Source organism: Chenopodium quinoa, unplaced genomic scaffold, assembly GCF_001683475.1.
Source record: "Chenopodium quinoa cultivar QQ74 unplaced genomic scaffold, ASM168347v1, whole genome shotgun sequence".
Lineage (NCBI taxonomy): Eukaryota > Viridiplantae > Streptophyta > Magnoliopsida > Caryophyllales > Amaranthaceae > Chenopodium > Chenopodium quinoa.
In genome coordinates this window covers 3,054,095-3,198,273 of record NW_018744874.1, presented here as the reverse complement: position 1 = coordinate 3,198,273, position 144,179 = coordinate 3,054,095, and the positions used below count along the sequence as shown (strand labels likewise).

The window sequence follows — 144,179 nt, the reverse complement described above, 5'->3', positions numbered from 1 at the left end:
GGGGGTGTTACAAACAATATTTTACTTAAGAGCACTGCTTGTTTCTCACGCCGAAAGTCGTGAGTTTTCTGAGCATGCCCCAAAAATTCAACTTTTACTCTTTGTATTATCACTATTATCATTATCATTATTGTTAGCACATCATGTTTTAAATCGCTTTCATCACCATATCTCATGTTATAAAGTATTAAAAATTGAATTTCTATTGTTTCACATACAATCATGTAAAAAATTTAATATTTCATGTATTATAATCTTTGATATAAGGATCTTAAAAAATCAATATTGCATTGTGAATAACATAATATAACAAATTTTGTACTAATATTGTTATATATATTGTTTTTCATGGTATTTTAATTAATATGTTGTTGCAAAGACCCTCAAAACAGATTTCTACCACGAATGTGTGTTGTTGATGATGTCATACCATCACAGTGACCCATCTTCCCCGAATCCACAAGACCATTACATGGAGTCAGGTGCAAAACTAGGCACTTTACATGGGAGTCAATCCGTTCTCAAAACATTAAAGGAGGATTTTATTCTCTCCAATCTTGTTTTGCTACTGTAATCGAGCGGACACCTTGTCACTCAATGATGGGCCTTCCTATGCACCCTGCCACACATGGTGGTGGAAACAAAACATACGGAATCAAATAGAAGTGAAATGGATTTAAATAAAGCAAATGGAATCCAATAGAAGCGAAAAGAATTCTAATAAAGCTAATGTAATCCAATAGAAATGAAATGGATTCCACAAAGCAAATGGAATCAAACAAAAGTGAAACAGATTTAAACAAAGCAAATGGAATCAAATAGAAGTGAAACTAATTCAAACAAACCAAATGGAATCATATAGAAGTGAAACGGGTTTGAACAAAGCAAATGGAATCCAATAGAAGTGAAACAGATTCCAATAACCGAATGGAATCATATAGAAGTGAAACAAATTCATACAAAGAAACTGGGATCCAATAGAAGTAAAATAAATTTAAACAAAATGAATGGGATCAAATAGAAGTGAAACAGATTCAAACAAAGCAAATGGAATTGAATTTAAGTGAAATGGATTCAAACAAAGCAGATTGAATCCAATAGAAGTGAAATGAATTCAAACAAAGAAAATGTAATCTAATAGAAGTGAAACAGAATCCACAAAGCAAATGGAATTAAATAAAAGGCAAACAGATTCCAACAAAGCAAATGGAATCAAATAGAAGTAAAACAGATTCAATCAAACCAAATGCAATCAAATAGAGGTGAAACAAATTCAAACAATGGAAATGGAATCAAAGAGAAGTGAAACAAATTCAAACAAAGCAAATAGAAGTGAAGCGGATTCAAACAAAGCTAATGGAATCAAATAGAAGTGAAACAATTTCAAACAAAGCAAATAGAATTAGACAGAAGTGAAATGGATCCAAACAAAGCAAATGGAATCCAATAGAAGTCAAACGAATTCAAACAAAGAAAATGTAATCAAGTAGAAGTGAAACAATTCCATAAAACAAATGGAATCAAATTGAAGTGAAATGGATTCCACAAATCAAATGGAATAAAATTGAAGTGAAATGTATTAGCAAATGGAACCAAATAGAAATGAAACAGATTCAAACAAAGCAAATGCAATCAAATAGAGGTGAAACAAATTCAAAGAAAGCGAGTGGAATTAAAGAGAAGTGATACAGATTCCAATATTTAAATGGAATCAAATAGAAGTGAAACGGTTTCAAACCAAGCAAATGGAACCTAATAGAATTGATATGAATTCATACAATGGAATAAATAAAAGTGAAATTTTTTCCAAAAAAAATAAATGGAAGCAAATAGAAGTGTAACGAATTCAAAAAAAGAAAATGGGATCAAATAGAAGTGAAACATATTGAAACAAAGCAAATTGATTCCAATAAAAGTCAAACAAATTCAAACAAAGCAAATATAACCAAATAGAAGTCAAAACCATTCAAACAAAGCAAATGAAATAAATTAAAAGTGAATCTATTTCCACAAAGAAAATTGAATTATATAGATGTGAAACAGATTCAAAAAAGAAAATGGAATCAAATAGAAGTGAAACGGATTCCAACAAAGCAAATGGAATCAAACAGAAGTGAATCTGCCAATTCCACAATGTAAATTGAATCCGATAAAAGTGAAATGGATTTGAATAAAGCAAATCAAACAAAATGAATGGAATCAAATAGAAGTCAAACAGATTCAAATAAAGCATATAGCAAAAAAATAGAATTGAAATTGATTCAAATAAACTAAATGGACTTAAGTAGAAGTGAAACAGATTTAAATAAAGCAAATGGTATCCAATAGAAATGAAACGATTTCCAATAACCAAATGGAATAAATATAGAAGTGAAACGGATTCAAACCAAGCAAATTGAATTAAATAAAAGTAAAATGGATTCGAACAAATCAAATGGAATCAAATATAAGTGAAACGGATTCAAACAAAGCAAATGAAATCAAATAGAAGTGAAAAGGATTTAAACAAAGCAAATGGAATCCAATAGAAGTGAAATTAATTCAAACAAAGCAAATGTGATCAAGTAGAAGCGAAACGGATTCCTCAAAGCAAATGGAATCAAATAAAAGTGAAATAGATTCAAACAAAACAAATGGAATCAAATAGAAGTGAAACTGATTTAAACAAACCAAATGTAATCAAATAGAAGAGAAAAGGGTTCAGACAAAGCAAATGAAATCCAATAGAAGTGAAATGTATTCCAATAACCGAATGGAATCAAATAGAAGCGAAACATATTCAAACAAAGCAAATGGAATGCAATAGAAGTGAAACGAATTCAACAAAGGAAATGGAATCAAATAGAAGTGAAACGGATTCCACAAAGCAAATTGATTTAAAAAAAGTGAGAAACGAATTCAAACAAAGCTAATGGAATCAAATAGAAGTAAAACAGATTCAAACAAACCAAATAGAATCAATTAGAGATGAATTGGATTAAAACAAAGCTAATGAAGTCAAATAGTGAAATGGATTCTAGTAACCATACATGACCTTTTCAAGACTGGCCAAATGGCTAGACAGTGGAATTGTACCTTTATATCACTTATCCCCAAACTTCAAAACCTTATGTATGTTAAACATTATAGATCCATTGCTTGCTGCACTGTTGTCTATAAGTTAATCTCAAAGATCTTGACAAAAAGAATGGCTCATATCATTGGAGAAGTAATTTGTGATGCTCAAGTTGGATTTATTCCAGGATAACACATAGGAGACAATATCCTATTGTCAATTGTACAGATCATGAGCTACAACCATAAATTCATATCTCCAAAATTTGTGATAATAGTAGGCCTCAAAACAAACTATGGTTCTATTAATTGGCCAAACCTAAAATCAATGTTATATGAACTTGGATTTCCTCATAGATTTGTAACTTGGGTGACGAGTTGTGTGACTATTGTTTCCTATTCAGTGATGATCAATGGCTACCCTACTAAGACTTTCCCAACTAAGAAGTGTAACACCCATGAGATTGGTTTAATAAAATTTGATGAGCTACTCATGCCAACAAGATGCATCTTCCTTTTAGGGAGCTCATATGCTAAGATACTCCGCAGTTAAGCGTGCTTGGTTGGGAGTAGCCTTGGTATGGGTGACCTCATGGGAAGTTTCTTACGGTGCACATGAGTGAGGACAAAATATGTCGAAAGGACTCGTGTTGGCTTGTGGGATCAGTTATCAACACCCACATGATGTTTATGGATGGCTTATTACTTCTCACAAAAGCTGACAATGCCTCAGTGATAAGTGGCTCAGAGGGCCACTTACATAGTCATTTTCCTACTTAATTAGGGCTCTTTTATGTCCATTTAGTGTCTTCTAAGGTTAGGTTAGGTTAGTTTTCACTCTTTTAGTAGTCTTAGCCTAGGAATTTGGTAGAATTTGGGTGTTTTCGAGTCATAATTGATGTGCTTTATGTGATTCCTATGCTACGACTTGTATTAGTTTGAGCCCCTGTAGGTACTTTGGAGGCGAATTAATTACAATCATGCCCTTAATATATATATTAAATTTGGCCAAAATAGACGCTCTGAAGGATTAAAGTGTCCTGTCACGAAGTGACACTCGGCCCACTGGGCGATGTGCGCATGGAGCGCATAAGGGCCCTTATGCACAAGTGGAATTAGTCTAGAAAGTTCTAGGATGTGTAGGTCTAGATCCTTCGTTTGAGGAGGTTAGCAATGTTCTAGAATTTTAGGGGAGTTGTAGTGGTGGCCTATAAATAGGCACCTAGGTTCATTTGTGCAAATAATTAGAGAGAGTACATTTAGAGAGTTCCACATTGTAAACTATTCGTGTGAGTAATGCGAGTATCCTTTTCCCAAATACTTGAGTGTTCTCTTTCAATAACATCCATCTACTTAGAGTGAGGCTAACATAAGGCACTAGGTTGCCAAGCGAGTGTGACTCTATATGACAAGGGGTCCTAACTTAGGGTCTAGGCACAAGTGTGTCTTACCAAGTACGAGATTTCATAGGCACAAGAGTGAAGTGCCAAGGTCAAGTGAAGCCTGACTTGCCTTGCGATGTATTGCGAGGGAAGTGGTGCACGTGATTGACTATATTTTTGGAAGTCAAGAGTCGGCACATGACCCCAACACTCCAATATGACCTCCAAAGTACCTGCAAAGGGCTCAAATACACATTATAGCATAGGATTTACATTATAAGCACTGGAAACGACCCAAAAACACCTAATTTTTTGCACCAAATTCCACATACTAACCCAATTCGAACACAAAAGTGAAAAGTAACCTAAAATCACATCAAATGGACATAAAAGAACCCTAATTAGGTAGGAAAATGACCCTATAGGTAGGATTGACCTAACCTAACCTGTTCAGAACTGTTAAAACCTGATAGACCCTGATTAGAATTGATGAAACCTGATTGACCCTTATAGCCCCGATGAAACCTAATTAAAATTGATAAGCCTTGATCATACCCGATTGACCATAAAACCTGATTAAAACTTATAAGCCCCGATCAAACCTAATTTCCTTTGATCAGATCTGATCAAACTTGATTAGACCTTATGAGACTTGAAATCCAATTGAAAAGTATATAATTAAGAGAGAAAAACTTATAAATAAATTAAAATAAATAATTGCATATTTGTTATTAAAGTTCTAACACTAAAGATATTTTCAAGGTGTCAATAATAAACATTACTTATTCAGCTTTACTTATGATATATCGGTTTTTTCAAGTTGTGACACTTTGAATCAAAAGAAAAAAACAACTTTCACAAATTTAATCAATTTTTTTATTAATTTATTTATATCTGTTACTTTTTAATCAAATTTTTTAAAGTATCCATATTTATTCTATAAAAAAAAAAGAGATGGGAAAAAATTATCGATGATATATGGTCCAGGGTTTGTTTTATATCTCGAGATCAAATATGTTAAGTATTAGGAAAAACAATACCTATAAAAACATTGTTGTTATTATTATTATTATTATTATTATTATTATTATTATTATTATTATTATTATTATTATTATCTGGTTTCCAACAATTTTATTTATATGTGCTAATAATTTCCTTAAATCTTATTAAATTTATGAATTCTTATGAAATCTGATTGGAACTTATAAAACCACATTATAACTAATTGAAATAAATGAGAGCGGATTGAAATTTATTACTAAATTTAATCAGACCAGACTAGACCAGACCAGACCTGATTGAAACTTATTAAACCTTATGAGAAATGATTGAAACTTATTAGACATAATCTGACCTAAAATGACTTGAAAAATAAAGCAACCTAATTCATGACATACATGCCCCCAATATATCGTGAATCCTCGTGCTTATTCCACCTCTCATATTTTTCTATTGCTTTCCTCTATCCCACTCCCTCTCTACTATCTTGGCGACCATCACTGTTAGGGCTGTCCATATTTCGGACAAAAATCCAAAGTCCAATCCAATCCAATCCAAATAAGCAATTTGGATTTGATTTTTGTAAATTTGGGTTGGCTTTGGAATCAAAATTTTAAAATCTTGGATTTTCAGATTGGATTTGGACTGAAAATTTTGAAATCCAAAAATCCAATCCAATCCAAAATACATACATACATACATACATACATATATATATATATATATATATATATATATATATATATATATATATATATATATATATATATATATAGGGGAGGGATCCAATGAGAAGAACCCTTAAAATGAGAAGTGTGAAAAACAATCTAAATCGTTGGATTTTGGATGGACGGTCATGATTTCTTGCGAATGTGCATAATTTTTGCACAGATGTGCATAATTCTGTGATCGGATGTGCATAAATTTTCATTAGATGTGCATAATTTTCATTCGTCGAAAAATTATGCACATCCGATAAAAATTTATGCACATTCATTCACAAATTTATGCACATCCGTGGAAAAATTATGCACATTCACTTTAAATCATAGCCGTCCATCTAAAATTCAACGATCTAGATTGCTTCTCATACTTTTCACTTTAAGGTCCCTTCTCATTTGATTCTATATATATATATATATATATATATATATATATATATATATATATATATATATATATATATATATATATATATTTTAATGCAGTATGACTTTTTTATGTGTGTTAAGTATATTTCTTAAGACTTATTTTAACTTATTTGTGTGTCTTAATGTAGTATGACTATTGACTTCTATAAATTTGTGTGTTTAAAGTTGAGTATTTTTGTTTGTTTTTTTAAAAATTAATTCGAATTGGGTCGGACTGGATTTAAATTATACAACCTTAGATTAGATTGGATCGGATTGGATTGGATACAAACCAACTTTAGATTGGATTTGGACTAGAAAATTAGAGTCCAAACTCTTATTCAGATTGGATTGGATTGGATTAGGGCTAAATCCAATCCAAAGTCCAAATAGACAGCCCTAGTCACTGTGACCTAAGGCTTGACACCACCAAACAATATCACTTCCTTCCTCATCCGTTCGTGCTTTTTTTTATTTGTAAGTTTCTTAAACCTTTTTTTTTTGTGTGATTTATATGGGTTGTTTTCCAATTGAATTGTCCTAAATTCTGAATTTTAGCTTGTTATGTGGTGTTGTTTACTATGTTTCCAAATAGCTAATTGATATATGACAATTAGGGTAAATAATTGTAACTTTAGGTTCGAGCCCTGTATTCTGTTAATTTTTAATTGCTTTGTTCATGTATGATTTAGTTTGATCAATGTTTTCTACTTTGTTATGTGATATAATGTTGCTTACTAATTTCCACAAAGCTTATTTATTTATCTGAAATGGAAAAATAATACTTTAACAACACATTTGGTTGTAGGTAATAAAAAATGATAATGAGAATGAATTTGTATGTAAATTTGGGAAGAAAATCGATGTTCATTCCCATGGGAATGTCATTTCATCCCAAAAAGACCATTGTTCTTCTTTATTTTTCATTATCGCTCGATACCACTCTCCCAAGTGGTATTGAGTGGTAATGAAAAATCATGAAAAACATAAGCTAGATAGGCAAAATTATGTCCCCATAGAGAAGTTTGAGAGTAGATTATTCTCCATGGAGAAAAACTTGTGAGCAGATTGACTTTTAATAGAGATTTGAAGACTTCTTCCCTATTTAATTACACTTAAAATCATTTCCATCCTCACTATTTAATCCCAACTACCAAACGGGCCGTAATTGTTTTATTTATAATAACTAATGCTTTGTTTCGAATGTGAACTTAGTTCTATACTAGATTTAAATACGGTTAAAATTATGAATTCTAACAATTAATATTATTAGTATACATTGCACCAAAATATTATTAGTATACATTGCATTACTCGCGCCTGATAGAAAATTGCATTTTCTTTGAACTAAATCTTTTATTTAACAAAGATTCCTGAATCATGGAATCATAAAAATAATTTATAACACAAAAACTACAAATTTATTACATAGTTAATAAAGCTGCAAATTATTTTTAAATGTTTAAAAAGACAATAAATCATTAGAATTTAATTAAATAAATAAAGAATTAAGATAAAAATTTCAAATAGACTTGAAAATTTTTAATAGTTTTGTTTAGGATTATGATATAAAATTTAATAAAATTTAAAAATACGAATATATATATATATATATATATATATATATTTAAAAACTTGATATTCAATTTTAACCATCCATTTTGAATCCAAGAGCTTAGATTAACAATTCTCATTTCTTAACTAAATCTCTGGATATATTCACAAATTATTTAATAGTTAATAAAGACACAAAATATTTCCAAATGTGTGGAAAAACTACAAATCATTAGAATTTAATTAAATAAATAATGAATTAGGATAAAAATTTCAGTGGATTTTGGGTTTTGAATATCGGTGGTTTGTTTGTGGATTTCTAGTGGTTTTTCTAGTGGAATTCGGTGGTCTTCAGGGTGGATTTCGGTGGTGGTGGTTTGGTGGATTTGGAGATGGTGATGGTGGTGGTGGCGATGGTGACTCTACTGTGATGGTGGTGGTGGTGACTGTGAAGGCAGTGGTAGCGGTAATAGGTGGCATACCAGCAATAGGTGGTCAAAGGTGAGAACACGATGGTCACAGGAGAGAGACGGTTGAAATGGGCCCCACCGTTAAACCCACCGTTAAGTTTAACGGTGAAATGAAGAAGTGGTACCTATTTTATAAGTTTTACAAAAAGCACGGTAATTACATAAAATAAAAAATGTTTGCGGTATTTATTTTAAAATTGGGTAAAAACCTTGGCATTTATTATTAAAAAAATCCAAATTTCAAATAGATTATGTATTTTTATCAAGTTAAAACGGATTTCAATTCTTAATTACATAGTTGTAGTATGACACATAACCTATTATTAATCATGCGATTCATGAATTAAAAATTAAATAAGACAATAATTACCTGATGTAATTAATTTTTTAATAATTAGTCAAATTTTAAATAATCATATCCAAACTTGTTTGGTTTGTGATGATGCATACTTTCCAAATTTTTATTTTTGGACAATTTTTTTTTATGCTATGTAATATAAGATATGTATTAATGATTGTAATTGTATCTCACAAATTTTGAATACAACTATGTACCAATTTTCAAGAAACAAATGAGATATTGTAGGATTAAAATTTTTCCGATTTAAAACAAATTTAATAAAAAAATATTTCTCTTAAAATTATACAATTACAATTAGATTTTCTTGTAGGATTATCCTAATTATGAATTAGGATTTTTTTAATAATTTAATTGAAAAAAATTAGTTTATGTTGTATGATTATATATATACATATATATATATATATATATATATATATATATATATATATATATATATTATATAGTTTAAAAGATTTTTGTATAGAAATAAGAATGTATTGAGGATTAGATGTATTTTCCAAAATAGAAATTGGATTGTTTTTAGGTTGGAATTAATTTATTTTTATCTCTAGTGTATAAGGGGAATCAGGAGGTGTGGTGTCCACTTGAATTCCCCTTAATACGCCTCAAATAATTTCTAATCTTCAATATGTAGTAAGGGTCTAATTGTAAATGTTAATAATTTTTCTCATCCTATTTTATCTCAAGTATTTCTTTCTGTATGATAAAACTAATCTCTTTGAATCTCTCCATCCATTTCCCTTTTAATGGAAGTTTTTCCATTTAGTTATTGGAAATCAACAACATTGAATCGTGGGGCAAGCAAATTCACAGTCTTCAGAGAGAGATGTAGGTAAGTTTGAGTTCGATAATTGTTGAATTGAACTATATATACAAAGTGTATCTATATACATGCATAAATTGAATATTGGTCCTATAGTTATAGTTAATCTATCTGATAATGATGTTGTTGATGCAGTTGTAAAAAAATTTAATTTTTCAGTGAAATTTATCTTCATTAGGGAGTATATTCAGAATTAATTCAGGTTTGCATATTGTATACTCCATCCGTTCGCATTTTCATTTTTCCCACTATTCACACATAGAAGGAATCTCTTACGTATCTATCAATATATATAAAAATAAACATAATCATGTGGGGTCTTGATATTGATATTAAAGATATAAAATGTGCATTGGGAAGCGTATGAACAGTAAATGCACAAAAGGTCATGAAATGGAGGGAGTAAATAGTCATTTTTTTTCAAATTCTAGGTGAATCATTGAAATATTGTAAATAAGAGAAATTTTGTATATACCTATAAATGTTTGTAATCAAACCATCAATGATGGAAGCAAAACAACCTCGTCATTATCTTAGATATTGATCCTCTGTTATAAATTGCTACTCTATTGCTCAATGCCCTATACACTATCACTTTTTATCTCTTCAAACTTCAACCCCATTTACAAGTAGACATTTGATAACAATTTTTATGAAGAAAAATCCAAGCAATTCACAAGCCATTGGTGAGTTTTACATGCAACTGGTCCTTTTCATAATTTGATTTTCTTTTTGTTATTGCATTAATCTATTTTAGAATTTTGTGTTCAGGTGTGTTATTAAGATTACTTTCGATACCTTCATTAACTTATTCCATTGCTTTACTTTGTAGTGTGCGCTTATGGAACCTTATTAGCAAAAGTTTGTAACCCCTAATAGAGAGTCCAAAAATTAAGGGTAAAACAAAAAAAACTCGCAAATTAGTTCAACAACCCACAAAATCACACACGCAATGTTAAGCACGCATCGCGTGCATAAAAAAAGCCGGCGGTATACAATTAGAATAAAGGTTGTGGAAAAATTAAACTTGCGCTGATTATTATTGTCGAGTGTAATTTCCCTGTTGGGTCGATTTATATTGATATGTGCATTGTGCTTTATTTTATTTTGGCACATTTTCACTTCAATCTATTTTTATATTGTTTAACTTCATTTTGGTTTTACTTTTGCTAATTTCCCTTACTTTTCTCCTTTTTATCCCTCTTTGGCTTTTTTTTTTTTTTTTTTTTTTTTTTTGACAGGCCTTTTTATCCCTCTTTGTTCAATCTATTTTCCTTTTGACTTCACTCATATTATAATGCATTATTTTTGAAATTTTTTTGGATTAAAACAAAATAAGGATTAGGGCCTGTTTACTTCAAATTAAATTCAGTTCAGTTCAGTTCAGTTTTAATCGGTTCAGTTCAGCTCAATTTAGTTCAGTTTTAATCGGTTCAGTTCAGTTCAGTTCAGCTCAGTTCAGTTATTTTGCTAATTATTTTGTTTTACATAATTATAATAATAATAATATTGATAATAATAATAATGATATTAATAATGATAATAATAATAATGATTATAATAATGATGATGATGATGATGATGATGATGATGATGATAATAATAATAATAATAATAATAATAATAATAATAATAATAATAATAATACCTTTGATGTCGTAATAGTGTTCGGCAAAATATTAGTAATACAAAACATTTACTAGTTTTCATAATCGGTTAGTTCTTCGTCTTCTTGTTCTTGTCCATCAAAACTTTTTAATTTTTAATTTTATGGTAAGGTATACGATTTGTTTGTTGTTTGTTAGTAATACATTTTATGTATATTTTTATTATTTAAAAAAAAATGGGTAAACAGATCCGGGTTTGGGTCCTTTATGAGGACCCGATCCACATCTACTTTTTTAATAGGATAAAGATCTTTAATTAATATTTTTTGATTTAAAGGGTTTAATAATATATTAGAGCTATAATTAGTTTTTTTAAAGACATTATGAATATACAATTTTTGCACATCCGTTTAATCAACCAAAATTTGATATCAAAATATATAAATTAAACAAACAAAACAAAAACTATTAGTAGATTTATTTTGAACTTCGTTTTATTTTTCTTAATTATTTGTGGATCTATATCATTATTATTAGTCCGTAGTTACTATTTTAATTAACCAAGATATATCATTAATCAATAGTTAAAAATATTACTCCAAAGTTCAATATTTCAATTCAGGTCAGTTTAGTTCAGTTCAGTTTAATTCTAATCAGTTCAGTTCAGGTGTTTTCAGCTGAAGTAAACAGACCCTTAGGGCTTGTTTACTTCAGCTTAATTTCAGTTCAGTTTAGTTCAGTTCAGTTCAGATCAGTTTAGTTCTCAATTTCCTTCTCTCATAAACAATGAATTTCAGCTCAAGCTCAGTTCAGTTCAGTTCAGTTCAGTTCACTTTAGTTCAATTCAGTTCAGTTCAGGAGTTTTCAGCCGAAATAAACATGCTCTTAGACTTTTTTTTTCAAATATTTTTTTTTCAAAAATAATACGGAGTACTCCGTCCGTCCCAATATGTTTGCAACATATTTCCTTATTTGGGTGTACCAAAAATGTTTGCAACATTCGCAACATACTATATTTATTTACCCAACTTTATTATTTTACACTCACATAATCTCTATTATATAAGGGAGAGTAGGGGGTGGTGGTTGGTGGGAACCTGAAATTACCAACCTACCCTTACTAATCGTTCATCAATCTTTATTTCAGTAAGGTTATTTTGGCAAATCGAATATAATTATAAAAACGTGAGATTACACTATTACCCCTGGTAATCATTCCTCACTACTTATTTGAGTAAGGTTATTTTAATAAATTGAATATATTATAATCACGTGAGATTACACTACCACCCTTACTAATCTATTTTCACTCTTTAATGGTCAATATGGAAGCAATCAAATTAGATGATTTCAATCAAGCAACTTCATAACATGACTTCATTTATAATAATGCGGGAAAAATTAGATTGTGGGAAAAAAATAATTAAATCAATTATCGCTCAATAAACCAAAAATAAAAGGCATTTCTCAATCATATAAACACAATTGTTTTCTTAGCATAATTAACTTAAACTTCTCTCTCATTATATAATAGAGATTCAGAGATAATGTACGTCGTATAATTCTTTTACACACAATATATCACACACGCACAATTCTAGTATTATATGAACCCCACTATATTTGTCTCTCCTCCACTTAACTACCACAATCACCAATTCACCACAAATCTTTATACTATAAGACAAAAAAAAATAACAAAGTAACCTCCTTCTCTTTGTTGCAAACAAAGAGGGACGAAGGAAGTACTTGGTAAATAAATAAAAAGCATTTAAAAATATAAAAATTAGATTGGCATACACGTCTCTGAATTTTTGATCCGTTCGTCATAAGTGAGAGTCACCAGTCACCACTAACACTAATTAGGGTTTCGAACTTCGGCGGTCGACGTACGGCGGGAAGTGGCGGCGCTGCACGAGGTCTTCAATTCGCTCGACAATATTAGGTGAATTAAATCAATCTTATCTCAGGAATCATTGATTTGATTGCTTTATGTTATATATGTTGAATTGCTGGATTTGCTGCTATTTTCTAGTTAGACTTTAGAGATTAGGTTGGGTTTTTATCAAAATAAAGAAAGCAAGCAGATTCATCATTCACAATTTCGAAATTCAATTCATTTGTAAATTATTATCATTTATTTATAATAATCATATTGTTGCTATGTTGATAAATTTATCTTATTGAAGATTAATTTCGAATCCGACCTTGTCTGTAAGCTTGTTTGCCTGTGTTGCTTTTGGTTTGCTACTCTTGAGTTCCCTAACTTTTCTGAAACACAACTTAATCATCATCTCGAAATTCATAGTGAAACTTAATCGTTGATTTCAGAATTTTTATTGTTGTCGCTTTGTTGATTAATTTCGACTAACTGTTTCATATTATTGCTTGATAAAGTGTTTATTTTCTGATATTTGGGAGTTTTTATGAAATGGGCATGAATGATTTTGTGGGTTTTGATCGTTTATTTTCTGATATTTGGGAGTTTTTATCAAGTGTGTCATGTTTATAATCTGATTTTTGGGAGTTCTTATGTTTTAGGTATAAATTTACATGTGATTTTTGATTTGATTTTTTGTTTGGGCATGTCCCTGCCAGTTCTTTCTCCTTCAATTTTTACTTTTACTGCTGCTCCATCCAACCTGTCCCGTTTCAACCTTTACACTTGCATTCTTGTTTGGTTGTATGATATTGAGCTGATATTGTTTGGTACTTTGTCTAACCATCCGTAAGCTTTTGTGGTTCATTTGTTAAACTTGTTAATCTGGTTATGGTTATGTTTTTGTGGTGTCACTCTTATTGCAAAGAGAAATGTTTGTGTCACCCCCAAACTCGATACATTTTCATCTTGTGATTGATAATTGAGGGTGCCACTGGTATTTAGAATTAGGATTAAATTTTTATCTTTTCAATCCTAATTCTATCATTTTTTCTTTCAAACCTAATTCTATCATTTTCCTTTCAATCCTAAACCTGCGTATTTTAGATTTTTATAGGATTGAAAATAAATATGATAGAATTAGAATTGAAAAATTAAAGATTAAAATCAATTCAAAAAAATATTTTTCCTACGTGGCGTACTCACTCTATGCTTTCGAAATCGTATCATTTTAGAATGTATATATTGATTTATTTTTTTGTAAGGCAATATAAATGATGTATATCATCTGTCATCTGATGTAATAGGAACATGAAAGTCTGAAAACCCTAATTTGCATTCATGTCACAACATTAAATAAAACTGTAGTGGGAATGAATTTTATTGAAATAAATAATGATATTGAAAGAGGGAAAAGGTAGGCAAATGAGAACCAAGAGTATCACCATGGTTAACATAACAAGATGAAAGAAGAAGATTGCAAATAAGTTTTCATATGAATGTATAATGTAACAATGTGGAGAAATGAAGAAGCTCGCTCAATAACCTTTTAATTGAAATTTGATTGAGAAGGACGAAAAAGCTAAAGGCAATTTTGTTTGGAAATTCTTGATATGAGTAATATCTGAATGTGTGCGATAATAGCCCAAATCTAATTCCTTTTGCCTTAGTATACTCAGACATCTAGCTGATTTGGGTCAAATCCAACATTTCAAATGTAATGACTATTCCATTCCCCTGTTTTATCTCTAAAGCCAAACAAAAACTGATTTTATTTTCCATCAAAAGTTACTCCACTCTTGTGCAGATCAGAATGTCTTCTGGAAGCTTTAGTGAGGGTTCTTCATCATTGCTGTTGTCATCGAGGCGGGTGGCAAATACGGTGTTCTTGTTCATGACTCATAGTCCATCAGATCGTATCGCTCACACCTTCTTCTGCTGTGAAATCCCTACCAACTTGCCTAATGATGAAGTCGACTTCAAAGATGATTTAGAAGCGGAGAGGCTAAAGCCAATATTGGAGTTTCCCTCCAGTGAATTCCCAAATTTTATGACGTGTACGCAGCTTGGGTCCTGTTTTTATTTTCTGGGTGGGCGGCTCCTTCAGATGGGTACCAATGTTGAACAGATATATCCTTCTAATGTCTATATGTTTGATGCAACTACAATCACAAATACTACTTCTACTCATCCTACCCCATTAGAGTGCGGGATGAGGAGTGGGAAGCCTCGTGCTTGCACGTTTGTTGCAGATGGAAAGCTTTACGTTTTGTGTGCTTTCCAAAATATCATTGGCCTGGATATAGACTATAAATCCATACAATTATTTGAGGTCTATAATCCTGAAACGGGCAAGTGGCGGAATCTGAAGGATCCTCCCGTGGAAAAACCACTACACTGGCGTATCCCCTCGTTTGAAAGAGTGTCTGAGTCTGGAGACAGCCCTTACTATCCCTACACCCGCAAGGTGGCTTTGATTGGTCGACCAGCAGACTCTCGCTGTACGATTGTGCTCGAGTTCAATCTGGACACTGAAGAATGCACTCCAATGAGGCGGATGATTCCGTATCTGCCTTTAGGTTTGATAATGGGTGACACAGTGTACCATCTTGGCGTCAGAGGAATAAAGTATTATCAACCTAAAAAGACGAAGATTTTACCAAATCATCCATGGATGATGGGGGAGGAGTTGTTTACTTTGCCAGGAGACCCTTGTTTTTGTGGGTTGCAGAATGCTTTTTGCCACCTTGGAGACATGCATTTCTGCTATGTGAGTACTGAGCTTGTTGGCCGCCGATGTTATGGGGGTACTCACCTTTTTATCCGAATGGGTGTTATTAGAGTTGTACAAGAGCAGGATTCATCCAGGTCTGAGTTGCTATATTCTGCCAAATTTGATTACGAAGTTGAATTTTCCTGGTTCAATAATAGGTTTCCCTTCATTGACTGCTATGGGCTCTACCTTGTAAGTTGTCTCTCTCTGCCCCGTTATTTCTTACATGTCTTAGATATTGTGTTACAATTATGTGGATTGTGTATGCGTAGTTACCTGAAATATTTTGTTTTAAACAAGAATATGTGTTAGATAAACTGTGTTTAGTAACCATTCCGCAAGAAACATGTTATTATTTATTTTATTATGAGTATTTTGCAGGGATGTACCAAGAAAATAGGGCATTTTGTGGGGAACTACCATAGTAAATTTTTTTTGTGGGGAAGTACCACGATATATTTAAGTTTTGTTTTAAGGTACCAAGAGGCCATTTTCCGATGACAAAGTCAACTTCCCAGCCAGTTGACTACTCTACTTACAACGATTTGTCTTAATTATACCATGATTTGGCTAGTTAACTACTCTTTGTAAGCTCACAAGCTTTGTTAGAGAATAACACGAACCAAAATTAAGACAAATAGTGGTAACTATAGTAGTCAACTAGTCGAAAAGTTGACCTTTTCACCAGAAAATGAACTACTGGTACCTTTAAACAAAACTTAAATTTATTGTGGTACTTCCCCCCCCCCCCCAACAAAAAAAAAAAAAAGAAAATTTACCCTGGTAATTCCCCACAAAATACCCTATTTTCTTAGTACATGCCCGCAAAAAACTCTTAAACATTCTAAAGTATTGACTTTTTCTCTCAGGTCCAAACTTATTCATCTAATTTGACAGTAAGGGTCCTTGTGACCTGATAACTTACTTTCTTCATGTTTTGAATTTTTTCTGCATTATCTCTCATTATTGTTATTGTTGAGTCTTGAAGTTAGTTTGTGATGTTATTTGGACAGTTTTCAAAAAGAAAGATGGCAGGAAGATTCAATTGACAGTTTCTTATAGTGTGCTTGTGTTGATTTGTTAATAATGGTGAGGCATAAATTGTGGCACTCTCAGAAAGTGTGAAGATATGACAACAATATATTTGGTGAGGAAAGCTTTATTGAGAGAAAGATAAATGAAAATTTTCATGACTTGGGAAGAAGAAAACAAAACCAAAAAAAAAAAAAAAAAAAAAAAGGATAAAGGAAAAAAGAGAAAAAAGAAAAGGAATGTTGTAAACAGAGGGTAAAAGGATTTAATGATTAAGGCCATGCCTGGAGTGGGGGTCCTATTAATTAAGTAGTAATAAAGGTCAAACTAAGGAAAATATAAGTCGATAGAGGTGGTGATAAAAAGAATAAAGCGGTAATAGTTACCCTCCATTGCCCTTGGGTAATATCTACTCTATCTCTCCCTTCCCACCACCAAGTCACTCTATAAGTTTTTTATCACCACCTTTGTTTATTATCATCTTTTTTCTTGTCTCCACTTTTAATCACTCTCATTTCTCTCTAGTTTGACTTCTATTGCCCCATGTAATGTATTACCCCCAATTCAAGTATGTCCTAAAAGAGTAAGAGTGTAAAGGGTAAGTAATAATAAAATAAAATAAGGGTATGTTTATTGGTGATCTTGGTGGGAGTCTTGACATGAGATTATATTGTGATGTTTGATCCAATATAGTATCAAGACGAGTTTTGGATTTCAAAGATTCTATTTAAGACTATACATGCATACATGACATTATTTTATTGGTTGTAATGTTCTTTTTTTTTTTAATTATAAAATTAACAATCGTTGTGTCTATATTGAAATTTGGGGATGAAGTGCAAAGATATTGAGTCTAATATAATTAAAAGTTGGTGGAAAATTGATGTGGCGGAGTGTAAGTTTTAGGGATAAAGTTACTTTAAAAATCAGAAATGAGAATTATATGCTTTCTCCGTTTTTTTTAGATGATACATTTTGCCACGGACTCGGACTCTTAGGCATTTTTTCAAGAGGAGAGAGATAGAGAGTAAAAAAGGTGATGATCCATGTGGGTAGGAAAGATTTAGAGAGAAGGAAATGCCAAAATAGGAAATGTATCATCTAATTTAATATTGTCAAAATAGGTGTATTAACTAATAAAAAACGGAGGAAGTAAATATAAATTAACACACTTGTTTATAAGTGATTTCCTTCTACATCTATAAAAATATTAGGACTTTCATTCTACTATTAGTTAGTATTATAGAACTCCTTGCCTAGATTTTGTTCTAGTACTAGATTGAGATATATTCTAGTTGCTTTTCTTAAATTTATGTAACGGCTCCTATTGCTCATATACATTCATTTATTGGTTCCACTTGTGCTCCAGGACAAGGAGAGCTAAACCAGATGTTACCCACGCTTGCCCTCCCTGAAATCATGGATCTGGTGTTCTTATGTTGCCTTGGTTTTCGAGTTATGTTTTACCTTTGCCTAGATATACAAGTTACGTATCTTCAATGGTTTTTAAATGTATTTTACTTTTGATTATGAGACAATTTGCATATGAAAATGTTTATCTTTTGGTTTTAGTTGTTTCATTCTATTCTTACCATAATCCATTATGATGATCATTAATAATTTGGAAATTTGTTTAGTGTACAAAAATAGAACTTTAACAAAAGGTGTTTCATACCCTTATTTATTAACAATTTTTTATATCATTAACTAATTAACAAAAAATTGATTACTGCATAAGTAATGACCAAATTTGTCAAAATACAATGACTAATTTAATCTCTTTTAACCACAAATTATTGTTGAGGTTCAACGACAAGTGTAATATAAGGCATGAGCATTGAGTCATTGATTTTTGACATGATAATGTAGCAGATGATAGGGTGAATGTTGAACATTTCCTTATGTTGAAAGATTTGCAACCATTGTTTTACATATCCCTTGCCTGCTAAACTTAGGAATCTTGAAGTTATGTGAGAATAAAAATGCTAGTTTAATTGTTTGTTTCTTTGTATACTCTTGCGCCAAATGTGGTGGATTCGATTTTCACAATTGACCTGGCCATATCAATCTGCAACAAGAAAACTTGTTTAATTAATTAAATTATTCACTATGCCATAATTAGATTACTTTACTTAGATTTAGGTTTTGCTTATGAAGTGAATTTCAAAAATTATTATTCCATATATATATATATGTGTGTGTGTGTGTGTGTGTGTGTTTTCAAATAGGTATGAGGCAAGGCAGCAGGTGGGAATAGATGCGGCGAGTTTAACATATATATATATGTGTGTGTGTGTGTGTGTGTGTGTGTTTTCAAATAGGTATGAGGCAAGGCAGCAGGTGGGAATAGATGTGGCGAGTTTAACATAAAATACATCCCCACCTTGATGTGTAATGATATAGCCCAAGAGGTTTAGATGATTAAACCCAATTCATTGATTAAAGGAAAAATTGGCCGCAACAACACCAACTATGATAAAGGTGCGTGTAGCAGCACAACCTTTTAAGGGTGCAGTCTACATCACAAACTATATAATTTGGTGTACATAATAGCATAAATTACACCAATGAACTAAGATTTCATGGAAAAAAATGGAATCTTCATTATTTTATAAACTTAAATGATTTTCCATCACGCTGACTAAGGGCTTGTTTGGCATCATTTTTTGTTTTCAGTTTCCTGTTTTTTTGAAAACTAAAAACCAAAAACAGGAAACAAGAAAAAGGTGTTTTCACTTTTTTGTTGTCAGTTTTCAAAATTATCATGATTTTAATTAGTCTAAATATTTTTTGATCCATTATGTGACATATGTAATATACTTTTAAAAAACAAAAAACCAAAAAACAGAAAACCACAGCGATGCCAAACGAACCCTAAGTTAGCCGTTTCTTCTGTTAATTATTTTCATTTAAACAATTCTTAACCTCCACCATCTAAGCGGATTCCTTCAAAAAGTTTTTGTTATTATATATTTTCTTTCGTTTGCTTCTTCAATTCTTTTTTTTTTTTTTTTAAATCGATCTCACGTGATCTGATTGACTTAAATTCCTCTCCCTCTGCACTTAGTCAAATACTAAATTGATAAATTAATACAAATCATCCGAAAACCATTTCATTCCACCAAATTTTAAGATACATAAGTCACCATCTATTACAAAGCCCCACAAAATGCTTCAAAATAATTAATTCGAACAACAATTTTAGAATTAAGATTTTAGGGTAGGCCAAATTCATTTTTTTTTTTTTGATTGTTTGTTTTTGATGTACAACAATTTAATTGTGGAGGTTGTGAGAGAAAATATTTTAAGGGGAAAATAAATAAAATAATACAATGGAATTGGAAACTAAGTCAATCACAAGAGATATAAAAAAAAGTAATTGAAGAAGCAAATGATAGAAAATGATGGCGAAAACTTTTTGAAATAATCCACTTTAATGGTGAAATAGAATGGTGTTTAAAGTAAAACAATTAATGAAAGAGAAGACTACTTAGTCACGTGAGATGGAAAATCAAGTAACATGGAATTAAACAAAATATGTATAAAAAATGCATAAAAAGTATTACTCCGTATAAATATTGAAGATTCCACTTTCCCAAAAAATCTAAGTTTTACCAATGTCATTTATGCTATTATGTGCACCCAAATACATAGTTTGTGATGTTGAGTGCACCCACGAAAGGTTGTGTTGCTACATGCACCTTCATCATAATTGGTGCTATTACGGCCAATTTTTCCTTGATTAAAAGATAGGAAATTGAAAGAATTCGTTAAAGAACAAATAAAACAGGTTCGGATTTATGGAACAATTTGGGTTTGTAGTTGTTTTTGTGTGAATTTGGTAGTTTAACTTACAATTTTTAAGACAAGCTATAAAATTTAAAGGTTCTTAACATTCTTTGAGACAAACTACTAAAATTGTTAAGCTAACAAGTTTGACGACAAACAACTAAACTTGAGAGGATGTTTTAACGAACAAAACGAAAGAACGAGATTGATTTAATTTTTAAGTGAACGTGATTTTTCTCATTGATATCAAGGAGTATTTATACACTTGCTTTACACACAACTACTTGGAAAAATCTCCTAAATTAAGTAGAATAAGATCGTAAAAACCGTGTGAACATAGCTCAGTAGCAAGTAAAATATTGCCCCTATGTGCTTCTTCGGAATAAAGCCAGCTTGAGCATCATTGATAACCTCTCAAATCACTTGAGATATGAGGATCTTGGATATGAGCTTATAGACCATAGTGCAACAGGCAATAGGCCTAAAGTCTTCACCATCATTGGATTGTTCACCTTTGAAACCAAGGTCAGAGTAGTGCAATTCATTTTCTCATTCATTCTGCTAGTGTTGAAGAGGTTTGGTTTATTTTGTTTGAATCCATTTAAATTCATTTTGATTGAAAATGCTTTGTTTGACTCCATCACATTTTCGCTTGATTGCATTTGCATTGTTTGAATCCGTTTCACTTGTACTTTATTCCATTTGCTTTGTTTGAACTCATTTAACTTCCTTTTAATTGAAGGTGTATGTTTTTTTTTTTTTTTTTTTTTTTTTTTTTTTTTTTGTGTAATTCCATTTGGTTTGAGGAATCCGTCTCACTTCTATTCGATTCCAATTGCTGTGTTTAGACCCGTTTCATTTCTACTATTTGATTCCATTTGCTTTTTTTTCTTTCCTTGTTGGTAAATAAAGGATTATATTAAGTACCAAAATGTCATTATACAACCTAAGAACTTTGGAGGTTCCAAGTAAGGACCCTCTAAAGGAAGGGTCCTATGCATGCTCAAATATACAAAACTCAGCCTTCTTGATCTACATTGCCTTCTCTTCTTCAAATGGCCATGTTATCTGAAATTTTCAGTGAGTTACAGGTGAACACTAAGCAGTGAGGACCGAGAAGTACTGTGTGCCTCAAGAAACAGTTTTGAGTGAGACACAAAGGTCGTTACCGTGTTTTCTTTTTCTTTCTTTTTTTCCTTTTTTTCGTGTGGGCAGTAATTGTCCTCTAATACATGATTTAGTTTTTAATACAAATAAAAGCTTTTGTTAAGTCATTAGTGTATGCAATAGATAAACTTCCTAACATATCCCAGCATCCCTCTGTGGATTTCTGCAGTTTGGTAAAGTGATGTATTATCTTTATTTTGGCTGTGTTATTGAAGTATCATAATGCATTCCGTTTGTATCCATTGTCGATATTATCTAGAATTTGGTTGTGCTCTTGGTCCATTCATGCAAGTTTCACAAAGAATTTCAAATGTGGAAAGTAACCTCCTCAGGCCTCCCTCATAGCAAATCTTTACAAGCATTTATATCAGATCTCACTAATCTAATACGAGTATAAGTTACATTTTGTACAGGTTAAAAAATCTTCCAAAATAATTACACTCTGATGAACCTAGTTTGTGCTTCCCGGCCCATAGTGCTTGAATGTGATTTTATAGAATGAAGGTCGGATTAAGAAGCTGATCAATTTTAAGTGTCTTCCTTCAATCAAGGGGACTGATTTCTCATTCTCAATATTTTGCACTCTTAAGCATTGCTTTCCTCCTCCGCCTGAAATTAAAAGAAGTTGAAGCGCGCGCTGATACATCTTGGCCCTGGAGAGCCAACAGATCTTCGGAATTTTCCTTGTCTAGCCGGTGTCAAGCTATAATCCCGATCTTTCATTTTCTGCAGCTCCTCTGTCGCCAATTCAGCCTCATTCTCTGCCTTTTTCATACTACGTACCCTCCTCCTCTTCCTTCAGCTTCAGTTCTTCGATATTCCTCTCTGCTACAACAGTTTTCACCTTCATTCTTTCTCATCAGCCATCCATGCTTCTGCCCATGCATTTGCTGCTGCTGCCACTTTCTTGTCTGTAAGTTCTCTAGCTTCGGCTGCACATCCCGTTAAATATTCATACTCAAATTTCGATATCGTGATGGTAGAATTTTTCTTGGAAGCCCTTTCTCTTACTACAGTTTCTGCCAGAGCATTTGCTTCTCTTAATTTAAGTGCTTCAAGCTCTTCTATCACAGCTTCTAGCCTCTTTTCATTTTCATTTATTTCTGACTTAATATTCTGAATCTCATCCCTAATGTTGTTTGTCAGTTGTCCCTCCTCTTTCCTCGCCTCCTCCTTTTCTTTCTCCAACTTCTCTAAAAGTAACCGAGAAACTTGGTAACATCAATTTCGCCTCTTCCTCAGATGCTCTGGCACCCTCTAACCTGTCTTTGGCTTTAATAAGCTTCAACTTCAGCTTCTTTATACACAGCTCATTTTCTAGCTCCCATTTTCTCAATCTTTCTCTTCTCACTCGTAGTGTTTATCAGTTCATTCCTAATAACATCCATACTTCCCATAAGTTCTATTTCACCTTCCTGGATAACCTCCAACTCCTTTGCTCCCTCCAAATCTTTTCTGACCGACTGCAACCCCAATTTCTTCTTCATCCTTGGGGCTTCTCTAAATCTTATTATCAATCTCCTTGATCAAATTCAGCTCATACTGCAATGCCTCGACATCTCTATTAGTAAGTTGTAACAACTTTTTTTATATCTTCCATTTTCTCAACCTCATTTCTCAAAGCACTGATCTTCTTCCTGCTTTCTTCAACCAGGAATGAATATATTTCTGTTTCTTCTTTCCTCTGAGCCTCGATTTCTGCAAGTTCTTTCCTGGCTTGAATCTGAGCCAGCTTAACCAGCACCTCCTCTTCGCTAGCTTCTTCTATCTCGCCCGGCCCCTCATTCTCTCAAACACTACGCGTGTAAGACTTCAGTCTCAAGTAAGCACAATATGCTTCTTTCTCCGCCATGAACATCTCCCTGACTGCACACTTGATCTCAAGCTTAACCTTGCTGTGTTCGCGCTTCAAAACTTCAACTTCCCTCGCCACCTGTTCATACTGACCATTCTCTTCTTGCACAAGCTTTCCTCAACTCGCACTCCCTTCTTATACTCTCTAGCTCTCAGTTTTGATTCTTCTATCCTCAAGTTGAGCTCCCTAACTAGTTTCTTAGCCTTCAGAAGTTCAAACTCAAATTTGGATATTTCTGACTTACTGTTATCCTGTTCGCTTTGATTTGGCTAATCCTACTCGTTGCAACATGAAGCTCTGGAGCCTTTGAAGTTTTCTGCAGCGAAACTCATCACCAACAAAGTGGTAAATACAATGAGTTATTTTTACTTTATATATATAATGCTTAAAATGTGGTGATCCTGGATCGGTTCTCATAACCCCTTCTGGTGGCTCATTTGCACCAAAACAAAATAAGTTAGTACAATTCTTAAAATGTGAAATAATATACCTCAAAGTTTGATGATGCATCATATTGAGGCTTCTTAATTACTTGTACTTGATTAGCCCTTCCTCCATACATGTCAATGGCTGTTTTGACTGCCCCAACTTTTCTACCATTTTGGAACTCTCTCTTATCCATTTCAACTATAAAATGAATAATCTGTATTCGGTGACATAAAACCCATCATCTGAATATCAATATATTCCACAAAATCTCAAATTTTTTTGGCTCATCTTCCACCAAATTTGTGTTGCAGAGAAAAGCCACAAAATTTGTTTAGTAGAAGATAAAAATTTGAGGAACCAAAAGATTAGAGGACAAATTGTTTGGTTGTTATTGTAACAAGTACAGTAGTGCCAAATGCCAGCAATTTAAACATTTTTTTCCATGAAAACTTTATTTATTTTGACATTTTTATTGTAGAGGGACGTATATGAGGCTATGAGCTCTCCTTTTCAATGCTTTTAAAGATTTTGGTATTTGGTGGTAATATAGAATTGATTAAACAACTTAGGGCTCGTTTACTTCAACTTCAGTTCAGTTCTAATCAGTTCAGTTTAGTTATTTTGCTAATTAATTTGTAAAATATTTCAGTTCAATTCAATTCAGTTCAGTTCTCAGCTGAAATAAACAGGCCCTTAATCTAGTTTGTGACTCTGTGTCACTCACATGGCTGTGGCTGCGGTAAAGCGAGCTTCTGATGTCATTATTATAGTATATTTATCACCCTTTTTGTGTATTATCATTTCTTAGAGAAGACAAAGGATAACTTTCCAAGTCTTCTCTTAATTTTACTCTGTATATGTTTTTCCTGACATTAATATCTAGTTTGATTAAACTACTGAAACGATTTTAAATATTATTGCAAATTAGTAAAAGGTTGAAGTATAGAATACATGTATATTTATTGCAATGTTTATTTTAGCATATTCATTGTATACAATAGTAAAGATATGCTCTTTTTTTAATATTATTTTAGTAAATATTATTTATGTTAATATATATTTGATATGAATATATTGTTTATTTATAAATTTATATTGTGAGATAATCTAAGATTTAATTGCTTTATTTAGAAGCTATTAATTAGGCAAGAATAGAAATCAAATAAAGAGAGACACGTGACAAGGTGTGGAGTGAGTGGTCTCTGTTTTAGTATAGATAATGATGATTTTATTAATACAAATGATAATCTTATATTAAATGATTTAATTAAATATTATATATTAAATATTATTAAAAGTTAGAGTGTATATCAAACTTTTAATTAAAATTGCTTGTATATCAAACTTTTGATTCATGAAAGGGATTCTTTTGTTAAGTTAGAGTGGTCCTTTGCTATGTTATTACGGGGAAGTATCAATCCAAAACAGCAGTTGGGACAAGCCGATCAAGCGCGTGGCAAAAGCAGTAATAAACAGCAACTTCGAGGGCAAAACCAACATTTTCTGAGCAAAAAGTAGACAAAATTTGAATGGTTGTCCACGTGAATTTAATTGTTGATGAATTACATTACTTGAATGGAGAAATATTTTGAATGGTAAAATACGATACTCGGAATAAAACGACGCACGTTGTCCTCAAACTTCAGCAAAATTACGTAATTTGACACGGGCTGGACGTTGTTGTCCCAACCCCTGTTTTAGATCTATCATGACCCATGTTATTACACCCCCATTGCTTTCTTTTTGGTGTGGAGCAGTGGAGTCTCAAGGACACGTCAGTTTTTGTGATTTGATTAACTAATGTGTGGATTAGGCCGCGGTGGATTACACCCCACAGAATACGCTGGGCACCGACCCCGGATAAAAAAACACAAGTAGGCCCCACTAAGGGTTTACCATATATATATATATATATATATATAGGGATAAGACGGCACCCCCTTAATAGGGGTTATTTTTTCGGTAAACGCAAAGCACTGAACTGGTAAGTTGGTGAAGCAAGCCCGTCCGCAACGTATGAGGCGAGTTTTTTCCCGTACTTTACATTGCCGTAAAGTATGTGTTCGGGTGAAAAATTCCGGGTCCCCTAAAATGTGGTGGGTGAAAAATTACACCCCCTTAGAATAAGGCGGGTGAAAAATTACACCCCACTAAAATGTGGCGGGTGAAAAATTACACCCCCCTAGGATGAGGCGAGTGAAAAATTACACCCCCTAAAATGAGGCGGGTGAAAAAATACACCCCCTAAAATGTGGTGGGTGAAAAATTACACCCCCTTAGAATAAGGCGGGTGAAAAATTACACCCCACTAAAATGTGGTGGGTGAAAAATTACACCCCCCTAGGATGAGGCGGGTGAAAAATTACACCCCACTAAAATGTGGCGGGTGAAAATTACACCCCCTTAGGATGAGGCGGGTGAAAAATTACACCCCCTTAAAATGAGGCGGATGAAAAAATACACCCACCCAAAACAGAGAATTGGTAACGTCTGCGACTGAACGATGGTAGCAGATATGCTACGTGGTCGAAAATGAAGGAACTTGGGAACTCGAAAAAGCAAAAGGTAATGATGGCGTTTTGACTTTATGCGACCATTAATTTATTACTTTTATTCGGTTTTTTTTTTTTTTTTTTTTTAGCCACGTGTGATGAACGTGGGGGCGATGGGGGACACGTGTCTGTGTTTGAGGGGAAGATCAAACGGTTTTGGAGAGTATAAATACGCAAAACTCATAATGGCAAAGGTTCGTTTACACATTTGAAAAACGAAGATTTGAGAGGAGTTGGTGAAAATGTTGTTGCTGAAAAAAGAGGGGGAAGTGGTAGCCGCGATAAATCTGCAAAGAAGGTAAACAACTTTTCAGACTTATTTCCGTGTTTTTAATTGAAAATTCGTTTGTAGAATTACTGCATATTTGCTTAGTGTGTGGGTGGGAAAAAATGGTTGGGAGTCAGAAAACGAAGGAGGGGAGTTCGTCGTCATTTAGCATGTCAGACGATGATGATATACTAGATGTGTCGCCGATACGGCAAGTTGCGCCGGAAAGTGTAAATGTGGGAAGGGCTGGTACATCTGGTAGGGCAGGACCGCCGCCGATGGAATACCAAAAATTGTATCATAAATACGAAAGAAAGGTGTTGAAAGATTTGGATGAGGGGGCGAAAAGGAGGACAATAGATGAAAGTTGGAGGAAAATGGCATTGGATGTGGTAATGGTGTCGGTGGCGGAGGGGTTGTATGGTATGGGAGAAATGGCAAACACCGGATATCGGCTCCATTTACCGGAATCCGGGGCAAAGATAACCGAACCACCGGAATCAACGATCCCGGTGTTCAAGGATCAGTTGGAAATGGGTGTGAGGTTCCCGTTGCATCCCTTTTTAGCGGATGTATTAGTGTACTATAATATCAGTTTAATACAGTTAACACCGTTTGCGATAAGGCGGCTGTTAGGATTTGTGTGGATGTGTGAGTTTTATGACCACCAGCCTAATATGCAATTGTTTAGGGCTGTGTTTAAATTAAAGAGGGTAGTTGGGAATACGCCGAGAGGTTGGTGGACTTTGGACTAGCAAAATGGGCGGGTGACATGCTTCCCAACTAGTCCGACTATAAAGGACTGGCAGAGCAAGTGGTTTTGGGTGAGAGTGCCGTTGTTGAAGGCACATAAATTCTCCTACCGGGCACCGCATCATTGGACCAAGGTTAGGAATGACACCGAGAAGGTGTTAAAGAAGTCTGAGTTGAGTGCTGCTAACTAGAAGATGTTTGAAAGGTTTGCTGCTGATAAGTCAAAGGAAACAAGAAAGATAATTTATGAGGCTTTTGGGCCGAGTAAGTATCGGCGGGATGTCCTACCCGGGTACTGGCTGCCTCACTATGAGCAGATAAGAAAGGAGCTGTATCTGGCAGCCGGAGGTCTGAGCCGTGTGCATACAAAAGGTTAGTGATCCGGTTGCCAGTCAGCTGGGAAGGGAAAATCGTTGGATTGGTTTTGTCATTATCCGTTATTGCATGTGTATAGTTTAACGTTTTATGCGTTTGTCTGTCATGTTCTCCTTCTTTTTCTTGTTATTGTGTTTATTGCTAAATTTAGCCGGCAAATGTTGTGCAGAGGAGGCGCAAGAAAAGATAATATACCTCTAGCTCGGTCTATATAAGGCAAACAAATCTCTGGTTGACCCATTCCCACCAGAGCCGGAAGATAGAGAGCCGACGTTGGAAAAGCGGGCCAAACAGCTAAAGAATCCGACAACTAGGAAGACCGGTATGGGTGTAAAGAAAATACCAAATTATGCGGAATTGGCGGCTAGGGTGTCGACCAAGAAAGCACCAGCTGAGAAGAAAAAGGACACTGCAGCGGCTCCGGTGAAAGAAAAGGAAGCTGCGGGGCCTAAGCCAGCTGCCAAAGTCGATGATGAGGGTTTTGACTTAGAGGAGATTAACCTGGCCAAAGGCCTGTCCGCGTCAGAGGTCCTTGATCGGAAGAGGGAGAGGAAACAGGGTGGGCCTGTCTTTAGAGAACCAGCGGTTAATCAGGCAAAGGTTCACGTGGAAGGGAAAGGGAAGGGGAAGCTGCCGGACCAACCGCTGGTGCAGGAGTACTACAACGTTGAACCGGAAACGGATCAATTGTTGTCACAACATGTGCCATCAATGCCACAGCCAGTAGCAGCACACTCAACCGGTTTCACAGGTACGCATGGCTGATGTTTAATTTGAATCTGTTTAGGTAGTGTGAATGGTCTTGTTGTGTTTTTTTTTTTTTTTTTTTTTTTTTTTTTTTTTTTTTTTTTATATCCATGCATATGATATATGCTAATGGAGTACATGTTATTCTTGACATAGGGTTATCTGACTGGTTGAACCCTGCTGGTTCAAGTAATGGGGTAGAGCATTCCTCTCACCCCATTGGGACTGAGTCACAAGTTGCGGTTGATGAACCGCGGGCTATGGCTAACGAGTCTCAGGCCATGGCTGACAAGCCAAAATCTCCGGTTGTTGAGCAGCCGACTGTGATTATAGACGATGATGGAGAGGAAGATGAAGGTGAGGAGGAGACAAAAAGGGAGAGGCTGAAGCAGGATGCCCGGTTGGAACAGGCTGAGAGAGAGAAAAGGGAAAAGAGATAGAGAGAAGATGCAGAGGAGGAAGAAAGGCGGGAAGTGTTGAGAAGGGGATCAGCTACGGAGATTGCACAGTATCTGCTGACAGACTTTACCCGGAAGATCTCTAGGCGGCCTTCACTGTTTGAGGCAGCCAATTTAGAGATATGGTTGCAGCAGGTACTGTCAATGGACCTGCCAAAGTGCCAATTTGCGGAGGATCCTACACGCTGGTTGGAATTCTCCTTCACCATGGTAAGTGTTAAGATGTCTGCTTGGGTTTTTTATTATGAGCTAGGGTAGTGTAGCGGCTAAGGTGTTTGTGCAATGTTTTACCTAAAGAGTTGTGTTGTGTATTGCAGCATGCTTATATGGATGAAATGGGTGGTTATTCGGCGGCCATGATGATGGGTATGCTGGCCAGCGCTCATTCAGAAAATAACAAGCTGCAAGATCAACTGCGGCTGGAGAAGAGGAATTACCTTGCTGAGCTGAAGAAGAAAGACTGCGAGATCGAGGAGGTAAAAAAGGAAAGACAGCAGGTGGAAGAGAGGTTAAGGGAAGAGATTGAAACGAGGGCTGGTGAAGAGCGAGAAAGATTACAGATGTTATGGGAGGAGAAACAAAAGGGCTGGGTGGATGAGATGTTGCGGTTGCGGGAGGAGTTAGAAGCAGAGAAGAAGGAAAAGGCTGTCTTATCTGGTCAAAAGGAACTGGCCGAGGCTGCATCTGCAAGCATAAAGAAAGCACTAGGGCGTGGTTGTGTAGTTTAAAGGCTGAATTGGCCCTTGGTGTGGTTACCCGATGGCAGGAAGAGGGGGCTAAACAACTGCTGTCTAGCACCAGCAACAGGTTGGAGGAAACTTCAAATACTTTGGTGGAACTGCAGGGGCGGGTGGCTGCATTGGAGGCTGAACTTAAGGAAAAAGAGCATCTGAAATATACTGATGAGCAGTTTGCTGAGCAGTTTTGGAATGCCTGGAAAGCCTGCAGAAGATGTCATGGTCATGGTTTTCCTGACCTTGTCATGCCCTACTCAAAAGTAGAAGAGGCCTTTAATGCAGACCTTTAGCGGGTTCCTCTTTCTGTTGAGAGAGAAATTGATGCAGCTGATGATGAAAATATGGCCCATTCTTCTACTGCTGGCACTGTTGTGACCGCAACTGGTGCAGGAGATGGCCTATCTGCTGATGAGAAGGTAAAGGCAGGTGATGAAGAGGACCAGGAAGGGGTAGCATAGGAAGGTGGGTGGGAATCTGGGGTTGAGTCAGAAGGATCTTCCTGATGGCTTAACATGTTTTTACACCGCTGATTTTATTGCTAACTTAGTGCCTCACTTGTAGTTTTGATTTCTGTTGTATTTTTATGTATGTTTTTGGCCTGATATTTGGCAATCAATTGTGAGGATTTTGGGAGTCTTTTAAATTGATTTCTCGGGTGGCCACCGAAGTTGTAATCTTTTAACATTTAATGTTTTAAACAAGTTTTTTAATGATAAGTATCTGTCTGTTTCTCCCTTGTACCATTTGGCTTTAATGTTTTGTTTGTCTAGTACTTGTTACTTTCATTTGTTTGTTTTTTTTTTAGTGAATAATGTTTGTGTGTCAGCTAGTCGTAGTTAGTCGTCCCTGCGTTACTATACTGACTGTCAGATGGTACAAACAGTTTTATGCTGCTTTGTCCTGCTGAGTTATGCCAACTAGACTGTAGCTAGGTTGGCTGCCAAAGCCGTTGTCTCAATGGATTTGTGCGATGTAAAAGAAAAGACTGTTTCTTTTATTTGGCAATGAGCACATAACCAGCAGATGAACCTGCTGGAGATGACTAGATTTAGGAATTTTATTTAAGAGAAATAAAACCATGTCTCATTTATATATATGAGAACTTGCGGATAAAAACATCCGATTCTTAAGCTAGTATTACATAGAATCTAGTCCTAAACAAAGTACCTTTTGAGGACATCTGAGTTCCAGTGATGCGGGAGCAGTTTTCCATTCATATCTTGCAAGAGGAAGGTGCCCGGTAGTTTAGCTTGAGCTATTTGGTATGGTCCTTCCCAATTGGCACTGAGCTTCCCATGAATATTTCCCTTCTGTACTGCAGCCGCATTTCGTAGGACTAGGTCTCCTACTTTAAGGGACCGGATTCTAACCTTGTAGTTGTAAGAATTTCTCATTTTCTGCTGGTAGGCGAATATTTTTAGTTGGGAAGATGCTCTGGTTTCATCTAGTAAGTCTAAGTTCTCTAACAGCTTCTGACTGTTGGATTGTGGATCATAGTACTGGACTCGTAGACTCTGTTCACCTACTTCAACAGGTAATACTGCATCTGAGCCATATACCAAATGAAAAGGGGTTTGTCCTGTTGCCTCTTTTTCTGTTGTTCTTAATGACTAAAGGACCCCAAGTAGCTCCTCCACCCACCTAGCCTTTTCTGCTTCTAACTTAGTTTTTGAGGCCGTTGAGGATAACCTTGTTAGCGGCTTCGGCCTGGCCGTTACTTTGTGGGTGGCTGACCGCTGAGTAGGCAAATTTTATCTGGAAATTCTCGAGCCATTTCCGTAACGGGTTATTATCAAATTGTTTTCCATGGTCAAAGACTAAGCATTGGGGGATTTCGAAGCGAGTTATGATGTTTTTCCACAGGAATTTTTTGACCGCTTGCTCGGTAATACTTGAGACAGCTTCTGCTTCGACCCATTTGCTGAAGTAATCAACCGCGACAATCATGTACTTCTTAGCTGCTACCGCTCTGGGAAATGGTCCTAGTATGTCGCATCCCCATTGTGCAAAAGGTAGCGGGGTTACTACTGGTAATAGATCTTGCGATGGTTGATGGATAACTGGTGCGAACTTTTGGCATTTGTCACATTTGCGCACCTTTTCTTGTTCATCCGCTATCATCGTTGGCCAGTAATATCCGATGCGGAGAGCTTTGTGAGCCAGCGTTCTCCCGGCAATGTGGTGCCCGCATATACCCAAATGGATTTCTCTTAAAACATAATCGGCCTCGTCGGGTCTGATAAATTTCAAGAGTGGTGTGGAGAATGATCTGCGATATAGTTGTTTGTCTATCAGGCAGAATTTGTTTGCCTTTGTTTTGATTTTCCTTGCTGCCCGCTTGTCATTAGGTAAGGTACCTGTTTCTTTATACTTCAAGATGTCGTCCATCCAAGAAGGTTCCTGGTCCAACTGGAGTAGACTATTTGACTGTGTTTCGATGCTGCGGTTGGATGCGGTTTCGAAAAAGAAGGAGTGGCCAAGGGCGGGTGAACGTGACGCGGCAAAAGTTGCTAACGCATCAGCATGAGTGTTTTTTTCTCTTGGTATCAACTGTATCTGTACCTTCTGTATTTTGGATATGAGATCCTTTGCTTGCTCCAGATATTGAATTATTAAATCCCCCTTGGCTTCAAATTCCCCGCTAATCTACTTGGCCGCTAGTTTGGAATCTGTTTGTAGGATGATATTTTGAGCCTTAAAGAGGACAGCAAGACGTAAAGCGGCTATGATTGCTTCGTACTCTGACTCGTTGTTGGTGGCAGCAAACTGAAATTTAAGCGCACATTGTATGTCTAGCTTGTCGGGTGTGGTGATGACTATTCCTGCCCCGCAACCGTTGACATTGGCTGCTCCATTTGTCATGATATGCCATGGTTCTCCAACTGGTTCTAATACTTCCGGGCATGAGCATTCGGATAAGAAGTCTGCTAGATCTTGGGCTTTTATAGTTGGGCGAGGTTGGAACTTGATTCCGAAACTGGTTAGCTCTAATGCCCACTGAATTATCCATCCTGATTTATCAAGTTTTTCCATGGCTTTTTCTAAGGGTAGGTTGGTGAGGATAACGACTTGATTTGCATCAAAATAGGGGCGCGGTTTTCTGGCCGCTATTATGATGGCGTATGCAGCTTTTTCGATAGTCGGATATCTTGTCTCCGCATCATTCAGGGTATGACTGACGAAGTATATCGACCGGTGTTGCCCTGCTTCCTCCTTGACTAGGACATCACCCAAAGCAGACGGGCTGATTGATATATACAGATACAAAATATCTTCTTCTATGGGCCTAGTCAAGGTTGGAAGTGAGGATAGGTGTGTTTTGAGTTTTTGGAAAGCTTCTTGCTGCTCAACATCCCATATGAAGGTTTTATTACCCTTAAGTACTTTGAAAAATGGGAGGGCTTTTTCCGCGCACCGCGATATGAAACGTGATAGGGCCGCCATACGGCCGGTTAACCTTTGGACATCCCGAATGCATGTGGGCTCCGACAGATTTATGGATGCTTGAACTTTATCCGGGTTAGCGTCTATACCCCGTTCACTAACCATAAAACCCAAAAACTTTCATGCTGCAACTCCGAATACACATTTCTTTGGGTTGAGCTTCATGTTGTACTTTCGCAGACTTGCAAAAGTCTCTTGTAGATCGGTTATATGGTCCTGTTCTTTGATGCTTTTGACAATAGAGTCATCTAGATAGACTTCCAGGTTGCGGCCTTTTTGTGACTGGAAAACATTGTCGACCAGGCGCTGGTAAGTAGCACCGGCATTCTTCCAACCGAAAGGCATCATTTTGTAGTTATAAACACCATTGTTAGTGATAAATGTCGTTTTCTTTTTATTCGACTCGTGCATAAACACTTGATGGTAGCCGGAGAAGGCGTCAAGGAAGCTAAGCATTGCATGCCCGCTGGTGGAGTCCACTAGTTGGTCTATCCTGGGCAATGGATAACAATCTTTGGGACATGCTTTGTTAAGATTGGTGAAGTCAACGCACATTCTCTAACCGCCAGTATTTTTGCGTACCATCACTACATTGGCTAACCACTCTGGGTATCTACACGGTTCTATGAATCCGGCGGTTAATAGTTTATCCACTTCCTCTTGTATTGCCCTGTTTTTCTCAAAGGAAAAAGATCGTCGTCTCTGTTGTACCGGTTTTATGGCTGGGTTTATACTCAAGTGGTGTGATATGACCGACGGCGGTATACCGGGCATTTCATCTGCTGAGTAGGCAAAGACGTTGGAGTGCTCTTGTAACAGAGATATGAGATTAATCCGGAGGTCAGATATCATGCCTCTGCCTATCTTGACCATCTTTCCGGTACCCGCTATTAACTCAACTTCTTCTATATCCTCGGTTGGCGAAGGCGAATCGACCGCCATTGGTCGTGCATCAGGCTCAGGTAGGTTTTCTGGCTTTACAGTGTTGTGGGATCGTTTTTCTCCTACCTTGGGTTGTTTTAGTGAGGTCAGGTTACAGCTCCTGGCTACTTGCTGGTTCCCTTATAACCGTCCCACTATCTTCTCATTAGTGATGAACAGGAATGTGAGATGGAGTGTGGAAGCTACTCCTTCCATGTCATTCATGAATGGTCGTCCCATGATAACATTGTATGGGCTGGGTACGTCTATTACTAAAAATTCTATCATTTGAGTTCTTGAAGACGCGTGCCACCCGATAGTCACTAGTAAGGTATTTTTCCTGCGGGTATCACGACTTGTCCGGTGAATCCAGTAACCGAGGATGGACAACTGGTTAAGTATTCATCTCCGATACTTAGCTGATCGAAAGTACTTTTGAAGAGGACATTTACGGAGCTACCACTGTCTATGAGCACTCTATGAACCGCTCGGTTAGCTATGTCGATAGTTACAACGAGGGGGTCATTGTGCGGGTATGTAACTCCGGCACAATCCTTTTTAGTGAAGGTGAGGTCTGGAATACTTAGGGAATATTCTTTTGGATCTACAAATCGGTTGTAGTTCACCTAATCGGTCAACTGTCGCAGCTTGTTTTTGTTGTTGCTAAGGGTGGATGTTGATCCGTATATCACGAATATATCAGGTCCTGACTGGACACGATTGTTTGTGGGTCCGAGTCTATTATCCTGTCTAGCTGGCTGCTCCTGGTCCAGGTCCTAAGAGTGTGGGTTGCGCTCTAACAGGTGGTAATGGGGGTCTGCCTTGTTGGTTATTTCTCCCCGCATTGCTATTATTCCTATGAGAATTCACCCATGACTTGTATTGCGCAAAGTGGCCATTTCGGATGAGGTCTTCGATATTATTCTTCAACTGATCGCACTCCTCTGTTGAGTGACCTGGGCATTCGTGGAAGTCACAATACTTGTCCGGATTCTTCCCGACCATTTCTTGTCTGGGGGGTCTCCTCCACCTTGAGTCGTTTCTGTTCATTATAAATATATTCCGACGGGATGCTGTTAGCGGAGTATATGTGGAGAACTTTTGAAAGCTGCTGTCAAGGATGTTAAACTTGGGCGGTTCTCTCTTCTGTGGTTGCAAGGCTGGCTAGGGATATGCCGCTGGCTCTTTTCTGGGGGCGGCTGGTACGACGTATGGTGGTTGTGCTTTAGCGGGTGGCTTTTTCACTCTATTCTCTTCTACCCGCTCTAGCTCCTCAGCTTGGATGAATTCATCAGCTTTGGTTAACCCTTCGGTTAAGGACTTTATTTTCTTTATATTGAGGTACTTGAGGAAATCACATGGCTGCATCCCACTTTGCAGTGCAAACATGGCCATCTGTTGGGGTAGTTCTGGGATTGTAACAGCCTCTTTATTGAATCTGCCTAGGTAGTCACGTAGAGATTCACCCGGAATTTGACGTACAGAAAACAATTCTACACAAGTCTTTTCCCTTCTGCGGTTGCTGACAAAGTGACTGGTGAACGCAGAGGTCAACTGTTCGAAGCTGTAGATAGATCCGGGCGGTAGGCTTTTGAACCATGCTTGGGCAGGGCCGGTGAGCGTAGTGGGAAAGTATTTGCACCAGGTGGCGTCCGTGTACTGAAAAAGGTACATATGGCCTTTATAAGAATGGACATGGTCAGTAGGATCACCCGCGCCGTCATACTTTAATGTTGGGGGTATCTTTGCCCGCGCTGTCTTTTCCAATAATAGGGGTACCGCAAACGGTGAATTAGTTGGCAAGCGGTACATGGGTTGTTGCTCTATGCCCAGAGGTATGTAGGGCTCAGCCACATCTGATTCGGTTTTTGATGGGGTGGCTGCTACAGCTGGCGGCGGGTGAACTTCGCCGTCCGCTGACCTCTGGCTTTGCTCTGTTGGGTTGAGCGTCCCTGGGTATTTTTTTGTCGAAAAGACGACGCCGGATTGGATCATCCTGATTAATAGATTTATGGTTGGCAGATCGCTTTTTGGGTGTATTAGGGGTTCTCTTCGATGTGGTGCTGGCTTGTGTAGCAGTTGGTGTGCGGAATGACTGGTCCTCTGACAGCCGTTCTGCTCGTCTTATTATGTCATAAGCATGAGCGACTTCAGATGGAGTGGATTGGTCCGTGACACTTCCAGGTACGGATTCTTGGTTCCAAGCACGTGACGGGTCATACGACTCGTCCGTTCCTTCTTCGTTGTTGATAAGAGACATTATTCTTGTGGCAGACGGAGGTACTTTGGCAACTAAAAGATGTGACTTTCTAGAGACCCTCCTTCTAGCGCCAATTGTTCCTGTTGGATTCGGTGATGATGCTGCGGGCGTAGTCAGTCTACTGAGCTGCTACCAAAGTACTTGGACCTTGAATGTCTGCACAGAATAAACGTGAACTACCCTCAAAGGTGTAAGTTTTCTTGTGTGTTGAGAGTGTTCTTTTTATGTGTGTGTAGCTGCCTTTTTATGAGGGTTTCATTAGATATATATAGGCCATAGTAGGCGCAAGTGGGCTTAGTGGTTGTAAGCAAGTGGGCTTAATGGGTGCTAAGCACATGGGCTTTAATGGATGTATTTGCTTTTAGGGGAGTTACTGGTTTTGCCGTGCATATATTTACATGGTTCAAGCCGGGTGAGATCTGACTTGGTTGGCCGCGGTTGGTGGGGTCTGAGTTGTGTGGCCGCGATCATTAGGCCGGTTGATGACGGCATTATTCTGGTACACTAGTAATATGTGATTTTTGTCCATATCATAAATGGTAAAAAAATCTATATATTTTGCAAATAATAATAACTTGAGTTTGCTCATGTTATTTAAATACCTATGTTTTGCATGCATTATTAAATATAAATTAGAGCTTCGGAAAAGTTTCCACAAATGCCTGAAACGAAAACGTGTTGGAAACAGGAAATGCGAACCCTCAAAAGAGTTTCCGTGCATCAGAAGGCCATATATAGTCAATGTAAAATGAAAAATTAAGACCATGGATGTGAGTCTTTGATCAATACTTGTTTCTTGAGGAGGGTTGAATAATAGCCTCACATTTAGGAATTGTGACCCTAAATATGGGGTAATACCCCTAAATATTAATTTATGCTTCCGCAATCATTATACCTTTTGAATATGAAATTTGGGGGTGTTACAAACAATATTTTACTTAAGAGCACTGCTTGTTTCTCACGCCGAAAGTCGTGAGTTTTCTGAGCATGCCCCAAAAATTCAACTTTTACTCTTTATATTATCACTATTATCATTATCATTATTGTTAGCACATCATGTTTTAAATCGCTTTCATCACCATATCTCATGTTATAAAGTATTAAAAATTGAATTTCTATTGTTTCACATACAATCATGTAAAAAATTTAATATTTCATGTATTATAATCTTTGATATAAGGATCTTAAAAAATCAATATTGCATTGTGAATAACATAATATAACAAATTTTGTACTAATATTGTTATATATATTGTTTTTCATGGTATTTTAATTAATATGTTGTTGCAAAGACCCTCAAAACAGATTTCTACCACGAACGTGTGTTGTTGATGATGTCATACCATCACAGTGACCCATCTTCCCCGAATCCACAAGACCATTACATGGAGTCAGGTGCAAAACTAGGCACTTTACATGGGAGTCAATCCGTTCTCAAAACATTAAAGGAGGATTTTATTCTCTCCAATCTTGTTTTGCTACTGTAATCGAGCGGACACCTTGTCACTCAATGATGGGCCTTCCTATGCACCCTGCCACACATGGTGGTGGAAACAAAACATACGGAATCAAATAGAAGTGAAATGGATTTAAATAAAGCAAATGGAATCCAATAGAAGCGAAAAGAATTCTAATAAAGCTAATGTAATCCAATAGAAATGAAATGGATTCCACAAAGCAAATGGAATCAAACAAAAGTGAAACAGATTTAAACAAAGCAAATGGAATCAAATAGAAGTGAAACTAATTCAAACAAACCAAATGGAATCATATAGAAGTGAAACGGGTTTGAACAAAGCAAATGGAATCCAATAGAAGTGAAACAGATTCCAATAACCGAATGGAATCATATAGAAGTGAAACAAATTCATACAAAGAAACTGGGATCCAATAGAAGTAAAATAAATTTAAACAAAATGAATGGGATCAAATAGAAGTGAAACAGATTCAAACAAAGCAAATGGAATTGAATTTAAGTGAAATGGATTCAAACAAAGCAGATTGAATCCAATAGAAGTGAAATGAATTCAAACAAAGAAAATGTAATCTAATAGAAGTGAAACAGAATCCACAAAGCAAATGGAATTAAATAAAAGGCAAACAGATTCCAACAAAGCAAATGGAATCAAATAGAAGTAAAACAGATTCAATCAAACCAAATGCAATCAAATAGAGGTGAAACAAATTCAAACAATGGAAATGGAATCAAAGAGAAGTGAAACAAATTCAAACAAAGCAAATAGAAGTGAAGCGGATTCAAACAAAGCTAATGGAATCAAATAGAAGTGAAACAATTTCAAACAAAGCAAATAGAATTAGACAGAAGTGAAATGGATCCAAACAAAGCAAATGGAATCCAATAGAAGTCAAACGAATTCAAACAAAGAAAATGTAATCAAGTAGAAGTGAAACAATTCCATAAAACAAATGGAATCAAATTGAAGTGAAATGGATTCCACAAATCAAATGGAATAAAATTGAAGTGAAATGTATTAGCAAATGGAACCAAATAGAAATGAAACAGATTCAAACAAAGCAAATGCAATCAAATAGAGGTGAAACAAATTCAAAGAAAGCGAGTGGAATTAAAGAGAAGTGATACAGATTCCAATATTTAAATGGAATCAAATAGAAGTGAAACGGTTTCAAACCAAGCAAATGGAACCTAATAGAATTGATATGAATTCATACAATGGAATAAATAAAAGTGAAATTTTTTCCAAAAAAAATAAATGGAAGCAAATAGAAGTGTAACGAATTCAAAAAAAGAAAATGGGATCAAATAGAAGTGAAACATATTGAAACAAAGCAAATTGATTCCAATAAAAGTCAAACAAATTCAAACAAAGCAAATATAACCAAATAGAAGTCAAAACCATTCAAACAAAGCAAATGAAATAAATTAAAAGTGAATCTATTTCCACAAAGAAAATTGAATTATATAGATGTGAAACAGATTCAAAAAAGAAAATGGAATCAAATAGAAGTGAAACGGATTCCAACAAAGCAAATGGAATCAAACAGAAGTGAATCTGCCAATTCCACAATGTAAATTGAATCCGATAAAAGTGAAATGGATTTAAATAAAGCAAATCAAACAAAATGAATGGAATCAAATAGAAGTCAAACAGATTCAAATAAAGCATATAGCAAAAAATAGAATTGAAATTGATTCAAATAAACTAAATGGACTTAAGTAGAAGTGAAACAGATTCAAATAAAGCAAATGGTATCCAATAGAAATGAAACGATTTCCAATAACCAAATGGAATAAATATAGAAGTGAAACGGATTCAAACCAAGCAAATCGAATTAAATAAAAGTAAAATGGATTCGAACAAATCAAATGGAATCAAATATAAGTGAAACGGATTCAAACAAAGCAAATGAAATCAAATAGAAGTGAAAAGGATTTAAACAAAGCAAATGGAATCCAATAGAAGTGAAATTAATTCAAACAAAGCAAATGTGATCAAGTAGAAGCGAAACGGATTCCTCAAAGCAAATGGAATCAAATAAAAGTGAAATAGATTCAAACAAAACAAATGGAATCAAATAGAAGTGAAACTGATTTAAACAAACCAAATGTAATCAAATAGAAGAGAAAAGGGTTCAGACAAAGCAAATGAAATCCAATAGAAGTGAAACGTATTCCAATAACCGAATGGAATCAAATAGAAGCGAAACATATTCAAACAAAGCAAATGGAATGCAGTAGAAGTGAAACGAATTCAACAAAGGAAATGGAATCAAATAGAAGTGAAACGGATTCCACAAAGCAAATTGATTTAAAAAAAGTGAGAAACGAATTCAAACAAAGCTAATGGAATCAAATAGAAGTAAAACAGATTCAAACAAACCAAATAGAATCAATTAGAGATGAATTGGATTAAAACAAAGCTAATGAAGTCAAATAGTGAAATGGATTCTAGTAACCATACATGACCTTTTCAAGACTGGCCAAATGGCTAGACAGTGGAATTGTACCTTTATATCACTTATCCCCAAACTTCAAAACCTTATGTATGTTAAACATTATAGATCCATTGCTTGCTGCACTGTTGTCTATAAGTTAATCTCAAAGATCTTGACAAAAAGAATGGCTCATATCATTGGAGAAGTAATTTGTGATGCTCAAGTTGGATTTATTCCAGGATAACACATAGGAGACAATATCCTATTGTCAATTGTACAGATCATGAGCTACAACCATAAATTCATATCTCCAAAATTTGTGATAATAGTAGGCCTCAAAACAAACTATGGTTCTATTAATTGGCCAAACCTAAAATCAATGTTATATGAACTTGGATTTCCTCATAGATTTGTAACTTGGGTGACGAGTTGTGTGACTATTGTTTCCTATTCAGTGATGATCAATGGCTACCCTACTAAGACTTTCCCAACTAAGAAGTGTAACACCCATGAGATTGGTTTAATAAAATTTGATGAGCTACTCATGCCAACAAGATGCATCTTCCTTTTAGGGAGCTCATATGCTAAGATACTCCGCAGTTAAGCGTGCTTGGTTGGGAGTAGCCTTGGTATGGGTGACCTCATGGGAAGTTTCTTACGGTGCACATGAGTGAGGACAAAATATGTCGAAAGGACTCGTGTTGGCTTGTGGGATCAGTTATCAACACCCACATGATGTTTATGGATGGCTTATTACTTCTCACAAAAGCTGACAATGCCTCAGTGATAAGTGGCTCAGAGGGCCACTTACATAGTCATTTTCCTACTTAATTAGGGCTCTTTTATGTCCATTTAGTGTCTTCTAAGGTTAGGTTAGGTTAGTTTTCACTCTTTTAGTAGTCTTAGCCTAGGAATTTGGTAGAATTTGGGTGTTTTCGAGTCATAATTGATGTGCTTTATGTGATTCCTATGCTACGACTTGTATTAGTTTGAGCCCCTGTAGGTACTTTGGAGGCGAATTAATTACAATCATGCCCTTAATATATATATTAAATTTGGCCAAAATAGACGCTCTGAAGGATTAAAGTGTCCTGTCACGAAGTGACACTCGGCCCACTGGGCGATGTGCGCATGGAGCGCATAAGGGCCCTTATGCACAAGTGGAATTAGTCTAGAAAGTTCTAGGATGTGTAGGTCTAGATCCTTCGTTTGAGGAGGTTAGCAATGTTCTAGAATTTTAGGGGAGTTGTAGTGGTGGCCTATAAATAGGCACCTAGGTTCATTTGTGCAAATAATTAGAGAGAGTACATTTAGAGAGTTCCACATTGTAAACTATTCGTGTGAGTAATGCGAGTATCCTTTTCCCAAATACTTGAGTGTTCTCTTTCAATAACATCCATCTACTTAGAGTGAGGCTAACATAAGGCACTAGGTTGCCAAGCGAGTGTGACTCTATATGACAAGGGGTCCTAACTTAGGGTCTAGGCACAAGTGTGTCTTACCAAGTACGAGATTTCATAGGCACAAGAGTGAAGTGCCAAGGTCAAGTGAAGCCTGACTTGCCTTGCGATGTATTGCGAGGGAAGTGGTGCACGTGATTGACTAGCTTTTTGGAAGTCAAGAGTCGGCACATGACCCCAACACTCCAATATGACCTCCAAAGTACCTGCAAAGGGCTCAAATACACATTATAGCATAGGATTTACATTATAAGCACTGGAAACGACCCAAAAACACCTAATTTTTTGCACCAAATTCCACATACTAACCCAATTCGAACACAAAAGTGAAAAGTAACCTAAAATCACATCAAATGGACATAAAAGAACCCTAATTAGGTAGGAAAATGACCCTATAGGTAGGATTGACCTAACCTAACCTGTTCAGAACTGTTAAAACCTGATAGACCCTGATTAGAATTCATGAAACCTGATTGACCCTTATAGCCCCGATGAAACCTAATTAAAATTGATAAGCCTTGATCATACCCGATTGACCATAAAACCTGATTAAAACTTATAAGCCCCGATCAAACCTAATTTCCTTTGATCAGATCTGATCAAACTTGATTAGACCTTATGAGACTTGAAATCCAATTGAAAAGTATATAATTAAGAGAGAAAAACTTATAAATAAATTAAAATAAATAATTGCATATTTGTTATTAAAGTTCTAACACTAAAGATATTTTCAAGGTGTCAATAATAAACATTACTTATTCAGCTTTACTTATGATATATCGGTTTTTTCAAGTTGTGACACTTTGAATCAAAAGAAAAAAACAACTTTCACAAATTTAATCAATTTTTTTATTAATTTATTTATATCTGTTACTTTTTAATCAAATTTTTTAAAGTATCCATATTTATTCTATAAAAAAAAAAAGAGATGGGAAAAAATTATCGATGATATATGGTCCAGGGTTTGTTTTATATCTCGAGATCAAATATGTTAAGTATTAGGAAAAACAATACCTATAAAAACATTGTTGTTATTATTATTATTATTATTACTATTATTATTATTATTATTATTATTATTATTATTATTATTATCTGGTTTCCAACAATTTTATTTATATGTGCTAATAATTTCCTTAAATCTTATTAAATTTATGAATTCTTATGAAATCTGATTGGAACTTATAAAACCACATTATAACTAATTGAAATAAATGAGAGCGGATTGAAATTTATTACTAAATTTAATCAGACCAGACTAGACCAGACCAGACCTGATTGAAACTTATTAAACCTTATGAGAAATGATTGAAACTTATTAGACATAATCTGACCTAAAATGACTTGAAAAATAAAGCAACCTAATTCATGACATACATGCCCCCAATATATCGTGAATCCTCGTGCTTATTCCACCTCTCATATTTTTCTATTGCTTTCCTCTATCCCACTCCCTCTCTACTATCTTGGCGACCATCACTGTTAGGGCTGTCCATATTTCGGACAAAAATCCAAAGTCCAATCCAATCCAATCCAAATAAGCAATTTGGATTTGATTTTTGTAAATTTGGGTTGGCTTTGGAATCAAAATTTTAAAATCTTGGATTTTCAGATTGGATTTGGACTGAAAATTTTGAAATCCAAAAATCCAATCCAATCCAAAATACATACATACATACATACATACATATATATAATATATATATATATATATATATAAATATATATATATATATATATATATATATATATATATGGGGAGGGATCCAATGAGAAGAACCCTTAAAATGAGAAGTGTGAAAAACAATCTAAATCGTTGGATTTTGGATGGACGGTCATGATTTCTTGCGAATGTGCATAATTTTTGCACAGATGTGCATAATTCTGTGATCGGATGTGCATAAATTTTCATTAGATGTGCATAATTTTCATTCGTCGAAAAATTATGCACATCCGATAAAAATTTATGCACATTCATTCACAAATTTATGCACATCCGTGGAAAAATTATGCACATTCACTTTAAATCATAGCCGTCCATCTAAAATTCAACGATCTAGATTGCTTCTCATACTTTTCACTTTAAGGTCCCTTCTCATTTGATTCTATATATATATATATATATATATATATATATATATATATATATATATATATATATATATATATATATTTTAATGTAGTATGACTTTTTTATGTGTGTTAAGTATATTTCTTAAGACTTATTTTAACTTATTTGTGTGTCTTAATGTAGTATGACTATTGACTTCTATAAATTTGTGTGTTTAAAGTTGAGTATTTTTGTTTGTTTTTTTAAAAATTAATTCGAATTGGGTCGGACTGGATTTAAATTATACAACCTTAGATTAGATTGGATCGGATTGGATTGGATACAAACCAACTTTAGATTGGATTTGGACTAGAAAATTAGATTCCAAACTCTTATTCAGATTGGATTGGATTGGATTAGGGCTAAATCCAATCCAAAGTCCAAATAGACAGCCCTAGTCACTGTGACCTAAGGCTTGACACCACCAAACAATATCACTTCCTTCCTCATCCGTTCGTGCTTTTTTTTATTTGTAAGTTTCTTAAACCTTTTTTTTTGTGTGATTTATATGGGTTGTTTTCCAATTGAATTGTCCTAAATTCTGAATTTTAGCTTGTTATGTGGTGTTGTTTACTATGTTTCCAAATAGCTAATTGATATATGACAATTAGGGTAAATAATTGTAACTTTAGGTTCGAGCCCTGTATTCTGTTAATTTTTAATTGCTTTGTTCATGTATGATTTAGTTTGATCAATGTTTTCTACTTTGTTATGTGATATAATGTTGCTTACTAATTTCCACAAAGCTTATTTATTTATCTGAAATGGAAAAATAATACTTTAACAACACATTTGGTTGTAGGTAATAAAAAATGATAATGAGAATGAATTTGTATGTAAATTTGGGAAGAAAATCGATGTTCATTCCCATGGGAATGTCATTTCATCCCAAAAAGACCATTGTTCTTCTTTATTTTTCATTATCGCTCGATACCATTCTCCCAAGTGGTATTGAGTGGTAATGAAAAATCATGAAAAACATAAGCTAGATAGGCAAAATTATGTCCCCATAGAGAAGTTTGAGAGTAGATTATTCTCCATGGAGAAAAACTTGTGAGCAGATTGACTTTTAATAGAGATTTGAAGATTTCTTCCCTATTTAATTACACTTAAAATCATTTCCATCCTCACTATTTAATCCCAACTACCAAACGGGCCGTAATTGTTTTATTTATAATAACTAATGCTTTGTTTCGAATGTGAACTTAGTTCTATACTAGATTTAAATACGGTTAAAATTATGAATTCTAACAATTAATATTATTAGTATACATTGCACCAAAATATTATTAGTATACATTGCATTACTCGCGCCTGATAGAAAATTGCATTTTCTTTGAACTAAATCTTTTATTTAACAAAGATTCCTGAATCATGGAATCATAAAAATAATTTATAACACAAAAACTACAAATTTATTACATAGTTAATAAAGCTGCAAATTATTTTTAAATGTTTAAAAAGACAATAAATCATTAGAATTTAATTAAATAAATAAAGAATTAAGATAAAAATTTCAAATAGACTTGAAATTTTTTAATAGTTTTGTTTAGGATTATGATATAAAATTTAATAAAATTTAAAAATACGAATATATATATATATATTTAAAAACTTGATATTCAATTTTAACCATCCATTTTGAATCCAAGAGCTTAGATTAACAATTCTCATTTCTTAACTAAATCTCTGGATATATTCACAAATTATTTAATAGTTAATAAAGACACAAAATATTTCCAAATGTGTGGAAAAACTACAAATCATTAGAATTTAATTAAATAAATAATGAATTAGGATAAAAATTTCAGTGGATTTTGGGTTTTGAATATCGGTGGTTTGTTTGTGGATTTCTAGTGGTTTTTCTAGTGGAATTCGGTGGTCTTCAGGGTGGATTTCGGTGGTGGTGGTTTGGTGGATTTGGAGATGGTGATGGTGGTGGTGGCGATGGTGACTCTACTGTGGTCAAAGGTGAGAACACGATGGTCACAGGAGAGAGACGGTTGAAATGGGCCCCACCGTTAAACCCACCGTTAAGTTTAACGGTGAAATGAAGAAGTGGTACCTATTTTATAAGTTTTACAAAAAGCACGGTATTTACATAAAATAAAAAATGTTTGCGGTATTTATTTTAAAATTGGGTAAAAACCTTGGCATTTATTATTAAAAAAAATCCAAATTTCAAATAGATTATGTATTTTTATCAAGTTAAAACGGATTTCAATTCTTAATTACATAGTTGTAGTATGACACATAACCTATTATTAATCATGCGATTCATGAATTAAAAATTAAATAAGACAATAATTACCTGATGTAATTAATTTTTTAATAATTAGTCAAATTTTAAATAATCATATCCAAACTTGTTTGGTTTGTGATGATGCATACTTTCCAAATTTTTATTTTTGGACAATTTTTTTTTTATGCTATGTAATATAAGATATGTATTAATGATTGTAGTTGTATCTCACAAATTTTGAATACAACTATGTACCAATTTTCAAGAAACAAATGAGATATTGTAGGATTAAAATTTTTCCGATTTAAAACAAATTTAATAAAAAAATATTTCTCTTAAAATTATACAATTACAATTAGATTTTCTTGTAGGATTATCCTAATTATGAATTAGGATTTTTTTAATAATTTAATTGAAAAAAATTAGTTTATGTTGTATGATTATATATATATACATATATATATATATATATATATATTATATAGTTTAAAAGATTTTTGTATAGAAATAAGAATGTATTGAGGATTAGATGTATTTTCCAAAATAGAAATTGGATTGTTTTTAGGTTGGAATTAATTTATTTTTATCTCTAGTGTATAAGGGGAATCAGGAGGTGTGGTGTCCACTTGAATTCCCCTTAATACGCCTCAAATAATTTCTAATCTTCAATATGTAGTAAGGGTCTAATTGTAAATGTTAATAATTTTTCTCATCCTATTTTATCTCAAGTATTTCTTTCTGTATGATAAAACTAATCTCTTTGAATCTCTCCATCCATTTCCCTTTTAATGGAAGTTTTTCCATTTAGTTATTGGAAATCAACAACATTGAATCGTGGGGCAAGCAAATTCACAGTCTTCAGAGAGAGATGTAGGTAAGTTTGAGTTCGATAATTGTTGAATTGAACTATATATACAAAGTGTATCTATATACATGCATAAATTGAATATTGGTCCTATAGTTATAGTTAATCTATCTGATAATGATGTTGTTGATGCAGTTGTAAAAAAATTTAATTTTTCAGTGAAATTTATCTTCATTAGGGAGTATATTCAGAATTAATTCAGGTTTGCATATTGTATACTCCATCCGTTCGCATTTCCATTTTTCCTACTATTCACACATAGAAGGAATCTCTTACGTATCTATCAATATATATAAAAATAAACATAATCATGTGGGGTCTTGATATTGATATTAAAGATATAAAATGTGCATTGGGAAGCGTATGAACAGTAAATGCACAAAAGGTCATGAAATGGAGGGAGTAAATAGTCATTTTTTTTCAAATTCTAGGTGAATCATTGAAATATTGTAAATAAGAGAAATTTTGTATATACCTATAAATGTTTGTAATCAAACCATCAATGATGGAAGCAAAACAACCTCGTCATTATCTTAGATATTGATCCTCTGTTATAAATTGCTACTCTATTGCTCAATGCCCTATACACTATCACTTTTTATCTCTTCAAACTTCAACCCCATTTACAAGTAGACATTTGATAACAATTTTTATGAAGAAAAATCCAAGCAATTCACAAGCCATTGGTGAGTTTTACATGCAACTGGTCCTTTTCATAATTTGATTTTCTTTTTGTTATTGCACTAATCTATTTTAGAATTTTGTGTTCAGGTGTGTTATTAAGATTACTTTCGATACCTTCATTAACTTATTCCATTGCTTTACTTTGTAGTGTGCGCTTATGGAACCTTATTAGCAAAAGTTTGTAACCCCTAATAGAGAGTCCAAAAATTAAGGGTAAAACAAAAAAAACTCGCAAATTAGTTCAACAACCCACAAAATCACACACGCAATGTTAAGCACGCATCGCGTGCATAAAAAAAGCCGGCGGTATACAATTAGAATAAAGGTTGTGGAAAAATTAAACTTGCGCTGATTATTATTGTCGAGTGTAATTTCCCTGTTGGGTCGATTTATATTGATATGTGCATTGTGCTTTATTTTATTTTGGCACATTTTCACTTCAATCTATTTTTATATTGTTTAACTTCATTTTGGTTTTACTTTTGCTAATTTCCCTTACTTTTCTCCTTTTTATCCCTCTTTGGCTTTTTTTTTTTTTTTTGACAGGCCTTTTTATCCCTCTTTGTTCAATCTATTTTCCTTTTGACTTCACTCATATTATAATGCATTATTTTTGAAATTTTTTTGGATTAAAACAAAATAAGGATTAGGGCCTGTTTACTTCAAATTAAATTCAGTTCAGTTCAGTTTTAATCGGTTCAGTTCAGCTCAATTTAGTTCAGTTTTAATCGGTTCAGTTCAGTTCAGTTCAGCTCAGTTCAGTTATTTTGCTAATTATTTTGTTTTACATAATTATAATAATAATAATATTGATAATAATAATAATGATATTAATAATGATAATAATAATAATAATGATTATAATAATAATGATAATAATGATGATGATGATGATGATGATGATGATGATGATGATAATAATAATAATAATAATACCTTTGATGTCGTAATAGTGTTCGGAAAAATATTAGTAATACAAAACATTTACTAGTTTTCATAATCGGTTAGTTCTTCGTCTTCTTGTTCTTGTCCATCAAAACTTTTTAATTTTTAATTTTATGGTAAGGTATACGATTTGTTTGTTGTTTGTTAGTAATACATTTTATGTATATTTTTATTATTTAAAAAAAAATGGGTAAACAGATCCGGGTTTGGGTCCTTTATGAGGACCCGATCCACATCTATTTTTTTAATAGGATAAAGATCTTTAATTAATATTTTTTGATTTAAAGGGTTTAATAATATATTAGAGCTATAATTAGTTTTTTTAAAGACATTATGAATATACAATTTTTGCACATCCGTTTAATCAACCAAAATTTGATATCAAAATATATAAATTAAACAAACAAAACAAAAACTATTAGTAGATTTATTTTGAACTTCGTTTTATTTTTCTTAATTATTTGTGGATCTATATCATTATTATTAGTCCGTAGTTACTATTTTAATTAACCAAGATATATCATTAATCAATAGTTAAAAATATTACTCCAAAGTTCAATATTTCAATTCAGGTCAGTTTAGTTCAGTTCAGTTTAATTCTAATCAGTTCAGTTCAGGTGTTTTCAGCTGAAGTAAACAGACCCTTAGGGCTTGTTTACTTCAGCTTAATTTCAGTTCAGTTTAGTTCAGTTCAGTTCAGATCAGTTTAGTTCTCAATTTCCTTCTCTCATAAACAATGAATTTCAGCTCAAGCTCAGTTCAGTTCAGTTCAGTTCAGTTCACTTTAGTTCAATTCAGTTCAGTTCAGGAGTTTTCAGCCGAAATAAACATGCTCTTAGACTTTTTTTTTTCAAATATTTTTTTTTCAAAAATAATATGGAGTACTCCGTCCGTCCCAATATGTTTGCAACATATTTCCTTATTTGGGTGTACCAAAAATGTTTGCAACATTCGCAACATACTATATTTATTTACCCAACTTTATTATTTTACACTCACATAATCTCTATTATATAAGGGAGAGTAGGGGGTGGTGGTTGGTGGGAACCTGAAATTACCAACCTACCCTTACTAATCGTTCATCAATCTTTATTTCAGTAAGGTTATTTTGGCAAATCGAATATAATTATAAAAACGTGAGATTACACTATTACCCCTGGTAATCATTCCTCACTACTTATTTGAGTAAGGTTATTTTAATAAATTGAATATATTATAATCACGTGAGATTACACTACCACCCTTACTAATCTATTTTCACTCTTTAATGGTCAATATGGAAGCAATCAAATTAGATGATTTCAATCAAGCAACTTCATAACATGACTTCATTTATAATAATGCGGGAAAAATTAGATTGTGGGAAAAAAATAATTAAATCAATTATCGCTCAATAAACCAAAAATAAAAGGCATTTCTCAATCATATAAACACAATTGTTTTCTTAGCATAATTAACTTAAACTTCTCTCTCATTATATAATAGAGATTCAGAGATAATGTACGTCGTATAATTATTTTACACACAATATATCACACACGCACAATTCTAGTATTATATGAACCCCACTATATTTGTCTCTCCTCCACTTAACTACCACAATCACCAATTCACCACAAATCTTTATACTATAAGACAAAAAAAAAATAACAAAGTAACCTCCTTCTCTTTGTTGCAAACAAAGAGGGACGAAGGAAGTACTTGGTAAATAAATAAAAAGCATTTAAAAATATAAAAATTAGATTGGCATACACGTCTCTGAATTTTTGATCCGTTCGTCATAAGTGAGAGTCACCAGTCACCACTAACACTAATTAGGGTTTCGAACTTCGGCGGTCGACGTACGGCGGGAAGTGGCGGCGCTGCACGAGGTCTTCAATTCGCTCGACAATATTAGGTGAATTAAATCAATCTTATCTCAGGAATCATTGATTTGATTGCTTTATGTTATATATGTTGAATTGCTGGATTTGCTGCTATTTTCTAGTTAGACTTTAGAGATTAGGTTGGGTTTTTATCAAAATAAAGAAAGCAAGCAGATTCATCATTCACAATTTCGAAATTCAATTCATTTGTAAATTATTATCATTTATTTATAATAATCATATTGTTGCTATGTTGATAAATTTATCTTATTGAAGATTAATTTCGAATCCGACCTTGTCTGTAAGCTTGTTTGCCTGTGTTGCTTTTGGTTTGCTACTCTTGAGTTCCCTAACTTTTCTGAAACACAACTTAATCATCATCTCGAAATTCATAGTGAAACTTAATCGTTGATTTCAGAATTTTTATTGTTGTCGCTTTGTTGATTAATTTCGACTAACTGTTTCATATTATTGCTTGATAAAGTGTTTATTTTCTGATATTTGGGAGTTTTTATGAAATGGGCATGAATGATTTTGTGGGTTTTGATCGTTTATTTTCTGATATTTGGGAGTTTTTATCAAGTGTGTCATGTTTATAATCTGATTTTTGGGAGTTCTTATGTTTTAGGTATAAATTTACATGTGATTTTTGATTTGATTTTTTGTTTGGGCATGTCCCTGCCAGTTCTTTCTCCTTCAATTTTTGATCGTTTATTTTCTGATTTTTGGGAGTTCTTATGTTTTAGGTATAAATGGAGTATTTATACACTTGCTTTACACACAACTACTTGGAAAAATCTCCTAAATTAAGTAGAATAAGATCGTAAAAACTGTGTGAACATAGCTCAGTAGCAAGTAAAATATTGCCCCTATGTGCTTCTTCGGAATAAAGCCAGCTTGAGCATCATTGATAACCTCTCAAATCACTTGAGATATGAGGATCTTGGATATGAGCTTATAGATCATAGTGCAACAGGCAATAGGCCTAAAGTCTTCACCATCATTAGATTGTTCACCTTTGAAACCAAGGTCAGAGTAGTGCAATTCATTTTCTCATTCATTCTGCTAGTGTTGAAGAGGTTTGGTTTATTTTGTTTGAATCCATTTAAATTCATTTTGATTGAAAATGCTTTGTTTGACTCCATCACATTTTCGCTTGATTGCATTTGCATTGTTTGAATCCGTTTCACTTGTACTTTATTCCATTTGCTTTGTTTGAACTCATTTAACTTCCTTTTAATTGAAGGTGTATGTTTTTTTTTTTTTTTTTTTTTAATTTTTTTTTTTTTTTTTGTGTAATTCTATTTGGTTTGAGGAATCCGTCTCACTTCTATTCGATTCCAATTGCTGTGTTTGGACCCGTTTCATTTCTACTATTTGATTCCATTTGCTTTTTTTTTCTTTCCTTGTTGGTAAATAAAGGATTATATTAAGTACCAAAATGTCATTATACAACCTAAGAACTTTGGAGGTTCCAAGTAAGGACCCTCTAAAGGAAGGGTCCTATGCATGCTCAAATATATAAAACTCAACCTTCTAGATCTACATTGCCTTCTCTTCTTCAAATGGCTATGTTATCTGAAATTTTCAGTGAGTTACAGGTGAACACTAAGGAGTGAGGACCGAGAGCCACAGAGAAGTATTGTGTGCCTCAAGAAACAGTTTTGAGTGAGACACAAAGGTCGTTACCGTGTTTTCTTTTTCTTTCTTTTTTTCTTTTTTTTCGTGTGGGCAGTAATTGTCCTCTAATACATGATTTAGTTTTTAATACAAATAAAAGCTTTTGTTAAGTCATTAGTGTATGCAATAGATAAACTTCCTAACATATCCCAGCATCCCTCTGTGGATTTCTGTAAGCACGTACTGTGGTTCTATTACTGTAACAGTTTGGTAAAGTGATGTATTATCTTTATTTTGGCTGTGTTATTGAAGTATCACAATGCATTCCTGTTTGTATCCACTGTCGATATTATCTAGAATTTGGTTGTGCTCTTGGTCCATTCATACAAGTTTCACAAAGAATTTCAAATGTGGAAAGTAACCTCCTCAGGCCTCCCTCATAGCAAATCTTTACAAGCATTTATATCAGATCTCACTAATCTAATACGAGTATAAGTTACATTTTGTACTGGTTCAAAAATCTTCCAAAATAATTACACTCTGATGAACCTAGTTTGTGCTTCCCGGCCCATAGTGCTTGAATGTGATTTTATAAAATGAAGGTCGGATTAAGAAGCTGATCAATTTTAAGTGTCTTCCTTCAATCAAGGGGACTGATTTCTCATTCTCAATATTTTGCACTCTTAAGCATTGCTTTCCTCCTCCGCCTGAAATTAAAAGAAGTTGAAGCGCGCGCTGATACGTCTTGGCCCTAGAGAGCCAACAGATCTCCGGAATTTTCCTTGTCTAGCCGGTGTCAAGCTATAATCCCGATCTTTCATTTTCTGCAGCTCCTCTGTCGCCAATTCAGCCTCATTCTCTGCCTTTTTCATCCTACGTACCCTCCTCTTCCTTCAGCTTCAGTTCTTCGATATTCCTCTCTGCTACAACAGTTTTCACCTTCATTCTTTCTCATCAGCCATCCATGCTTCTGCCCATGCATTTGCTGCTGCTGTCACTTTCTTGTCTGTAAGTTCTCTAGCTTTGGCTGCACATCCCGTTAAATATTCATACTCAAATTTCGATATCTTGATGGTAGAATTTTTCTTGGAAGCCTTTTCTCTTACTACAGTTTCTGCCAGAGCATTTGCTTCTCTTAATTTAAGTGCTTCAAGCTCTTCTATCACAGCTTCTAGCCTCTTTTCATTTTCATTTGTTTCTGACTTAATTTTCTGAATCTCAGCCCTGATGTTGTTTGTCAGTTGTCCCTCCTCTTTCCTCGCCTCCTCCTTTTCTTTCTCTAACTTCTCTAAAGTAACCGAGAAACTTGGTAACATCAATTTCGCCTCGTCCTCAGATGTTCTGGCACCCTCTAACATGTCTTTGGCTTTAATAAGCTTCAACTTCAGCTTCTTTATACACAGCTCATTTTCTAGCTCCCATTTTCTCAATCTTTCTCTTCTCACTCGTAGTGTTTATCAGTTCATTCCTGATAACATCCACACTTCCCATAAGTTCTATTTCACCTTCCTTGATAACCTCCAACTCCTTTGCTCCCTCCAAATCTTTTCTGACCGAATGCAACCCCAATTTCTTCTTCATCCTTGGGGCTTCTATAAATCTTATTATCAATCTCCTTGATCAAATTCAGCTCATACTGCAATGCCTCGACATCTCTATTAGTAAGTTGTAACAACTTTTTTTATATCTTCCATTTTCTCAACCTCATTTCTCAAAGCACTGATCTTCTTCCTGCTTTCTTCAATCAGGAATGAATATCTTTCTGTTTCTTCTTTCCTCTGAGCCTCGATTTCTGCAAGTTCTTTCCTGGCCTGAATCTGAGCCAGCTCAACCAGCACCTCCTCTTCGTTAGCTTCTTCAATCTCGCCCGGCCCCTCATTCTCTCAAACACTACGCATATAAGACTTCAGTCTCAAGTAAGCACAATCTGCTTCTTTCTCCGCCATGAACTTCTCCCTGACTGCACACTTGATCTCAAGCTTAACCTTGCTGTGTTCGCGCTTCAAAACTTCAACTTCCCTCGCCACCTGTTCATACTGACCATTCTCTTCTTGCACAAGCTTTCCTCAACCCGTACTCCCTTCTTATACTCTCTAGCTCTCAGTTTTGATTCTTCTATCCTCAAGTTGAGCTCCCTAACTAGTTTCTTAGCATTCAGAAGTTCAAACTCAACTTCGGATATTTCTGACTTACTGTTATCCTGTTCGCTTTGATTTGGCTAATCCTACTCGTTGCAACATGAAGCTCTGGAGCCTTTGAAGTTTTCTGCAGCGAAATTCATCACCAACATAGTGGTAAATACAATGAGTTATTTTTACTTTATATATATAATGCTTAAAATGTGGTGATCCTGGATCGGTTCTCATAACCCCTTCTGGACGCTCATTTGCACCAAAACAAAATAAGTTAGTACAATGCTTAAAATGTGAAATAATATACCTCAAAGTTTGATGATGCATCATATTGAGGCTTCTTAATTACTTGTACTTGATTAGCCCTTCCTCCATACATGTCAATGGCTGCTTTGACTGCCCCAACTTTTCTACCATTTTGGAACTCTCTCTTATCCATTTCAACTATAAAATGAATAATCTGTATTCGGTGACATAAACCCATCATCTGAATATCAATATATTCCACAAAATCTCAAATTTTTTTGGCTCATATTCCACCAAATTTGTGTTGCAGAGAAAAGCCACAAAATTTGTTTAGTAGAAGATAAAAATTTGAGGAACCAAAAGATTAGAGGACAAATTATTTGGTTGTTATTGTAACAAGTACAGTAGTGCCAAATGCCAGCAATTTAAACATTTTTTTCCATGAGAACTTTATTTATTTTGACATTTTTATTGTAGTGGGATGTATATGAGGCTATGAGCTCTCCTTTTCAATGCTTTTAAAGATTTTGGTATTTGGTGGTAATATAGAATTGATTAAACAACTTAGGGCTCGTTTACTTCAACTTCAGTTCAGTTCAGTTCAGTTCAGTTCTAATCAGTTCAGTTTAGTTATTTTGCTAATTAATTTGTAAAATATTTCAGTTCAATACAGTTCAGTTCAGTTCTCAGCTGAAATAAACAGGCCCTTAATCTAGTTTGTGACTCTGTGTCCACTCACATGGTTGTGGCTGCGGTAAAGCGAGCTTCTGATGTCATTATTATAGTATATTTATCACCCCTTTTTGTGTATTATCATTTCTTAGAGAAGACAAAGGATAACTTTCCAAGTCTTCTCTTAATTTTACTCTGTATATGTTTTTCCTGACATTAATATCTAGTTTGATTAAACTACTTAAACGATTTTAAATATTATTGCAAATTAGTAAAAGGTTGAAGTATAGAATACATGTATATTTATTGCAATGTTTATTTTAGCATATTCATTGTATACAATAGTAAAGATATGCTCTTTTTTTAATATTATTTTAGTAAATATTATTTATGTTAATATATATTTGATATGAATATATTGTTTATTTATAAATTTATATTGTGAGATAATCTAAGATTTAATTGCTTTATTTAGAAGCTATTAATTAGGCAAGAATAGAAATCAAATAAAGAGAGACACGTGACAAGGTGTGGAGTGAGTGGTCTCTGTTTTAGTATAGATAATGATGATTTTATTAATACAAATGATAATCTTATATTAAATGATTTAATTAAATATTATATATTAAATATTATTAAAAGTTAGAGTGTATATCAAACTTTTAATTAAAATTGCTTGTATATCAAACTTTTGATTCATGAAAGGGATTCTTTTGTTAAGTTAGAGTGGTCCTTTGCTATGTTATTACGGGGAAGTATCAATCCAAAACATCAGTTGGGACAAGCCGGTCAAGCGCGTGGCAAAAGCAGTAATAAACAGCAACTTCGAGGGCAAAACCAACATTTTCTGAGCAAAAAGTAGACAAAATTTGAATGGTTGTCCACGTGAATTTAATTGTTGTCCACGTGAATGGATGAATTACATTACTTGAATGGAGAAATACATTACATTATTTAAATGGTAAAATACAATACTTGGAATAAAACGACGCACGTTGTCCTCAAACTTCAGCAAAATTACGTAATTTGACACGGGCTGGACGTTATTGTCCCAACCCCTGTTTTAGATCTATCATGACCCATGTTATTACACCCCCATTGCTTTCTTTTTAGGTGAGTTTGATTTATATTAGCTATGTTAGTTGGAATAGCTCATTACACCTCACAAGCTTTTGTCAAATTACCTGATTATGTTGTCATGTAAGCTAAGCCTGAGGTCTCAAGGACAGGTCAGTTTTTGTGATTTGATTAACTAATGTGTGGATTAGGCCGCTGTTTACTTATAGGATCACCTTTGACGACCATATTAACACAACTTGTTATTAGTTTATTCTCTTTAATTGAAGGTGGGAAAAGTCACTTTTTTTTTTTTTTTTTTGAAGGGAGGTGGTTAAAGTCTCTAAGTTAGTATATATTTAGTTTATCACTTATCAAATATTTACCCATCCTCTTAAGTGGATTCCAGCCTATATATATTGCTATATCACTTGTCAAAATTGGTATTAATATTTGCTAGTTGTTCCTGTTGGATTCGGTGATGATGCTGCGGGCATAGTCAGTCTACTGAGCTGCTACCAAAGTACTTGGACCTTGAATGTCTGCACAGAATAAACGTGAACTACCCTCGGAGGTGTATCCGAGGAAAACCTCTCCGATGATAAAGTCAGATGTTTGTCTAAGAGATGAGTTATGTTAATGTATAAATGCGGTTGTATTAGGGGAAGCGGGTAGATGTATTTGAGGTTTCTGATATTTGAGAGAGAGTAAGTTATATTGTGTGTTGAGAGTGTTCTTTTTATGTGTGTGTAGCTGCCTTTTTTTGAGGGATTCATTAGATATATATAGGCCATAGTAGGCGCAAGTGGGCTTAGTGGTTGTAAGGCAAGTGGGCTTAGTGGGTGCTAAGCACATGGGCTTTAATGGATGTATTTGCTTTTAGGGGAGTTACTGGTTTTGCCGTGCATATATTTACCTGGTTCAAGCCAGGTGAGATCTGACTTGGTTGGCCGCTGTTGGTGGGGTCTGAGTTGTGTGACCGCGATCATTAGGCCGGTTGATGATGACATTATTCTGGTACAACTGGTCCCCCCCCCCCCGGAGGCGCCTAGAGGAGGAGGTAGTCCGGAACAGGCAGCTGTGATAATCCGAACATAGTTGTCGTCATCCTGAAATGAAGCGGGTGAAAGATTGCACTCCCCTAAAAGGAGGTGGGTGAAAAATTACACCCCCTAAAATGCGGTGGGTGAAAAATTACACCCCCCTAAAATGTGGTGGGTGAAAAATTACACCCCCTTAGAATAAGGCGGGTGAAAAATTACACCCCACTAAAATGTGGCGGGTGAAAAATAACACCCCCCTAAAATGTGGTGGGTGAAAAATTACACCCCCTTAGAATAAGGCGGGTGAAAAATTACACCCCACTAAAATGTGGCGGGTGAAAAATTACACCCCACTAGGATGCGGCGGGTGAAAAATTACACCCCACTAAAATGTGGCGGGTGAAAAATTACACCCCCTAGGATGAGGCAGGTGAAAAATTACAGCCCCCTAAAATGAGGCTGGTGAAAAAATACACCCCCCTAAAATGTGGTGGGTGAAAAATTACACCCCCTTAGAATAAGGCGGGTGAAAAATTACACCCCCCTAGGATGAGGCGGGTGAAAAATTACACCCCACTAAAATGTGGCGGGTGAAAATTACACCCCCTTAGGATGAGGCGGGTGAAAAATTACACCCCCTTAAAATGAGGCGGATGAAAAAATACACCCACCCAAAACAGAGAATTGGTAACGTCTGCGGCTGAACGATGGTAGCAGATATGCTACGTGGTCGAAAATGAAGGAACTTTGGAACTCGAAAAAGCAAAAGGTAATGATGGCGTTTTGACTTTATGCGACCATTAATTTATTACTTTTGTTCGGGTTTTTTTTTTTTCTTTTTTTTGTTTAGCCACGTGTGATGAACGTGGGGGCGATGGGGGACACGTGTCTGTGTTTGAGGGGAAGATCAAACGGTTTTGGAGAGTATAAATACGCAAAACTCATAATGGCAAAGGTTCGTTTACACATTTGAAAAAAATTTCAAAAAATTTGAAAAACGAAGATTTGAGAGGAGTTGGTGAAAATGTTGTTGCTGAAAAAAGAGGGGGAAGTGGTAGCTGCGATAAATCTGCGAAGAAGTTAAACAACTTTTCAGACTTATTTATGTGTTTTTAATTGAAAATTCGTTTGTAGAATTACTGCACATTTGCTTAGTGTGTGGGTGGGAAAAAATGGTTGGGAGTCAGAAAACGAAGGAGGGGAGTTCGTCGTCATTTAGCATGTCAGACGATGATGATATACTAGATGTGTCGCCGATACGGAAAGTTGTGCCGGAAAGTGTAAATGTGGGAAGGGCTGGTACATCTGGTAGGGCAGGACCGCCGCCAATGGAATACCAAAAATTGTATCATAAATACGAAAGAAAGGTGTTGAAAGATTTGGATGAGGGGGCGAAAAGGAGGACGATAGATGAAACTTGGAGGAAAATGGCATTGGATGTGGCAATGGTGTCGGTGGCGGAGGGGTTGTATGGTATGGGAGAAATGGCAAACACCGAATATCGGCTCCATTTACCGGAATCCGGGGCAAAGATAACCGAACCACTGGAATCAACGATCCCGATGTTCAAGGATCAGTTGGAAATGGGTGTGAGGTTCCCGTTGCATCCCTTTTTAGCGGATGTATTAGTGTACTATAATATCAGTTTAATACAGTTAACACCGTTTGCGATAAGGCGGCTGTTAGGATTTGTGTGGATGTGTGAGTTTTATGACCACCAGCCTAATATGCAATTGTTTAGGGCTGTGTTTAAATTAAAGAGGGTAGTTGGGAATGCGCCGAGAGGTTGGTGGACTTTGGACTGGCAAAATGGGCGGGTGACATGCTTCCCAACTAGTCCGACTATAAAGGACTGGCAGAGCAAGTGGTTTTGGGTGAGAGTGCCATTGTTGAAGGCACATAAATTCTCCTACCGGACACCGCATCATTGGACCGAGGTTAGGAATAACACCGAGAAGGTGTTAAAGAAGTCTGAGTTGAGTGCTACTAACTAGAAGATGTTTGAAAGGTTTGCTGCTGATAAGTCAAAGGAAACAAGAAAGATAATTTATGAGGCTTTTGGGCCGAGTAAGTATCGGCGGGATGTCCTACCCGGGTACTGGCTGCCTCACTATGAGCAAATAAGAAAGGAGTTGTATCTGGCAGCCGGAGGTCTGAGCCGTGTGCATACAAAAGGTTAGTGATCCGGCTGCCAGTCAGCTGGGAAGGGAAAATCGTTGGATTGGTTTTGTCATTATCCGTTATTGCATGTGTATAGTTTGACGTTTTATGCGTTTGTCTGTCATGTTCTCTTTCTTTTTCTTGTTATTGTGTTTATTGCTAAATTTAGCCGGCAAATGTTGTACAGAGGAGGCGCAAGAAAAGATAATATACCTCTAGCTCGGTCTATATAAGGCAAACAAATCTCTGGTTGACCCATTCCCACCAGAGCCGGAAGATAGAGAGCCGACGTTGGAAAAGCAGGCCAAACAGCTAAAGAATCCGACAACTGGGAAGACAGGTATGGGTGTAAAGAAAATACCAAATTATGCGGAATTGGCGGCTAGGGTGTCGACCAAGAAAGCACTAGCTAAGAAGAAAAAGGACACTGCAGCGGCTCCGGTGAAAGAAAAGGAAGTTGCGGGCCCTAAGCTAGCTGCCAAAGTCGATGATGAGGGTTTTGACTTAGAGGAGATTAACCTGGCCAAAGGCCTGTTCGCGTCAGAGGTCCTTGATCGGAAGAGGGAGAGGGAACAGGGTGGGCCTGTCTTTAGAGAACCAGCGGTTAAGCAGGCAAAGGTTCACGTGGAAGGGAAAGGGAAGGGGAAGCTGCCGGACCAACCGCTAGTGCAGGAGTACTACAACGTTGAACCGGAAACGGATCAATTGTTGTCACAATATGTGCCATCAATGCCACAGCCAGTAGCAGCACACTCAACCGGTTTCACAGGTACGCTTGGCTGATGTTTAATTTGAATCTGTTTAGGTAGTGTGAATGGTCTTGTTGTGTTTTTTTTTTTTTTTTTTTTTTTTTTTTTTTTATATCCATGAATATGATATATGCTAATGGAGTACATGTTATTCTTGACATAGGGTTATCTGACTGGTTGAACCCTGCTGGTTCAAGTAATGGGGTAGAGCATTCCTCTCACCCCATTGGGACTAAGTCACAAGTTGCGGTTGATGAACCGCGGGCTATGGCTAACGAGTCTCATGCCATGGCTGACAAGCCAAAATCTCCGGTTGTTGAGCAGCCGACTGTGATTATAGACGATGATGGAGAGGAAGATGAAGGTGAGGAGGAGACAAAAAGGGAGAGGCTGAAGCAGGATGCCCGGTTGGAACAGGCTGAGAGAGAGAAAAGGGAAAAGAGATAGAGAGAAGATGCAGAGGAGGAAGAAAGGCGGGAAGTGTTGAGAAGGGGATCAGCTACGGAGATTGCACAGTATCTGCTGACAGACTTTACCCGGAAGATCTCTAGGCGGCCTTCACTGTTTGAGGCAGCCAATTTAGAGATATGGTTGCAGCAGGTACTATCAATGGACCTGCCAAAGTGCCAATTTGCGGAGGATCCTACACGCTGGTTGGAATTCTCCTTCACCATGGTAAGTGTTAAGATGTCTGCTTGGGTTTTTTATTATGAGCTAGGGTAGTGTAGCGGCTAAGGTGTTTGTGCAATGTTTTACCTAAAGAGTTGCGTTGTGTATTGCAGCATGCTTATATGGATGAAATGGGTGGTTATTCGGCGGCCATGATGATGGGTATGCTGGCCAGCGCTCATTCAGAAAATAACAAGCTGCAAGATCAACTGCGGCTGGAGAAGGGGAATTACCTTGCTGATGAGAGAGAAATTGATGCAGCTGATGATGAAAATATGGCCCATTCTTCTACTGCTGGCACTATTGTGACCGCAACTGGTGTAGGAGATGGCCTATCTGCTGATGAGAAGGTAGAGGCAGGTGATGAAGAGGACCAGGAAGGGGTAGCATAGGAAGGCGGGTGGGAATCTGGGGTTGAGTCAGAAGGATCTTCCTGATGGCTTAACATGTTTTTACACCGCTGATTTTATTGCTGACTTAGTGCCTCACTTGTAGTTTTGATTTCTATTGTATTTTTATGTATGTTTTTGGCCTGATATTTGGCAATCAATTGTGAGGATTTTGGGAGTCTTTTAAATTGATTTCTCGGGTGGCCACCGAAGTTGTAATCTTTTAACATTTAATGTTTTAAACAAGTTTTTTAATGATAAGTATCTGTCTGTTTCTCCCTTGTACCATTTGGCTTTAATGTTTTGTTTGTCTAGTACTTGTTACTTTCATTTGTTTGTTTTTTTTTAGTGAATAATGTTTGTGTGTCAGCTAGTCGTAGTTAGCCGTCGCTGCGTTACTATACTGACTGTCAGATGGTACAAACAGTTTTATGCTGCTTTGTCCTGCTGAGTTATGCCAACTAGACTGTAGCTAGGTTGGCTGCCAAAGCCGTTGTCTCAATGGATTTGTGCGATGTAAAAGAAAAGACTGTTTCTTTTATTTGGCAATGAGCACATAACCAGCAGATGCACCTGCTGGAGATGACTAGATTTAGGAATTTTATTTAAGAGAAATAAAACCATGTCTCATTTATATATATGAGAACTTGCGGATAAAAAACATCCGATTCTTGAGTTACATAGAATCTAGTCCTAAACAAAGTACCTTTTGAGGACATCTGAGTTCCAGTGATGCGGGAGCAGTTTTCCATTCATATCTTGCAAGAGGAAGGTGCCCGGTAGTTTAGCTTGAGCTATTTGGTATGGTCCTTCCCAATTGGCACTGAGCTTCCCATGAATATTTCCCTTCTGTACTGCAGCCGCATTTCGTAGGACTAGGTCTCCTACTTTAAGGGACCGGATTCTAACCTTGTAGTTGTAAGAATTTCTCATTTTCTGCTGGTAGGCGAATATTTTTAGTTGGGAAGATGCTCTGGTTTCATCTAGTAAGTCTAAGTTCTCTAACAGCTTCTGACTGTTGGATTGTGGATCATAGTACTGGACTCGTAGACTCTGTTCACCTACTTCAACAGGTAATACTGCATCTGAGCCATATACCAAATGAAAAGGGGTTTGTCCTGTTGCCTCTTTTTCTGTTGTTCTTAATGACTAAAGGACCCCAAGTAGCTCCTCCACCCACCTAGCCTTTTCTGCTTCTAACTTAGTTTTGAGGCCGTTGAGGATAACCTTGTTAGCGGCTTCGGCCTGGCCGTTACTTTGTGGGTGGCTGACCGCTGAGTAGGCAAATTTTATCTGGAAATTCTCGAGCCATTTCCGTAACGGGTTATTATCAAATTGTTTTCCATGGTCAAAGACTAAGCATTGGGGGATTCCGAAGCGAGTTATGATGTTTTGCCACAGGAATTTTCTGACCGCTTGCTCGGTAATACTTGAGACAGCTTCTGCTTCGACCCATTTGCTGAAGTAATCAACCGCGACAATCAGGTACTTCTTAACTGCTACCGCTCTGGGAAATGGTCCTAGTATGTCGCATCCCCATTGTGCAAAAGGTAGCGGGCTTACTACTGGTAATAGATCTTGCGATGGTTGATGGATAACTGGTGCGAACTTTTGGCATTTGTCACATTTGCGCACCTTTTCTTGTGCATCCGCTATCATCGTTGGCCAGTAATATCCGATGCGGAGAGCTTTGTGAGCCAGCGTTCTCCCGGCAATGTGGTGCCCGCATATACCCAAATGGATTTCTCTTAAAACATAATCGGCCTCGTCGGGTCTGATACATTTCAAGAGTGGTGTGGAGAATGATCTGCGATATAGTTGTTTGTCTATCAGGCAGAATTTGTTTGCCTTTGTTTTGATTTTCCTTGCTGCCCGCTTGTCATTAGGTAAGGTACCTGTTTCTTTATACTTCAAGATGTCGTCCATCCAAGAAGGTTCCTGGTCCAACTGGAGTAGACTATTTGACTGTGTTTCGATGCTGCGGTTGGATGCGGTTTCGAAAAAGAAGGAGTGGCCAAGGGCGGGTGAACGTGACGCGGCAAAAGTTGCTAACGCATCAGCATGAGTGTTTTCTTCTCTTGGTATCAACTGTATCTGTACCTTCTGTATTTTGGATATGAGATCCTTTGCTTGCTCCAGATATTGAATTATTAAATCCCCCTTGGCTTCAAATTCCCCGCTAATCTACTTGGCCGCTAGTTTGGAATCTGTTTGTAGGATGATATTTTGAGCCTTGAAGAGGACAGCAAGACGTAAAGCGGCTATGATTGCTTCGTACTCTGACTCGTTGTTGGTGGCAGCAAACTGAAATTTAAGCGCACATTGTATGTCTAGCTTGTCGGGTGTGGTGATGACTATTCCTGCCCCGCAACCGTTGACATTGGCTGCTCCATCTGTCATGATATGCCATGGTTCTCCAACTTGTTCTAATACTTCCGGGCATGAGCATTCGGACAAGAAGTCTGCTAGATCCTGGGCTTTTATAGTTGGGCGAGGTTGGAACTTGATTCCGAAACTGGTTAGCTCTAATGCCCACTGAATTATCCATCCTGATTTATCAAGTTTTTCCATGGCTTTTTCTAAGGGTAGGTTGGTGAGGATAACGACTTGATTTGCATCAAAATAGGGGCGCGGTTTTCTGGCCGCTATTATGATGGCGTATGCAGTTTTTTCGATAGTCGGATATCTTGTCTCCGCATCATTCAGGGTATGACTGACGAAGTATATCGGCCGGTGTTGCCCTGCTTCCTCCTTGACTAGGACAACACCCAAAGCAGACGGGTTGATTGATATATACAGATACAAAATATCTTCTTCTATGGGCCTAGTCAAGGTTGGAAGTGAGGATAGGTGTGTTTTGAGTTTTTGGAAAGCTTCTTGCTTCTCAACTTCCCATATGAAGGTTTTATTACCCTTAAGTACTTTGAAAAATGGGAGGGCTTTTTCCGCGCACCGCGATATGAAACGTGATAGGGCCGCCATACGGCCGGTTAACCTTTGGACATCCCGAATGCATGTGGGCTCCGGCAGATTTATGGCTGCTTGAACTTTATCCGGGTTAGTGTCTATACCCCGTTCACTAACCATAAAACCCAAAAACTTTCCTGCTGCAACTCCGAATACACATTTCTTTGGGTTGAGCTTCATGTTGTACTTTTGCAGACTTGCAAAAGTCTCTTGTAGATCAGTTATATGGTCCTGTTCTTTGATGCTTTTGACAATAGAGTCATCTAGATAGACTTCCAGGTTGCAGCCTTTTTGTGACTGGAAAACATTGTCGACCAGGCGCTGGTAAGTAGCACCGGCATTCTTCCAACCGAAAGGCATCATTTTGTAGTTATAAACACCATTGTTAGTGATAAATGTCGTTTTCTTTTTATCCGACTCGTGCATAAACACTTGATGGTAGCCGGAGAAGGCGTCAAGGAAGCTAAGCATTGCATGCCCGCTGGTGGAGTCCACTAGTTCGTCTATCCTGGGCAATGGATAACAATCTTTGGGACATGCTTTGTTAAGATTGGTGAAGTCAACGCACATTCTCTAACCGCCATTATTTTTGCGTACCATCACTACATTGGCTAACCACTCTGGGTATCTACACGGTTCTATGAATCCAGCGGTTAATAGTTTATCCACTTCCTCTTGTATTGCCCTGTTTTTCTCAAAGGAAAAAGACCGTCGTCTCTGTTGTATTGGTTTTATGGCTGGGTCTATACTCAAGTGGTGTGATATGACCGACGGCGGTATACCGGGCATTTCATCTGCTGAGTAGGCAAAGACGTCAGAGTGAATCGACCGCCATTGTTCGTGCATCAGGCTCAGGTAGGTTTTCTGGCTTTACAGTGTTGTGGGATCGTTTTTCTCCTACCTTGGGTTGTTTTAGTGAGGTCAGGTTACAGCTCCTGGCTACTTGCTGGTTCCCTTGTAACTGTCCCACTATCTTCTCATTAGTGATGAACAGGAATGTGAGATGGAGTGTGGAAGCTACTCCTTCCATGTCATTCATGAATGGCCGTCCCATGATAACATTGTATGGGCTGGGTACGTCTATTACTAAAAATTCTATCATTTGAGTTCTTGAAGACGCGTGTCGCCCGATAGTCACTAGTAAAGGTATTTTTCCTGCCGGTATCACAACTTGTCCGGTGAATCCAGTAACCGGGGATGACAACTAGTTAAGTATTCATCTCCGATACTTAGCTGATCGAAAGTACTTTTGAAGAGGACATTTACGGAGCTACCACTGTCTATGAGCACTCTATGAACCGCTCGGTTAGCTATGTCGATAGTTACAACGAGGGGGTCATTGTGCGGGTATGTAACTCCGGCACAATCCTTTTTGGTGAAGGTGAGGTCTGGAATACTTAGGGAATATTCTTTTGGATCTACATATCGGTTGTAGTTCACCTAATCGGTCAACTGTCGCAGCTTGTTTTAGTTGTTGCTAAGGGTGGATGTTGATCCGTATATCACGAATATATCAGGTCCTGACTGGACACGATTGTTTGTGGGTCCGAGTCTATTATCCTGTCTAGCTGGCTGCTCCTGGTCCAGGTCCTAAGAGTGTGGGTTGCGCTCTAACAGGTGGTAATGGGGGTCTGCCTTGTTGGTTATTTCTCCCCGCGTTGCTATTATTCCTATAAGAATTCACCCATGACTTATATTGCGTAAAGTGGCCATTCCGGATGAGGTCTTCGATATTATTCTTCAACTGATTGCACTCCTCTGTTGAGTGACCTCGGCATTCGTGGAAGTCACAATACTTGTCCGAATTCTTCCCGACCATTTCTTGTCTGGGGGGTCTCCTCCACCTTGAGTCGTTTCTGTTCATTATAAATATATTCCGACGGGATGTGATAAGTAAGTAAGTAAATAGGTCGCGAACTATCTCCTCCTAATCAAACAATATTTATAAACACTTTACTACCCTAATACAAGTATAGGGGCAAGCAAAGGATCGAACCACAAGGACTAAGTGTCAATGATTTAAGTCGATTAAACAACTAGGCCGGATATGAGGTTTGGAAAGAAGATAAAGTAACACAAGTAAGACAATATAAAATCAAGCGATAAAAGCAATAGGGATAGGGGAATCGAGGCATATTGATGAGTTCAAACAACCAAAAGTGCATTAATTATCAATAGCTTAATAGGGAGAAATTAACACATTTAACTCACTTCCGCACAATCAAACATGCTAATTAACTCGACTAGATTAATTCACTCCCGCGCAACTAAATTAGCCTAAACATGGATGAATTTATACCCTCAATTAACTCACTCCCGCACAGTTAATTAAGAGCATGATAAACATCAAAGGGACAATTAGCTAGATTGACCCTAAGCAATAAAGCCATCATCCATATCCACAAATTAAGCATCAATAACAATCTAAACACAATTAATCAATTAAAAACATCAATATCCCATTCATCCCCTTTCCCTAGATTAAAAACCTAGCCTAATAACATATCAAAATAAAACATGAAATTCCAAAAGAAACTAGCAAAATAAGAAATTAAACTAAGCATTAAGGACAAATAAACAAGAATTAAACAAAGATTAACAACTAATTAACAAGTTAAAAACAAAGATTAAACTAATGAAAGCAAAAGCAATAAATGAAAGCAATAAATAGAGGAGAGAAGGTGAGAAATGCTCATTAATTGATGAATCTTTCTTTCAATTGCTTTTGTCACCAAACAATCTTCAAAAGCTCCAATCTTTCTTTGATTTTTCTCACTTTCTCTCTCTAAAAACTAAGAACCCTAAACTACTCCTAAAACTAAGAGAGAGAGAAAATAAAAGAGAGACTAAACTAATCTAATCTAGGGTAATGAAAGTTGTTAAAAGTTAAGAGAGTATTAACCCCCAAAAGGGGTATTTATATTACAAGCTAATAAAAATAAAGAAAATAAAAGAAAACAAATAAAGAAAATAAAATAACAAATAAAAGAAATAAAAAGAGAATAGAAATAAAATAAAATAAAATAAAAAGAAGTAAAGTAAAATAAAACCCCTCCCCAACAGGCCAACACAAAACAATCAGACCCGATTCCACCCATTTCATTTGGCTGCTCTCATTTCATCATCAACCATCATCACCACCGTTCATCAATTTCAATAGCATTATCACCATCAAGCATCATTATATCGCAGCCGTTAGATTAGTTGAAGCAATCGCGACCGTTGAAGCTCATTAATTCCGTACAAATACCCCCGAAAAATTGGAGCGGCCGCGGCTAGGCATCTCCTCGGCATCTACCGAAACTTGGGCAAGGCTGGAAAACAGATCCCCGCGCCCGCGGCTAAAGAGGTCGCGCCCGCGGTTATCTGGGTTGCTGCAATTGGCGAGGCAACCGCTGCTCTGTTGCTGCCTATTTGTTGCGATTAGTGCGGTTTAGTTGCGGTGGTGGATGCGGGTCACAGGGGTTGTTTTTTGGTGATGCTGTGGTGATTGTGATGGCTGTGATTAACAATTGGTGCAGTTATTGCGGCAGCTGCGTGGATGGTGTGACGGTGGAACAGGGGGTGTGAAATGGTGGTGGCGCTGTGGTGATTTTGGTGTGGGAATGCGTGGCAGGTGGTGGTGAGTTCTGGCTGTTGTTGTGGACGGTGGAGATGTTGTGGGTGGTTGCTGGTTTGCGGCGGTGGGCTGCGCTGCGGCTCGGTGTTTGAGTTCCGGGCTGCTGTTGTAGTTGTTGCGGTGGTGATTGGAGGTGGTCTGGGTGTGGGAATGCGTGAAAGTTGGAGCTGGTGATGTGGTGTGAAGTAGGGGGTGTTTTGGGCAGCGAGTGAAGTGGAGGTTGGAGATGGTGGGTGACGGTGGTAAATGAGTTGGAGGGAATGCAGGGGAGCTGTTGGTGGAGTTTGGTGTGTGGTGGAGGTTAAGGAAAGGTGTGGTGTAGAATAAGCAAGCAGGGAAAGGTGCTGGAGCAGGGGAGTTTAGAGGGAGAAATTGTGAGTTTGATTTGACTCCGAAACTCGGATTTGACTCTAAATTTGAAACGCGAGCTTTGACCCGAGCACTCCTACAAAAACAACAAAACACGAGGGATTGGAACAAGATAAAAATAAAATAAAATGAAAATAAAATAAAACAAGAGGAAAATAATAAAATTAAATGAAATAAAATTAAATTAAGAAAACAAACTTAAAACTAAAAGAAAGTGAATAGTGAGACTATTATTATTAACTAAAACCATTAAACCAAGACTTAAAACATTAGAAAATAAGAAACATAAATAAATTACGGAATTAAACTAAAAACTATTAAAAACTACAAAATTACTCAAATTAAAAGACAAAAGACGAGAGTAAGCAAATAAGTGAAATAAAGACTAAAAAGGGTTAAATTATTGGAAAATAAGCCAGAAAACGACTCAATAAACACCCTAAAATTGACATAAAAGCCACTTATCAGGATGCTGTTAGCGGAGTATATATGGAGAACTTTTGAAAGCTGCTGTCAAGGATGTTAACATTGGGCGATTCTCTCTTCTGTGGTTGCAAGGCTGGCTGGGGATATGCCGCTGGCTCTTTTCTGGGGGCGGCTGGTACGACGTATGGTGGTTGTGCTTTAGCAGGTGGCTTTTGCACTCTATTCTCTTCTACCCGCTCTAGCTCCTCAGCTTGGATGAATTCATCAGCTTTGGTTAACCCTTCGGTTAAGGACTTTATTTTCTTTATATTGAGGTACTTGAGGAAATCACATGGCTGCATCCCACTTTGCAGTGCAAACATGGCCATCTGTTGGGGTAGTTCTGGGATTGTAACAGCCTCTTTATTGAATCTGTCTAGGTAGTCACGTAGAGATTCACCCGGAATTTGACGTACAGAAAACAATTCTACACAAGTCTTTTCCCTTCTGCGGTTGCTGACAAAGTGACTGGTGAACGCAGAGGTCAACTGTTCGAAGCTGTAGATAGATCCGGGCGGTAGGCTTTTGAACCATGCTTGGGCAGGGCCGGTGAGCGTAGTGGGAAAGTATTTGCACCAGGTGGCGTCCGTGTATAGAAAAAGGTACATATGGCCTTTATAAGAATGGACATGGTCAGTGGGATCACCCGCGCCGTCATACTTTAATGTTGGGGGTATCTTTGCCCGCGCTGTCTTTTCCAATAATAGGGGTACCGCAAACGGTGAATTAGTTGGCAAGCGGTACATGGGTTGTTGCTCTATGCCTAGAGGTATGTAGGGCTCAGCCACATCTGATTCGGTTTTTGATGGGGTGGCTGCTACAGCTGGCGGCGGGTGAACTTCGCCGTCCACCTGACCTCTGGCTTTGCTCTGTTGGGTTGAGCGTCCCTGGGTATGTTTTTTTTCGAAAAGAGGACGCCGGATTGGATCATCCTGATTAATAGATTTATGGCTGGCAGATCGCTTTTTGGGTGTATTAGGGGTTCTCTTCGATGTGGTGCCGGATTGTGTAGCAGTTGGTGTGCGGAATGACTGGTCCTCTGATAGCCGTTATGCTCGTCTTATTATGTCATAAGCATGAGCGACTTCAGATGGAGAGGGTTGGTCCGTGACACTTCCAGGTACGGATTCTTGGTTCCAAGCACGTGACGGGTCATACGACTCGTCCGTTCCTTCTTCATTGTTGATCTGAGACATTATTCTTGTGGCAGACGGAGGTACTTTGGCAACTAAAAGATGTGACTTTCTAGAGACCCTCCTTCTAGCGCCAACTGTTCCTGTTGGATTCGGTGATGATGTTGCGGGCGTAGTCAGTCTACTGAGCTGCTACCAAAGTACTTGGACCTTGAATGTCTGCACAGAATAAACGTGAACTACCCTCGGAGGTGTATCCGAGGAAAACCTCTCCGATGATAAAGTCAGATGTTTGTCTAAGAGATGAGTTATGTTAATGTATAAATGCAGTTGTATTAGGGGAAGCGGGTAGATGTATTTGAGGTTTCTGATATTTGAGAGAGAGTAAGTTTTCTTGTGTGTTGAGAGTGTTCTTTTTATGTGTGTGTAGCTGCCTTTTTATGAGGGTTTCATTAGATATATATAGGCCATAGTAGGCGCAAGTGGGCTTAGTGGTTGTAAGGCAAGTGGGCTTAGTGGGTGCTAAGCACATGGGCTTTAATGGTTTTGCTTTTAGGGGAGTTACTGGTTTTGCCGTGCATATATTTACCTGGTTCAAGCCAGGTGATATCTGACTTGGTTGGCCGCGGTTGGTGGGGCCTGAGTTGTGTGACCGCGATCATTAGGCCGGTTGATGACGGCATTATTCTGGTACACTAGTAATATGTGATTTTTGTCCATATCATAAATGGTAAAAAAATCTATATATTTTGCAAATAATAATAACTTGAGTTTGCTCATGTTATTCAAATACCTATGTTTTGCATGCATTATTAAATATAAATTAGAGCTTCGGAAAAGTTTCCACAAATGTCTGAAACGAAAAGGTGTTGGAAACAGGAAATGCGAACCCTCAAAAGAGTTTCCGTGCATCAGAGGGCCATATATAGTCAATGTAAAATGAAAAATTAAGACCATGGATGTGAGTCTTTGATCAATACTTGTTTCTTGAGGAGGGTTGAATAATAGCCTCACATTTAGGAATTGTGACCCTAAATATGGGGTAATACCCCTAAATTTTAATTTATGCTTCCGCAATCATTATACCTTTTGAATATGAAATTTGGGGGTGTTACAAACAATATTTTACTTAAGAGCACTGCTAGTTTCTCACGCCGATAGTCGTGAGTTTTCTGAGCATGCCCCAAAAATTCAACTTTTACTGTTTATATTATCACTATTATCATTATCATTATTGTTAGCACATCATGTTTTAAATCGCTTTCATCACCATATCTCATGTTATAAAGTATTAAAAATTGAATTTCTATTGTTTCACATACAATCATGTAAAAAATTTAATATTTCATGTATTATAATCTTTGATATAAGGATCTTAAAAAATCAATATTGCATTGTGAATAACATAATATAACAACTTTTGTACTAATATTGTTATATATATTGTTTTGCATGGTATTTTAATTAATATGTTGTTGCAAAGACCCTCAAAACAGATTTCTGCCACGAATGTGTGTTGTTGATGATGTCATACCATCACAGTGACCCATCTTCCCCGAATCCACAAGACCATTACATGGAGTCAGGTGCAAAACTAGGCACTTTACATGGAAGTCAATCCGTTCTCAAAACATTAAAGGAGGATTTTATTCTCTCCAATTTTGTTTTGCTACTGTAATCGAGCGGACACCTTGTCACTCAATGATGGGCCTTCCTATGCACCTTGCCACACATGGTGGTGGAAAAAAAAACAAACGGAATCAAATAGAAGTGAAATGGATTCAATCAAACCAAATGCAATCAAATAGAGGTGAAACAAATTCAAACAATGGAAATGGAATCAAAGAGAAGTGAAACAAATTCAAACAAAGAAAATAGAAGTGAAGCGGATTCAAACAAAGCTAATGGAATCAAATATAAGTGAAACAATTTCAAACAAAGCAAATAGAATTAGACAGAAGTGAAATGGATCCAAACAAAGCAAATGGAATCCAATAGAAGTCAAACGAATTCAAACAAAGAAAATGTAATCAAGTAGAAGTGAAACGATTCCATAAAACAAATGGAATCAAATTGAAGTGAAATGGATTCCACAAATCAAATGGAATAAAATTGAAGTGAAATGTATTAGCAAATGGAACCAAATAGAAATGAACAGATTCAAACAAAGCAAATGCAATCAAATAGAGGTGAAACAAATTCAAAGAAAGCAAGTGGAATTAAAGAGAAGTGATACAGATTCCAATATTTAAATGGAATCAAATAGAAGTGAAACGGATTCAAACCAAGCAAATGGAACCTAATAGAATTGATATGAATTCATACAATGGAATAAATAAAATTGAAATTTTTCCAAAAAAAAATAAATGGAAGCAAATAGAAGTGTAACGAATTTAAAAAAATAAAATGGGATCGAATAGAAGTGAAACATATTGAAACAAAGCAAATTGATTCCAATAAAAGTCAAACAAATTCAAACAAAGCAAATATAACCAAATAGAAGTCAAAACCATTCAAACAAAGCAAATGAAATAAATTAAAAGTGAATCTATTTCCACAAAGAAAATTGAATTATATAGATGTGAAACAGATTCAAAAAAGCAAATGGAATCAAATAGAAGTGAAACGGATTCCAACAAAGCAAATGGAATCAAACAGAAGTGAATCTGCCAATTCCACAATGTAAATTGAATCCGATAAAAGTGAAATGGATTTAAATAAAGCAAATCAAACAAAATGAATGGAATCAAATAGAAGTCAAACAGATTCAAATAAAGCATATAGCAAAAAATAGAATTGAAATTGATTCAAATAAACTAAATGGACTTAAGTAGAAGTGAAACAGATTCAAAATAAAGCAAATGGTATCCAATAGAAATGAAACAATTTCCAATAACCAAATGGAATAAATATAGAAGTGAAACGGATTCAAACCAAGCAAATCGAATTAAATAAAAGTAAAATGGATTCAAACAAATCAAATGGAATCAAATATAAGTGAAACGGATTCAAACAAAGCAAATGAAATCAAATAGAAGTGAAAAGGATTTAAACAAAGCAAATGGAATCCAATAGAAGTGAAATTAATTCAAACAAAGTAAATGTGATCAAGTAGAAGAGAAACGGATTCCTCAAAGCAAATGGAATCAAATAAAAGTGAAATAGATTCAATCAAAACAAATGGAATCAAATAGAAGTGAAACTGATTCAAACAAACCAAATGTAATCAAATAGAAGAGAAAAGGGTTCAGACAAAGCAAATGAAATCCAATAGAAGTGAAACGTATTCCAATAACCGAATGGAATCAAATAGAAGCGAAACATATTCAAACAAAGCAAATGGAATGCAATAGAAGTGAAACGAATTCAACAAAGGAAATGGAATCAAATAGAAGTGAAACGGATTCCACAAAGCAAATTGATTTTAAAAAAGTGAGAAACGAATTCAAACAAAGCTAATGGAATCAAATAGAAGTAAAACAAATTCAAACAAACCAAATAGAATCAATTAGAGATGAATTGGATTAAAACAAAGCTAATGAAGTCAAATAGTGAAATGGATTCTAGTAACCATACATGACCTTTTCAAGACTGGCCAAATGGCTAGACAGTGGAATTGTACCTTTATATCACTTATCCCCAAACTTCAAAACCTTATGTATGTTAAACATTATAGATCCAAACAAACTATGGTTCTATTAATTGGCCAAACCTAAAATCAATGTTATATGAACTTGGATTTCCTCATAGATTTGTAACTTGGGTGACGAGTTGTGTGACTACTGTTTCCTATTCAGTGATGATCAATGGCTACCCTACTAAGACTTTCCCAACTAAGAAGTGTAACACCCATGAGATTGGTTTAATAAAATTTGATGAGCTACTCATGCCAACAAGATGCATCTTCCTTTTAGGGAGCTCATATGCTAAGATACTCCGCAGTTAAGCGTGCTTGGTTGGGAGTAGTCTTGGTATGGGTGACCTCATGGGAAGTTTCTTACGGTGCACATGAGTGAGGACAAAATGTGTCGAAAGGACTCGTGTTGGCTTGTGGGATCAGTTATCAACACCCACATGATGTTTATGGATGGCTTATTACTTCTCACAAAAGCTGACAATGCCTCAGTGATAAGTGGCTCAGAGGGCCACTTACATAGTCATTTTCCTACTTAATTAGGGCTCTTTTATGTCCATTTAGTGTCTTCTAAGGTTAGGTTAGGTTAGTTTTCACTCTTTTAGTAGTCTTAGCCTAGGAATTTGGTAGAATTTGGGTGTTTTCAAGTCATAATTGATGTGCTTTATGTGATTCCTATGCTACGACTTGTATTAGTTTGAGCCCCTATAGGTACTTTGGAGGCGAATTAATTACAATCATGCCCTTAATGAATATATGAAATTTGGCCAAAATAGGGTTATAGTGGACGCTCTGAAGGATTAAAGTGTCCTATCACGAAGTGACACTCGGCCCACTGGGCGATGTGCGCATGGAGCGCATAAGGGCCCTTATGCACAAGTGGAATTAGTCTAGAAAGTTCTAGGATGTGTAGGTCTAGACCCTTCGTTTGAGGAGGTTAGCAATGTTATAGAATTTTAGGGTTGTTGTAGTGGTGGCCTATAAATAGGCACCTAGGTTCATTTGTGCAAATAATTAGAGAGAGTACATTTAGAGAGTTCCACATTGTAAACTATTCGTGTGAGTAATGCGAGTATCCTTTTCCCAAATACTTGAGTGTTCTCTTTCAATAACATCCATCTACTTAGAGTGAGGCTAACATAAGGCACTAGGTACAAGTGTGTCTTACCAAGTACGAGATTTCATAGGCACAAGAGTGAAGTGCCAAGGTCAAGTGAAGCCTGACTTGCCTTGCGATGTATTGCGAGGGAAGTGGTGCACGTGATTGACTAGCTTTTTGGAAGTCAAGAGTCGGCACATGACCCCAACACTCCAATATAACCTCCAAAGTACCTGCAAAGGGCTCAAATACACATTATAGCATAGGATTTACATTATAAGCACTGGAAACGACCCAAAAACACCTAATTTTTTGCACCAAATTCCACATACTAACCCAATTCGAACACAAAAGTGAAAAGTAACCTAAAATCACATCAAATGGACATAAAAGAACCTAATTAGGTAGGAAAATGACCCTATAGGTAGGATTGACCTAACCTAACCTGTTCAGAACTGTTAAAACCTGATAGACCCTGATTAGAATTGGTCACTACAACATTTTTGACCTATTGCAACCCCCAATTCCGTTGCATTAGGCGTCAAAATCCGTGGCATTAGGCCTACTGCAACGGCCATGTACCGTGGCATCTGCTGGCGTTGCAGTAGGTCTAATGCAACGGTATATGACACCTAATGCCACGGCGTCTATGATCCGTTGCATTAGCTCAATACCTGATACAACGGCATAAATTATCCGTGGCAATAGATTTCTGACTAATAATTATGATGAAATTGGCACCTAATGCAACGGATGAAGCTAATACAACGATATATGGAGTACGTATCTACTGCAACGGTATTATTATTATTATTATTTTTTGGAATGAAACGGTAATATAATATTATATGAGTAAGTTATATTAGTTGTAAATCACTAATTAGTCACTACAAATCTAAATATACTAACAACAGAAACAAAATATCATTAAATTTATATATAATAATTATAATGCTAAATACGTACATTACAAAATATTACTTGCTTGTTTTCGGTATGACACCCTACTAAACTAAAGTTATATAATTAATTTAATCGTCCAAAATACAAATTCCAACATATATATAAGCTGAAATTTCCAAATCTTCACAGACTTGAACTTAATAGAATATAGGAGTCGCCAACATATTTGCACCATTTTTTAGATGACTAGTCATCTAGTCACTATACTTCATCTCCATTTTGCTCGCCATGCACCTACACGTAAAATAGAATAAAATAATAGAAAAATAATAGAAAAATAATATAACTAAATAATAGAACTGAATCAAGGAAACTCATAAAGCACAACAATTGTAGTATTCAATAACTAACTATTGCTTTTGACAGATTATATAAGAAAGTGATGTGTGATGAATCAACCAAACCGTACAACCACCATTGAAGGTGTACACTATGAGGTAGAAGAATCATGACTTGGAAACAGGGAACCCTCAACAAGCAAACAACAGTCATTAGTACTCCACTAAGGAGGTGAGCAACATGGTAGGAGTTTATATGCCTTCAGAGTTTCGGTGCTAATGTATCCTTTTCAAAGAATACTTGTTTCACATCCCCCTTGTAGTCTGTTTTGGTAAGGAAAATTGTTGTTTTAGGGATTCCAAGTATTCTAGGGTATATCTAACAACTAATTTCCCTTAAGTGACCTTCAGTGATCGATTGACTTTGTATTATTACGGTATAGACTATAGAACACAAACCTAAATCCAAAATCCCAGCTATCAATTGAATCAAATACAAATAACAAACCAAGTTAATTAAATTGCAGAAAAACTAGCCATAACAAAAGCGGAGAGAAATAAATAATTGTAGAAGATTACAGATACAGCAGAAGGAGAAAAGGTAGCACCATGGCACCACTACAGCAGCTGGTCAGGGGTACAGAACAGGGCAACAACAATTGATGAGTTGTGCAACAAGTGAAGACAAAACCAGCCACCAAATCAGTTTGGGGACTTGTGTATATAAATGAAAAAAGGGGGGAAGTGTAAGGCAGACAAAACCAACCAAAAGCATGAACATCAACAACAGCAACATACAATAATAAAAAGCAACAGCAAACAACAAAAGCATCAACCATAAACAGAAAAAAAAAAACAAAAAAGCAACAGTGGTCATCAGAAAAATACATCAACAGCAGCAACATTTCAACAGAAGCTACGGTAGAATCAGGTCAGCAGCATAAACTAAAGCTAGATAGAAGCAACAGAAAATAATTTATGTTACCTGATTAATTGTGGCCCCATATTTAGAAGATTGCCCATTTTGGTCAACGAGAAGATGTGGCGCACTAGATGCTCCTTTGGAGCCATACCTTAGGGTAAGAATTAAGAGGGTTACTTTACTTAATTTTTACAGTAAAAAAATTTAATCAATTCACTAAGAATTAAGAGAGTCACTTTAATCAATTAGAAAGAACGGACAGTAAATCTGCTTTACAACCACCAGGAAGAAAGAGAACTAGTCTAAAAATCAACTTGTGCTACACAATTTGAATTGTAATCATGACTCATGAGTTGTGATACATAAGTGCATTTTCAGACATACATTTCCATGACAAATATATATTTTATTTGAAAATAAAAATATATCATAAATCGTCAACAAATTACCAATATACTCCAACAAACAAAGCTGCTAGAACCAGCAACTGACAGAAACCAAAACAAACACACCATATCTATACATCATCTCATCCAAATAAAAATATATCATAAATCGTAATGAGAAGACAAAAAGCTCGGTTGGAAATCAATTCTCATCCAAACCCAAATTACTTGAGCAAACAAAAAAATTCACGAATTCAAAACAAATTCACAAGGAAACTTGATCAATACGACCAAGTCTAGTAACATGTTCAAGTCCAATAATGAAAAAGAAAGACACGATGCCTAAAACTGTGTGGCACAGATTGACAAATCAGATCTCAAGATCAAAGAAAAAACCCACATGTAGCAAAAATTATTCATAAGTCTTACATAAGTTTCCATCTTCTTCTTTCCTTACAATAATAAAAGGTAATTTAAAACCAGTCCACAAACCTTATTTCCCCACCCAAATTAATCATGAACAACTTTTCAAATAAACAAACAGCAAGCTCCTCCCTCCACAGCTATTTACTCCGTATAATTTCTTTTGACAGTTTATATTTCTTCCATGAAACAATTTCACCCGATTTTCCAAGATACCAACAACAATATTATTTTTAAATATCAAGCCTAATAGTAGTAAAATAAATGTGACTATTGATAAAAATTGTACCATACTACCAAAAAGAGGAAAAGATAGAATGGAACCACAGATAAGAGAAAAACCATGAGGGGTATAGTGATACAAAAAGACAAACAAGGCATACAAGAGGGGAGAAAATCAATACTGCTAAAAGAAACCCATTAAATTCGAGCAAAAACACCCCAAATTTCGAGCACAATATACACCAGAAAATTACAGCATTTTTTCCCATATAATTCGAGCAAAAACAACTAGAAATTCGACCCAACATAGCCCAACAATGTATAGCATTTTCCCAGTAAAATTCGAGGAAAAAAACCCTGAAATTCGAACTCAAAGAATCAAGTAATTCCATCTTCCATGGCCTCAAATACAAATTCCCAAAAACAGCAGTAAAAACTTCAAATTTAATTTATCAAAATGCAACAACAAAAATTTCAATTAATAAATCTTAGAAACGAAATTTCGTTGTATACCTTGAACTGAAATTCGAGATATTATCCACAAGGAAGGGACATGCAAGATGAAAATGGGATTTCTCCACTAAAATTACACCGCCTGAAGTTCGACCAACCAGCCGTCGCCTGAAGTTCGAGCAACCAGCCACCGCTTGAGTGCCGCCTTTGTCTACTTCCTCAGATTTCTTTGCTTAGTTTTCCTCTCAGAATTTTCAAGAAATTATAAGTAATTTTCCTCTCAGAATTTTTGAGTAATTTATGGCCTCAAAAATGGAGAATTGGGGAAAATTGAGAATTTGAAGTTTTTGAAATTGCTTAATTAAAATTGCTTAATTGATGTAATAGAAATTGATAGTAAGAGAATTGGGGAAAATGTGAATTGGGGAAAATGGAGAATTGGGTAAAATGGTAGTACAAAATGTGAGAAAATGGTAGTACAACCTACAGAGTTCTTTTGCTTTTCTATTTTTTTCCTTCTTTTTTGCCCTTGGAATAGTAACACGTGTAAGGGTTCAAAATATTTGGGCAAAAAAAGTAGAGGGAAGCTGAAATTTTCGGCGCGCCTCCTACTCATAATCACATACCGTTGCATCAGCTTCCCTTTTTGTTGAAATATCTAGGCTAATGCCAAGGTTCGTTAGAGCCGTTGTAATAGCTCTACCTCTTAGAACATTAGTGCTGAATTCGTTGCATTAGCCTACTCTATTGCAACGGCAATTAAAATACCGTTGTATTAGCCTTTATTAGGCCGTTGCATTTGATCAAAAATGTAGTAGTGGGTGAAACCTGATTGACCCTTATAGCCCCGATGAAACCTAATTAAAATTGATAAGCCTTGATCATACCCGATTGACCATAAAACCTAATTAAAACTTATAAGCCCCGATCAAACCTAATTTCCTTTGATCAGATCTGTCAAACTTGATTAGACCTTATGAGACTTGAAATCCAATTGAAAAGTATAAAATTAAGAGAGAAAAACTTATAAATAAATTAAAATAAATAATTGCATATTTGTTATTAAAGTTCTAACACTAAATATATTTTCAAGGTGTCAATAATAAACATTACTTATTCAGCTTTACTTATGATATGTCGGTTTTTTCAAGTTGTGACACTTTGAATCAAAAGAAAAAAACAACTTTCACAAATTTAATCAATTTTTTTATTAATTTATTTATATCCGTTACTTTTTAATCAAATTTTTTAAAATATCTATATTTATTCTATAAAAAAAAAGGAGATGGGAAAAAATTATCAATGATATATGGTCCAGGGTTTGTTTTATATCTCGAGATCAAATATGTTAAGTATTAGGAAAATCAATACCTATAAAAACATCAGGGTTTGTTTTATATCTCGAGATCAAATATGTTAAGTATTAGGAAAATCAATACCTATAAAAACATTGTTGTTGTTGTTGTTTATTATTATTATTACTATTATCTGGTTTCCAACAATTTTATTTATATGTGCTAGTAATTTCCTTAAATCTTATTAAATTTATGAACTCTTATGAAATCTGATTGGAACTTATAAAACCACATTATAACTAATTGAAAAAAATGAGAGCGGATTGAAATTTATTACTACACTTAATCAGACCAGACTAGACCAGACCAGACCTGATTGAAACTTATTAAACCTTATGAGAAATGATTGAAACTTATTAGACATAATCTGACCTAAAATGACTTGAAAAAGAAAGCAGCCTAATTCATGACATACATGCCCCCAATATATCGTGAACCCTCGTGCTTATTCCACCTCTCAGATTTTTCTATTGCTTTCCTCTATCCCACTCCCTCTCTACTATCTTGGCGACTGTCACTGTTAGGGCTGTCCACATTTCGGACAAAAATCCAAAGTCCAATCCAATCCAATCCAAATAAGCAATTTGGATTTGATTTTTGTAAATTTGGATTGGCTTTGGACTCAAAATTTTAAAATCTTGGATTTTTAGATTGGATTTGGACTGAAAATTTTGAAATCCAAAAATCCAATCCAATCCAAATAATATATATATATATAGGGGAGGGATCCAATGAGAAGAATCCTTAAAACGAGAAGTGTGAAAAACATTCTAAATCGTTGGATTTTGGATGGACGGTCATGATTTCTCGCGAATGTGCATAATTTTTGCACGGATGTGCATAATTCTGTGATCGGATGTGCATAAATTTTCATTGGATGTGCATAATTTTCATTCGTGGAAAAATTATGCATATCCGATAAAAATTTATGCACATTCATTCTCAAATTTATGCACATCCGTGGAAAAATTATGCACATTCACTTTAAATCATAGTCGTCCATCTAAAATTCAACGATCTAGATTGCTTCTCACACTTCTCACGTTAAGGTCCCTTCTCATTTGATTCTAAATAAATAAATATATATATATATATATATATATATATATATATATATATATATATATATATATATATATTAATGTAGTATGACTTTTTTATGTGTTAAGTATATTTCTTAAGACTTATTTTAACTTATTTGTGTGTCTTAATGTAGTATGACTATTGACTTCTATAAATTTGTGTGTTTAAAGTTGAGTATTTTTGTTTGTTTTTTTTAAAATTAATTCGAATTGGGTCGGACTGGATTTAAACTATATAACCTTAGATTAGATCGGATCGGATTGGATACAAACCAACTTTAGATTGGATTTGGACTAGAAAATTAGAGTCCAAACTCTTATTCAGATTGGATTGGATTGGATTAGGGCTAAATCCAATCCAAAGTCCAAATAGACAGCCCTAGTCACTGTGACCTAAGGCTTGACACCACCAAACAATATCACTTCCTTCCTCATCCGTTCGTGCTTTTTTTTAGTTGTAAGTTTCTTAAACCTTTTTTTTGTGTGATTTATATGGGTTGTTTTCCAATTGAATTGCCCTAAATTCTGAATTTTAGCTTGTTATGTGGTGTTGTTTACTATGTTTCCAAATAGCTAATTGATATATGACAATTAGGGCAAATAATTGTAACTTTAGGTTCGAGCCCTGTATTCTGTTAATTTTTAATTGCTTTGTTCATGTATGATTTAGTTTGATCAATGTTTTCTACTTTGTTATGTGATATAATGTTGCTTACTAATTTCCAAAAAGCTTATTTATTTATCTGAAATGGACAAATAATACTTTAACAACACATTTGGTTGTAGGTAATAAAAAATGATAATGAGAATGAATTTGTATGTAAATTTGGGAAGAAAATCGATGTTCATTCCCATGGGAATGTCATTTCATCCCAAAAAGACCATTGTTCTTTATTTTTCATTATCGCTCGATACCATTCTCCCAAGTGGTATTGAGTGGTAATGAAAAATCATGAAAAACATAAGCTAGATAGGCAAAATTATGTCCCCATAGAGAAGTTTGAGAGTAGATTATTCTCCATGGAGAAAAACTTGTGAGAAGATTGACTTTTAATAGAGATTTGAAGACTTCTTCCCTATTTAAATTACACTTAAAATCATTTCCATCCTCACTATTTAATCCCAACTACCAAACGGGTCGTAATTGTTTTTATTTATAATAACTAATGCTTTGTTTCGAATGTGAACTTAGTTCTATACTAGATTCAAATACGGTTAAAATTATGAATTCTAACAATTAATATTATTAGTATACATTGCACCAAAATATTATTAGTATACATTGCACTACTCGCGCCTGATAGAAAATTGCATTTTCTTTGAACTAAATCTTTTATTTAACAAAGATTCCTGAATCATGGAATCATAAAAATAATTTATAACACAAAAACTACAAATTATTACATAGTTAATAAAGCTGCAAATTATTTTTAAATGTTTAAAAAGACAATAAATCATTAGAATTTAATTAAATAAATAAAGAATTAAGATAAAAATTTCAAATAGACTTGAAAATTTTTAATAGTTTTGTTTAGGATTATGATATAAAATTTAATAAAATTTAAAAATACGAAATATATATATATATATATATATATTTAAAAACTTGATATTCAATTTTAACCATCCATTTTAAATCCAAGAGCTTAGATTAACAATTCTCATTTCTTAACTAAATCTCTGGATATATTCACAAATTATTTAATAGTTAATAAAGACACAAAATATTTCCAAATGTGTGGAAAAACTACAAATCATTAGAATTTAAATAAATAAATAATGAATTAGGATAAAAATTTCAGTGGATTTTGGGTTTTGAATTTCGGTGGTTTGTTTGTGGATTTCTAGTGGTTTTTCTAGTGGAATTCGGTGGTCTTCAAGGTGGATTTCGGTGGTGGTGGTTTGGTGGATTTGGAGATGGTGATGGTGATGGTGGTGGTGGCGATGGTGACTCTACTGTGATGGTGGTGGTGGTGACTGTGAAGGCAGTGGTAGCGGTAATAGGTGGCATACCAGCAATAGGTGGTCAAAGGTGAGAACACGATGGTCACAGGAGAGAGACGGTTGAAATGGGCCCCACCGTTAAACCCACCGTTAAGTTTAACGGTGAAATGAAGAAGTGGTACCTATTTTATAAGTTTTACAAAAAGCATGGTATTTACATAAAATAAAAAATGTTTGCGGTATTTATTTTAAAATTGGGTAAAAACCTTGGTATTTATTATTAAAAAAATCCAAATTTCAAATAGATTATGTATTTTTATCAAGTTAAAACGGATTTCAATTCTTAATTACATAGTTGTAGTATGACACATAACCTATTATTAACCATGCGATTCATGAATTAAAAATTAAATAAGACAATAATTACCTGATGTAATTAATTTTTTAATAATTAGTCAAATTTTAAATAATCATATCCAAACTTGTTTGGTTCGTGATGATGCATACTTTCCAAATTTTTATTTTTGGACAATTTTTTTTATGCTATGTAATATAAGATATGTATTAATGATTGTAATTGTATCTCACAAATTTTGAATACAACTATGTACCAATTTTCAAGAAACAAATGAGATATTGTAGGATTAAAATTTTTCCGATTTAAAACAAATTTAATAAAAAAATATTTCTCTTAAAATTATACAATTACAATTAGATTTTCTTGTGGGATTATCCTAATTCTGAATTAGGATTTTTTTAATAATTTAATTGAAAAAAATTAATTTATGTTGTATGATTATATATATATATATATTAATTATATTAATTATATAGTTTAAAAGATTTTTGTATAGAAATAAGAATGTATTGAGGATTAAATGTATTTTCCAAAATAGAAATTGGATTGTTTTTAGGTTGGAATTAATTTATTTTTATCTCTAGGTTGGAATCAGGAGGTGTGGTGTCCACTTGAATTCCCCTTAATACGACTCAAATAATTTCTAATCTTCAATATGTAGTAAGGGTCTAATTGTAAATGTTAATAATTTTCCTCATCCTATTTTATCTCAAGTATTTCTTTCTGTATGATAAAACTAATCTCTTTGAATCTCTCCTTCCATTTCCCTTTTAATGGAAGTTTTTCCATTTAGTTATTGGAAATCAACAACATTGAATCGTGGGGCAAGCAAATTCATAGTCTTTAGAGAGAGATGTAGGTAAGTTTGAGTTCGATAATTGTTGAATTGAACTATATATACGAAGTGTATCTATATACATGCATAAATTGAATATTGGTCCTATAGTTATAGTTAATCTATCCAATAATGATGTTGTTGATGCAGTTGTAAAAAAATTTAATTTTTCAGTGAAATTTATCTTCATTAGGGAGGATATTCAGAATTAATTCAGGTTTGCAAATTGTATACTCCATCCGTTCGCATTTCCATTTTTCCTACTATTCACACATAGAAGGAATCTCTTACGTATCTATCAATATATATAAAAATAAACATAATCACGTGGGGTCTTAATATTGATATTAAAGATATAAAATGTGCATTGGGAAGCGTATGAACATTAAATGCACAAAAACTCATGAAATGGAGGGAGTAAATAGTCATGTTTTTTTCAAATTCTAGGTGAATCATTGAAATATTGTAAATAAGAGAAATTTTGTATATACCTATAAATGTTTGTAATCAAACCATCAATGATGGAAGCAAAACAACCTCGTCATTATCTTAGATATTGATCCTCTGTTATAAATTGCTACTCTATTGCTCAATGCCCTATACACTATCACTTTTTATCTCTTCAAACTTCAACCCCATTTACAAGTAGACATTTGATAACAATTTTTATGAAGAAAAATCCAAGCAATTCACAAGCCATTGGTGAGTTTTACATGCAACTGGTCCTTTTCATAATTTGATTTTCTTTTTGTTATTGCATTAATCTATTTCAGAATTTTGTGTTCAGGTGTGTTATTAAGATTACTTTCGATACCTTCATTAATCTTATTCCATTGCTTTACTTTGTAGTGTGCGCTTATGGAACCTTATTAGCAAAAGTTTGTAACCCCTAATAGAGAGTCCAAAAATTAAGGGTAAAACAAAAAAAAAACTCGCAAATTAGTTCAACAACCCACAAAATCACACACGCAATGTTAAGCACGCATCGCGTGCATAAAAAAAGCCGGTAGTATACAATTAGAATTAAGGTTGTGAAAAAATTGAACTTGCGCTGATTATTATTGTCGAGTGTAATTTCCTTGTTGGGTCGATTTATATTGATATGTGCATTGTGCTTTATTTTATTTTGGCACATTTTCACTTCAATCTATTTTTATATTGTTTAACTTCATTTTGGTTTTACTTTTGCTAATTTTCCTTACTTTTCTCCTTTTTATCCCTTTTTGGCTTTTTTTCTTTTTTTTTTTTTGACAGGCCTTTTTATCCCTCTTTGTTCAATCTATTTTCCTTTTGACTTCACTCATATTATAATGCATTATTTTTGAATTTTTTTTGGATTAAAACAAAATAAGGATTAGGGCCTATTTACTTCAAATTAAATTCAGTTCAGTTCAGTTCAGTTTTAATCGGTTCAGTTCAGTGCAGTTCAGCTCAATTCAGTTCAGTTTTAATCGGTTCAGTTCAGCTCAGTTCAGTTATTTTGCTAATTATTTTGTTTTACATAATTATAATAATAATAATATTGATAATAATAATAATGATAATAATGATATTAATAATGATAATAATAATAATAATAATGATTATAATAATAATGATAATAATAATGAAGATGATGATGATGATGATGATGATGATGATGATAATAATAATAATAATAATAATAATAATAATAATAATAATAATTAGTAATAGTAATAGTAATAGTAATAGTAATAGTAATAGTACTAATAGTAATAGTAATAGTAATAGTAATAGTAATAATAATAGTAATAATAATAATAGTAATAATAATAATAATAGTAATAATAATAATAATAATAATAATAGTAATAGTAATAATAATACCTTTGATGTCGTAATACCGTTCGGCAAAATAATAGTAACACAAAACATTTACTAGTTTTCATAATCGGTTAGTTCTTCGTCTTCTTGTTCTTGTCCATCAAAACTTTTTTATTTTTATTTTTACGGTAAGGTATACGATTTGTTTGTTGTTTGTTAGTAATATATTTTATGTATATTTTTATTATTAAAAAAAATGGGTAAACAGATCGGGTTTGGGTCCTTTATGAGGACCCGATCCACGTCTATTTTTTTAATAGGATAAAGATCTTTAATTAAATTATTAGTATACAATTATTAGCGATATTTTTTGATTTAAAGGGTTTAATAATATATTAGAGCTATAATTAGTTTTTTTAGAGACATTATGAATATACAATTTTTGCACATCCGTTTAATCAACCAAAATTTGATATCAAAATATATAAATTAAACAAACAAAACAAAAACTATTAGTAGATTTATTTTGAACTTCGTTTTATTTTTCTTAATTATTTGTGGATTTATATCATTATTATTAGTCCGTAGTTACTATGTTAATTAACTAAGATATATCATTAATCAATAGTTAAAAATATTACTCCAAAGTTCAATATTTTAATTCAGGTCAGTTTAGTTCAGTTCAGTTTAATTCTAATTAGTTCAGTTCAGGTGTTTTCAGCTGAAGTAAACAGACCCTTAGGGCTTGTTTACTTCAGCTTAATTTCAGTTCAGTTTAGTTCAGTTCAGTTCAGATCAGTTTAGTTCTCAATTTCCTTCTCTCATAAACAATGAATTTCAGCTCAAGCTCAGTTCAGTTCAGTTCAGTTCAGTTCACTTTAGTTCAATTCAGTTCAGTTCAGGAGTTTTCAGCCGAAATAAACATGCTCTTAGACTTTTTTTTTCAAATATTTTTTTTTTCAAAAATAATACGGAGTACTCCGTCCGTCCCAATATGTTTGCAACATATTTCCTTATTTGGGTGTACCAAAAATGTTTGCAACATTTGCGACATACTATATTTATTTACCCAACTTTATTATTTTACAATCACATAATCTCTATTATATAAGGGAGAGTAGGGGGTGGTGGTTGGTGGGTACCTGAAATTACAAACCTACCCTTACTAATCCTTCATCAATCTTTATTTCAGTAAGGTTATTTTGGCAAATCGAATATAATTATAAAAACGTGAGATTACACTACTACCCCTGGTAATCATTCCTCACTACTTATTTGAGTAAGGTTATTTTAATAAATTGAATATATTATAATCACGTGAGATTACACTACTACCCTTACTAATCTATTTTCACTCTTTAATGGTCAATATGGAAGCAATCAAATTAGATGATTTCAATCAAGCAACTTCATAATATGACTTCATTTATAATAATGCGGGAAAAATTAGATTGTGGGAAAATAATAATTAAACCATAAATTACATCAATTATCGCTCAATAAACCAAAAATAAAAGGCATTTCTCAATCATATAAACACAATTGTTTTCTTAGCATAATTAACTTAAACTTCTCTCTCATTATATAATAGAGATTCAGAGATAATGTACTTCGTATAATTCTTTTACACACAATATATCACACACGCATCGCGTGCATAAAATTCCAGTATTATATGAACCCCACTATATTTGTCTCTCCTCCACTTAACTACTACAATCACCATAAATCTTTACACTACAAGACAAAAAAAATAAAAAAGTAAGCTCCTTCTCTTTGTTGCAAACAAAGAAAGACGGAGGAAGTACTTGGTAAATAAATAAAAAGCATTTAAAAATATAAAAATTAGATTGGCATACACGTCTCTGAATCTTTGATCCGTTCCTCATAAGTGAGAGTCACCAGTCACCACTAACACTAATTAGGGTTTCGAACTTCGGCAGTCAATGTACGGCGGGAAGTGGCGGCGCTGCACGAGGTCTTCAATTCGCTCGACAATATTAGGTGAATTAAATCAATCTTATCTCAGGAATCATTGATTTGATTGCTTTATGTTATATATGTTGAATTGCTGGATTTGCTGCTATTTTCTAGTTAGACTTTAGAGATTAGGTTAATTTTCATCAAAATAAAGAAAGCAAGCAGATTCATCATTCACAATTTCGAAATTCAATTCATTTGTTAATTATTATCATTTATTTATAATAATCATATTGTTGCTATGTTGATAAATTTATCTTATTGAAGATTAATTTCGAATCCGACCTTGTCTGTAACCTTGTTTGCCTGTTTTGCTTTTGGTTTGCTACTCTTGAGTTCCCTAACTTTTCTGAAACACAACTTAATCATCATCTCGAAATTCATAGCGAAACTTAATCGTTGATTTCAGAATTTTTATTGTTGTCGCTTTGTTGATTAATTTCGACTAACTGTTTCATATTATTGCTTGATAAAGTGTTTATTTTCTGATATTTGGGAGTTTTTATGAAATGGGCATGAATGATTTTGTGGGTTTTGATCGTTTATTTTCTGATATTTGGGAGTTTTTATCAAGTGTGTCATGTTTATAATCTGATTTTTGGGAGTTCTTATGTTTTAGGTATAAATTTACATGTGATTTTTGATTTGATTTTTTGTTTGGGCATGTCCCTGCCAGTTCTTTCTCCTTCAATTTTTACTTTTACTGCTGCTCCATCCAACCTGTCCCGTTTCAACCTTTACACTTGCATTCTTGTTTGGTTGTATGATATTGAGTTGATATTGTTTGGTACTTTGGCTAACCATCCGTAAGCTTTTGTGGTTCATCTGTTAAACTTGTTAATCTGGTTATGGTTATGTTTTTGTGGTGTCACTCTTATTGCAAAGAGAAATGTTTGTGTCACCACCAAACTCGATACATTTTCATCTTGTGATTGATAATTGATGGTGCCACTGGTATTTAGAATTAGGATTAAATTTTTTTCTTTTCAATCCTAATTCTATCATTTTTTCTTTCAAACCTAATTCTATCATTTTCCTTTCAATCCTAAACCTGCGTATTTTAGAGTTTTATAGGATTGAAAATAAATATGATAGAATTAGAATTGAAAAATTAAAGATTAAGATCAATTCAAAAAAATATTTTTCCTACGTGGCGTACTCACTCTATGCTTTCGAAATCGTATCATTTTAGAATGTATATATTGATTTATTTTTTTGTAAGGCAATATAAATGATGTATATCATCTGTCATCTGATGTAATAGGAACATGAAAGTCTGAAAACCCTAATTTGTATTCATGTCACAACATTAAATAAAACTGTAGTGGGAATGAATTTTATTGAAAAAAATAATGATATTGAAAGAGGGAAAAGGTAGGCAAATGAGAACCAAGAGTATCACCATGGTTAACATAACACGATGAAAGAAGAAGATTGCAAATAAGTTTTCATATGAATGTATAATGTAACAATGTGGAGAAATGAAGAAGCTCGCTCAATAACCTTTTAATTGAAATTTGATTGAGAAGGACGAAAAGCTAAAGGCAATTTTGTTTGGAAATTCTTGATATGAGTAATATCTAAATGTGTGCGATAATAGCCCAAATCTAATTCCTTTTGCCTTAGTATACTCAGACATCTAGCTGATTTGGGTCAAATCCAACATTTCAAATGTAATGACTATTCCATTCCCCTGTTTTATCTCTAAAGCCAAACAAAAACTGATTTTATTTTCCATCAAAAGTTACTCCACTCTTGTGCAGATCAGAATGTCTTCTGGAAGCTTTAGTGAGGGTTCTTCATCATTGTTGTTGTCATCGAGGCGGGTGGAAAATACGGTGTTCTTGTTCATGACTCATAGTCCATCAAATCGTATCGCTCACACCTTCTTCTGCTGTGACATCCCTACCAACTTGCCTAATGATGAAGTCGACTTCAAAGATGATTTAGAAGCGGAGAGGCTAAAGCCAATATTGGAGTTTCCCTCCAGTGAATTCCCAAATTTTATGACGTGTACGCAGCTTGGGTCCTGTTTTTATTTTCTGGGTGGGCAGCTCCTTCAGATGGGTACCAATGTTGAACAGATATATCCTTCTAATGTGTATATGTTTAATGCAACTACAATCACAAATACTACTTCTACTCATCCTACCCCATTAGAGTGCGGGATGAGGAGTGGGAAGCCTCGTGCTTGCACGTTTGTTGCAGATGGAAAGCTTTACGTTTTGGGTGCTTTCCAAAATATCTGTGGCCTGGATGAAAACTATAAATCCATACAATTATTTGAGGTCTATAATCCTGAAACGGGCAAGTGGCGGAATCTGAAGGATCCTCCCGTGGAAAAACCACTACACTGGCGTATCCCCTCGTTTGAAAGAGTGTCTGAGTCTGGAGACAGCCCTTACTATCCCTACACCCGCAAGGTGGCTTTGATTGGTCGACCAGCAGACTCTCGTTGTACGATTGTGCTCGAGTTCAATCTGGACACTGAAGAATGCACTCCAATGAGGCAGATGATTCTGTATCTGCCTTTAGGTTTGATAATGGGTGACACAGTGTACCATCTTGGCGTCAGAGGAATAAAGTATTGTCAACCTAAAAAGACGAAGATTTTACCAAATCATCCATGGATGATGGGGGAGGAGTTGTTTACTTTGCCAGGAGACCCTTGTTTTTGTGGGTTGCAGAATGCTTTTTGCCACCTTGGAGACAAGCATTTCTGCTATGTGAGTACTGAGCTTGTTGGCCGCCGATGTTATGGGGGTACTCACCTTTTTATCCGAATGGGTGTTATTAGAGTTGTACAAGAGCAGGATTCATCCAGGTCTGAGTTGCTATATTCTGCCAAATTTGATTACGAAGTTGAATTTTGCCTGTTTCAATAATAGGTTTCCCTTCATTGACTGCTATGGGCTCTACCTTGTAAGTTGTCTCTCTCTGCCCCTTTATTTCTTACATGTCTTAGATATTGTGTTACAATTATGTGGATTGTGTATGCGTAGTTACCTGAAATATTTTGTTTTAAACAAGAATATGTGTTAGATAAACTGTGTTTAGTAACCATTCCGCGAGAAACATGTTATTATTTATTTTATTATGAGTATTTTGCAGGGATGTACCAAGAAAATAGGGCATTTTGTGGGGAACTACCATGGTAAATTTTTTTTGTGGGGAAGTACCACGATATATTTAAGTTTTGTTTTAAGGTACCAAGAGGCCATTTTCCGATGACAAAGTCAACTTCCCAGCCAGTTGACTACTCTACTTACAACGATTTGTCTTAATTATACCACGATTTGGCTAGTTAACTACTCTTTGTAAGCTCACAAGCTTTGTTAGAGAATAACACGAACCAAAATTAAGACAAATAGTGGTAACTATAGTAGTCAACTAGTCGGAAAGTTGACCATTTTACCAGAAAATGAACTACTGGTACCTTTAAACAAAACTTAAATTTATTGTGGTACTTCCCCCTCCCCCCCCAAAAAAAAAAAAAAAAAATTTACCCTGGTAATTCCCCACAAAATACCCTATTTTCTTAGTACATGCCCGCAAAAAACTCTTAAACATTCTAAAGTATTGACTTTTTCTCTCAGGTCCAAACTTATTCATCTAATTTGACAGTAAGGGTCCTTGTGACCTGATAACTTACTTTTTTCATGTTTTGAATTTCATTTGCATTATCTCTCATTATTGTTATTGTTGAGTCTTGAAGTTAGTTTGTGATGTTATTTGGACAGTTTTCAAAAAGAAAGATGGCGGGAAGATTCAATTCACAGTTTCTTATAGTGTGCTTGTGTTGATTTGTTAATAATGGTGAGGCATAAATTGTGGCACTCTCAGAAAGTGTGAAGATATGACAACAATATATTTGGTGAGGAAAGCTTTATTGAGAGAAAGATAAATGAAAATTTTCATGACTTGGGAAGAAGAAAACAAAACCAAAAAAAAAAAAAAGGATAAAGGAAAAAAGAGAAAAAAGAAAAGGAATGTAGTAAACAGAGGGTAAAAGGATTTAATGATTAAGGCCATGCCTGGAGTAGGGGTCCTGTATTAATTAAGTAGTAATAAAGGTCAAACTAAGGAAAATATAAGTCGATAGAGGTGGTGATAAAAAGAATAAAGCGGTAATAGTTACCCTCCATTCCCCTTGGGTAATATCTACTCTATCTCTCCCTTCCCACCACCAAGTCACTCTATAAAGATTATATTGTGATGTTTGATCCAATATAGTATCAAGACGAGTTTTGGATTTCAAAGATTCTATTTAAGACTATACATGCATACATGACATTATTTTATTGGTTGTAATGTTCTTTTTTTTTTTTAATTATAAAATTAACAATTGTTGTGTCTATATTGAAATTTGGGGATGAAGTGCAAAGATATTGAGTCTAATATAATTAAAAGTTGGTGGAAAATTGATGTGGCGGAGTGTTAGTTTTAGGGATAAAGTTACTTTAAAAATCAGAAATGACAATTATATACTTTCTCCGTTTTTTTTAGATGATACATTTTGCCACGGACTCAGACTCTTAGGCATTTTTTCAAGAGGAGAGAGATAGAGAGTAAAAAAGGTGATGATCCATGTGGGTAGGAAAGATTTAGAGAGAAGGGAATGCCAAAATAGGAAATGTATCATCTAATTTAATATTGTCAAAATAGGTGTATTAACTAATAAAAAATGGAGGAAGTAAATATAAATTAACACACTTGTTTATAAGTGATTTCCTTTACATCTATAAAAATATTAGGACTTTCATTCTATTATTAGTTAGTATTATAGAACTCCTTGCCTAGATTTTGTTCTAGTACTAGATTGAGATATATTCTAGTTGCTTTTCTTAAATTTATGTAACGGCTCCTATTGCTCATATACATTCATTTATTGGTTCCACTTGTGCTCCAGGACAAGGAGAGCTAAACTAGATGTTACCCACGCTTGCCCTCCCTAAAATCATGGATTCTATAAGGTTCAGTCTATTGTTCTTATGTTGCCTTGGTTTTCGAGTTATGTTTTACCTTTTGCTAGATATACAAGTTACATATCTTCAATGGTAATTAAATGTATTTTACTTTTGATTATGAGACAATTTGCATATGAAAATGTTTATCTTTTGGTTTTAGTTGTTTCATTCTATTCTTACCATAATCCATTATGATGATCATTAATAATTTGGAAATTTGTTTAGTGTACAAAAATAGAACTTTAACAAAAGGTGTTTCATACCCTTATTTATTAACAATTTTTTATATCATTAACTAATTAACAAAAAATTGATTACTGCATAAGTAATGACCAAATTTGTCAAAATACAATGACTAATTTAATCTCTTTTAACCACAAATTATTGTTGAGGTTCAACCACAAGTGTAATATAAGGCATGAGCATTGAGTCATTTACTAAGGTTTTTGACATGATAATTTAGCAGATGATAGGGTGAATGTTGAACATTTCCTTATGTTGAAAGATTTGCAACCATTGTTTTACATATCCCTTGCCTGCTAAACTTAGGAATCTTGAAGTTATGTGAGAATAAAAATGCTAGTTTAATTGTTTGTTTCTTTGTATACTCTTGCGCCAAATGTGGTGGATTCGATTTTCACAATTGACCTGGCCATATCAATCTGCATATCAATCTGCAACAAGAAAACTTGTTTAATTAATTAAATTATTCATTATGCCATAATTAGATTACTTTACTTAGATTTAGGTTTTGCTTATGAAGTGAATTTCAAAAATTATTATTCCATATATATATATATATATATATATATATATATATATATATATATATATATATATATATATATGTTTTCAAATAGGTATGAGGCAAGGCAGCAGGTGGGAATAGATGCGGCGAGTTTAACATAAAATCCATCCCCACCTTGATGTGTAATGATATAGCCCAAGAGGTTTAGATGATTAAACCCAATTTATTGATTAAAAGATAGGAAACTGAAAGAATTCGTTAAAGAACAAATAAAACAGGTTCGGATTTATTGAACAATTTGGGTTTGTAGTTGTTTTTGTGTGAATTTGGTAGTTTAACTTACAATTATTAAGACAAGCTATAAAATTTAAAGGTTCTTAACATTCTTTGAGACAAACTACTAAAATTGTTAAACTAACAAGTTTGATGACAAACAACTAAACTTGAGAGGATGTTTTAACGAACAAAACGAAAGAACAAGATTGATTTAATTTTTAAGTGAACGTGATTTTTCTCATTGATATCAAGGAGTATTTATACACTTGCTTTACACACAACTACTTGGAAAACTCTCCTAAATTAAGTAGAATAAGATCGTAAGAACCGTGTGAACATAGCTCAGTAGCAAGTAAGATATTGCCCCTATGTGCTTCTTCGGAATAAAGCCAGCTTGAGCATCATTGATAACCTCTCAAATCACTTGAGATATGAGGATCTTGGATATGAGCTTATAAACCATAGTGCAACAGGCAATAGGCCTAAAGTCTTCACCATCATTGGATTGTTCACCTTTGAAACCAAGGTCAGAGTAGTGCAATTCATTTTCTCATTCATTCTGCTAGTGTTGAAGAGGTTTGGTTTATTTTGTTTGAATCCATTTAAATTCATTTTGATTGAAAATGCTTTGTTTGACTCCATCACATTTTCGCTTGATTGCATTTGCATTATTTGAATCCGTTTCACTTGTACTTTATTCCATTTGCTTTGTTTGAACTCATTTAACTTCCTTTTGATTGAAGGTGTATAATTCTATTTGGTTTGAGGAATCCGTCTCACTTCTATTCGATTCCAATTGCTGTGTTTGGACCCGTTTCATTTCTACTATTTGATTCCATTTGCTTTTTTTTTTCTTTCCTTGTTGGTAAATAAAGGATTATATTAAGTACCAAAATGTCATTATACAACCTAAGAACTTTGGAGGTTCCAAGTAAGGACCCTCTAAAGGAAGGGTCCTATGCATGCTCAAATATATAAAACTCAACCTTCTGGATCTACATTGCCTTCTCTTCTTCAAATGGCTATGTTATCTGAAATTTTCAGTGAGTTACAGGTGAACACTAAGCAGTGAGGACCGAGAGCCACAGAGAAGTATTGTGTGCCTCAAGAAACAGTCTTGAGTGAGACACAAAGGTCGTTACCGTGTTTTCTTTTTCTTTCTTTTTTTCTTTTTTTTCGTGTGGGCAGTAATTGTCCTCTAATACATGATTTAGTTTTTAATACAAATAAAAGCTTTTGTTAAGTCATTAGTGTATGCAATAGATAAACTTCCTAACATATCCCAGCATCCCTCTGTGGATTTCTGTAAGCACGTACTGTGGTTCTATTACTGTAACAGTTTGGTAAAGTGATGTATTATCTTTATTTTGGCTGTGTTATTGAAGTATCACAATGCATTCCTTTTGTATCCACTGTCGATATTATCTAGAATTTGGTTGTGCTCTTGGTCCATTCATACAAGTTTCACAAAGAATTTCAAATGTGGAAAGTAACCTCCTCAGGCCTCCCTCATAGCAAATCTTTACAAGCATTTATATCAGATCTCACTAATCTAATACGAGTATAAGTTACATTTTGTACTGGTTAAAAAATCTTCCAAAATAATTACACTCTGATGAACCTAGTTTGTGCTTCCCGGCCCATAGTGCTTGAATGTGATTTTATAAAATGAAGGTCGGATTAAGAAGCTGATCAATTTTAAGTGTCTTCCTTCAATCAAGGGGACTGATTTCTCATTCTCAATATTTTGCACTCTTAAGCATTGCTTTCCTCCTCCGCCTGAAATTAAAAGAAGTTGAAGCGCGCGCTGATACGTCTTGGCCCTAGAGAGCCAACAGATCTCCGGAATTTTCCTTGTCTAGCCGGTGTCAAGCTATAATCCCGATCTTTCATTTTCTGCAGCTCCTCTGTCGCCAATTCAGCCTCATTCTCTGCCTTTTTCATCCTACGTACCCTCCTCTTCCTTCAGCTTCAGTTCTTCGATATTCCTCTCTGCTACAACAGTTTTCACCTTCATTCTTTCTCATCAGCCATCCATGCTTCTGCCCATGCATTTGCTGCTGCTGCCACTTTCTTGTCTGTAAGAGTTCTCTAGCTTTGGCTGCACATCCCGTTAAATATTCATACTCAAATTTCGATATCTTGATGGTAGAATTTTTCTTGGAAGCCCTTTCTCTTACTACAGTTTCTGCCAGAGCATTTGCTTCTCTTAATTTAAGTGCTTCAAGCTCTTCTATCACAGCTTCTAGCCTCTTTTCATTTTCATTTGTTTCTGACTCCCTGATGTTGTTTGTCAGTTGTCCCTCCTCTTTCCTCGCCTCCTCCTTTTCTTTCTCCAACTTCTCTAAAGTAACCGAGAAACTTGGTAACATCAATTTCGCCTCTTCCTCAGATGCTCTGGCACCCTCTAACCTGTCTTTGGCTTTAATAAGCTTCAACTTCAACTTCTTTATACACAGCTCATTTTCTAGCTCCCATTTTCTCAATATTTCTCTTCTCACTTGTAGTGTTTATCAGTTCATTCCTGATAACATCCACACTTCCCATAAGTTCTATTTCACCTTCCTTGATAACCTCCAACTCCTTTGCTCCCTCCAAATCTTTTCTGACCGACTGCAACCCCAATTTCTTCTTCATCCTTGGGGCTTCTATAAATCTTATTATCAATCTCCTTGATCAAATTCAGCTCATACTGCAATGCCTCGACATCTCTATTAGTAAGTTGTAACAACTTTTTTTATATCTTCCATTTTCTCAACCTCATTTCTCAAAGCACTGATCTTCTTCCTGCTTTCTTCAATCAGGAATGAATATCTTTCTGTTTCTTCTTTCCTCTAAGCCTCGATTTCTGCAAGTTCTTTCCTGGCCTGAATCTGAGCCAGCTCAACCAGCACCTCCTCTTCGTTAGCTTCTTCAATCTCGCCCGGCCCCTCATTCTCTCAAACACTACGCGTGTAAGACTTCAGTCTCAAGTAAGCACAATCTGCTTCTTTCTCCGCCATGAACTTCTCCCTGACTGCACACTTGATCTCAAGCTTAACCTTGCTGTGTTCGCGCTTCAAAACTTCAACTTCCCTCGCCACCTGTTCATACTGACCATTCTCTTCTTGCACAAGCTTTCCTCAACTCGTACTCCCTTCTTATACTCTCTAGCTCTCAGTTTTGATTCTTCTATCCTCAAGTTGAGCTCCCTAACTAGTTTCTTAGCCTTCAGAAGTTCAAACTCAACTTCGGATATTTCTGACTTACTGTTATCCTGTTCGCTTTGATTTGGCTAATCCCACTCGTTGCAACATGAAGCTCTGGAGCCTTTGAAGTTTTCTGCAGCGAAATTCATCACCAACAAAGTGGTAAATACAATGAGTTATTTTTACTTTATATATATAATGCTTAAAATGTGGTGATCCTGGATCGGTTCTCATAACCCCTTCTGGTGGCTCATTTGCACCAAAACAAAATAAGTTAGTACAATGCTTAAAATGTGAAATAATATACCTCAAAGTTTGATGATGCATCATATTGAGGCTTCTTAATTACTTGTACTTGATTAGCCCTTCCTCCATACATGTCAATGGCTGCTTTGACTGCCCCAACTTTTCTACCATTTTGGAACTCTCTCTTATCCATTTCAACTATAAAAGGAATAATCTGTATTCAGTGACATAAACCCATCATCTGAATATCAGTATATTCCACAAAATCTCAAATTTTTTTGGCTCATCTTCCACCAAATTTGTGTTGCAGAGAAAAGCCACAAAATTTGTTTAGTAGAAGATAAAAATTTGAGGAACCAAAAGATTAGAGGACAAATTGTTTGGTTGTTATTGTAACAAGTACAGTAGTGTCAAATGCCAGCAATTTAAACATTGTTTTTCCATGAGAACTTTATTTATTTTGACATTTTTATTGTAGTGGGACGTATATGAGGCTATGAGCTCTCCTTTTCAATGCTTTTAAAGATTTTGGTATTTGGTGGTAATATAGAATTGATTAAACAATTTAGGGCTCGTTTACTTCAACTTCAGTTCAGTTTAGTTATTTTGCTAATTAATTTGTAAAATATTTTAGTTCAATTCAGTTTAGTTCAGTTCTCAGCTGAAATAAACAGGCCCTTAATCTAGTTTGTGACTCTGTGTTGTGGCTGCGGTAAAGCGAGCTTCTGATGTCATTATTATAGTATATTTATCACCCCTTTTTGTGCATTATCATTTCTTAGAGAAGACAAAGGATAACTTTCCAAGTCTTTTTTTAATTTTACTCTGTATATGTATATGTTTTTCCTGACATTAATATCTAGTTTGATTAAACTACTTAAACGATTTTAAATATTATTGTAATATTGCAAATTAGTAAAAGGTTGGAGTATAGAATACATGTATATTTATTGCAATGTTTATTTTAGCATATTCATTTTAAACAATAGTAAAGATATGCTCTTTTTTAATATTATTTTAGTAAATATTATTTATGTTAATATATATTTGATACGAATATATTGTTTATTTATAAATTTACATTGTGAGATAAACTAAGATTTAATTGCTTTATTTAGAAGCTATTAATTAGGCAAGAATAGAAATCAAATAAAGAGAGACACGTGACAAGGTGTGGAGTGAGTGGTCTCTGTTTTAGTATAGATAATGATGATGATTTTATTAATACAAATGAAAATCTTATATTAAATGATTTAATTAAATATTATATATTAAATATTATTAAAAGTTAGATTGTATATCAAACTTTTAATTAAAATTGCTTGTATATCAAACTTCTGATTCATGAAAGGGATTCTTTTGTTAAGTTAGAGTGGTCCTTTGCTATGTTATTACGGGGAAGTATCAATCCAAAACAGCAGTTGGGACAAGCCGGTCAAGCGCGTGGCAAAAGCAGTAATAAACAGCAACTTCGAGGGCAAAACCAACATTTCCTGAGCAAAAAGTAGACAAAATTTGAATGGTTGTCCACGTGAATTTAATTGTTGTCCACGTGAATGGATGAATTACATTACTTGAATGGAGAAATACATTACATTATTTGAATTGTAAAATACAATACTCGGAATAAAACGACGCACGTTGTCCTCAAACTTCAGCAAAATTACGTAATTTGACACGGGCTGGACGTTGTTGTCCCAACCCCTGTTTTAGATCTATCATGACCCATGTTATTTCACCCCCATTGCTTTCTTTTTAGGTGAGTTTGATTTATATTAGCTATGTTAGTTGGAATAGCTCATTACACCTCACAAGCTTTTGTCAAATTACCTGATTATGTTGTCATGTAAGCCCCTAAGCCTGAGTCTCAAGGACAGGTCAGTTTTTGTGATCTGATTAACTAATGTGTGGATTAGGCCGCTGTTTACAGTAAACCTGATTATTACTGTTGTTTTTGACATTTTGTCCTTATTTAGATCTACTTTATGAAAATCAACTAAAATTAGTGACAATCAATGTGTATTTTGTAAGACATGAGTGAATTTGTATAATAATGATATGTATTCTTAGACTTTGGACTGATTTCTTCTCATGTTAATTAAGACTCTAAATTTCTTTTTTGGGTCTTTGTTAAGTAATCCTGTTGCAGCAAACGTTGAGTTATCGTCTAATAGTAAATTATTCAGAAGTTTTTTTGCATAAATTTTTAATTTACTAGGTAATCCTGTATTTTGTTATATAGTCCGGCAAAACAGAACCTGATACTGTTATGGAAGTATTTTGTAACACATTAGAGTTTGAGGGACTACACTTTTTAACCTTTTGTGATATTCAACCATAGATTCCTTATTTTTAAGAAATATATTTTATGGAATTTTTGTATATATTTGAGTAATTAATTAATTTTTATTTTTATTCATCTAAAAAGACTATAGCTTATATGACTTGTTGTATGCTTTTGAATTTTTAGAACTTTTTTTATATCTATACTAGTTTGTGAGTCATCAACCCGAAATCAACTTGGTCAAACTACCCTGAAACCAACTTGGTCAAACTAAGTGATAAATGAAATTGATAAATGAAATTGCTACTAAGTTATAACATTTACAAACATATACACTTATTTCTCTCTCATACTAGCAATACTTTAAATTATAAAAAAAATCCTATTTTAGACTCTACCCTATAGAAATCAACTTGGTCAAACTACCCCGAAACCAAACCCCACCCCTTCCCCGACCCCGAAACAAGGTAGGCACGACACGTAACTGTGCGTGCCAGGCCGTGGGCCACAAAAATGTATGTTACCCTAGGTTCAACGCGGGCTCCGCCGAGCAGGCCAGCTTGAAAGGAAATGCCATGCAATCTGTCGAGTTATATCTATACTAGAGTCGACGCGGGCTCCGTCGAGCCGGGCCAGCTCGAAGCACGGCGCGAGGTAGGCACGACACGTTACTCTGCGTGCAAGGACATGGGCCCGGCCTGAGCCACACTTTCAAATTTCAATATGGAAGAAATTTGAATAAACCGGTTGGAGTACATTTATCCCCAATTATAATCCCGAAATCTCAAGCAGAGGGTAAAGATGGCACAGGGCCGAGCCAGCGCGAAGCACGACACGGGCACGAGGTTAGGGTAAACGCGGGCTCCGCCGAGCAGGGCCAACTTGAAAGGAAATGCTATGCAATCTATCGAGTTATATCTATACTAGGGTCAACGCGGGCTTCGCCGAGCCGGGCCAGCTCAGCTCGAAGCACGGCGCGAGGTAGGCACGACACGTACAACACCCCCCTAGACCCGAAACTACCCCGAAATCAATAGGGAGAGGGGTTGTTTCGGGGATCGGGGAAGGGGTAGGGAGTTGGTTTCGGGGTAGTTTCGGGTCAAGGGGTGTGGCCGCCGTCGGGGGAAGAGAGGAGGGTGGTGGCCGCCGTCGGTGGAAGAGAGGAGGGTGGTGGCCGCCGAAGGTATCAATGATCAACTTTTGCCCTGCTTGAGATTTTGGGATTACAATTGGGGATAAATGTACTCTCCTTGAGATTTCGAGATTATAATTGGGGATAAATGTACTCCATCACATTTAATTTAGACATTTGACTATGAAATTAACAGGGCGAAATTTAAGAAATTCTCACAATTTTAAACCCTAATTTGTTGAGAATTTCCTGAATTTGAGATTGATAAAGAAATTCAACAATTGCATGTCCGTAGAAGTAGAGTAGTGCGAGAAGATCGGAGAGATTTGAATGAACCGGTTGGAGTACATTTATCCCCAATTATAATCCCGAAATCTCAAGAATACGAATTTAATGTACTCTAGTCAACACGTGTAGTTTTTTTTCATGTAAAAAATTACTATATTTTACTCTCGACCCAACCCCTTCTCCATCGGAAGTCAATAAAGGGGGTGGAATTTCAGGCGGTGAGAATATAGGGTGGTGGTTCGATTCGGAGGGGTTCAAGGTGGGAGTGTGATGGCCGGAAAAGGGATGGGAATAAGTAAAAAAATTAACAAATCAATAATTTAACAACAACAATCAACAAATCAATAATTTAACAACAACAATCAACAAATCAATAAAAAAAATCTAAAAAAATACCTCGGAGGCTACTGAACAGTGCACACCGCCGCTAGAAGAAAATTGCAGAGAGGCACCTAGCCCCCTAGGGGAGTCTGAACGGACTCTCGTCTCTAAAAAGACAATTTTGCAGTGCATTGGAAAGTAAAGAAAATCAAAATCATCAACATACACTATTTATCTTCTCTCTTAGCAATCGGAATCGATCTCGGGACAACCTACTCATGCGTGGCAGTTTGGCAGCGTGGATATGTGCAAAAATTGGGAAGGGGCAGGAAGAACTGTTGAACTGAAATGAGCTGAACTAAACTAAACTGAAAATAATCTAATGATGATGTTGATGAATATCTTTTTAGTTTTTCTGAGCGGCTGCACAAGCACTTCATAGGACAGGGGACAGGAAGAATTGCTTGGAAAGAAACAGGTTGGAACTGTTTTACCCTAGAGGAAAGCGCCAACTCTATGGCTTCCAAGCTAAGAAGGATATGGGCCTTATGAATTTAATCGTCATTGTCAGTTCAGTTCAGCTCCACCAATCAGTTCAGTTCAGTTCAGTTCCTAATTTCCTTCTCTCATAAAATATTCATTTCAGTTCAGCCCCAATCAGTTCAGTTCAGTCCAGTTGTTTCCATTACGTAATGATTGGGTTTGACAACTAAAAAATGCTAATAGCAAGACTTGAACTTGAGACCAACAAGTTTTATTATCTTAGCCATTTATTTATTGTGCTTTTCTGTCCAACAAAATTATAGTTAATTTAGATAAATAATTAGTGTTTTATTATACTATTTGTTTCCATTATGTAATGATCATAAGACGAATTAACAACTTAAATTTTGAAGTTTGAAAAACTCTATTATTTTTCAAATTGATGAAATATAATAATTTTAATTTTCTAATAGTCAATAGTTTTTGAATGTCTATAAATATATCATAACATACTCCGTATAATATATTGAATATGGTTCTCAATACAAATCTTTTTTCAACTTATGATGGAATTTCAAGATGATTATCATGATACTAAGAAAAAACAGTCGAACTTAATTAACAAACTAAACAAGTACAAACTAGCAACCTGGGGCATCGGGCCACACACTAGTTAAAGTGAATTAAATTAAAGTTTCAAAACTCTCCATATCCAAGACTTTCAATGGTCACATATTCACGTTCACCCACCCTAATCTTCCTATATATACTCAATAATGTTGAAATCAAAGATTCACATATAACTTAGAGAGTTTCCAGAAAAAAAAATGGAGAGTTCAAGTAAAGAAGCAGATTATAGTGAGTGTGAGTCTGAGATAGAAGAGTGTTCTGAAAAACCTTACAAAGATCTGATAGATGGGAAGTGCAAATTAAGGTTTTCAGATGCGGGTTTTAGGTGCCCATATTGTCAGGGAAAGAAAATAAGACACTACAATTTCAAGAGTCTCTTGCAACATGCCCATGGTGTTGCAAGAGGTTCTTCAAAGCGACGTGTTAAACAGAAAGCGCAACATCTTGCTCTGGAAAAAAATTTGAAGGAAAATGAAAACCAGTTGAGCCGTTAATTTCAGTTTTATTGAGAAAAGATTAAGGCCTTTGTTTTGTTTTAAGGCTTCTAGATATTTGCGATTAATTTTGCACATCGGCACTCGGCATATGATCATGTACTCGAACAACTGTTTTTTAAATTCATCAATTTACTTTCAGTTTTTATAGTTTTTTACGTAATTTGATTAGAATGTCTTGAATTTTTTAAATTTTCTGATTTTTATTTTTATTGTAATCGTTGACTTTCTATTATGCACTAAGGCTATTTAAATACAAAGAATACAACAATAATCTAGGCTAAGAATAACAACTGATAATCCTAAAATACATTAGACTAGGCGTGATACTAGGCCATGATACACGGCTGACTATACAAAACAGAATATCCTTAATTGCTATGATTAAGGATGATCATAAAGCTAAAGATACACTTTACAAAAATTATTAAAGAGATAAATCAGAATATATATCTTTCAAAAGTTGCAAATAAGGGGCTGGTTGGTAAAATTCGTTAAGTTTCAATAGTCTGTTTGGTTCTTGTTGTTTGTGGTCCTTTTGATGGTGGTCGATTCCAAGTTGGATTTGGACCATTAATTACCGGGTTAATTAAAACAATTTCATTTTTGGCTTTTGATGGATTTTGGGTCTGTCATGGAAGCTTGAGGGTGATTGGCATGATTTTTGTGCTTTGAAGTTGGGAGATTGAGCCAAGAAGAAGAGAAGAAAAGAAAGAAAAAGGGAAAAAAAAAAAAAAAAAAGGAAGAAGAAAAGCCGCAGCCCAAACAAGCAAGCCCAGCTGCCTAGGCACTTTCTCCTCCTTTTTCAAACTGATAATATTACTGAATAATAATTCTTCTTTTTCAAATCTAACTTCTTACGCTGAATACTAATATCCACTGCTTAAGGGTGGTCTAGTCTACCTGTTTTTTTCACCTACTAGAGCTTCAATTCAAATCCATCAACTACAAAGAAATTTCCGACCTAAGCTGAAATTAATTATGGTCTACAAGTCAAGTAAGCATTAGTTTGATGGACACTAAGTTAAACTCTTGGCAGCAGTACAAATTAACAAGTCTACTGTCTAATCATCAACAACAAAATCTTGAAATTTTTTAATGATATCAAAATAAGCGGCAGCACATGATTGAGCCACTTCAAGGGATTGTTTAGTGGATTGGTATGGGAAATCAAGAGCTCATAGACTACTTCAAAGGTTATGCAGCCATAAGAGCCAAACACTCGTACGGCCCTAAGGGGCATCTGCTTGCATTTCTTCATCATCATCATCATCATCATTCACATTATTCTCTTCTTCTTCCCGAGCACTTGAAAAAGCATATCTAGAAGCATTTCGCCTTGCTATATCTTTATGTTGAGCCCTCAAATCCTATGTACGCTCCTCAAATACTACATTCTCATGAACATCATCATCCATCTTATTCACCAAACCTCTCATCTCACTACCAACCATAAAAAGTTAATCAGCTAAATCCAATTCTACATCATCCAATTCGCAATCGCTTTCGGACTTTACACCTTTCCCCTTCTCCTCTCTACTAAACCTCCCTGAAATTGCACCTTTCCCCTTCTCTTCTCATTTCAACCTTCTCGTTACACAGATTTCTCACCATGGCCTTCAAAGAAACTTGTGACTTTTCAAGCGTGGGTCACCAGTCAATGTCACCGGAACTCCGGCGACGATGAACCTCATGACGTGAGTCTTCCAATTGGTAGTCACGGATCCCAATTTCTCTAACCATTGAATTCCAAGTATCACTTCGGCATTTCCCAAGGACAAGGGTAGGAAATCCTCCGTGATCGTAACACCTCCATCAAGCTTAATCACCACCTTCCTACACACCCCACGCCCTTTCTCCGTGTCTCCATTTCCGAGAGCCACCCTGAATTCCCCACTCCCACACACTTCTAGTGGTAGTTCCGACACTAGTTGTGCAGAAATGAAGTTATGAGTTGCTCCCGGGTCGATCATCACTACTATGTGTCGCCCCTTGACTTCACCACCTAACTTCATAGTTTTTGGGGTTGAAAGACCCACCACCGAACACAAGGATACTTCAATGGCAGGTTCACTAGGCTCCCACACTTTACTTTCTTCATCCACCTCAACACCATCTCTTTCTTCTTCTCCGGCAACCATGAGTGTGAGCTCCTTCCGTTTGCAACGGTGGGCCACACCCCACCTCTCGTCACATCGGAAACAAAGCCCCTTTGCTCTCCGGTCTTGCAGTCGACGGGTGGTTCCCACGGCCTTGCTTGCGGCAGAGGAACCAGGTTGTCCCAAGTTCACTGAACCTTAGGATGACTCTGGGGCCTTAGGCCAATTCTTTGGGCCCAAACTAATTGGCAGCCCATATTTTCTAATTAGCCCACCTTCTACTCCACTCTTCTCTACTGCTAGCACTTGCACCAACGACATTCGAACTTCTCCTCCAACCTCCACCTCCTTTCCGCAATTGGGCAACTCGATTTCTCTCCTCCATTCCTCACCGCCATCTCCATCGCTTGGTCGAGGTTGTAGGGATGTAACAACCGCATCTCAGCCTTTGATATCATCCCGTAAGCCGTTGATGAATTGGAAAAACGTCAAGCTCTCCGAAATGTCCTCCAATGGAAACGCCATCTCGATGAACCTCCGCCGGTAATCCTCCACGGTGGTGGCCTGAACCACCGCCAGCCACTGTTCATGGAGTGAGCCGGCATTATGAGAAGTGCAAATATTACTTATGGAGACAATCGTGCCAAGACCATTAGCTACAAGTACCGCTACTGCATTCTTGACTTGAATGCACCTATTACACGTGTTACAAAAAAAAAATTACATTTAATTAAAACTTATCTTAAGAATTCTAACCTCTCCTTAATAGAGCCATAGAGTTGGTAACAAGCCTTACGTTTTCCCGTATGCTAAGCACTCTATCTTGCTCAAATCGTATGCGAATGAAGGACCGCAAAACTCACAAGTCGATGAAGAACAACCCTCACATATATTTACAATAATATGTACAACCATCCCATTTTCTAATTCGGATGAAGGACCGTATGTAACTATTTCTACACTATATTTACAACCATGTCTTTGGCTTCATGCTCTTGAAGAAATGAGCAAATATTACTTGCTCTTTTGTAAACAATTGATATTTAGGGGGTGGGGTAAGGGGCACTTTTAAGATCATGTCAAATGACATTTGGTTACTCTAGTGTTATTTGTGCCTTTGTGCATCTCTGCACTTATATCCAGTTTTTATAGCTTAAGTTGATGAACTTCAAATGTATGTGATGTTAAATTAACATTCAAAGATGGGAAGAAAGGAGAAAAGGATTGGATCCGTGAAATGCTATTTTGTAAACACAGATATGTGTCCAAGAGAAGTAAGATCTATGTTCATGCATCTGGATACCCTACCTAGATTGTCCAAGTATGCAATCAGGTATAATGCTTCAAAAGTTTGTCCAATATGATCATTATAATTTTTTCTAACTGAATAATGCAAAACGTGATGTAAGTGGACTTTCTACTAATAAATTTAACCAAATACTACTACTTGTTCAAAGGATCAGTTTGTGACAAATTTCATCACTTCCCTCGGTCTTGATATTATCCACCAGATTTTGATCATCAATAAAATCGATTATATCCTTAGATTTTTCAGCTGATAAAACCAAACCAATCCAGATGTTGTGCTCACCGAATACTTTCAACATTATCCTATAATCAACCTTCTACTATTTGAATGATAAAATGTCACGCCGTGACCATATATGTATTTGTTATATTTGCTACAGAAGGAGAAGTTAGAGGAGGATTTGAAGGAGAAAAATAGGCTGGAAGCAATGTTGCTTGATTCCAGGAGAAGGTTGGAAGTTTTCGGTGAGCATCAGCATCTGAATTGGTTTTATCAGCTGAAAAATATGAGGATATAATCGATCCTGTTGATGATCAAGATCTGGTGGATAATATCAAGACTGAGAGAAGTGATGAAATTTGTCAACAAGGATCAGTAAAACCAGTAGTTAACAGAGGAAATGATGTCACAAACTGATCCTTTGGACAAGCGGTAGTATTTGCGTACATTTATTAGTAGAAAGTCCACTAATATCACGTTCTGCATTATTCAATTTAGTTGGATAATCTAGGTAGGGTATCCAGATGCATGAACATAGATCTTACTTATCTTAGACACATATCCGTGTTTACAAAATAACATTTCACGGATCTAGTCATTCAATCCTTCTCTCCTTTCCCCCCATCTTTGAATGCTAATTTAACATCACATACACACGAAGATCATCAACTTAAGCTACATAAACTGGATAGAAGTGCAATAAAAAGAAAGAAAAAGAGAGAAAAATGCGAAAACTAAAGTGTATGTATGAATTGGTCTATGATACTCAGTGTATGTTGTTCGATGCATGATGTTTGTAAAGGATCAATTAAGCGTCACTTGATTGACATACATAAAAATACCTTCAGATACCACACGAATACAATTCAACAAGAGCAAATAGGTCCATACTTCAAAATTAGGTGGTAACTAATGCTATTTGTCTTAAAGTTCTAATGCACAAAGTGTAATATGAATATGCAACACCCAAGTAATAGAAAATAGCAGCCATCAATCATATATGCAGATATGCAGGGGTAATTTGCCTAAATAAACTCAAATGAAGGAGTATAAATTTCGACACCACCTCCCCATAAAACGGACTAAACCAAAAATTAAAATTAAATCATAAATCATATATATCATTTCCAGCTAACTAAGCCAGCATAAAACGCATAATTCAGCTAACTAAACCAGCATAAAACACATAATCTAGCTGAAATCAACAGAGCAAAAAATTCGGATATGATTTAATACAACAAAAAAAACTAACATATATCACCCATTTGGACCAATTAGAAAACAGAGGCAATTCTAATTAAAATAAGCTTTTTTATTTTTACTATATTAGAAAGGTATGCAACTAAGTAAAATAGGCTTCTTCTTACTATATTAAAAAGGCATGCAACCCCTTAAAAAATAGAAAAAGTATGTAACTAGGATCTAAAGATCTCCACTATGAAGTATGCAAGCTAACCCAAATTCCATAGAAATGTTCATGTTTGGTCATACCACCACTACGTCTCCGTTTGAGTCACGATTTCGGCACCGTGTCAACCTATTTCACGGGGTCCCCACTCCCGCCGAACGGCGACATTGAACCGATTTCGTTCCTCGAGACGGTCCACGCAAGCGGTAGTACCGAAGTGCCACATGCTCATACCACAACTACGCCTCCGTTTGAGTAACGATTTCGGCACCGTGTCAACCTAATTCACGGGGTCCCCACTCCCGTTGAACAGCGACATAGAACCAATTTCGTTCCTTGAGACGGTCCACGCAAGCGGTAGTGAGCATGTTTGTAAAGGATTAATTAAGCGTCACTTGATTGACATACATAAAAATACCTTCAGATACACATAAAACGGACTAAACCAAAAATTAAAATTAAATTGTAAATCATATATATCATTTCCAGCTAACTAAACCAGCATAAAACGCAAATAGACCGAATACTCCTCTGACTTGTAAATTAAACTGCACTGAAATATAAACAAGTCAAGCTAAAAAATTAGACTTGGGTAGGTTTATTGATATCGTACCACTTAATTATCATCCTTATGGGGTAAATTACTCATTCAAGTGTTACAAACTGAGCCCAATTTGTAAAGATGCTGCTGAATGCTGCTGAATAAAGACAATTGTAATCCTACTTTTATATTTAGTTTTCTTTGTTCTCCGACACGATACGACGCTCAACACGGCTCTAGAAAAACGTCGGAAAATAAGTGTCGATATCCGGTTCACCGTTGACCCAATTATCTACTTTGTAATTTCAGACCTAATTTAGACCAAAAACCTATATTTAAAGTTTATAAAATGGAGGACACCTACAAGCAATAAAACGATGGGGCTTATTGAAACCTGAGAGGTGTTTTTCCACAGTGGATATATCCACCATGGGCCCATGGCTGACATGGCAGCTATTTCACGAGAGCGAAGAAAGAGAAAGAGGGAAGACAGCTTTAGTGTTGTATTTTATTGATGTTGGGGCATGGAAATTGAACTAGATTTAATTCTCATATTCACTACATTTAATTGAATGGTGGGGTAAAACAGAAGTAGGCCATGTGGCTTTTTATGAAGTTTTTTTTATTTATATTTTTACCATGTATTTTTTTTATTTTCCATGTATAATACTTCATCCGTTTGGAATTAGTTGCAACATGGGTGTGGGCACAGAGATTATGGAAAAGGGAGTTAGTGGGTTTTAGTCCCCACGACCCGCGTAGGGTATGAGATTTAGACAAAGAAGCCCTTGTATAATGAAAAGGGAGTGTTGGTCCCCACATGGAGAACTTTTGGTATATTATTAGGAAAAACTTACTAGTTAGTGATGTCGCAACTAAACAAAACATCCATTTTAGGGAAGTGTTGCATCTAATTCCAATTGGAGGAAGTATCATTAATGCTTGTACTTGCGCTCACATAAAGGGAAGATACAGAACCTAGTATGAAGAAACGATTTTATATCCTATCTTTAAGGTCGTATTTGGCTAAAATGATCAAGAAGATCAGTAGGTAGAAAACTATTGTTGCTCATATACTAGGCTCATTGTCGCTCTTGTTTGTATATATTTTTTTGTTTTGGCTACTTTGACCAAGGATCCTTGTAAGTAACTCATCAGGTAACAACTACACCTACTTCTACCTTAAAATCATTGTTTTTAAGGTCGTATTTGGCTAAAATGATCAAGAAAATCAGTAGGTAGAAAATTGTTGTTGCTCATATAGTCATATACTAGGCTCATTGTTGCTCATTGTCGCTCTTGTTTGTATATATATTTTTGTTTTGGATACTTTGACCAAGGATCCTTGTAAGTAACTCATCAGGTAACAACTACACCTACTTCTACCTTAAAATCATTGTTTTTATTGGAGCTTGTGCCCATCTTATTGTTTTTCAAATTGTACAATTTTTAAATAATATGAATGTCCGGATACTTTATATGGTAGCTGTATCTAGGTACGTCGAAGTGTTGGCCAAAATTTTGGAGTGGAGTGTTGATCCTTTGACAGTCAGACACGACATCCAAATCCGAGTCAGTGTAACAGAACTATATTCTTTTCTTGTAAAAGCAAAATAAACTATTCAGCCAAAAGCATAAACAAAAAAGCAGATAAAAATGAGAGCCATTTACCTGGGTAATACTCAAAACAGCATCAACATGAATGTCAGAGCCTTCTCTTCGGAAAACTGGGTCTTCTCTAACCTGGGGTGCAATTTTGGTAAGATCATTGCAGCAGCAGAACTAGCAATGGCAACAGTAGATACCAGGAGCAAGAATTATCAAGGATACCTTAATGACAACATAAAGATCACCTGGCCCGTATCCATCAGGATCAGCTCCACCACTTCTAGATACCTTCATTGTTTCATTATTATCCACACCTGTAAACACACCAAAATGTCAATATTGTTATGGAGCTGGTTTCACCAAAATGTCAATATTGGTATGGAGCTGGTTTCCACGACATAAAAAGAATGGATATTATCCAGCCTCAAGCTGGCTGCTTCTAACCCAGCATATAATCTCACACCACCAAAAGGAGACATGGAAAAGCCATAATGACATATAACTTTAAAATATAAATAAGCAACTTCTTGTGTTGATTTTGAAATACCAGCCTAGCTACTCCATCGAGAGAATTATAATACCACTAAAAACACAAACAAAGCTAGTTGCAATAATATATATAGGATTTGCAAGTACTTGATGCCACTGTCCATGTAAAGTCGGCTGTCACATGTAGGTTTGCAACATGGTGCAATCGCCTTTATCTGGGAGCTCCAGATTCATAATAACAGCAACGCCAATGATGAGCAATCAATCAAATAAAGAACAGGTGATATGAAAAAAATAGATATAAACAAATGGAAGAGATATACTTTTCCATCTCTCTCCTGAATTACGTGGAGAGATGCTTACAGATATATACATTGTAGCCTTCTTAGCTTGAATTACATATAGCACACAACCAACCCGCAATCCAAATTCCAAAAGCACATACTATCCACTAATTTGGAGACTCGCCGACTCGGCCAACAATAATCATAAATACCCCCCCACCCCCAATGGACCAAAAATTAAATAAATAAATAAAGAAAATAATAATGGATAGGGTCAAATAACATAATTAAAAGAAACAAATAACCAGCTACAAACAGAAACATGCATAATCTGCTAATTAAAAAAAAAAAAAAAAAAAACATACATATTATTCACCACTAACAAGAAATTTGATTGAATCTCGAAAATGGTTCACCACCAGATAGGAAAAAAAAAAAAAAAAACCAGCATTATAGTGAAGACATCCCAATTATGTATGAAGCTTTCAAGGTATGGACTGGTAATTCATCAGCAAAAAAAATGCTCTAAGAAGAAACTATTAATGACAAATACAGTATACAGCAGCATGAACATATTTAGTTGTAATGCAAAGACTACTTGAGAATATTGTTGCAATTATGTATGAAGCTTTCAAGGTATGGACTGGTATTTCATCAGCAAAAAAAAATGCTCTAAGAAGAAACTATTAATGACAAATACAGTATACAGCAGCATGAACATATTTAGTTGTAATGCGAAGACTACTTGAGAATATTGTTGCAAGTATTAACTATACATTTTGGCCTTATTGCTTGAATGATGGGTATCTAGTTATGTAGCAACAACTTAATTGCCCCATTTTTCAATTTCGTAGGATCTTACGATTCTGTGATCCAATTTTACCGATTCGATCCTACTCCCCTCATCGATCCAACCTGAGATCCTGATCCTAACAACCTTGGTTACAACTAAAACCTATTTCAACCGTTTTATCCAAATTCAAGCCGTTGGTGAATTAATACATATGAGAAGCTCGAATCTTTATGCATGATGGTTCGGGGGAGGGGGGGGGGATGTATTTCATGTTTTGGCTACATGATCATCTAACTTTAAGGAAGTTTTGCAGCCTACTGCAGAGTTCAAAAAAAAAGAGGGGAAGTAAGATGATAGCCAAGTAAAGAAAATGACACATTTCATATATCATAACAGAGATATATAATATTGGAGCAATGATACCACCAGACACCAAAAAAAAAAAAAAAAAAAAAAAAAAAAAAAAAAAAAAAAAAAACCTTATAGAAGATACATACCAAGCCAGATATATGACACATTTGGGCAAGCTCAGAGCAAAAACTGCGAGCAACGCCATCTTGCACATTGCGTGAAAAATTTATGCAGAACCAGTTGTTCACTGTTCCCCCGTTCACCATTTTCTGCCAAAAAGAAATATTAACGAAAGGGACTATTTTTGAACTATTTTCCAGTTATAACACGTATATCAAGATAACCAAAACATCCAAAATTTCCCTACACATGGCATTGTGGCCACCAAACTTCCACAATTACATATTCCATATCAATAATCATTAGACATGAGCATACCCAGGATGCAGGAAGAACACGTGCTTCAACACTAGCAAGCCACTCATCAATTTTAATCCCAAATTCTTGTGCATAAGGATCAGCATGGTAAGCATTGTGATGAACAGTCTGGATCAGCAACCAAATAGATCAATTATATAGTAATAACAATGCATTGCATCACACTCATTAGGAAAGTGCTGTCTGATAAACGCAAAAGATCACCTACACAAGCTTGCCAAACATTTGATGGTGACCACTTATAAGTAAAAGATACGCTCAAACACGTTAATAAGGTGACCACTTATAAGTGTTCTGAATTCATCCTCATGAACCCACAAAAAAGAAAAACAGCATAATAGTAGACAAGAAAAAAAAATTCAAGTTCTGAATTCATAATAATAATAATAATAATAATTAAAGCAAACGCATGCATAGCTTTCTCTCTGAGAGCTAATACTTCTTAAACGCATGCATGAAAAAAGTCTTTTTGGTTTATCTCTTGCAAGAGAATTTTCCTAGCGATCCCAGCATTATCCTAATCGAAAATCCAGAATTAATCTTATTATATAATCTTATTGTAAGCATGGGAAAAAAGTTACAAGCCATACCGCTAATAAGGGTAATCTGATCCCAAGCGCCCAAAACCTAATATTTTTTGCTGTGAATACTCCACAATCAACTACATTATTTTGCTTTGGATTATCTTCCACATATTTGATGGTCCAAGTTTTGTCAACAAACTTGAGTTTCATATGTTGTATACTATAATATTACAAGACTGATTACGGAATTTTGTTCATTATTAAAAGAGAATACCAAAAAATTGGATAAACGTTGGACGCATCAAGATTCAAGCATATTAACAATAATTTCATGAAGCAAAAAGCAAGAGATTCAATTGAGAATAAACTCAAACAAAACAGAAAAATGGCTTATATTACCTTCCAGGGGTAATCACATTCATTGAACTCAAAATAACCTTAAAATGTGATTAAAAAAAATTGAAAAAGACAAATCTCCACATAATAAACTTCTTGTACAGAAAGTGATTTATCCATACATTAGGAAATAGACTATTAATCAACCAGTGTAATACACGCATGTCAGTAATACAACAAACCTTGACCAAAGTCACACATAAACCCATCACAATAACATGAATTGAAAGGGTAACCAAGCAATCATTCAACATTCCAGAAAATACTCTTTCTACACTTGCCGTTGCAACGGATAGAGTTAGAACCAACTACAAAAGCAACTAACTTGATAATACAGTATAGCTAAAAGCCTAAAACACTAATAGTGAGCTTAGCACTGAACATATACAAATTCAAGGCAATCACTATATCCAATTGACCAATTCTAATATCAATTTCAAAAAATCAGAAATGCAATTATCCAAACGAATCCATTCCAAAAAAAATCAGAAACCCTAAGTTCTTAACCCCCTAATTTCATAGATTAAATATGAAATCATCAAATTTACTAGCCCATTGTCGATTTATAATATCAATTTCAAAGAAAAAAAAATCAGAAATTCAATATTATCAATTCCAAAATTAATCAGAAACCCTAACTCTCTAATTTGATAAATTTAATAACAGATCAACAATTTCAAAGAACATACACACTAATTGACTAGATTAAATAACACAAACAACTCAATTAAGCACAAAATCAATCCAACAAGTCAGCAATTAGTGTATAATACGAAATTAAAACTTGAAATCAAAGTTACCTAGAAGGCTGTAGGTGTGGAGGCAGTCCTGGAGTGCGGCTGTACGGTGGGCCGTGGGCGCTGGACGGTGGCTGGAAGGTGTGGCGCAGCGGAGGGGCGGTGGCTGGAATGTACGGCGGCAGGCGGCAGCGGTGTGGCGATTTCCGTGACTGTGTGAATCGTGAATCGTGAATCGTGAATCGTGAGATGTGAAGAGTGAGGGAGACGTGTGAATGTGAGTGAAGAGTGAGAATCGTGACTGTGTGAGACTAGTGACACGAAACGGTTTAGGCCCTATTCATATTTCAGCCCAATAGACAATGGACCAAACTCTGTAAATATAAGAAAATGAGCAAAATAACCCATAAAAACTAAAATCAGCAAAACTGCAAAAAAAAAAAAAAAAAAAAAAAAAAAAAAAAAAAAAATTGAATTTTTGATTATTGAAACGGGTTCTATATAGTCACGGTGTAACATTTTTAATTTTTCTTGAAGGAACAATGTGTGACACGTTAATACATACAGTACTCTGATGTTTAAAGTCTGATATCGTACCTTAGTAACAAATGCTTCTTTATCTATCTGCACTTCATAGATGCTCAACTCGAGGTCTGCAATTGTCTGAAACTTTAAGTTTTTGTAATGCAATGCAGTTTGTGACAATATTTTCTCTGTTATTAATTTATTATAAAAGAAATACTTCTCAATTTCTTGGTTCTGCATCTCCTTAAACTTGGTCGCCTCTTGAGCCCTAAAATGGAAGAAATACTTCTCAATTTCTTGGTTCTACATCTCCTTAAACTTGGTCGCCTCCTGAGCCCTGAAATGGAAGAAATACTTCTCAATTTCTTGGTTCTGCATCTCCTTAAACTTGGTCGCCTCCTGAGTAACATCCACAAGCACAGCGTTCTTACTGCTACTATCTACACCGGCAACAAGTTCTGCAACAATTTCTGAACTTTGGGGATTCGAGTAGACCCACCAACAAGGACAACATCATCAATATCACTCTTCTCCAATTTTGCATCCTTCAAACACTTTTCAACATGGTCCAAACAATCCATGAACAAAAATTGGTATGACCATCTAGTTGAATTCTTCTATATTGTTTGTTCTTGTAATGGCCTTGTGTGTTTACATGTACGAGAAGTATTGGTAACCCGGCTACTCGCCGCCATCGAACAATCATGATTCCTCGTGGCTCGCAGTTTGGTTGTGTGTTTTATCATGAATCGTCAACTGATGACTATAAAATTCTTGGTGCGTTTTTATGTCATGGTGGTAACTATGTTCGAATTCATGAGTATTCTCTGAGTACTGGAAATTGGAAAAGAATTGGTAAATTGGACTACCCGTCATTTGATCTTCCTATCATCACTTTCAGGATCTCTATGCACGTCATATTGTAGAAAGGGTAGTGTTGATTCATGATACTTTTTACATGTTCATTGGAACGGTGTTGAATTGGGAGAAGGGCAATCGCAATCCTGTTATTGGTTTTGATTTGATTACAGAACAATTTAAGGAATTGTCGCCGATGGATTGGTTGGAGAAGTATAACTGGCAGAATAACTTTAACATTCATATGAGACTGCGTTTGTTGGAGTTGAGAGGGTGCTTATCGTTGCTTTGTACAACAACTTATTTTTCTAAAGATGATGTTTGGACGTTGAAGCACTCTAGTGATGGGAATTCCTGGCATAAATTGTTCTCTATCAATCGTATTGGTGTCATATACTATTGTTTCTCTGAGACTGGCAAGTGTTTGCTTCCTACTAAGAAGAAACTCAAAGTATTTGATCCAAGTCGGGAGACACCATAAATGGCTCAAGGGGGTATTGCTTTCGATAATGTAGATAACATAGTTCACTCAAAAGGTTATATTGAAAGCTTAGTTTTGCCTTTCTAAATCCGGTTTAAGCAATGTGAATCTGTTCCAGTTGCTCCCTCTCAACCAAATACTTCTCAATTTCTTGGTTCTACATCTCCTTTAACTTGGTCGCCTCCTGAGCCCTGAAATGGAAGAAATACTTCTCAATTTCTTGGTTCTGCATCTCCTTAAACTTGGTCGTCTCCTGAGCCCTGAAATGGAAGAAATACTTCTCAATTTCTTGGTTCTACATCTCCTTAAACTTGGTCGCCTCCTGAGCCCTGAAATGGAAGAAATACTTCTCAATTTTTTGGTTCTGCATCTCCTTTAACTTGGTCGCCTCTTGAGCCCTAACTGCATCAGGTATCCAAGGTTAACATCATTTGGTCGATGGAGCAAGAGCAATTATTTTGGGATTTTGTCCCGAGATGCAACTGGATAAGAGCTAGTAGATGGACCATTAACAACAGTTGTCGCCTTCATTGCTTGAGCAGGAACATCCTTCAAGTCAGGAGAAACTAATTTGTCTTGCCTAGGTTTAAGCAATGTGAATCTGTTCCAGTTGCTCTCTCTCAACCAAATACTTCTCAATTTCTTGGTTCTGCATCTCCTTTAACTTGGTCGCCTCTTGAGCCCTGAAATGGAAGAAATACTTCTCAATTCCTTGGTTCTGCATCTCCTTAAACTTGGTCGCCTCCTGAGCCCTGAATGGAAGAAATACTTCTCAATTTCTTGGTTCTGCATCTCTTTAAACTTGGTCGCCTCTTGAGCCCTAACTGCATCAGGTATCTAAGGTTAACATCATTTGGTTGATGGAGCAATAGCAATTATTTTGGGATTTTGTCCCGAGATGCAACTGGATAAGAGCCAGTAGATGGACCATTAACAGCAGTTGTCTCCTTCATTGATTGAGCAGGAACATCCTTCAAATCAGGAGAAACTAATTTGTCTCGCCTAGGTTTAAGCAATGTGAATATGTTCCAGTTGCTCTCTCTCAACCAAATACTTCTCAATTTCTTGGTTTTGCATCTACTTTAACTTGGTCGCCTCTTGAGCCCTGAAATGGAAAAAATACTTCTCAATTCCTTGGTTCTGCATCTCCTTAAATTTGGTCGCCTCCTGAGCCCCGAAATGGAAGAAATACTTCTCAATTTCTTGGTTCTGCATCTCTTTAAACTTGGTCGCCTCTTGAGCCCTGAAATGGAAGAAATACTTCTCAATTTCTTGGTTCTGCATCTCCTTAAACTTGTTTGCCTCCTGAGCCCTGAAATGGAAGAAATACTTCTCAATTTCTTGGTTCTACATCTCCTTAAACTTGGTCGCCTCCTGAGCCCTGAAATGGAAGAAATACTTCTCAATTTCTTGGTTCTGCATCTCCTTTATCTTGGTCGCCTCCTGAGTAACATCCACAAGCACAGCGTTCTTACTGCTACTATCTACACCGGCAACAAGTTCTGCAACAATTTCTGAACTTTGGGGATTCGAGTAGACCCACTAACAAGGACAACATCATCAATATCACTCTTCTCCAATTTTGCATCCTTCAAACACTTTTCAACATGGTCCAAACAATCCATGAACAAATCCTTGTTGATTTTGTCAAACCTTGCTTGATTGATGGTTGATGAGAAATCGATACCCTCAAAGAGACCATCAATTTCAATAGTTGTCTCTGAAGTTGAAGAGAGGATTCTCTTAGCCCTTCACATGCAGCTCTCAACCTTCCAAGAGCCCTATGATTTGTACTTATATCCTTACTGTGGTTCAATTTAAACTCGGTTACAAGATGGTCCATCATTCTATTGTCAATGTCTCCTCCACCAAGGTGAGTGTCCCCGCATACTGCTATGACTTCAAAGACATACTTCTTCACCGCGACTATAGACACATCAAAAGTTCCACCACCAAGATAAAAAACCAAGATGTTTCTTGATGCAGGCCGACCACGCCCGGTTGTACTCATAACTGCATCAGGTATCCAAGGTTAACATCATTTGGTCGATGGAGCAAGAGCAATTATTTTGGGATTTTGTCCCGAGATGCAACTGAATAAGAGCCAGTAGATGGACCAAACCGAAAAATTGATAAAAAACGGGTTGATAGTTGTCTGAAATGTATTTGCTTGCAAAACTTTTAGAACTAATATATTTCACAGCTCCCTTTGCCAATTGATCTCCACATTGACAAGCCTTTACTTTTTTTTTTTTTTTTTTTTTTTTTTTTTTTGCCTTGGATACAAAAAATTGAGTAAAAATTTTGACTAAACATTCTATTTATCAAGTAACAAATTTGGGTTGTTATTGTGCATATGAAAGGTAACTTGAGTTTCTTTGTGCTTGAGAGTGTATGCAATAAGTGTGTGTGGCATGTATGGACTATGTGAGGGCTACTGTGTATGTTTTTTGGTTCTCGCTGTAGCACCAATGTACTGAATTCCTCCTATATTAACCGTATATGAAAAGAGTGGCATCCTACCGAGGGTGTCATCTAGGGGTGTTCACCGGTCCAAAACCGAACCGGACCAGACCGGAACCGGTTTGGACCGGGATCGGAATCTCGATTTTTCGAGAATCAGAACCGGAATTAATCGGTTCGGTTCCGATCCGATTTTTGGCCGGTTGGACCAGTTAGTTCAAATTTTTTTTTTAGGTTTAAATTTGGACCGGTTTATATCAAACTAAAAAAAAAAAATTTTAAATTTCGCGGTGCGGGCCTGAAAATATATATATATATATATGGGTCAACCCGGAACCAACCGAAAAACCGATAAAAATCGGGTTGATAGTTGTCTGAAATGTATTTGCTTGGAAAAATTTTAGATCTAATATATTTCACAGCTCCCTTTGCCAATTGATGATCTCCACATTGACAAGCCTTTACCACTTTTTTTTTTTTTTTTTTTTTTTTTTTTTTTTTTTTTTTTTTTTGCCTTGGATACAAAAAATTGAGTAAAAATTTGACTAAACATTTTATTTATCAAGTAACAAATTTGGATTGTTATTGTGCATATGAAAGGTAACTTGAGTTGCTTTGTGCTTGAGAGTCTACGCAATAAGTGTGTGTGACATGTATGGACTATGTGAGGGCTACTGTGTGTGCATGTATAAATAGATAAGGGGGCATAGTTGTTGTGCGTGAGTAATGTGTGAAAGTATATATTTAGTTAAAATTTCTTTTAGTGTTAGTGGGTGAAAAAGAATGAGGAATAATTATCCTTAAGTGTAATTAATTAATTAATTAATTAATCAGCCTAATTAGGGGGTGGATGTAATCCTTTTATTTAGAAGTATATTGAATGCTATTTAGAAGTAAATTTTTTTTTTTTCTCTTTGATCATCTAGCATGGGATAGTTGGATCAATTTGTGACTAAGTGATGTATTTAACCATGCCGGATCATCTAACATGAACACGAGTGGTTCTTCACATGAGGAAGAAAGAAGAGGTGTCGGGAGAGTGGTGTTTTGTCTACAAAGAAAGCGGAAACTTATTCCCTGTGAACAAGTAACCATCTTTTTTCATTCTCCATTTTAATTAATTATGTAACACCCCCATATTCTCTCTTGTATAAAATACTTAATTTGGCGCGTGGCATCATAAAACCGAGAATTAAAAGGGTATTATTGCTATATCCAACCAATCACATTGATTGAATACTATGGCATTTATCAAAATACAACAGCGGAAGACTTTACTTTAATCCAACGTTATAAATATTCATAATAATATTCATAATCCAACGTTAAATTTCAAATTCAAGGATCGAAGACCGGACCGAAAAAACCGGTCCAAAACCCGAACCAGACCGGTTTGGACCGATTTTCAATTTTTCTATACTTTTTAATAGTTTTTATTATATTATGAGAAAAAATAAAAGTAAATATAAGAAAAATGACTATTTAATGCCCATTTTGAATGGCTAACATGAAATAATGTATAATATAAAAATATTTGTATCATATTGAACTTAAAATAAAAAAAAAAAAACAGAAGAACCAAATGGTTCTACAACTATACAAGTTCTTTAAAAAAAAACCAGCTCACTGGCTGGGTGTGAAAAACAGAAGAACCAAATGGTTCTACAACTATACAAGTTCTTAAAAAAAACCAGCTTACTGGCTGGGTGTGAACGGAACATTCGGACGTCGTTCACGAGAGCTTCTCCGAGGAACCCCCCACCTGTGAATAATCCCGACGTTGACGTTGACGACGAGGAGGAGGAGGAGAAGGAGCAGGAGAACGAGAAGGAGAAGGAGAACGATTGTCATCATGGACTTCATCAACACACATTTTTTTATCCCACAATATAAGCTCACGCTTATACGACTCGAAATAATCGTGCCCGTTAGAGCCACGATTATCCACAAATCGTATATGATGATCAAATATAGCGAGCTTGTCCCTATGCATGACCGGGTCGAGTTCGTAGCCTCCAAATTGTTTTGTAACAAGATGTGGTTTATGATGAACCACAAAGTTGTTACAAAATATCGGGCCAAGTCGTGTTACGAACCATTTATCTTCTTTCAACTCATCTGGAAGCACCCAATTGGCATAGGGTGTCCAGCAAATTTCCTGTCAATAAAACATCAAATACAATATCAAAACCAAAAAAATTCAATAGTGTAATTCAGCTCCTAAAAGGGCCTAATTCAAATTAGAATATGGGACATTAACATAGTGACACAAAAACAACATATAGATGGACAAAACTCGTTCAAACTTATTCTGCCAGGGACTTCAGCACACTTGTTTCAGTTCATTTTAATTTTAAAATCAGATCAGACTAGATTTATGGTTGTCAATACAAAGAATGACACATACAAGGGGACTACTCCTCAAATAGTTTCTGCCAGAGAACTCTTAAACTCTTTTAGCGTTCATAATTAAGTTTTAATAGTTCTAGCAGATTGTATTAAACAAGAATAATACTTGCAAAAAGAAAATGATATCAATAAACAAGCAAAAGACTTATTATAACCAAAATCGATATAATATAGATGGACAAAACTCGTTCAAACTTATTCTGCCAGGGAATTTACCAAAAAAAAATAAAAAAATATACATACCTCATCTTCAAGGTTCTCAAAAACAGTGTGCATCTTCTTGCGGTAATCCGACCTGCGGTCATTGCCAAGGGCGGAATTTAGAAGCAGCTTCTCTAGTATCCATTGCATTGGAAATGGGTGTTGATCCAATTGCCCGGCCTCCATCTCCTCCCTCACTGATGTGAGGCCTAAAGAATCCCACAGCTTCGGGATCTGTACCAAGAAGAAACACTGTACAGTAAGCAGTCACAATCACATTAATTTTTAAATAATAAATATAATAAAATAAAGATTGATTAAAAAAAAAAAAAAAAAAAGAAGAAGAAGCTTACCACCAAAAGCCATGTACAACCACCTAATTTTGTTGACTGATTCAACTTCTCCAAGTGATGCTGGAGGAAAGCAAGCATGGCTGCCCCCCATGCATAAGTGCCAAATGTCCCATCTGGATCACTTAGAACCTCAAAAAGTGGGGGATAAAAGTTTATCCCATTGGGAGATAGAATTATAATGCATTGCACTATTACCATTAATAGTGCTGCCTTGCGCTTCTTCCAATCCGCAGAGGTGTCTTCGATAATCTCATACAACTTGTTAACATCGTAGATCACCTCTTCGAAAATAGCACTGCAATGGTTATTCCTATAATCTTTAACAAGCACCGGCTTGCCGTCAATCCGGATTCTTGCTAGGAATAACACATCTTCTAGTGTTATTCCTAGCACGTGCCCTCGAATGTCAAAGGTGTTGGTAATGGGATCGTAATATCCCAACACCTCTGACAAAAATGGGGATAGAATCGCGGATTTAGGCAGGGACAACATGTTGTATAAGCCGCGTAATCCTAAGCAATGCTGTAGAAAAGGCTCAGAAGTTTCATATGTTGTATTAGGAAAGTGATTTATCCATACATTAGGAAATAGACTATTAATCAGCCAGTGTAATACACGCATGTCAGTAATACAACAAACCTTGACCAAAGTCACACATAAACCCATCACAATAACATGAAATGAAAGGGTAACCAAGCAATCATTCAACATTCCAGAAAATACTCTTTCTACACTTGTCGTTGCAACGGATAGAGTTAGAACCAACTACAAAAGCAACTAACTTGATAATACAGTATAGCTAAAAGCCTAAAACACTAATAGTGAGCTTAGCACTGAACATATACAAATTCAAGGCAATCACTATATCCAATTGACCAATTCTAATATCAATTTCAAAAAATCAGAAATGCAATTATCCAAACTAATCCATTCCAAAAAAAATCAGAAACCCTAAGTTCTTAACCCCCTAATTTCATAGATTAAATATGAAATCATCAAATTTACTAGCCCATTGTCAATTTATAATATCAATTTCAAAGAAAAAAAAATCAGAAATTCAATATTATCAATTCCAAAATTAATCAGAAACCCTAACTTTCTAATTTGATAAATTTAATAACAGATCAACAATTTCAAAGAACATACACACTAATTGACTAGATTAAATAACACAAACAACTCAATTAAGCGCAAAATCAATCCAACAAGTCAGCAATTAGTGTATAATACGAAATTAAAACTTGAAAATTATCAAAGTTACCTAGAAGGCTGTAGGTGTGGAGGCAGTCCTGGAGTGCGGCTGTACGGTGGGCCGTGGGCGCTGGGCGGTGGCTAGAAGGTGCGGCGCAGCGGAGGGGCGGTGGCTGGAATGTACGACGGCAGGCGGCAGCGGTGTGGCGATTTCCGTGACTGTGAATCTTGAATCGTGAATCGTGAGATTTGAAGAGTGAGGGAGACGTGTGAATGTGAGTGAAGAGTGAGAATCGTGACTGTGTGAGACTAGTGACACGTCTGATAGATTTAATGAAACGGTTTAGGCCTATTCATTTTGTTTTTTTTTTAACTTAATTTTTTTTTTGTTTTCATTATTTGTTTTTTTTTAACTTAATTTTTTTTTGTTTTCAGTATTTGTTTTTTGTTTTTTTTTTTTACTTAATTTTTTTTTGTTTTCAGTATTTGTGTGACCCAGAGGCCCGTGAATAGATCCGCCCATGCAAAAAAGGAATACTGTAAATAAATATTAATAAAAGAGATACGAAAATATACATTGAAACTCGAATTCGTCTTGTCCTACAGCTTTCTCGGAGCTTCTCCAATAATATCGAATTCCGATCCCTTCTCTTTCATTTCAAAACCCGGTCAGAACAGCCAAAAGATTTCCCAAATTCATTGAAAAATTAATGATAATAAATTAGAAATTAGGTTATAGCAAAGGAAATCTTGTGGTGGTGGCTTCAAGATTGGTGGTGTTGTAAACAATTAATTGTTGGCGTTTTACACCCTAATTATCTAATTATGAATTTTTTGTATGTAATTAATTATCGGGGCAGTTAGTGATCAACTAATTATGAATTCTGTATGTTATGCCGGCCTGTGTGCCGAGTAATCTTGTAACGGTGGGGGTCGTATAACAATTTTAATTTGAGAAACAAGTTGACCTTTGTGCCAAAAATTTGAACTGTTCACGAACAATTTCACCTATTATTACTCCAAAAATTTCGAAGATGTTTGTTTTTTGAGTTAATATTATAACAATAAGACTGTTAATCTATTAATGTGTAATAACAAAGCATTTATTTCGAGGCATTTAAACCTTTTTAACACCAACCAAAATAATAACGAGCTACTTATTACGGTGGAAAGAACACTTCAAATAATATTAAACGCGGGTAGTAGTTCAGTATATCAACATCAAGTAGTTACACCCTCTAAGAAGTGATAAATGAAATTGCGGTGAACAACCTACTGTTGCAATTAATATGAAACAGAGGGAGTACACTATAATAAGAAGTGTGTGTATAGTGTATTACTCCCTCGGCTTCATATTAATTACTACCTCCGATTATACTTTTTGCAACTGGATAAACCTTATCATGTTAGAAATTGGCCTTGCACCTTGCAAAAAGTATTTGAAGAGGCAAAAAAATCAAATAAATGCAAACACTACTATTATCGCAACATAATTTGATCAAACAACTACATTCATCCTGAGGTCCCCGACAAGATTTCATCACCAAGAAAGTCAACAATCAGCATTCAAGCCAGTGACCCAATGAAAATCTTAATAAAAAAGTTCAAATTCTGGGTTACAACGGTTTACATATTTAATATGACGATTTTTGAGACTTAGTTGCATGTTTCTTCCAGAAAAATGCTAAACTCTTCATTCTAGAACATAGAGTACACAAATAAAGAGAATGTAAAAATCACATTCATGACATTAACAATTCCTGCTATAAATTTCAATTACTCCTTAAATGTAATTAACATCATTGTGATATAATCTTTATTAACAATTACAAACTGCTAGAAATTGAACATTCCTAAAAAACTTTAATGTTGACTTAAGAACAAGTCCCAATTCCCAACAGAAGACGAAGCCAAAGGGTCTACTCTTGGTCTCCTTTTAAGTTCAACTTCACAAGCCTTACAAAACTTCAAATTAAATCAATAGAAAAAGCCTTACCAAAAAAAAAAAAAAAAAAAAAAAAAAAAAAAAAAACTTTAATGTTGACTTAAGCACCTCCCCAGGTATGTCAAACCGCCCTAAATTTGTGTATTCGCCCCAAGTATGTCAAACCGCCCCAACAAAACGAAACCGCCCCAAATTAGACTATCCGCCCCACGTTAAATTATTCGCCCCAATTACCCTATACCGCCCCAAATTTGATAGTAAGCGCCTCAAGTAATTTAACAGCCCCAAGTATGTCAAACCACCCCAATTACCCTATACAACCCCAAATAAGCTCAAAAGAAGAGAGTATTTTGCAAACATTTCGGCAACACCTCCCCATAAACGGACTAAACCAAATATTAAAATTATATTGTAAATCATATATATCATTTCTAGTTGACTAAACCAGCATAAAACGCATAATCCAGCTGAAATCAAAACAAACAGAGCAAAAATTAAGGTCGTCTATGAATGAATTGGTCTATGATACTCAGTGTATGCTGTTCGATGCATGATGTTTATAAAGGATCAATTAAGCGTCACGTGATTGACATACATAAAAATACCTTCAGATACCACACGAATACAATTCAACAAGAGCAGTGAGTAGCTGCTTGGGGATCCTCAAATATCATGTTTTGGTAAATATGATAATGCTAAATGAATAATAATATCAAATCAACTTGTGTCTCACCTTTAGGGATGGGTTGTCAACATATTCGTTGAGGGAGGGTTATAAGGGGCATACGTTCCTAAGACTTGGCTAAGTTGTTCATAGGAGGATTATGGATGGGGATATAGTTTTCATTAATCGACCTCCTACTACTCATAAGCATTCTTTTCAAGCATTGCGTGTGTACATTCATGAAGATAACGTGGTCAAAATAAACCCTCTTATGTGTGGTCCTCTAGCTGCAGATTTTGATGGGGATTGTGTTAATCGTTTAAGTACCCGGGGTTAAGAGATTTTCTAAATCAACCCCTACTATCATCTTAACCCCTACTAAATCAACCCCTACTATCATCTTAACCCCTACTAAATCAACCCCTACTATTATGTAATCCCCTACTATACCAAAACCCCTACTATCTTAACCCCTACTATCATCCTAACCCCCAATCAACCCCTACTATCCTAACCTCTACTAAATCAACCCCTACTATCACCTTAACCCCTACTAAATCAACCCCTACTATCACCTAATAATAAATTAAGAAGTATTTCTTCCTATTCAGCCCTCAGGAGGCAAACAAGTTTAAGGAGATGCAGAACCAAGAAATTGAGAAGTATTTCTTCCATTTCAGGGCTCAGTAGGCGAACAAGTTTAAGGAGATGCAGAACCAAGAAATTAAGAAGTATTTCTTCCATTTCAGGGCTCAGGAGGCGACCAAGTTTAAGGAGATGCAGAACCAAGAAATTGAGAAGTATTTCTTCCATTTCAGGGCTCAGGAGGCGACTAAGTTTAAGGAGATGCAGAACCAAGAAATTGAGAAGTATTTCTTCCATTTCAAATAATAATAATAATAATAATAATAATAATAATAATAATAATAATAATAAACCGAGCTAATGAACAAGTATGCTCCTCGCCCCGCCGAAGATGTTGGAGTTATTGCACAGTGGGAAGAAGAGTGAGATGAAGAAGAGGCATTGGGAGGAGGAGGTGGAGCTGGAGAGGGAAATGTAAAGGAGGACCAATTTGAAAAGCTTCAGCAGGAGGAGCGGAAGAAGATTGAAGATTTTAAGACAGTAGCCTGGAACATAGAGGATGGTAGGCGCTTTCTTTTCCCTTCCATTTCAGGGCTTGCTTACATTGTTCCATCGACCAGATGATGTTCACCTTGGATACCTAATGCGGTTATGAGTACGACCGGGCGTGGTCGGCACTCGGTCCTCTGGATTTTCAAGGGCCGCCGGGGGCGCATAAGACACCACGCAACGTGTGGTGCTCTTCTAGACGCTGGACCCTACCTCCGGATTGTTCCATCGATCAGAGGTTGTTCACCTTGGAGACCTGATGCGGTTATGAGTACGACCGGGCGTGGTCGGCACTCGGTCCTCCGGGCAGATCGACATAATGACCAACATTGCTATTCTATTTCAATCCAGGATGCACACATGCCTTTTTGGAGGAAGAATTAGACTTGGGTGGGAATCCTAGAGGAACATCGAGATCATTACCAATAACTTCAGTCATAATAATTGGATTTACATCAATGTAATGAGCTGCAATGCTCTTATCAATAGCATTCTTCGCCTGTATAAGTTCTTCTCTCGAAAGGGACTTTGAATTGGCTAGCACGCGACAAAAGGGTGGAACACGGTAGTGCGAGACCTACCCATATCTTCCTCATTTGACTTGGGTATTGAGGCATTTACCTTTGTTAAATTGCCAAAGGATGGAACAGGGGAGAGGGAAAAGCCTCTACGATTTATCTTCCTTCTCGGAGGATCGGTAGGTCTCTTTGATGTTTCGCCTTGGCAAAATGGATTCGTAACTTCGGGAAAAGGTGGACTGCCTCTGGTCGATGGAACAATCCGGAGGTAGGGTCCAGCGGCTGGAAGAGCACCACACGTTGCGTGGTATCCGGTGCGCCCCCGGCAACCCTTGAAAATCCAGAGGACCGAGTGCCGACCACGCCTAGTCGTACTCATAACCGCATCAGGTCTCCAAGGTGAACAGCCTCTGGTCGATGGAACAATGTAGGCGCCTCTGGTCGATGGAACAATCCGGATGTAAGGTCCAGCAGCTGGAAAAGCACCACACGTTGCTACTGCTTATAAACTAGTTGTTTTAGCAGATGCTTTTTTTTTTTAATTCATCTGGTGTTTATTAATTCTCATCCTATCACTGTTCTGGCTTATTTCAATAATCTGCAGCGTCAAGCAACTAAAGATGCTGGAATCATTTCTGTCCTAAATGTGCTTTGCATTATTAAGATTCAAGAAAAGTAGTTCATTTAAGAGTATATCTAATAAGACTATATACTTTCACATTCCGTGACTCTTGTACATCCTTGTTATCTAGCATCCATATGCTGTTTTGCCAAGGAGAAACATCAAAGAGACCTACCGATCCTCCAAGAAGGATGCGGTTATGAGTACGACCAAGCGTGGTAAGCACTCGGTCCTCTGGATTTTCAAGGGTCGTCGGGGGCGCACCGGACACCACGCAACGTGTGGTGCTCTTCTAGCCGCTGGACCCTACCTCCGGATTGTTCCATCGACCAGAGGCAGTCCACCTTTTCCCGAAGTTACGGATCCATTTCGCCAACTTCCCTTGCCTACATTGTTCCATCGACCAGAGGTATTACAAGCCAGCATAAACAGGTTATACTTCTATTGCATTACTTCCCTTGCTCTTCTCTCTTTACTCTGAACTGCTTTTGCTCTGGAATTCCTCTTTACTTTAAACTTGGTCGCCTCCTCAGCCCTGAAATACGTGTGGTGCTCTTCCAGCCGCTAGACCCTACCTCGAAATTAGGAAAAACAAGACTAAAGTATGAGATTAGGTCATACCAAGAGATGGTAGTTGTTCCCTTGAAGAAGATGAGTGAGGATAATCAACAACTCACTTGGTTTAATATGTAGTAGCATACACTTGTCACCTTTCTTTTCCCTTCCATTTCAGGGTTGAGGAGGCGACCAAGTTTAAGGAGATGCAGAACCAAGAAATTGAGAAGTATTTGGCTGAGAGAGAGCAACTGGAACAGATTCACAATGGGAAGAAGAGTGAGATGAAGAAGAGGCATTGCCGCATTGGGAGAAGGAGGTGGAGCTCGAGAGGGAATTTGATGCTGCCTTAGCCGAGCTAATGAACAAGTATGCTCCTCGCCCCGTAGAAGATGTTGGAGCTATTGCACAGTGGGAAGAAGAGTAAGATGAAGAAGAGGCATTGGGAGGAGGAGGTGGAGCTGGAGAGGGAAATGTAAAGGAGGACTAATTTAAAAAGCTTCAGCAGGAGGAGCGGAAGAAGATTGAAGATTTGAAGACAGTAGCCTCGAACACAGAGGATGGTAGGCGCTTTCTTTTCCCTTCATTTTAGGGCTTGCTTACAAAGGGGAACCCAATTTTCTCCAAAGGGACTTTGAATTGGCTAGCACGCGACAAAAGGGTGGAAACGGTAGTGGGAGACCTGCCCATATCGCGTCATTTGGCTGACAGAGAGAAACTGGAACAAATTCACAGTGGGAAGAAGAGTGAGATGAAGAAGAGGCACTGCCGCATTGGGAGAAGGAGGTGGAGCTCGAGAGGGAATTTGATGCTGCCTTAACCGAGCTAATGAACAAGTATGCTCCTCGCCCCGCCGAAGATGTTGGAGCTATTGCACAGTGGGAAGAAGAGTGAGATGAAGAAGAGGAATTGGGAGGAGGAGGTGGAGCTGGAGAGAGAAATGTAAAGGAGGACCAATTTGAAAAGCTTCAGCAGGAGGAGCGGAAGAAGATTGAAGATTTGAAGACAGTAGCCTCGAACACAGAGGATGGTAGGCGCTTTCTTTTCCCTTCCATTTCAGGGCTTGCTTACAAGGGGAACCCAATTTTCTCCAAAGGGACTTTGAATTGGCTAGCACGCGACAAAAGGGTGGAAACGGTAGTGGGAGACCTACCCATATCGCGTCATTTGACTTGGGTACTGAGGCATTTACCTTTGTTAAATTGCCAAAGGATGGACAGGGGTGAGGGAAAAGCCTCTACGATTTATCTCCCTTCTAGGAGGATCGGTAGGTCTCTTTGATGTTTCGCCTACATTGTTCCATCGACCAGAGGTTGTTCACCTTGGAGACCTGATGCGGTTATGAGTACGACCAGGCGTGGTCGGCACTCGGTCCTCTGGATTTTCAAGGGTCGCCGGGGGCGCACCGGACACCACGCAACGTGTGGTGCTCTTCTAGCCGCTGGACCCTACCTCTGGATTGTTCCATCGACCAGAGGCAGTCCACCTTTTCCCGAAGTTACGGATCCATTTCGCCAACTTCCCTTGCCTACATTGTTCCATCGACCAGAGGTTGTTCACCTTCCATGACTCTTGTACATCCTTGTTATCTAGCATCCATATGCTGTTTTTCCAAGGAGAAACATCAAAGAGACCTACCGATCCTCCAAGAAGGATACGGTTATGATAATAACAAACATGTATTAAAATTAAAACAAATGTCTTTTAATGTTAGAATGAATGAATAAGTATAAATCTAAATAACATGTTGATATATATTGAATTAGATTGCAAATAAACATCTTTCAATATAAGAATGAACATATAATGTAAAGAGAATGAACATGTATCAAATTTAATGGAAAATAAATGAACATGAAATCCATCTAAAATGATCAATGTTCCACCCAAAATGAAAATTTACAATAGATTGATATTTCTTATTAGATCAATAGAAAATATAGGAAGAAAATGGAGATCATGACTTTTATCATAATTCTAATGACCGTATATTAATATGTACATGAACATATACTAGTATATGAATGAACATTTATCAAAATGAAAATGAACATTCATCTATGAGCTGAATTTATATTTTTATAATCATATGAAATGGACCAAATCCAGAAATTAAGGCAATTAAACTCTTTTTTAATTTTTTTTTTGTCCAGTAAATTTATAAGCTAATAATACACCACAAATTAATTCACTTAAAGTAGATTATTATACCAAACATCATTCTACTACTCCGTATAATTATAAGAAATCATTGAGTCGTCTTTGGGTCTCGAAATCTTCTTCTGATAAATATTATAAGAAATCATAAACTAATATTGGAACTCATATATCTAGAGAAAGTAATTGAAGAATAAGACAAATAAAAAGTTAGGGTTTGTACTTTTTTTTTCAAAAATAAACAAAATCAACTTACAATTTGATTGTTAGTCATTCTATGATCTTTTGTAGAAATTTTCTGCAATTTCGTCTCTTGCATACAATATTTTGGTAGAGATCTAGGAGTATTTGAATTTTTTTGTAAGTCAAATTAGGGAGATTTTGATAATTTAGGAGTGAGAAATGGAAAGAGGAAGAGGTAAAATTATGAGGAGAGAGAAATTTAAAATGTTGGTAAAATTATAGAAAAATTGATTTATAAGATGAGAGAGAAAAGGTGGGAAACACATTTTTATTGTTTATAGGTTGTATAGTGTATGTGGGGAGGGGGGTGTAGGTATTAATACCTACACTAGGGTGTAGGTATTAATAACTAGCCATGATTTTAAGGCCGGCCCATCAATTTAAATCTTAGAGACCCATTTTTAGTAATGGACCCTGGCTAACTTGCAAACTGGGCTCAACAAGCATTTTCCACTACTGGTTGGGTCCATTACTCTGTAAGACTAGATCACCGGACCAAAGCCACCACACTAATATCGTCGATCCCTTACAAAACTCCATTTAATCTTGTCGTCTTTTCTGATTTGTCACATTACTAATTTATTAGTTCAAAATACACTATTAATATGGTCACTAAACATGAATTGGATTAGTAAATACTACTATTGGAAAGTTATAACATTAATTCATTATTTGTTTGTAATCTATATAAATACGCTAGATTGTGGATACCCTGTTTTTTTTTTTTTTAAAAAAAAAAATAGATTGTGGACACCCTTTGTTTTTAATAAGTTGCAACACTTGGTTAGTTGGTTTTGACATGAGGAGTCGCGCTTGACTTGAAACCCTTAATTTTGACATATTTACACTATTATTATAAGAAAAAATTACAAAAAAGCTTGTACATTTATCATTTTTCTTTTCATATTCAATCCACAAATTCTGAATTTGACTCATAATCTCCTCACTTGAATATCATTAATTATAAAAGAAAAAATAAATAATAAATCAATAAAATATTCTCACTTTTTCGGAGGACTCCTCACATTATTTGATCTCTTATACCTTTCTCCCATCTCTCTCTACTTGCGACGCTTTCTTTGACCATAATTATTGACTCTGTTTATGTACTAAAGACACCTTCATTACCAATGTCTAAATGATTGTCTCTTTCATATAATCATATGTGAAGTTGAACTTTTAGCTTTTATTAAAAAAAAAAAAAGGTATTTTGATAAATAATTATTACTATGTGCTTTAATATTTTCACATACATTCTTAATATCTACGTGTCAAATTACTTTCCATGATCAATTATCAAATACACGCAATGCCTCTCTTACATTAGCTATAAAGTGTTGTGAAATCACAAATTATCATATCATTACAATTAATGTGTATGTGTATTCACATTAGCTATAAAGTTTTGTGAATCACAAATTATCATATCATTAAAATTAATATGTATATCTATATATAAGGGTCATGTTTGGATGTTTCACGTTGTCATGTTGATTAGTATGGTGAGAGGATAAGGATAGGGATAGAGTGGTGAACTGGTGATATAGGAGTATGATAAAAAGTACTTTAGTGTGGAGGGACAGGTATAATCTAGCTAGCCATATAACATTATAACCGATAGAGGTATAATGTATATTATCCAATAAGGAGTACATGGGAAAGGAAGATATAAGGAAGAGTGTCAGGGATAGAGAGAGGAATATAGGACTTCAATAATTTGCCTTCAATAATGAAAAAAGGAGGGCAAAAAAGGAACAAACTTGATAAGGGTAATTAAAATTAACGACGGACCTAGGATTATTAAGTTTGGTGCAGTGGCAAATCTTAGCCAAAAATTTAGAGGGATCAGAATTTGAATCTTACCTCTCATTCAAAACTAATTAATCATTATATCTCAATATTTTATAAGTAACATAAGGTTATTTAAGTTCATTAACTAATTAATTACAATAAGTTATTGGGGGTCGGGCCCTAACCTCCTTTGGTTTGGTGGGAGTAATGGCCATATTGCAGATTATTAATTATATACATGCTTATTTTATATATTATTAGTGAGGCAGGAGTCACTTAAGATCCTTACAAATTAAAATCCTCTAAATTTTCACAATTTTTATCCAAAAAAAAAAGTAAAATACTTAATAATCCCCAAGCATTACATACGCATGTCCTTTATTGTTAAATTTTGAACAAATAGTATAGCACAATGATTCAACGACCAAGGGGTCATTGATCATAAACTCGAAAAGTTGATGGTTTGGATATCAATTCATTCAATGATCAATATTCTTGACGTTGTTGATAAGCCAGCACTAGTCCACTATATATCAAACACATGTTCATCATTACAATATAACAATGTACTATTCCATGTTTTAGTAACTAACATCCTTCCGCGTAAATCAAATATTCACATGTAATATACATCAAATCACAGAATTACTCGTATATTGGCTTATTGCAACGCGGACTACAACATAACAATTAAATTGGGACATCCCAGCCAAATTCTGCGCCGATAATATGGTAATCTTGGTACCATATTTTATTGCACCAGATAATTTATAAATACATACACGTATTATGTTACTAATAATAATTGTAATAATAATAATAGTAATAATAATACAGGGGATAACAGGCATTAAAAACGGCGGCATTAAAATGTGTGGTACGAGAGAAAAGGGAGCAACAAATCTTTATGTATGACATTTTAAGATTATATCCTTATTTTTAAAGCCAATGGTCGGTGCACACCATTTTTACGCTATACAAATTCTACCTGTATACTTTAAGCCATGCACCTTCGCATTAGCAAACATGCAATTTTTTTTTGTTTTTATTGCTTTTTTGTCCTTACTATGTATTATTACATGTATTTAAGGAAATAACATTATTAATTATTTAATATACATTTACTATATATATCTAGATTGATTGATTAATTATTGATTAATATACATTTACTATTAACAATTTTTTTTTTTCTTTTTACGAGCTAGTGTTAAATTTTAATTACATATACTACCTTCGATTACTTTTATATGCAACTTTAGAGTATTATTTAAAAGATATAAAATATTCCAAAGTTGCATATAAAAGTAATCGAAGGTAGTATTATTTTTCTAAGGATGGACTGAAGTGTACATTACTAACTCTTACATCTATATTTAATTAACAAAGCATGTGTAATAAGTAAAAATGTCAAGGAAATGGTGTAAAAAAGACATAAAGTGAAAAAACTTTCGTAAAAGAGGAAAGATTTTGGTTGAAATCTTGAAATTTTCATCCTTGAAATATACTCAAAAATCACAAAGACTAAATTATATTTATATTCATGCATGAATCTTTGTGTTTCGTTTATTATCATTGAAAAACTTTTTGTATTGACTATGAATGATTGTTCGTCGTACATTTTGATTTTATGTTAAGCAAAGGTTGCTAGTGGGCCATTTTGGACTAAAAATTAGCTTAGCCTAGTCAAAGCGCATGTGAATTGTCTATATATATATATATATATATATATATATATATATATATATATATATTATTTTTTTCGCCTAACTTCTTCTTTCTTGAACTAGATTGACTCATAGACCCACAATAATACATCCTTCGTTATATAATTTGACTTTTACACTATTTACATACTCTCTTTTGATAATTTTTTGTAATTTATACGTAAAAAACTAGTTGGAAGTGAGTTCTTATTAAAATTGTCTTTATAAACCTATCATAATTTTTTTAAAAATTATAATTTTTTTTATTGAAAATCAAATTAAGATTTTAGTTTTTAAGTTATGAATTGACAAACATAAGGCTGGTCAATAAAAAAATAAAAATAAAGAGCCTTTAAGAATATATGTTAAATAAATATGAGGTAAGAAAGAAATACATAAAAAAGAAAAAAAAAAAAGGGATTTTGGCCACTTTTTATACAATACGAAGTATTTTTTTTTTTAAAAAAAGATACAAAGTATAAGGAAACTACTTTACGAATTCTAAATGTATGTCAAAACTACTTTATCGTTAATCCTAGTATATTAAAGATATATGCATGAAAAATTATAAACTACTGTATTAGATACAGTATAATATAAATTTTTCTAAGCATCCTTTTGATGATTAAATATATACTTGTACTTCATATGTGTTGATTTCCTAGTAAGTAGAACACAATCATTAAATGTTAATCATTCCACGATTATGTACGTGCTCGTACCATCAAGAATTATGAAGCAAGTATTATTTATGCACACAATATATTATTACCCACTAATTAGGATCAATATTGAAGGTTCAATGGGCACTCAAGAGGGGGGGGGGTGAATTGAGTGTTAAGTAGTCGTTGGCTAATTTTGCTTCTTTTCGGATTATGTGTGAGGAACCAGTTGTGCTGATTCCCGTACGCAGCGGAATATAAATAAGCAATAAAGAAAACAACAAATTTAACGAAATAAAACAAAGCAATAAAGAACACAACAAATTTAACGAGGTTCAGCCAACTCAGGCCTACGTCCTCCTATCCTAAGTTCTTTATTAATCTACTCCGAAAAACAAAGACAAAGAACACTCTGCTGTTTCCCTACTCCGGGAACCAGCAAACCCCACACTCTACCCCGAGTATGCTCTCAACTTACACTCGTAAGTTCTAAACGTGTTTGAACTCACAAACACTCACCCAGCCTTTAGTCTCTTTACCAAAGACTCAATTACAAGATCAAAACTCTCTAATGATCTAACTCTCAAAAGTTAATGTAGAGAAAATATTAAACACTAGATGCTCTTGTATATGATTCAATAATGGATTTAGTGCTTTTGCTCTCAATAATGAAAAACTCCTTTTTATGCGTGTGAGAGATGTCTTTAGATTATTAGCGAATAGATTGTATTTATAGTCTTAGAAAACCGAAACCCTAGTTACCATAAATCATGCCAATAAGATAAACATGATTTAGGTAAGTATTTATCTTTAATTGATTCTATTATAAGATAAAATCAACTCAAGATAATTACTCCTAGTTCTTAGGTATTTAAAGATTATATCACATCTATTTACAGCTGCCAAGATATATTTTCAAAACTGAATTTTCAATAAAAAATCTTTTTATAAAATCTTTTTAAAATCGCAGCTCTAATAACCTGATCAGTTAACCTGGTCCCCAGACCTGGTTCCCTGACTTGAACATGTTATGAAATTTGTTCCAATCCTTGTACCAAATTTCACAACGCTGCTCGATATATTTAAAGCACTTTATATATCCATTAATAAACCATACTACGGAGCATTTACATGAAGATCCTAAAAAGCTCTTCCTTGATGTGGATCTTCCTTCATGTAAACTTCAAGTCTTGAAAACCTTTTTTTAGATACCTCAATTGTAACCAATGGAACTTTCTTCAATCTCTTCGAAAGTCCTATCACGTAGCAACCATGGAAACAGTACATACTGGTTCCCTACCAGTACATAACACTTTTATCATATAACTGTTCCCTGTATAAAAACAAGTTAGTTCAATAAGAAAACTCATGTAAGTAATAACTTGTCTGGGGAAACAGTGTTCTATGTTAGCTGATTCCCCCAACTGTATCGAACACTTTCAAGGACCTGTTTCCCTTAGCTGTTTGTCATCATTCAAAACTATCAATCAAAAACCTAAGGGACTCAACAAATTCCCCCTTTTTGATGATGACAAACTTTTGAAGTTCCTGAACCTGTGGACATGCTCAAAAAGAAAACCGTCAAAAACTTCAAGGACTCAAGACTCTTTGGAACAGGTCAGTTAGGCCAACTAGTTCCCTAAACAAAAACAAGAATTAAAACGACTTAAACAGAAACTGAAAACTGACTTTATCTAAACGTTCTAGACTAACTAGACTTTAGACTTCAAACTTCAATTATCTTCCCCCTTTTGGCATCATTAAAAAGTATGCTAAAACAATATCAAATGCACAAAGTAATGTGCTAAACCATGCAATGGCATCAACCATTATACAAACAAGGTGCTGCAGAAGAGAGTCAGAGCAGCCAAAAAGAACCACATTAGCAATATAAATTATAGTTTAGTACGACCCACAAAGGAAACAAAAGAACCCAAATCCATATCAAAATGGTTCATGGATTGGGTGGAGAAAGACAGTTTAACAGAATCAGTTATTCAGAATGTAATAAGGTAGGCTAAATGAAAAAGAAGACAGATTCATTCATCAACATTCATCATCTTCTTCCTCTTCAGCAGTGTTAGCCTCCTCATCTGTATCACCCTGGTTCTCCTCCTCCTTGTTGTCAGATTTCTGCTGGTCAGCTTGCTGGTTCTCCTTAGCTAGTGCCTTCTCAACTCCAGAGCTGCTAGCAATCTGTTTCTCTAACTTGCTCATCCTCAAGATAAACGAAGTAGATAAACCCTCTACTAAACTTATCAGCTTGTCAAGCTTATCCCCAACAACACTCATCCTTTCTTCCTGTTTCTCCAGCCTCTTTAGGATACCCTTCTGACTTGCTGGTTCCTCTGCCTTCAGCTTCTTCTTGGCAGATTTAGAAAGCTCTGCTGGTTCCTCTTCCCTAAACTTCAGTACACCATCACAAAAGATCAGCCCCTTTTGTTTCAGAATACCTTTGGTAAATACAATCACAGGAGCAGTTGACCCACTAAGAGAGACATTGTTCTTTGTAAGAAGCTTAGTGATGTAAGAGCCATAGGGAAGCGAGTGGTGAGATGAATTGTAACAATTCATCATATGGTTTATCATAAGGGAGGGAAGATTGATTTTAATCTTCGTCATTAGCAAGTAAATGAGTACCATTTCCATGATACGCACAAAACCTCTTCCCTGTGCTCTGGGGAGAAACATCTTATTACACAGAGAATGTAGAACCAGCATCACTGGTTCCTTCAAGCCACCAGTTTTAAAAGGTCCACCCTTCTTTGGAACTTTCCCTCCAAATACAAAATCATGAATTTCATCTGGACTGACCCCAATTAGAGTGGGCCACCCATCTCCAGAATATTCCTCAAAACCATCTCTGGGTATATTCAGCAACCCAGCCAAGCTAGCAACAGACACATGCACTTCAATATCATTCACAATCGAATTCAAAGACCTATCCAGCAATTGTTTCAAATTCACATAAAACTTCCTAACACCATCAATATTAGCATCACAGACATCAAACAAAGATAACCAACCTTGAAATTCTAGAAGTTCTTTTACATAACTTAGAGCAATTTCATCAAAGTATCCAACTTCTGTTCTGCACCCAGATAACACAACCCTAGATTCTAAATCTGACGTACCAACAGATGGAGATTCCATACCTTTCACCGATTTTCGGGCTGTTCTCTTCATTTGGGTACCAGTAACAGAGTCTGTGGACTGTTCTTCCAATTCCACCTCATCAATCTTTTTCAGCGAAGACCTGGTGACTCTGCTGCGAATCAAGGGTTTGGGTGTTTCCTCTGTGACCCCGATGAATTGTAAGTCCTCTTCTTCGCTTCGAACTTCTTCATCTTCCTTCCCTCCTTCAATGTCAAGGAATTCCCCGGTACTTCTGGGCTGTTCCCCCTGAGATGAGGCAGGTTCTTTGATGTTAGAGACATCGACTTCAGGGGAATTGGGTTTAGGAAAATTTTTTGAAGGTGAGGGTGATGGAGATTTTGTGGATGAGGATGAAATTGGTGATGGGTTCTGTGTAGTGATGGGTGGTAAATTTCTGGATGATGTGGGTGTGGGTGTAACACCTTGAACAAGTTTCTGTATAGCAGCGATGTTTCCCCGTAATTGAGAGGAATCGCTTGATTTTGCCTTCCCACTCCCTTTCTTTGCTGATCCAGAAGTTCTTTTTCTTTTCATTTTGATGAGTAGGGTTTGAAATCGAGCAAGATTTTGAGAAATTAAACTCGGAAGAACAGTGACTAGGCAACGCTTTTGAACGAGAGAGAGAATGACTTGAATGATGATGTGATGTGAAACTGTACCAAGGTGTTTAATGTGTATTTATATATTGATTTGCACAAATATCAGAATTCCAAAACTAGCTGGTCAAAATTAAAAAAAAACGAAAAGATAAATTCAAAAAGAAATTTAAAGATTGATAATTATCTTTTTACCAAAAATATTTAACCAACTAGAAATTAGGCAATTTATAATGTTTGCCTTTTTATATGATAGAAATAACTGAAATAAGATAATTCTTTCCAAAAAGAATTTATCTTATAGTAATCTTCCAAAAATACAAAATATTTTCGGAAAACATATCAGAGTTAAACTGCTGTTACCCTCTGCTGGTACCTGTACTTAACCAGTCATTCTATCACTCGTATAATTCAAATTAACTTCTCCTGTTTCCATGCAATAACAATCCATTATGATTATTTACACGATATTTGTAAGTAAACAGCATAGTTATGTGCATAATCTACATAAAGCATACTAATTTTAACCAATCATTGAAGGAAGTAAGTGGAAGCCAAAGACTTAAAATCTAACTAGACCTAGAAGAACTCTTAACCTACAAAAGGACTCTCTACATAAAGGCTTAGTAAAGATATCAGCTATCTGATCTTCACTTTTACAGAACAACATTTCAACCAAACCTTTTTCCACATTATCTCTCAAAAAATGGTGTCTTATTTCAATATGTTTGGTTTTGGAATGTTGAACGGGGTTCTTGGAAATATTGATAGCACTAGTGTTATCACAATAGATAGGGACACTATCATAAACAACACCAAAGTCTTTCAGCTGGTTCCTTATCCACAGTAGCTGGGAACAGCATGAAGCTGCAGCTATGTATTCAGACTCTGCTGTAGATAAAGCCACTGAATTTTGTTTTTTAGAACCCCAAGAAATTAGACAAGAGCCAAGGAAGTGTGCCATACCTGATGTGCTCTTTCTATCAACTAGGAACCCAGCATAATCTGCATCAGTGTATCCAATAAGATCAATGGTACTGCCTTTAGGATACCACAAGAACAGGTCTGTTGTTCCCACAAGATACCTAAGTATCCTTCTAACTGCCTTTAGGTGAGATTCCTTTGGATTGCTTTGAAACCTGGCACACAATCCAACAGAAAACACAATGTCAGGTCTACTAGCAGTGAGGTAAAGTAGAGAACCTATCATTCCTCTATAAAGTGAGGCTTCAACATCTTTTCCCGTAAGATCAGCATCTAATTTAGTAGATGTGGGAACAGGAGTATCATAAGCTTTGCTGTTCTCCATGCCGAACTTTTTCAGCAACTCTTTTAAGTATTTTTGTTGATGGATTATAATTCCATCATTTGTTTGCTTAATCTGCAGCCCTAGGAAAAATCCTAGTTCACCCATCATGCTCATTTCAAATTCACTCTGCATTAAATTAGCAAACTCATCACACAACACTTGATTAGTAGCACCAAATAATATATCATCAACATAAATCTGTACTACAAGTAAGTGTTTCCCCTTGGTTTTGATAAACAGTGTCTTGTCTATTGTTCCCCTCTTGTAATCATTCTCCATTAAAAAAATAGATAATCTTTCATACCAAGCCCTTGGAGCTTGTTTCAAACCGTATAGAGCTTTATCCAATTTGTACACATGTTGGAGGAACTGTGTATCTTCAAAACCAGGAGGCTGTTCCACGTACACTTCTTCCTTCAAATATCCATTAAGAAAGGCAGTCTTTACATCCATCTGAAACAGCTTAAAATTCATGTGAGCAGCATAAGCAATTAAAATTCTAATAGCCTCAAGCCTAGCTACTGGTGCAAACGTCTCATCATAGTCAATTCCTTCTTGTTGATTGTACCCTTGCACCACTAGCCTTGCTTTGTTTCTGACTATAGTACCAAGGTCATCTAACTTGTTTCTAAAGACCCATCTAGTGCCAATGACTGATCTTTCCTTGGGACGGGGAACCAGGTGCCAAACCTGGTTCCTCTGAAACTGATTTAACTCATCTTGCATAGCTAGTACCCAATCAGGATCAGTCAATGCCATTTTATAGTCAGTAGGCTCTACATTAGACAGGAAAGAATAGAAAGCACAAAAGTTTTGAAAAACATTTGTTCTCGTTTGAATCCCCTTATTTATATCACTAATTATTTGATTAGTGGGATGAGAAGATTGATATCTATAACTTTTAAAATTAAGACTGTTTTGTGCTTTCTCATTAAGTTGGGAACCAGCATGTTCATGGATCTCTCCTTCTTCTGAGGAGCCAGGAGGATTCACATTCATGCTGTTTCCTCTATCATTACTTACCTCAGGTTCCGGGGTGGTACCTTCTTCTGTTCCCCCTGAACTTATTACCTGTCTATTGTTTGAGGAATCACCAGAACTTGATTCCCTTTCTGAATTCTCAGTATCACCATTTTCTTCTCTAGGCATCTCATCGTGGTTAACAGGTGGAGTATTTGGTGTGCCTAGATCTGCTTGCTCTTCATTTGGGGTACCAGTGTCGTGGTTTCCCGTAAAGTCCATTAATCCAATTTCCTCATCATGTTGTACCTGTGCAATCTTAGAAGACATGTTAAATTCGTCAAAGATAACATGGACACTCTCCTCAACACATAGAGTCCTTTTATTAAAGACTCTATATGCTTTGCTGTGAGAAGAATATCCAAGAAAGATTCCCTCATCACTCCTAGGATCAAACTTATCAAGCTGGTCCTTCCCATTATTGTGAATGAAACATTTACATCCAAAAACACGAAAGTATGAAATATTGGGCTTTCGACCTTTAAGGAGTTCATAGGGAGTCTTATTAATCTTTGGTCTAATGAGACCTCTATTTAAAATATAGCAAGCAGTGTCCACAGCTTCACTCCAAAAACTCTTAGGGAGACCACTCTCAATGAGCATCGTCCTCGCCATTTCCTCAAGAGTTCTGTTCTTCCTTTCTACAACACCATTTTGTTGTGGTGTTCTTGGAGCTGAGAAGTTGTGATTTACTCCATGTTCCTTACAATAATCAAAAAAGTTAGCATTTTCAAATTCAGTACCATGGTCAGATCTTACCGAGATCAGCTTATGAGTAAGCTGGTTCTCCATTTGTTTCACCAAGGCTACCCATTCTTCGAAGGTCTCGTCTTTTGTGTGTAGCATCATTACCCAAGTGTACCTAGAGTAATCATCAACCATAACACAGACGTATCTATAGCCTCTTCGACTTTGTACTCTCATGGGTCCACATAAATCAATGTGTACAAGTTCGAAGGGTCTGCTGGTACCCAAAACATTTTTAGGCTTAAAAGAGATTTTAACCTGTTTCCCCCTTACACATTCAGAGCACACTTTATCTGCTTCGTATTTAATGTTAGGAAGACCTACCACCAAATTACGTGCTTTAAGCTTGTTTAGAAGTGTTAGGCTAGCATGTCCAAATCTCTTATGCCAAATCCATTGATTATTATCAGAAACAGCTCTCAAACAGATGGACTTGTCTTGAGGGATGCTATCTAGGAAGGTAATGTAAACATCATGTTTCCTAGTTCCCTCACATACAAGTTCTTCTGTTTGTGAGTTAACTATGCGACACAGGTTGGCTTGAAACTCAACTTTATTACCTTTGTCACATAATTGAGAAATGCTCAAAAGATTATGTTGCAAGCCTTCAACATAATATACATCATCTATCGCAGTAGAAAGTGTCTTACCAACTTTACCTAAACCAGTGATGGTTCCCTTGCTATTATCTCCAAAGGTGACACTTCCTCCATCAAAGGCTACTAGTGAAAGAAATTGATTTTTATCCCCGGACATGTGTCTTGAGCAACCACTGTCCAAATACCAATAGGTACCTTCCTTCACTTTAGCCTGCAAGAACAGATTAAACATTAGTATTAGGAACCCAAACATGTTTGGGTCCCTTTTCAACCACATTCGAAGTTTGTTGATCTTTTCTTCTCCACACATACTTAACATTTTTGCTGCTCTTACTAATCCTTCTTGGACATCCATGGATTTTATGTCCATTATTACCACAATCATAGCATACATGCATTTCTTTGGTCATTACATATTTACCTCGCTGAAACTCCTTAATCCAGGTGGTCTCTCTAGGAAACCAGCTAGTCCTGGTTCTCTGTCTGGAATAGCCAAGACCAGCCTTTCCCATATTACCTTGTGATGAAGTGAGATGATTCAAAGTTTCCTTAGCTTTCAGTAGTTTGTCCACATGTCTATGACTCTCATGTAATTCTTTTTCTTTAGTTTCAAGTGTTTTAGCCAACAACTCGTTTTTGTTTTTCAAACCATCACATCTATCTTTCAAAGTTTCGAGTTGTGAGTTAAGATTTGAAATCATGGGATCAATAGACATGTCAACAACTACTGGCTGCCTATCTTTTTTCAATTGACTAGTTTCAGCATGCAAAAGACAGATAGAATCTTCATACTCATTAATCGTATTGCTGACTTCTACACTGGTCTCTGTAGGAGGATCAGGGGACTGAACATTTTTAAGTGAAGTAATTTCTTTGTAAGAATTTTCTAGGTTGAAAATCAATGTTTCAAAGGCCTTCAACAAAGAAGTTCTATTACTGGAATTTGCTTTACATAAAATATTTGAAACATCAAGCGCTTCATTGGTGGTTGATAAGTCTCCGGGAAACCAGGAGGTCAGATCTTCTTCACCATCACTTGGATAATCAAGTTCAGAAGATCTTTCCCTTTCTAGTTCCACTTTGCACTCGTCCAATTCAACTTCTAATTCAGCTACTTGATTTTTTAAATTATGGCAAACACTTTCTAGGTGATCGCAACTAGCGATAGCAATATTACATTCAACATGCTTATCTTTTAAATCTTTCTTGCTAGTCATATAGACTTCACTCAATTTATAGCATTCATTTAATAAAGAGTCAATACAAGCAAGCATATTTTCTCTGTCATATTCATGCATATCTTCTCTAATTTGTTCAAAGTTTACCTTTCGTTCTTGTAGTACATCCTTCTTAGCCATCAAACATTTCTGGAATGTACTGGTTCCCTCTTTGGTTCCTAGACCAGTGATGTTCTCCTTAATATTTGTGAAAGCAGTTAAACAAACGTCAGAGTTTGTTGAATCATCCTCTTCATCAGATCCTGAATCAGAGTCACCCCACATGGATGCAATCATAGCATTCTTGAATGCTCTCTTATCTCCAGATTGAGATTGTTTGTCCTTCCATCTTGGACAATCACGAATGATGTGTCCTTTCTCACCACATTTGAAGCAACCTGTAGAGGAAGATGAGTTAGATTTTTTAAAACTCTTAAAGTTCTTACCTTTGAAGTTCTTCTTTTGATCTCGAAGAGATCTCTCAAATCTTTTAGCAATCATGCTAATTTCGTCCTCTTCTTCCTCTACTGTTCCCTTCAGGGCAACACCTCTTACTAGTTCCTTATCGGATTTAGACTCAATCAGCATTTCGTGAGTCATTAGGGAACCAATCAGCTGTTCCAGAGACAAGGTGGACAAGTCTTTTGCTTCATACACTGCTGTTACCTTCGCTGTCCAAGCATCTGTTAAACTACGCAAAATTTTTCTCACAAGATCTTCGTCAGAAAAACTTTTACCAAGTGATCTAAGATCATTAACAATAGTCATAAATCTACGAAAGCAATCATTGATTTTTTCATTCTTATTCATAGCAAATAACTCGTATTTAGACATGATTAAATCAATTTTAGACCGTTTTACCTCACTGGTTCCCTCAAACGCAAG

At 35.6% G+C, this 144,179-nt stretch overlaps 4 protein-coding genes, 1 long non-coding RNA gene and 4 pseudogenes across 13 annotated transcripts; 3 read left to right on the top strand and 6 right to left on the bottom strand.

Annotated features, from left to right (window-relative positions):
• Positions 1 to 13,147: 13,147 nt before the first annotated feature.
• LOC110705234 lies at positions 13,148 to 18,650 on the top strand. 2 transcript variants are annotated; one of them, XM_021883092.1, is made up of 3 exons: positions 13,148 to 13,331; positions 15,073 to 16,230; positions 18,440 to 18,650. In XM_021883092.1, exons 2-3 carry the CDS (start codon positions 15,079 to 15,081, stop codon positions 18,452 to 18,454), a joined length of 1,167 nt encoding a protein of 388 aa, XP_021738784.1. In that variant the 5' UTR covers positions 13,148 to 13,331; positions 15,073 to 15,078; the 3' UTR covers positions 18,455 to 18,650. The 2 variants fall into 2 exon arrangements, with proteins under 2 accessions (XP_021738784.1, XP_021738783.1); XM_021883091.1 differs by having other exon boundaries at positions 15,054 to 16,230.
• Positions 18,651 to 22,337: 3,687 nt separating this feature from the next.
• On the bottom strand, positions 22,338 to 25,020 carry LOC110705232 (annotated as a pseudogene).
• Positions 25,021 to 50,691: 25,671 nt separating this feature from the next.
• LOC110705230 lies at positions 50,692 to 95,275 on the top strand. Of its 6 annotated transcripts, none has more exons than XR_002508054.1 (4): positions 87,776 to 87,943; positions 89,664 to 90,841; positions 92,829 to 92,892; positions 94,965 to 95,275. XR_002508054.1 is itself a non-coding variant. In XM_021883089.1 (3 exons), the coding sequence occupies exon 2, from the start codon at positions 89,689 to 89,691 to the stop codon at positions 90,802 to 90,804; it is 1,116 nt and encodes a 371-aa protein (XP_021738781.1). In that variant the 5' UTR covers positions 50,692 to 50,943; positions 89,683 to 89,688; the 3' UTR covers positions 90,805 to 90,841; positions 92,829 to 93,054. The 6 variants fall into 6 exon arrangements, 4 of the variants coding, with proteins under 4 accessions (XP_021738781.1, XP_021738780.1, XP_021738782.1 ...); XR_002508053.1 differs by having other exon boundaries at positions 94,654 to 95,275; XM_021883089.1 differs by lacking the exons at positions 87,776 to 87,943; positions 94,965 to 95,275 and adding an exon at positions 50,692 to 50,943 and having other exon boundaries at positions 89,683 to 90,841; positions 92,829 to 93,054.
• Positions 52,881 to 55,114, bottom strand: LOC110705229 (annotated as a pseudogene).
• LOC110705231 lies at positions 75,863 to 79,121 on the bottom strand. Its single transcript, XR_002508055.1, has 3 exons — positions 78,641 to 79,121; positions 77,160 to 77,247; positions 75,863 to 76,130 (listed from the first exon to the last, which is right to left on the bottom strand). It is a non-coding gene; the product is annotated as an uncharacterized LOC110705231 (long non-coding RNA).
• A 56-nt stretch (positions 95,276 to 95,331) lies between the features above and the next one.
• Positions 95,332 to 115,115, bottom strand: LOC110705228 (annotated as a pseudogene).
• A 286-nt stretch (positions 115,116 to 115,401) lies between these two features.
• LOC110704895 (F-box/kelch-repeat protein At3g06240-like) lies at positions 115,402 to 116,036 on the top strand. The gene is made up of 2 exons (XM_021882706.1): positions 115,402 to 115,552; positions 115,624 to 116,036. Exons 1-2 carry the CDS (start codon positions 115,402 to 115,404, stop codon positions 116,034 to 116,036), a joined length of 564 nt encoding a protein of 187 aa, XP_021738398.1.
• Positions 116,037 to 116,622: 586 nt separating this feature from the next.
• LOC110704894 lies at positions 116,623 to 118,047 on the bottom strand (annotated as a pseudogene).
• Positions 118,048 to 119,947: 1,900 nt separating this feature from the next.
• LOC110705227 (protein MAIN-LIKE 2-like) lies at positions 119,948 to 125,550 on the bottom strand. 3 transcript variants are annotated; one of them, XM_021883085.1, is made up of 4 exons: positions 122,724 to 125,548; positions 121,463 to 121,984; positions 121,152 to 121,361; positions 119,950 to 120,657 (listed from the first exon to the last, which is right to left on the bottom strand). In XM_021883085.1, exons 2-4 carry the CDS (start codon positions 121,952 to 121,954, stop codon positions 120,232 to 120,234), a joined length of 1,128 nt encoding a protein of 375 aa, XP_021738777.1. In that variant the 5' UTR covers positions 121,955 to 121,984; positions 122,724 to 125,548; the 3' UTR covers positions 119,950 to 120,231. The 3 variants fall into 3 exon arrangements, with proteins under 3 accessions (XP_021738775.1, XP_021738777.1, XP_021738776.1); XM_021883083.1 differs by having other exon boundaries at positions 119,948 to 120,657; positions 121,463 to 125,550; XM_021883084.1 differs by having other exon boundaries at positions 119,951 to 120,657; positions 121,152 to 121,343; positions 121,463 to 125,548.
• Positions 125,551 to 144,179: the final 18,629 nt, after the last annotated feature.

Bases quoted from the DNA above. Each gene is read 5' to 3' on its own strand.
- LOC110704895 (XM_021882706.1), top strand. From the start codon at position 115,402: ATGATTCCTCGTGGCTCGCAGTTTGGTTGTGTGTTTTATCATGAATCG. The intron at 115,553-115,623 runs GTAAATTGGACT...GTCATATTGTAG, and splicing joins TGGAAATTGGAAAAGAATTG to AAAGGGTAGTGTTGATTCAT.
- LOC110705230 (XM_021883089.1), top strand. From the start codon at position 89,689: ATGTCTTCTGGAAGCTTTAGTGAGGGTTCTTCATCATTGTTGTTGTCA.
- LOC110705227 (XM_021883083.1), bottom strand. From the start codon at position 122,173: ATGTTGAATGATTGCTTGGTTACCCTTTCATTTCATGTTATTGTGATG. The intron at 121,362-121,462 runs GTAAGCTTCTTC...CTTACTGTACAG, and splicing joins GTTGTACATGGCTTTTGGTG to TGTTTCTTCTTGGTACAGAT. The intron at 120,658-121,151 runs GTATGTATATTT...TTTTATTGACAG, and splicing joins TTGAGAACCTTGAAGATGAG to GAAATTTGCTGGACACCCTA.
- LOC110705234 (XM_021883092.1), top strand. From the start codon at position 15,079: ATGTCTTCTGGAAGCTTTAGTGAGGGTTCTTCATCATTGCTGTTGTCA.